The 122,491-nt window shown below is 36.9% G+C and overlaps 1 protein-coding gene across 2 annotated transcripts; it reads right to left on the bottom strand.

Annotated features, from left to right (window-relative positions):
• Positions 1-25,265: 25,265 nt before the first annotated feature.
• On the bottom strand, positions 25,266-85,776 carry HNF4G (hepatocyte nuclear factor 4 gamma). Of its 2 annotated transcripts, none has more exons than XM_019643587.1 (10): positions 85,734-85,776; positions 46,014-46,188; positions 42,044-42,138; positions 39,261-39,367; positions 37,576-37,731; positions 34,555-34,642; positions 32,425-32,577; positions 32,060-32,296; positions 31,026-31,148; positions 25,266-27,643 (listed from the first exon to the last, which is right to left on the bottom strand). In XM_019643587.1, exons 2-10 carry the CDS (start codon positions 46,157-46,159, stop codon positions 27,522-27,524), a joined length of 1,227 nt encoding a protein of 408 aa, XP_019499132.1. In that variant the 5' UTR covers positions 46,160-46,188; positions 85,734-85,776; the 3' UTR covers positions 25,266-27,521. The 2 variants fall into 2 exon arrangements, with proteins under 2 accessions (XP_019499132.1, XP_019499131.1); XM_019643586.1 differs by lacking the exon at positions 85,734-85,776 and adding an exon at positions 49,166-49,293.
• Positions 85,777-122,491: the final 36,715 nt, after the last annotated feature.

Genomic DNA, 122,491 nt, shown 5'->3' with positions numbered 1-122,491 from the left:
GTGTGTGTGTGTGTGTGTGTGTGTGTGTGTGTGTGTGTGTGTGTGACTGTGTGGGAAAGGTAACAGGAAAAGATGTTGGAGATGACCCATTCTGAATGATAAGGTTTAGGTTATATGACTGGGTACAATAATGCAAAAGTAAACAGGAGGCCTCTTTCACAGTGCCGACGATATAGTAGGAAGTCGAGAGAGAGTCTTAGGGTTTAAGAGTAACTGAGGCTGTACGCGTTAAGCCAATGGCATAACCGTCAACAGTTAAGTTGTTGCCAGGTAGTGCAGCCGAAGGTGTGAAAGTGGGAGTGGGGAGTGACGTGTGTTCTCCTCCTGACCCTGAAGATTTGGGGGGCGGGGGTGGGGGGATACTGAAAGAGGAAAGAGAACTGCAAATTAACAGTAGGTGATAAAAAAGATGGGAGAAACAATTACATAATTTCAGAGGAATCAAGAGAGATTGACAGCAGTCTGTTAAAGAACCCAGAGGGTAGAAGGAAAAAATGGTTGTGAGGATTGGTTTACGGGTAGATTTAGTGCAGGATAAGATTGTGCTGAATAGGACTGAAAGACATAGAAAGAGATGTTTTTCAAATGATGAGTCAATTACACAATGGGGCATAAATGTGGATAAGCTGATGAAAACCTTTCTTATAGGTGAGTGTGCATGTGACAGTGTACATGTATGTATTGCATGCGTGTGCACATCATGTATATGCCAGTGTGTATGATGAGAAAAAAGGCGAAGGAATATAAATACTGGAGAGTTAGCGTGGACAGTAAGTATATTTTGCTTCTAAAAATTGCTTGGATTAATTTAATGAAATCTGGTTAGAGTAGAATGAGGTATATTTCCTAAAACTACTAAAAATGGCTTCATGTTGCTATATGTGTGCAGGTAGTCTTAAAAGCCATTCAACTTTAAGCAGTTTTTATTTTCAACCATCAGCTAATTATATCATCTCATTACTTAGAGTCAGTGCTTTTAATTTGTGACAGTACACCTTGAACCAATATAACACCGCATTATTTTTTTTATAAACACAATATCTGACTTAGATAAATTATGCTCTCTCTTTGGCAAGCACAAATGTGTAAGGCACTGAAAACTGACAGCAGGAGCCCATGAAGCAGGATGTATGTAGGACGAAAGGATAAAAGGAGCTTTATAATTTAGCAAGCAATCTCTATCAGCACCAATTATTTCCGTAACAATACAGCAAAAGCACAATTACACTTAAGCATAACAAGACTTGTTGCTCTTACTGTCTTTGTAGTTTTTTAAATCGAGGACTAAGAACACCCCAAACGAAACGTCCCTTTTTGTCACCATACTCAGATGGCAGTGCTGTTGACCTGGCTTTCCACCCGTCCCCGGAATGGCGAGAGTTGTTTGTAACACTCACATTTAATAACGTAATATCTAAACTGATTCCTCAAGGAAATGGAAACTTTTAAAAAGTTCTCAATGATGCATACGCATCTAAAAACTAAAAAATGTAATGAAATTACTCATAACATCATTCCAAAATAAGCAGTACTACAAAATCTTCTTATGTTTTAGACATGTTTAACCATTGCTACCTTACCACGTATAGGATGTGCAACCCAATTCTTTTTCACTTCATATTATATTGATAAGCATTTCCTCTGTGTATAAAACTATATTAAATAATTGCTTTAAATGTCTGAATATTCCGTTGCTTATTTGTATAAAGTTTTTTGGGTTTTTTGGTTTTTATTTTAATTCAGGTCTTTAATGAAAAAGTTATTACAACACACAACACTCTATATAAGTCAACTTGAGCACAAGTATAGAAAACAATTGCTATGCACACAACACACACGTGGATATATGTGATCTGTGGAACTGATCTGGTGCCCTGGTGTTAACTGCTAAATCTTTCTCATGAAAACTGATAAAAGTGTCAGTCAGTTGTGGCTGGACAATGCCTTGTCCTGATGTCAGGCTAGGTCCTCGTCGCCTGTGACTCCAGCTTTGTGTCACCGGTGTGTGACTCTGTCTGCCTCAGCTGTAACAATGCCAGCTGCAACAATACATTTTCAGAGGATTATTTTCTAAGTTTATAAATGTTTAAAGATAATGTGTTTAAAGTAAAACATTTATTATAAGCAGTGTGTTCAAACCTTTTCTGTTTCTACACGTTTCTGTGTACGTCTGAGAGGTTCAAAGTTCCAGGGTGCCGATCGCAGGTGACTAGGAATTCTAGGGACACCCTTCCAGGAGGTGCTGTTACTGTGACAGAATTCCGCAGTCCTCCAATGCCACTTGGTACATTGGAAACAACTTCTAGTGGCGTCAGTTGCAAAAACCTTTGTTCAAATCTTGGAAATTTTATAGTGACGTTTTGTGTTGTCTCACCAACATTCCTCCTGGTGACTCTAATGGTTCTTAAAAGTAGTCCAAATATTATTTGGGGGTTTGTGTTCTAATGACTTAATGCTGTGAATATATACATTAAACTAATCTTCTTTATAGTGCAGAGCACAAATATAAATATAATTTTCCCCGGACTGCACTAATATCCCCCACCATTATCCAGAAAGAATTGGAAGTAGTCCCATCTGAGCTGAACAACAGTTTTCTTTCAGATATTTAGCTCACTATAAAAAAGATGACAAACTTTTTTTATAGATTTCGCTTGCAGAGTCAAAGTTATGGCTTATTTAGAGACTATGTATCCAATACTGAAGCATGGAAGGGATGAAATGTATACAGAGGAAAGGTGACATACAGCATTAACTTTTCTTGCTGATTTCTTTTTTTTTTTTAATTGGGGAATTGGGGGGATGGGAACAGTGCTGGGGAATTGGGGGAAGGGGAACAGACAAGTTGCTGTCGTTTTGTTCTTCAGTCTAGTTGTGGAGGACGTTGCTTCACTGGCCCAAGTTGGCACCATCATTGCGCTCTTCCCGGGCGAGGCAGATCAGTCGCCGGCTTCTGGACGGCCACTCACTGCGGCTACTGGCCGCTCACGCTGGCTGCTGGCTACACATGGTAGCTCATGGCAACCCACTGCCACAGGGGCTGCAGCCTACGCCATCGCCAGCAACTCACGGCAGCCCAGCTCCAGGTTGAGCTGTTGTTCAGCATCTTAGCTGTGGAGGGCAGTGTCACTGGCCCTCATATGTGGGATCTGAACTGGGGCCCTCTGGCGTCCCAAGCCAGCTCTTAACCATTGCGCCACTCGGCCGGCCCAAACTTACCTTTTTTGATGGCCACATGCCTTCAGAATAATAACCATGGATTGGATGAATCATGACATAATGGCATGCAGGTGAGATCCTTAGTAATTTGTTTGTATTATTGAATTCATCGATATACATTTTAGACTAGGCCAGCGGTGACTTTCTAATGGGTTGGCCATTTCAAATCCTTTAAGTAATAACAGGTAGGAAACTTACACATGCTTCTGTAGGTAATTATTTATTTAGGTGATGAAGTTAAGCACCCGCCCAAACATCTCCATAGAAAACCAGGAAGGCAGTTTTTCGGGATTCCTATCAACACCATTTACTGATCATGCTCTGGGAAAATCATGAAACATCTCTAAGCCTTAATCTCCTCACTGTAAAATGGAGATTATTAATCGTACCTCCTTCCTACAAGGGTTTGAGAGTCAAATAAAAAAAAATGTACATAAAGTACTTAGTACAGTGTGTGGGAAACAGAAGGCATGTAATACCCATTACCTACTAGTGTTGGTGTTATTTGTCCCACGTAGTCATTAAAACGATTTGCATCCTGTTGATTTAATGGCTGGATTTAACATAGTCTGTATTTAATATTACAGAATCCAGAAAGAGCGAAATTTCAAAGTACCTATGCTTTAAAGTATCTTCGAACTTTGGCGTGTGATGACTTGATGATCCACGCAACTATGAATTAGACCTTGGAATAGGTGTCTAGTCAACTATAATCCCAAATACTGCAACATTATGATTGTATTTTTCAGGGTTCCCTTTTGGGGGTAGATTTTTAATAGCAACCTGGTGGGACTCAAAAGCAATGAGAGTCTCACGTCACCTTTTTTAGTTTTACTTGAGTATCCAATAACAGAAAATGCAGGGAGGGCAACTGTTTTATTGATGTTGAGAAAGTGAAACTAAAATCACCATTGAAACAAATGGAAGTTGATGATCCCCCCATCACTTCAGATGACATAATTGGGAAAATCATTTCTTTGGGGATGTGTTTGCTGTCCAGTCCTATTGACATCAGTGAAGATGCCTTCATTACCGGTTGCCCTGACTAGATGTTCACGCAGAGAAACTTAGAAAATGCTTCTGCCAGTACACAACAATTTGATGACTTTAATGTTTTTGCTCTTTCAAAACTCAGAGTTTTCTTTTTCTTTTTCTTCCCCCCCCCTAAATGGCCAAAGGCAGCAATGCCAGACAGCCTGTCTGATTATTTGGTTTAAAAATCAAACTAAACTCCTAAGTCCAGTTATCATCTTTCTGACAGGTTTTGAAACAGACCACCAGAGCTATACTCCAAACTGTCAGAAAAAAAAAAAGTTGTGTTTCAATTCTATAGCTTCCCCAAGGCCTGGTTACCATTTGGTATTCTTAACTTGCTTATTGAATTTTCTCTCAAGTAGTCTGGGTTTCTGAAATGGCCAAGCTCGTCTATTAGAAAGAAAAAGCTCGTGTGGAGAATGACAATATAAACATGGGCCAACCATGATGATGTCAATTCATTAATTTTCACCTCTCACGTGAATAGATGCCATATTTGCACATGATTGACACTTGGCTCAGAATGGTCAATTTCTGGAGAGTTCTTGGTGCAATGAGTACAGATAAAAGAGGGCTGGGGTTTAATTGTTTGTCAAATTTAAATACTTTGTTTCAAATCACTCTGCATAATGCAAAGTGTTTTTACAGATTACATAAATGGGATGTAGTCATTTTCTAAACAGAGGAACCTTTTGGAATACATTTTTTCTTAACGGAAATTAATGACTGGCAATTTTATTTCACGCATTCTTAACATATTTCACTTTCAGGGCATAATTTGTACTTTCTTATATTCCTTTCAAAAGGGAAATGTTATGGAACTACCAATTATTAATGGTCCTAGAAATTCAAGTAATGTATCAATTGTGAATAATCTATATATAAACGAAAGAAAGGAAGCCAAGCTTCCATGCATGGGGTTAAATATTTGCTTAAAAATGAGTAAGGTTTAGGGCCGGCCGAGTGGCGCGATGGTTAAGAACTCGCTTGGGATGCCAGAGGGCCCCGGTTCGGATCCCACATATGAGGGCCAGTGACACTGCCCTCCACAGCTAAGATGCTGAACAACAGCTCGACCTGGAGCTGGGCTGCCTTGAGTCACCGGCGACGGCGTAGGCTGCAGTCCCTGTGGCAGTGGGTTGCCATGGTCTACCGTATGTAGCCAGCAGCCGCAGTAAGCGGCCGTCCAGAAGCCGGCGACTGATCTGCCTCGCCCGGGAAGAGCGCAATGATGGTGCCAAGTTGGGCCAGTGAAGCAACATCCTCCACAACTAAACTGAAGAACAAAAGGACAGCAACTTGTCTGTTCCCATTCCCCCAATTCCCCAATAAAAATCTTAAAAAAAAAAATGAGTAAAGTTTAAAAACAATGCAGGGAATCGGGTAGATTTTTGGAAGTGTGTTTTAGAGACTATATAGAATAATCTTCCCATTTTACAGATATGAGGAAACTGCATCAAAGCTGGTAATTATTTTACGCAGTCATATCTCTAGCATCAAAGCCACAGCTACCCTCATCCCCACCTCTGTATGATCGCTGTGAGCTCAGGCTACCAGCATACAATCATTTATTAATTCTAACTTTGTTCGCCCATGCTGATGGATGCAACAATGAGCGTACCTAAGAAGAGTTCTGATAGCCATTCACCAATCACAACCTTTCCAAGGCTCTCCCTATGCTTTGAAATTTCTTACAAACAATGAAAAGGCAATGTAAAACAGATCTACAGTCTGAAACTTGGCTTCCTCTGAGATGGAAAGATGACTGCGGAAGCAAATTAACGGTCAAGGATGCTTTTCTTTTGGTTGAAGTAAATCTGGTGATAAATGAGGCGAGAAAGATAAAACTGGGAAGGGAAATATTTTGTACTTTACGAAGGGGAAGTTGGATTTTGGTAGACGTAACTTGCTCTTCCTTCTTTACCTCACATGCTCATCCAGGTGGCAGCAGCTTCACAGCATTAAAATGTGAATATGTTTTCCGATGTGCATCTACACATAGAGGCCCACCTACAAAAATAAGCAAAAAAACAGAAAGGAGAAACAGACTGATCATAGGACGTTTCATCTTTGTTCTGTATGTAATTCATTTCCTCGTAGCATTTCTTTGTTAATTCTTGACTTTAAAGTTGGTTTTTCAAAATCATGAGCTCAATACCTATATTATACTCTTCCCTTCTTTAAGTATACCATGGCCCCTGGCGATAAATGCAGTGATAGAGAAAACCAATTATCTGGAGTGCTGTGTGGTTGCCATATTAATATTCCCTGTCATTTTTATTCAGGTCCATGAACGATGGAGTCTGTAGCTTGTTTGATAGTCAATGATAATCTGACTATTCAAATTAAAACGTGTCAGTCCAAATAAACATTATGGAACATATAGTAATTTTAAATGCAAATGGAATAAGGTGATTTGCTTTTATACCATTTGCTAAGCTGTGTTTTATTATTTGGATTTTTTTTTAAGCTTCTGCTGTTTTACGATGATTTGGCTGAATTAGTTAGAGCAGGAGCCCTTTGAAGAAATTCCCCAGGACCTCTTTGACTAGGTTTGACCATTCTATCAGAAAAGGAATGGAAAAGGCAGAGCACGGGAAGAATATTTGCTTGATATTGTATTCCATGTCCCACAGGCTAATGTGAAATGTTCAAAGTCTGTAGCTCAACATTTACTCTCTGCCACATACTAATAGAAATACGGCATAGCATGCATATATTCTAATTCCTGAAATGCAGGAGTAAAATTAATTTTCTTTACTGGACCTTTCTTTAAAGATAGCAATAAAGTACATCAATACCACAGTGTCATGCTTTATTTTTAACTTATAACAAAAATCTGTTTTCATCAGCTTCCTCTCATGTGTCATGGCCCCCCCAGTCAGATTATTGGAGGATGTCATGACACTATCAAGGCATTTAATTTTGTTTTCCACATAATACAAATATCCAAAATAGCCAGGAACTCAAACTCAGATAATATGCACGGGTTTCAAAGAGCTTTACTATTGAAAATGTGCTTTCTCCTTTAAGTGCCTCTCAGCCTGGCTTTCTCTTTCTTCCTTTCTCTTTAGATCAGCAGCATGGACGCTGTCTTAAAAAAGTAAACTACGAGCTTTGGTTTGTCTTGTTCATTTGTTGCTTTCAGTCATAGACACAGACAGCAGTTTGGGATGGGGGTAGAAAAGGGTAAAGAGCATCTAATATATAATGACAGAAGGAGAACTGACTCTGGGTGGTGAACGCACAATGCAATACACAGATGATGGATTATAGAAATGTACACTCTAAACCTACATAATTTTACCAACCAGTGTCACGCCAATAAGTGTAATAAAAATTGAAAACAGCAAAATGCTCTTTGTGTTTCCAATAGTATTCTAAATATAAGGTTCTAAATATTTATAACATTTCTTTGGTTAATGTTTAGCATGCATGATGTAGGTCTTCCGGGGATGTTTAATAAGATCTAAAGATCGTGGACACAGTCCTGACAATGGAAAATTGGAGTCAGATACAGTAACATTCACCCGTTAAGATGTGAGAGGGAGATAACACCTGAGGTGTTTTTGCTCTCCTAGTCTTAGGTTTGAATTGTTGCCATGCTTAATTGTTTCCACTGATCTGCTCATTAATTTGCCTAATTGCTTTTGAAGACTGTTACAATGTGAGGAAGTCATTGATACCTGCTGATACCATTGTAAGGCGTTGATTCATAGCTCATCAAGTGCCAAAACAAATAACGTATGAAGTAGAATTGAAAATAATTTTCTTCTAATTGGTAATTTTCTATTGTCTGTCTTCTCTTAGTAGGCGTTTTACTATTACTCTCTTGCTGGCCACTCACGCTGGCTGCCGGCTACACACGGTAGCCCATGGCAACCCACTGCAGCAGGGGCTGCAGCCTACACCGTCGCTGGTGACTCACGGCAGCCCAGCTCCAGGTTGAGCTGTTGTTCAGCATCTTAGCTGTAGGGGGCAGTGTCACTGGCCCGCATATGTGGGATCCGAACCGGGGCCCTCTGGTGTCCCAAGCCAGCTCTTAACCATTGCGCCACTGGGCCGGCCCACTTCCTTCTCTTAAAGTCTGCTCTCCCTCCCTCCTTGCCTCACCTCCTCCTCCATCACAAAATAATCACAATTACCATGTATACCTTGACAAAACTGAATTCATCTCCAAACATCAGCCTGTTACGATATCATAGCCCTTTGAGTCCTCATGTCTTTTTCTGTGCTGGGATGAACTGTCACACTTAAGGTGTTTTCTCTTTGCATTTTGATAGAAATAAACGTTCAACGCTACCTTTCATCCTATTGTTCTCATTCCATCTAGTTACTTAATTATTACTTTATAGTTTAAATTAAGGGTTTTTCAAATTTTCTTGTAGCACCTAAATTATATACACAATTTTGGGTTATGGTCATAGGTACATTATTATGGGTCCATCGATTTCATAGGATTTTCATAGCTTTTAGTTGTTTGATCACTATGAATATCTTAAGTGATAGGCCAGGACAGCTAACAAGGTTATTAGCCATTTGATCACATACTGAATCTAACAATTTATATCATATACACCTTCCCCCAAAAACCCACAAATTATTATCCTAACATGCAAATTATCATGTTTCTTCTTATTGGTATTGTTTTGTTTTAAAAAGTTGAAAAACACAGGTTAATACTCAATGTAGCAAATATTACTAAAAACGGTATTGTGTATATTAGAAATAACAGGATATGACAACTAAGACAATAAAAGAAAAACAACACAAATATTTCTCTACTTGATTTTGCTGCAAACTTTTTAATGATTTATATACCACCATATGTGCTTTTTTTTGGGGGGGGGACCATGTATGAACTATTAATGATAGCCACATTTTTGTAAAAAAGACTACAATCTCATGGAGAATTTTTTTTTCCATTAGAACTCAAGCCATTAAATCCATTATCCATTTTCATTTCCTTGTCAATGCAATCCGTCTCTTGGTTTTGCCCCTATTAACGCCACATTGAAAAATGGAATCTGTTCCCTAAGTTAGTCTCTAACCTCTTTTATTATTTGAAAGAGAGTTTAGTGCTTGAAAACATGTTCAGGGAAATAGAATTCCCTTCCTAAAATTTTCCACAGCGCAGACATCAGTATTGCAAGCGTGTTTACCTGTGAGCCCCTGGCCTGCTTTTGAAGAATGGCTGGACAATGTGGCTGGGGTCAGTATAAGGCCTCTCAGAGGCTCTGCAAATTCATATGTTACAGGTGACGTTGATTCCTTCAGACTAAAAGAAAAAGCCACCACTTTCTAAGGCCCCCTGAATGTGGGGGTGCGGGAGTTGGAAGGTTGTTTGTCTGCTCTATGTGCTTTCTGGACCTGAAGAGAAAAACCTTAATAAACTCAATGCCAGTTTCAGATACCATAAAACACGTTATTCTTTTAGTCCAAGATGGATTCTGCATTCCCATATTAAGTGATTTTCTTTATTGCTTGACAAAACTATTGATCATCACTATACATAATTTTCATATGTCGGATGAACTAGGATGATTTGAGTGCTGAATATTGAACGTGTATTGTGGGTGAGGTAATCTAAAAAACAAATCAAGGTCTTTTTCTCCGCTGTATGGGAAAATGAGGGTAGGCTCATTAGCAAATTTCAGCCACATCTGCCCCTCTGAACTCTTCAGCTCAGAGGCTACTCTGCTCAGCTTGAATTCCTCAGCGTCCATCACTGTCTACAAAGCTAGACTGTTCCTCCAAGAAAAGAGTTGAGGTGATCATAGGATGTACATCGTCCCCCCCCCCCGTCCCCTGAAGAATCATGTTCTGCTCTCTGATGTCTAAAACCAGTAGTTTCATTAAGATTGCCCAGTTTTCTTTTTTCCTGTGGGAGAGTAAGCCCAGGCTCACTGACCCCCTCATGACAAGATGTGGACAGCCCGACATTCGTTTTCAAATTACAGCAGGCCCTCAAATAAAGTTGATGCCCTCTAATGCCAATGGGATGCACAGGAGCAGAACTGGTGCTTGTATCGCTTAGCTGTGGTGAGACCGGTTTTTTCATTTCGCTTAAATGGGCAGAACCTATCAGCAACGTTAAGTGAGGACTTTCTGTATAAAGTTTTTAATTGACGTGTAGCCCACATACAGAACAGTGCGCAAACCATAAACACAAAGACGAATTTTCATTAATAAAATATATATAATCCAGATTAAAACTAAAACATTCCCAACAGCCCAAAGCCTCCTTCATGACCCTCTCCAAATGCTAGAACCATATATATTTTTTTCTTCTAATGGCATTGATGTGTTTTGCTTGTCTTTGAACTTTATATGTAGCACATGCTCTTTTATGCCTGCGTTACTTTGTTTCACGTTATGTGTTTGTAATTAACTGTGATGCTGCATGTGGTGCATTTATCTTGTTGCTGTAGAATATTCTAGTCTGTTCCACTGTGTACATGTATATAGCAATCGGGCAGTCTCTGGTTCGGAGCTATTACTAATGCCGCTATATAACCAATCCTGAGGAGCTTGTTTCAAGAGCCTCTGTACATATTCTGTTAGGTATCTACCTAGAGATTAAATCGTTGGGTCACAAGGTATAGGTGTATTTAACACAGGTGTTAATACGGAAAAATAATTTTACAAAGTACATTTTTTTACAGGTTCATTAACAGTGTATAGTATTTCCACTGGGTTCACAACTTCAAGAATACAAGGTATTTTCAGTCTGTTTCATTTAAGTACTTGGGTCAGTGTGTGCCTGTATTGTATGGCGGTTTGCAATTCCATTTTCCTGATGACTAGTCAAGTTGAGCCCCTTTTCACATTTCACTGCCTACATGGGTATCCCCCTTTGGTGAGCACCTGCGTAAGACTTTTGCACATTTTATATTGGTTTCTTTCTTTCTTTTTTTTAAATAATTGATTTGTTGGAATTCCTTATGTATTCTGCCATGAATCATTTGTCAGGTATGTGAATTGCAAACATCTTCTACTCTATGGCTTGTTTTTGCACTATTTTAATATTCTTCTGAGGAAAATAATTCTTGAAATTTTAATACAGCGTATGTTGATGTTTTTTCTCATTTTTTTTCTACAGGTTGGATTTTGTAAATTTTTAAAAAAACTTTGCTTAAACCAGTCAATGTTGAAACTCTGTTTTGTTTTTTTCTAACAAAAGTTTTGTAGCTTTACCTTGCACATTCTGAATTTGATTTTCCATATGGATGAAGTAAATTTCTTGATTCATTGTGTTCATATGAATATCCAATTATTCAACACAATTTATTGAAAAGATTACCTTTCCCCACCACCCTGAAGTGTCACCTTATGATAATATATGTGTTAATCTGTTTCTGGGCTCTAGTGTGCACCATTGTTTTATTTTCTATCTTTTCGGCCAATTTCTGCACTCTGATTTTTTTTGACCTTTAAAATGGGTTGGTTATATGCTGGTAGGAGTCCTCAAAAGTGAGAAGCTAAGCTCTATCAAATTCAAACAGATTAGACTTGAGGGCAATGAGAATTAATGGAGGTACAAAAGATATTTTCTAAGGACCAAAGATTTGCAGCAAAGAAAGGTATTCAGCAGAAAGTTCTCTCATTTTGCACTTTAAGTTTGTCTTGCTTGTTCCTCCTTGTTTGCATTTTTCTGTACCTTTCAGATTCATCTTAGCCACTCTCACAAAAACACTGTACGGGGATTTTGATTAAAATTGAATTGAGTCTAAAAATATTCAGGGGGAAATTAATTTCAGTTATTTACAATACTGAAACGTCTATTCAATGCATTTGGTGTATTTAGGTCTTTCATTTCTATCGATGTTTTATGGTTTTCTATTATGTATGTGAGTACAAATTAGCTCATGTATGGGAAAGCACTTTGAAATCTTGAATCAGGTTCACATAAATGATAGTTTTACAATCACTTGCTTCAGCAAGTAAATTGTTAATTTGAAAAAAAAACGAATTGCGTAGAGAAAGTTTCATCTTCAGTGAACTTTGAGACAGTTTTAAGTTTTGAAATTTATAATACAACATGAAACTTCGTTTATTCATTTGTGTGGTTTCAAGCTGACAGGCTTAACTTCTATCAGCCCCTTGCTTGAAGGATGCAGAATTAAAAGGTTGTTGAAGTAATTGTCTGGAGGCCAGGAACAGGGCAGGTAGGTTAGCATGGGAATGAGGAATCTCACGAAGTTGTACGAACGCATTTTGACATGCCAAAATAAAAAAAGGTTTTGTCACACAGTGATGTGGAAAGTGTGATTAACATGCAGCTGTTTTTGCATATGCTGTTTTCAGTCATCTTCTTCCTTATGTAACTCGAGGGAACAGAATTATGCAGGGAACTGGTACAGAGTTTAAAGATTAACTACACTGCAGGGTTTTTTTAGTGGATGTAAAGGCCTAACATGGGGTATGAAGGAAAATGTTCATAAAGTTGCATTTGATACATTCAGGCCTCTATTTGGAGATCACTTCTACTCCTTACATTCTTTTCTTTTTACTCCACACTACCCAAGACCTGGCTTCAGTTCTCTCTTTTACTTTGCTTTTTGTGACACGTCTTACTTCAGTGTTTGCAAACCCATCTATACAGTGATTATACAAATAATCATATGTGGCTAGAGGAAAAATTATATTTATAAAATTATATAAATAAAGTCATATAAATGTATCGTGTACATAACCGTATATGGCTTATAGATAGCTCTGATATTATGTGTCATAAATAAAAATCTTAACTGAACACTATGTGACACAAAGGTTTCTGATTGCACTGCTCCCAAGCCCAAAGTCCACCCTGACCAACGACTCACAAATAACTACCAAGTAACATTGTTGGAAGGTTCTATATAAACACATCAGTGCTCCTGCTTTGTATTCTAAAATAGCAAATTCACCACTAAAGGTGATTATGTCCATACATTAAATAAACGAAGGCAAATACCTGATTGATAAAGGGAAAACATACTTTTCATTTATGTGTGAAAGTATTTTCAATAAAGCCAATTACAAGGCTGAATTGCTACGATGATTATCTGGGTTTTCTAATTGGTTTCCCTAATTAGATATCCAAGACCTACTCTGGGGGTCCTCTCACCTTCCCCAATCACTTACCCTCTCGTTCTGGGTTCCTAATAAACTTAGATTTTTACGCCCCAGCTTGGGAAATCTCCTTTTAGGAATTAGGTTCTAATGGGAATTCTTTCAGCATGATGTATTATACGAACAAACACCGACAACTCTCTTGATCAGGCTATTGCTCTGAAAGGTTTAGCCTGGAGCACAAATAAATAGATGATTAAAAGTATGTGTACCTTGAAGTCACATAAAGGTTCTCATTTAAAAGCTTGAAAACATCTCACTGGAGTGATAGAAGATCTGGATTGTAGGTTAACAGTCAGGAGGATCCTTGGGTAAGACTCTGCCTCATTCACGTAGGAAAATGCCAAATGGATCTGAAAGCAAAATATCAGTAAAAGAAAGAAAATTATACATTTTAAAAACAGCATAGGAAATAGAGTCCATGGAATTGTAACAGATATAAATATATATGATGTCAGAGGGATAGTAAATTGGGAGAAGGGGTTATCACTTTGTGAGGGGTGCAAATGTCTAACAATTACATTGTTTTGTACACCTGAAACTAATAAAAAAATAGACATAAGAAACAAAAGAATAATGTTAAGCAAATTCTCAATTAGCTGAAGAAACCTACTAGCCAATAATCGCAGGAATTATATTTTAGAGTACAGTTTTAAGAATAAATTGTTTTTAATTTTCTTAAATTTTTTTTTAAATTAAGCAGAGTTGGTATACAAGCTTATATTAATTATATTGGTTTCAGGTGCACAATATGGTTATTTGACATTTTTATACCTTACAATGTGATCACCCTGCTAATTTTAGTAACCATTATTGACACTATATTCTTCTTCACCTTTTTCTTCCATCCCTCCTTCCTCTCCCTTCTGTCAACCATCCCTTTGGTTTCTGTTTCTATGAGACTGTTTTTGTTTTGTTTTGTTTGTTTGTTTGTTTTTATTTTCCACATATAAGTAAAACCAATTATTTGCCTGTCTCTGCCTGACTTACTCATTAGCGTAATACACTCTAGGTCCATCCATGTTGTTGCAAATGCAAGATTCCATTCTTTTTTGTGGCTGAGTAATATTCCACTGTATAAATACTACCTCTTCTTTATCCCTCCATTGATGGACACCTAGGTTGCTTCCATATCTTGGCTATTGTAAATAATGCTGCCGTGAACATAGGGGTGCATGTATCTTTTTGAATTAGTGTTTTGGATTTCTTCCGATAAATCCCCAGAAATGAAATTGCTGGGTCATAAGGTAGTTCTATTTTTAGTTTATTGAGGAACCGCCATACTGTTTTCCATAGTGGCTGCACCAATTCGCAGTCCACCAACAGTGCCCCAAAATCAAAAGAATACCATCCTTTTACTGGTAAAAATGTTAGACAATTTGGGATTATGTTTTAAAACTATTGCATTTATTACCATTTTAAGCACACCACATGTACTGAATATATATTGTAGTATACTGCTTTTATATTTTCCAATAGAATCAGTCTGAGCCATATTTCCCTAGTGATAATCACAATTTATTTTTATTTCACTAAAATTCCACAGCTATTGTTACTATAAAATAAATAAATAAATAAATAAATAAATAAATAAATAAATAAATAAATGAATATAAATGTACCCCTGATTGTCTCACCGTAATACATCATTGTGAGGGGTTCTTTCTTGGTCTGAATCACATGCATACTTATATTTACATAGGAAAAAATCAGGTTAGATACAATTTTTTTTTTTGCTTTTTTATTTACTAAGCATATCAGAAACCATTTCTAGACAGCTGCATTGTCCATGGTCAAAATTTTCTTGGCTTCTTTTTTGTTGTTTGATTTGCTTTGCCATTCCTATATTTTTGTTGATTGCAATTTTTATGAATAATATACTTCTTTGCCTTTGCCACTGTTTTCTTCTCCTCTCCTTCCCCACCCTTCTTCTCTCTCTTCATCTTCCTCCTTCTTGTCTTTCTCATCCATCCTTTCCCTTCATCTCCTTTTTCACTTTTTTTTTACTTTAGCTGAGCCATCCTGCCACCTGTTGGCAGCTCAGCAGCTGCTCAGCTCAGGCCGGGACTCGAACCACTGTTGCTCAGAGTTCACACTCTTGAGCGAGCTCTTAACCAACTGAGCCACTCAGCCGGCCCTTTTTCACTTTTGATTAGTACTAAATTAAATCTATATAGCTGTATGGGGAGAATTAAAATACTAACACCTTTGGGCCTTGCAATCTTTAACTTGGTATACCTTTCTATTCTACTTTTTTCTCAGAAATATTTCGTAGTACTCATTATAGAGGACTTGCATTGCTTTTGTTTAATTTATGTTTAGGTTTTGATGCTGTTGTAATGGTATTTTTACTGTATTTCCCAAGTGTTACTTGATATTATATATAATATATTTTTGTTTATATTTTTGTACACTGGGATTTTGCTAAATTCTCTTATTAGTTCCAGTAATTTCTACAAGTATGTATATAATCAAGACATCTGTAAATAATGACCATTGTTTTCTTTCTTTACAATCTTTATGTCATTTATTTATTTTTTTTTTTACTTTAAGCACTGGATTTAGCTTTCAGTACAATTGTGAACTGAAGTGGTGAGAGTAGATATTTTTGACTAGCTGCTCATTTTAAGAGGAATGTGACTGATATTTTATCATGGCTTTTCAGATTGAAGAAGTTCCACTCTAGTTCTGAATTTCTGAGAATTTTTAATAATAAACTTTATCAGTTTTTTTTCTGCACCTAGTAAGATTATCAGAGGAAATCTTCCTTTATTCTGTTAATGTGCTGAATTACATTTATTGAATGTTGAAACAACCTTGCATTCCTTGGATAAATTCCTCTTCATCATGAATATATTATCATATATATATATATATATATATATATATATATATATATAGTTAGATTTTATTTGATAATATTTTGTTAAAGATTTTTGTGTCTATGTTCATGAAGACTATATATCTATTATTATTTTTTTTACTTTAACTGTCCTTTTCAAGAGTAGGTCTCAAGGTTATTCTGGCCTCATGAAGACGACGGGCAATGCTTCTTTCTCATCTATTTTCTTAAAAGTTTGTATAATATGGTGTATTTCTACTTTAAATGCTTAATTGAACTTGCCAGCGAAGCCATTGTGGCCTGGGAGAAGGATTTACATTAAACATTCAATTGATTCGATAAATACATGTTTATTTAAATTTTATAGTTCTTATGTCAATTACATAAAATTATTTTAAAGAAATTTATCACGTCATATGTTTGATGTATGAAGAATCTATATTGATGTCTACTCTTTCTCCCCTTATATTGGTAATTTGAGGTTTTTTCCCCCTTTTTTCTTAATGGCTCTTAAGAAGTTTATATATATGTTAATTTTCTCTGCCCCATCTTATTTTATTGATGTTCTTCTTCCAATATTTGTTATTTTTTCTTTTAATTATTTTGGGTTAAATTTACCTTATTTTTCCAGCTTCTTAAGGAGCAAGTATACATCCTTGATTTTTTTTCAATATTTACTTATAAAACAAATATCTAAAACTATGCATTTTTCTTTAAGAACTCTTTTAGCTGAGTTCCACAAGTTTTGACAAGGCATGCTTTCATTAAATTTCAGTTCAAATGTTTTCTCATTTTTCTTGTGACTTCTTCTTTGACCCAAGGGTTATAGAAATGTGCTGCTTAACTTGAAATATTTTTTATTTCGATGTTAATTGCATTGATTTCTAATGTAATTCTGTTGCAGTCACAAATCAGATTCTATATCATCTCATAAATTTGAAAATTATCGAGACATGTTTATGGCACATATGTTGTTTATCTAATAGTCCATCTGTTTTTGAAAAGAGTGCCTATTCCACAGTTTTCAGGTATAATATGCCTTAATTAGATACAATTAGATGATGATTTTGTCTAAATCTATATGCTTACTGATTTTTGCCTAAACCTTAAGAGATTTTTATCTCTATTCACTACTAAGAGATGAGTGGAAAACTCCTCTAGCTCTGATTGTAAATTTGTCTATTTTCCCAATTTATTTCATATAGTTTTTTCAAGTGACTATTAATGCACACTTATCATTATGTGTTCTCGATTAATTGAGTCTCTAATATTATTAAATGACCTTTATATTAATATAGACACTAATATTTTTTTATGAAATGTTTTGTACTCTTTGCGAGGTCTGACAAGTTTGCAAACTTGTTGCAATGATGTTGCTAACCTTTTTTTGACATCAGAGGGATTATTCATTATGAATTTGTACTAACTGGACAAACAGTTAACCAAGTACTGAAAAGGCTGCATGAAAAAGTTACACAACCTGAACTTTTCAACCAACAATCCATGGCTCTTACTTACATCACGACAATGCACCAGCTCACACAGCACTGTCTGTCAGGGAGTTTTTAGCCAGGAAACAAATAACTGTATTGGAACACCCTCCCTACTCATCTGATCTGGCCCCTGATGACTTCTTTCTTTACCTGAAGATAAAGGAAATATTGAAAGGAAGACATTTTGATGACATTCAGGACATCAAGGGTAATACGAGGACAGTTCTGATGGCCATTTCAGAAAAAAAGTTCCAAAATTGCTTTGAAGGGTGGACTAGGCGCTGGCATCGGTGCATACCTTCCCAAGGGGAGTGCTTCAAAGGTGACCGTAGTGATATTCAGCAATGAGGTATGTAGTACTTTTTCTAGGATGAGTTGGCGAACTTAATTGTCCAATCTTGTATTTTTAGCACATTTGTGGTTTTGTTTTTAAAGTAGAAACAACATATAGTTGGATCTTATTTTATATCCAGTCTGAATATTTCTGATTTTAAATGTTTGGTTAATTTATATTAATGCTATTAACGATATTTGTGTGTAAATTTACTAACTTTTATATATTTTTTTCTATTTATCCCACGTTCTCTGCTCTGTTTTTCATTTCTACTTCTTTATAGATGAGTTTAATATTTTTAAGTATTACATTTTATCTTTATTATCATTTTTATAGCTCTTTATGATACTTTTTTTGTGCTTGCTCTAGGGATAAACACGTACTGGCTCTGTATGATACCTCCGTTGAATGTCTGTCTTTTAATCAATTAATTCAACAAATACTTGTTTATGTAAGCAACATTCTATGTAATTCTACAAAGAGTATGCTAATGAATAAATTAAGACATGATTTCTTGTCCCAGATAGCTTAAATTCTAAACAGAGGGGATGGGAAACAAAAGAGAGAGGCAAATGAACAAATAAAACAATAAAATAATTGCTGGTTGAGATATTTTTGAAGGCACTCATTATAGTGATGAAAGAAAAGATAACTCAAGGGATAGAGTCAATGAAAGTCTCTCTGCAGAGATGATATAAGAACTGAAATGTGAGCTATTAACAGCATCTTAATCACGTGAACAGCATTCTGAATAGAGAAAACAGCGTGGACAAAAGCGCCACTTTCCATGACCGATGATGACGACGATGTTGATGACGACGATAGTCCATCATAGTAAGTGAAGAGGGGCTAATGGTAAATGATTAAGTTGGAGAGATAGAATGGATATATTGTATAGGGCTTGGTGGGCACAACAAGGAATTTAAATTTTATTCGAAGAGTAATGGAAGGCCATTGAATAGCTTTAAAAGGTGGTGGTGGTGGTTGGGGGCGGGGGTGCCATGATCATTTATGTTTTGTTATGACCTACAAATCCAAATTTTCAACAGAACTCCTTTTCTCGTTCTACCTTAACATCTTGTTTTGTAGTTTACCAATGCATCTTTCTGTGTCAGAAAAAAAGCAAAGATATAAACAACTACCTCTTTCAAAGATATTTTAAGCAAGCCAAAATATTTTCACTTACATGAAGAAATGAAATAATTTCATTTATTCAAATGTAAATGTAAGTAAATAGCTTCCTTTTTATACTTACTGTTACTAAGCATTCACGATTTTTTTTTAGCTGGCCAAATTGCATCCGTTGAAGAATCATTTTGCAGTTTTTTCCAGTGGTTTCCCAGGAAAGGCTATTCTGTGTGTCTGGTTCATATATGCATCGACCGAGGAGGCAGGAGATAGTCGTGGCCCCTGAGAGAATTGCTGTAAATACTTGGCCAGATCTCAAAAGCCATGTGTGACAAGAACTTTGAGCTTTCTGTAATTATAGAAAATTCTCCACCTATGGGAATGAACTTACAGTGATTCTCATTTATAGCACTCTTGCAATTGCACCTGTGTAATTATTTACGGGACTTAGACAAGCAAAAGCACAGACTGTGTAATTCAAACAGTCTGGGTCTGAAGAGTTGCCATATAAAACTTGAACCCCTGAGCTGTGTCCTCAGAGTGATTCTAGCTACCTACCTGTTTCAGGTGTACCATCCATTCTGGGACAAGAATTAACCATTTCCTTATAGAGCTACCATTTCCTTTTCAGCCAGGTAGTCCTTATATAGTAATAAAAATATGTATGAAAGCAGATATTGCATTTCCATTTAAAATGATTACTTATAAACTCAAAAAGCTTTTTCCTATATATTATACAGCTGTGTATTTGTCATTTTATAATTCAATAATAATGTTTGTAGCCATGTTTATAAAATGTTGGGCAGTAGGTCTTTCAGTAGTATATGTTGCTCTCTATTGCAATGCTTTTAAAAGAATACACAAATAGCACTGTCATATTAGAGTCCATATAATAGAAGTAAGAATTCTGTTCAAGAATTCCTTGTAGGGCTGGCCGAGTGGCGCGCTGGTTAAGAGCTGGCTTTGGGATGCTGGCTCTGAGCAGCAGGACCCCGGTTCAGATCCCCCATGGGTCAGTGATGCTGCACCCTCTATAGCTAAGATGGTGAACAACAGCGCAACCTGGAGCTGGGCTGCCGTGAGTCACCAGCAACGGCATAGGCTGCAGCCCCTGCTGCAGTGGGCTGCGTAAAGCTATCATGTGTGGCCAGCAGCCAGCATGAGCTGCCGACAGCCAATGTGAGCTGCCAAGAGCCACCAGCGTGAGCGGCCATCCAGAGGCCAGCGACCGATCTGCCTCACCCGGGAAGAGTACAATGATAATACCAACATGGGCCAGTGAAGTGACGTCCTCCACAACTAGACTGAAGAACAAAAGGACAGCAACTTGTCTGTTCCCCTTTCCCAGTTCCCCAATGCTGTTCCCCTCCCCCAATTCCCCAATAAAATCTTAAAAAAAAAAGAATTCCTTGTACATGCTCAAGTTATGATCAATAGCAGGTTATGCCCATCCATCTTTAAAGGAGGACTATATCCTGATCGTTTATTTAAGTGGTTAAAAAAATATATATTCATTTAAGCTCTTAAAATTCACTTGAAACAGCCCGAATAAGAACCTCATTATTTGTCAAAATGATATTTTAAAGAGAAATTCCTCCAAAATATGTTCTAAGAAACTAAGGGAAAGGAAACATATATAAATGCCTAACCACGGTGCTACACCTGAAACTAATATAAAATAATATTGAATGTCTACTATAACACACACATACACACACACACACACACACACACACAGAGTCACGGGATGTAAAGTACATCACAGGGAATATAGTCAATGGTATTGTAATAACTAAATACAATGTCAGAAGGGTAGCAGACTTGGGGAGGCGGTTATCACTTTGTGAGGTGTGTGAATGTCTAATCACTATATTGTCTTGCACATCTGAAACTAATAATAATAAAAAAAGTTTAACAATAAAAAGAGACTGAAAATAAGAGGCACAACAGAATCAAAGTGTGGATTTCTTAAAAATTGGGGCAATCCTTATCTTCTTAAAAGAAGCAATGAAATCCATGGAAAAAGAGCCAGAAAAATATTAATATTAAAAAGAGAATGAGATCCTTTAGAGCCAGGAAGATATTGAACCAGAGGACAAGTGAATAACCGGTTCCAGAGAAGAGGAAATATCTCTTCTTCAAATCAGAGAATGAGACAGAAATCACTATGAGGACAGAAATGTAATTTTGATGGATGTCTTTGTTTTGCTAAGTAAATGAGGTCATCTTCTTAGAGACCTTGAGAAGGGCATTCTAAGAGAAAATGGACAATTAATAAATGTAATTCATTTTGGAACTAGTGAATAAACTTTTAATATCTTGAAAAAATAGATATATTCATTTAAGCTCTTAAAATTCACTTGACAACATGAAGGTGATTTATTACAAATAGCCTAAAAGAGAACATCATTATTTTCAAAATGATATTTTAAAGAGAAATTTCTCCAAAATATGTTCTAAGAAACTAAGGGAAGGGAAACATACGTGTTAAAATATACGTAAGACAAATATCTAATATCTGCATTGTTTGCACTTCTAATAATAGTTGCTAATTTTTTAAATGTTTACTAAGCCCCAGGTTCCAATATAAGCATGTTTTATAAATTTTCTCAATTCACTCTTATAATAGCCTGCCTGATTTCAATACTATAATTATTTTGTAAGGATTTTTTTTTGTTTGTTTAAACACAGGGAAATTGATACTCAGGAAGAGCTTGCCAACACTTGTACAGCTATTATAAACATGCTTATATTAAAATTCCCCTTAATTTCATTTTTATTCTAGAATTACCAAGATATTTTTATTGCAAAAGTATTTTTTGTATCTTGGTAAAAGAAAATGATGAGGTGATTGTATGGCACTTCCACAGCAGAATGCTTTAATTATGATGCTGAAATACTGTTGTGTGTCTTGTGACACCATTAGAGTTCATTTCAGATTTTTCTTCTTTAGATATAGCCGTCCAATTCTAGACGAAGACCATTGTATTTCTACAACAAACACCACTACATGTTTTGATTTGTGTTTCTGATCTTATTTATCTGTCAGATAACCGCTCATTAGATCTTTACAATTATATTTAAATTGAATTATTATACAGTGCAAGGGCACCAATGATTTACAAATAAAATAATAATAAAACATAATTTTGTTTCCGTGTTTTACTCTCATTATCTTAGGGTGCATGGGCTTTACTATTCTATCAGTGTATTAAATGCAAGTTATTCTGTAGCTTAAAAAAGCATAAACAGGCAATATTGTAACTGTATCTACCAACCTGACCTGACTGTAATGTCTGATATATGGAGGAGAATTACTTGTGTGAATTACATTCAGATTAAATGAACACAAAAGACCTAACACAAGAAAAAACCTTTATGTTCCGGTGTTGTTTTTGCCATATAAAAATATATTTTGTGCTTCAAAATGTCATTTGAACAAAGTTCACGTTTTAAAAAATGAAAAGTTGATGAAATCTGTCTTAAAAGCATCTATGAAAAAAAGATTACGCTAATAAGAGAGACCAGGATTAAATTATAATGTTTCACTTACCAAAAGTAAGTGCTTTTTATTTTTTACTATCTCTATTTTTTAAAATACGGTTGATTGTCATGTTAAAATAGTTAAAATTATCTAAAAATAATCCATTGAATAAGTAAATATATTATTTTTATCTTCAGCACATTTCCTCCTTGAGTGTTACTAACAAAAAAACAATTCATAGTTGTGACGAAGCTCTTGTCTAATTTGGAAATCACTACTGATCACCTATTAATTGCTAGGAATTTTTTGAATCCTGGGAATTAAAAAATGTACCCAACATGGCATCTGCTCTCCTGAGGTTCACTCTCATTGGCAATAAGCAATAATAAAAGAATTGAAATAAATTCTATAAATAGTAGTATATACAACCAACAGTGAGACACCATGGGGAAGTCCTTAATTTTACCTGAGAAGGTTGTAAAAGTGTTCATGGAAGGGTGAAGTTGATATGTTAACTCCTAGGAGCATGCTAGGAGACGGTAGGAAAGAGGAAAACTCCCATCAGGAGAAATTGCCTGTGAAAAAGGGGAAGCTAGAAATTTGTCAACTGGTCTCTTACTTTACAAAGTCCTTAATTATTACATTTTTCTAACTATAAATCAGATCTGGCCAGCTTTTCCAGCTAATCACTTATTTCCATACATCTGCAATTCAACCCCATCAACATATTTAATGCCTTTTTCTCCTAATCCATCAGTCTTCAATGCTTTCATTTATCTGAAAATGAATTAAACTCTCAGACATGTTTCACATTTTCAGTGTAAACACTTTTCGTTAGATTTCATAAATTTGACTTCTGAGGATACCGTAATTTAATACATAGAGCTGATTTTTACAAATTTTATTTTAATTGATATTGTAATCTATATGGTTGGTTAACTTCAGTTTACAAGAGCCTATGCTAGTACATAAATATAAGGGGACTTTATGTGTGGGTTCATGTTGGGTTCCCTAGAAATCAGACTCGGAAATTACCATGTGAGACATTTATTAGAGAGAGGAAGGAGGCAGGCTTCAGTAGAGGAAGACGTTAAGCTGTGATGCAGACCCAACAAAGACCTCAGCCCATCGCATCACGAGCTCTGAAAGTGGGAACGCTCTTGAGTAGTCCGGAGGTGGGGGAACAGGGCCAGGCCTCTATGCTCCTGCATTGGCCCATCCTTGGACACAGGCTGCCTGCAGGAAGGGGCATGGTGATGGATGAGGCGGCTTTCGAATGCAGGTCATTCCCAGGGCTGTCTTCCAGCTGCAGGTTCGTAGCCAGGTGCATTCCAGCAGCTGGCGACGTTAAGTCTTTCAGTCTAGAGTGATAACTATAGTATAAGCCTTGTGCCTCTCAGGGGCACATCTCCCTGTAAAGTTAGGTAGCAGCTCCTTCTAGGGCTGGGGAGCCCCTTTTCTGGTAGAAAATTAAAGGAGAAAGAAGGTAAGCAGAAGAGACTAGAGGACCCACCGATGAAACCGCTCCTGAGGCTACACAGAATATTACTTCGTTCTTCGAGGGTCTAACCCAGCGTCTCCTCACCTTCGGCTGAACCTCTGTGTCCCCGTGGCTCACACGGTGGCCTGATCCAGGCCTTCATCCCAAGCTCTGAGCCTTGAATCACCAAGCTCTTTGTGGTTATTTAAATAGTAACTACCAAGTAAAAATACTGATTAGTTAAGGGATTGGGAGAATGTGGTGGGAGTTGAGTGTTTGTATACAGATGAAGGTCTAAAACTGGAAAAAAAAATTTTTTTTTGAAAAAAAAAATGTGATATAACATATACTTTCAAACTAGGGAGAAAAATCCCAGGTAAAACAGCTTCAGTGTCTGAGGGCTGTTATGGGAGAGCAGAGTCTGGGGGAGAAGGGATCGCTGGGATGGATGGGGGTGGGTTTTCACTGTCAATTTTGAGCACAATTGTGTTTTTAAGTGATGTAGTGATAGTACCCTGGTAATGGTAAAAATAAAATAAAAATCCATAGAATTCTACAAAAGTAAGATGTGTTAGTGCTCAGAATTTAAGAAATTTTATAAAGAAGCTTTAAATATGAATAGAGGATACCAGCAATTAAAAAAAAAGTCTAGGTTAAAAATTTATGTGCCAAGTATATCTACACGATGCTGAAACCTACTGGAGTCATATATTTTCATTAATGTGACAAAGCCCAAAAGCAAGCAAAACCATGTAATTAAAGTACAAATGTGAGGGTTTTCCTTCAGTAAGTGTCCAATTCTACGATTATGTGGAGATGTGCTAATTGATTTTGCTCTGGCCTCTAAAGACCAATATTAGCAAACTCAATGTAAATTTAACTAAATGACTATACAGAAAATATTATCAGTATCTGTAAAACTATAAAATCATTTTCAACATTAATGAAGCACCACATTTCAGTTTTTTCCCCTCAATTTTTATTTAGAAAGTTCAGTGAAACAACAAGGTATCACAGTTTAGAAATATTTTAATCTCACTATAATTTAACATTAAAAAAAAATCTAGTAATTTTTGATTTTCAACAATAAAATTTATAAAAATAATTTTACATTTATAAAATGAATCATTATTTCACAATAAATTATTCATTTTTATTACCTGAAAAAAAGTTTTGTGCTATATAAAAGCAATAACTTTCCTTATCAACATTTTGAAAATATCAGTTGCTCTCATCCAGCATTTTTGGCAGTGAAATATACAAAAATATAATATTACAAACTCCCTGACCACAGTTATTAAAACAAAATTGTTAGTAATAATTTCTAAAACATAACTGTTTAGTAAATGTATGCAGATAAGTTAAAGGGCTTACCAATAATGAATTTGTTTTATACTTCAAAGTGGTTTTTTTTTTAGTATCTTCCAGAGAGGACACAAAAAAATAAGCAGGACTCTACAAATGATATTTGTACTTATAAAAATAAAAAACATTCTTATTCATGAAACAGGGATACCAAATTTTTACACACACAAAAAAGTTAAAACAACTTTCCACTCCTGTCTCTCAAAGGCATATTTTCCAGTTGCACAAAGGTACCAGCTCTTGAAAGGATTTATTGATCCTATTAAATCAATGTTAGCTTCAAATAAGGAATCATTTTCCTCTGTAAGAGTTCAATTTCACATTAAGAGCCAATAAGTTAGTTAACATTTACTGAGCCTTTTTATTTGTGTGGTAAGTGGGGATTATGAAATCATGATCTTAGAAATTTTGACAGGTCCTGAAAAAATTAAGTAACTCGGTCTCTTACAGCTTGCGATACTTTTTTGTACCATCAGTAATTACTCAACGAATTGTTCTGCTTCAGCTAATAAATTACGTGTGTATTAGGGGCAGTGTCTGTGTCGCTGGTTCACGTGTCATCATTGTTTATAAATGAGCTCCAGCTTTAGAAGATATCAAATACTTTAAAGCTCCAATGACCTGTGCTCCTCAGTTCAGAATCAGATATTCTGCATACCCCTGGGTTGCTGGATTTGGGGAAATCTGATTAATTAGTGATTTGCATTGGTTTTTGTTTTCATCATCATCTATCTGGTGCATCTTTTTTCTTAATGTATTCAAAATATTTCTTGTAGGGGTCTGACTCTTCTTAAAAGTCCAAAAGTGGTTTCTTACCATGCTGCAACAATTTGACCCTCCCTCCTTCCATGTAAACACGTTATAGGCAATAGGACAGATAATGTTTAATCAGCCCTCAACTGCATATATTTAAAAACCACAGTCAGAAGCTCCCAGTTTTCACCCCACACTGAAGATATAATTATCCTCATAAAAGCCAGCCAGGCCTGGGCTGAAATGTGGCTATCCTACTCTTGAGGTTTATAAACTTCGGATATGTTACTTAAACCCTCTAAGGAAAGGTTTCTTTATTTATGAAAGAAAGACACTAACACCTTTCTTACAGGGCTGTCGCAAGGGTTAATTGAGGCAATGCAGGGGGGGGACAGGTGTCTCCCAACAGTAGTGTCCTGAATGCACAGCTTCGTCAGCACAGGCCTCCCGCCCACTCTCCCGCCCTCGCTGGGCATTAGCTGTGGGCAGGTGCCAGGGTCCAGTCAATGGATGACAACTTCTCCATTGGTTTAGGAGACAGAAACTAACCTCTCTTGGATGAGCCACTGTTTTAAGCAGTTCATTTTACGGTGTAGCCTGTAACCTCCTTGCTGAAACTAACATCTTGTATCTTAACCTACATCCTCAAATACAGTCAGATTTGAAAGACTATCCAGTCACCCTTGGGATAGTTGTGTAGACTTTTCTAAACTTAAAACAGGCATATGTAACTGTGGGCTAAAAACATGCTTCTTAGCCACAGGATGTCCAAAAGTGATGCCTCTTCACAGATCTGTGCCTTATTCTACAGAAACGTCTTATCTTTCTAATTTGCAAATTTAAAATCTATTCAAAACATGGTTCATTTTATATTAATCTGGGATTTCTAATCTACTCTACTCAGTCAAAAAAAAGAACAGTGAGTTCTGCATCACATCCTGAGAAAGCAGTTATTTACAGATTTAAATTAATATTAAGACAACAAATGAAAGTCGTACATATGATTCAGCTGCTTTAGGCACAGTGCAAGGAAAGCTGGGAAAAAAACATGCGATATAAACACACCAAACACTCAGATGCACCGTGGTTGCAACTGAAGGTTTTAAACAATAGCAACGACAAATGAGCATATGAACAAGAAAATAGGTTACCATCTTATAAACAGCACCATGAAGAAGGCTTAGCTGAGAGTTGGCCAGAAGTGCTATCCTGAGATGTGTCAAGGCCAGTAATTTTTCACATTTACGCAGTGCCGTGCAGAAGTAAACACATCCTCACAATGGCTTTTGTTTGGAGAGAGGCTGGTGTGAAATGACGGAGGCTTGGTTTGCGGCTGTTTTGTACTGCTCCTGTCCAGACCCTTGCGGCGGGGAAGGGAGTGGGGTTTCAGGAGTTGCTGAAAAAGAATCAGAGAGTCGTGTGTGGTGGCGACCGTCACCCTGACCCATCCATTAAGTCCCGGGTGACACCAATACGCGATATCTTATATTGGAGGTTTTTAAATGGTCATATGGAACGTAGGGATTTATATAACACACTATCAGCTCTCTGACACAGTTTCCGATGCGCCTCCACCCTACCTCTCCAAATAGATTTAACCTGGACTAGCCCATGCTTAAAAATCTTAAAAGGGAATGAAAAGAATGAACAGAATGCCAACGTTTTTTTCAAATCTTAGAAAACAAATGCTATAATTTTTGCAATAAAAAAGGCACATAGCATAAAATATATTTGGTTTAGATTCCACGAACTCAAAGATATTTGATGATGAAATAAAAAATGAAGGTAAAATGCTTTTCAAGTGCTTTGAGATCTGTGTTGTGGTTAAACACATCTGAAGAACACTGGCTGTGTCACTGCAAAATTATTCTATTATAACTGAGCATGTCTGTCCCTTCCCCATCAACACAATGAGCAAGCTTATGGAATTGAAAAAAAAGTTACAGTTTGAATATTTCATTGTCTAGAATACTACTTCCTCCTATTGCAAACTTTTCCCATGTTATAAAATAATCTAGGCTCTAGTCTATAATTTTTAAAAACTGGAAATATGTTAGTACTCACTTTTATTACTGTTCCATATACTTAACAGAACAAATAAAAAATGTTTGATAATCAGACTTAAGCACTGCAAACTTTATAGATACTTTCCTCCAACATCATTTTTTTAAATTCTATACAAAAATGAAAACTGTCCCTTTCTGCCTGGTTCTCTTTACTAGAATAACTTTAGTATTATTAAGTATGGATTAGCAATTGCTTACAAACAACAGTTTTAGATAGTTTAACTGGCAAAAGGATAAACATATTGCTTTAAAAATTACTTCTGAGGTTTTAGGATGGATCTGAAACTGCAGAGACCAGCTCTAAAAGACCAAGAAAGGATACATGAACTCACATTTTTGTGTGCGTAGGCATCTAATGTTTTGTTTGGGATAAAATAGAAACCATTCTAAATGAGCACAAGCAAAGCAAATGATTTTTGCTTTACGAAGAATCCTTAAAAATATGATGTTAGAAGAAGAAAATAAAAATGAAAAGCGTGATGACGTAATTCTAAAAAGATAACAGTCAACACACATGCTTTTTAAACTACTAGAAAACTTAGCATTTAAAGAATAAAAGATTCAACTGCCAGCAGAAATATTCAACTTTCTTGCTAGTTGGCACCTATAATGCTTAATGTGTTGTTAATGTGTTTCGTTTTCCGAGTTTATGAATCACTGATCTCTATAGACACCACCCCATGGCATTTAGTGTGGTATTGGGCTTACCTCTCTCTGCTCTTGGCAACCTATTCAATGAAAATGGTAACATCTGCTTTGCAAGGATGGTCCCCAAATAATGTCTTTCAAGGACACTGGGACCCACAGGTTAAATGTGCCACACTATTGGCACAATTTGTACTTTTTTTTCTAACAACTTCATTTCTGCCTTTGTCATACACTCAAGGAATTTTGTGTTTCGGACAAAATGTACCCATAGGTCTACCAATGCTTATAACCAAAGAGAAAACGCATTTTTGTGGCCTCTGCTTTCCCCACTGCTTGGTAGCAGTCAGGGGGTACTCGCTAAGTTGTTACATTACATTGAACATTTGGGTAAAACAACATTGTAACTAGTTACTAAGGGCTATTGTAAACTCAGTGGGTAATACAGGTATGCATACTGATTACATCCCAATAACTGAAGGCATCTCAGCCGGGTTGCTGGCTTAGTGTTCAGAGGCCATGGATCAAAGGTGCATTTGGGGTTAATTAATATAAATTCAGAGGCAATTAATTCTAGATGTTGGGTCAAATTGAGATTTTTATCTCCAGGACAGCATGTAGAAATAGAATTTGTGTGAGCTCTGCAATCATATCAGATTAACTTAGCTGCTAAGTATTTATATAATCATTTTAGTTCCAAAGAGTTTTCCCTAACAGCCATCACTGGGCACCACTCTTGATATGCATGGGTTTCACGGTCAGTTAATAATAGCACCAGTCCTGCAAAAACACATTCCGACTTTCAGTCAGCGAGTCTCAGTCAGCGTGGTAACTTCCAATTAACTCAGTCCTGCATCAACACAGACTGTGCTGTTAACTCTTCCATCTACAAATAATTACCCAAATGACGGATGCCTTGTGATCAGTGACCAATCACATCTCATCTTTCAGTCTGTCTCTGTGACTGGTCCTGAACATACTTTATCCAATTCGCACCCTGACAAGAAAGTGTGTAACTACTACCTCCTGCCTCCCAGTGATAAATCCATGTGACATTTTGCAAAAAAATGGACAACTGAAAGGGAATTGGCTAAAAAAAGGGATGAAAGTGCAGCAAAGAAGCAAAATGTGATAATGTTGGAAGTGCGATTCCAGTGGAACAAAATGGCGTTATAGAAGGGAGAGCTGCCATGGGGAAGTGAACACCGCTGCTGTTTGAGTCTCTACATGTGCAGCCAGGAGCTTAGGGAAGGAATCCCTTGTCAGCAGAAGTGAGGAAACGGGCTGTTTTGTGGAGGACGGAAATGCCACCGAGGGAATGAAACTTCACATTAAATGGATCCTTGGAGATATTTCAGGGCACTGAAAAAGCAGAGGATAAAATGCTGGAAGCTGACCCAAACTTCCAAAAAAGTAAGTCAGCAGGGCAAAGAAAAGATACTCCCTCTTACAAGGTCCAGGAGGTGGAGGTGGAAGCACTGTTCAAACTACTCTTCTTGATATTTTTACAAAGAAATAAAACTTCACTTCTCAGTGTTTCTAATGTTTTTAAATTACAGTGCAGAAAATAAATATTAGGATTATGATATTATTCAACATATCTATAGATCTATAACATAGAGTTAAGAGAGTGTTTTGGCAAACGTTTTCATTTTTTACTGAGGTATAACTGACATATAACAAACACTACATGATAAACATTTTTAAAGTTCACGAGCAGCCATAATTATCCCATTGATTATTAAGATTTCTTTGCATGGTTCCAGTATGCAGTCATTTCTAGGGTGCTTCGCTACCAGGCAAAGATAGAACTGCTTTATATTTTCTTTTGTGCTCCAGACCTATGAAGTAGAAAGGTTTAGGTATTCGCATCTCCATTTTAGTGAGCAAACTCGTGCCTAAGAGAATAAGTGACTTACTGAATATCACAGTATCCCACAGTTGATTCCTGGAGAGAAAACGATCCAAATTTTACAGTTTCTGTACTAGATTATTTCCCTCTAATCCCCCTTTTTCTCAGGTAAAGCTTAAGACATATTATGTTGGAAAAGTAGTCCAGATACTTACAGATCTGGTCTGTATGAACCAGGGTTGACATGGGACCTAAAAGTATAGTTTGTCCAGTTAGTGGATCTTGAGACAAATGTTGATGCATTGGATGATGGAGATGGCTAACGTCATTGGAGGCACCTACAGAAGATAAAAAGATGCTTGCATTAGTGACATGTAATCAGGGACGGCAATTTTACCTTGGAACAAATGTTTTGATGGACAGCTTGAATATTGCTATTTTTGCAAAGTGCTTTTTGGGAATTCAAAAATAAATTAATAGAACCACTGCCACATTAAAGGACAATGTCAGCTTTCACTGCACATTGGCTAGATAAATGTTGCCTCATATTATGTTGTATATTAATAATGGACCTTGTGTGCCGTTTCCTGGAATCATTAGGTTTGCTGCCTGTTGTTAAGCCAATTCCAAGAATCACTTACCTCAAGTGTATAGTATTTGGGATCACCCTAACAGCATAAACAACTTTTATTTCAGGAAGATATCATTAGGAACACATTAAGCACCAGAAAACTAAAAAGAAAATAAAGTGATTTCATAAGGAAATTTAATCTAGATCAGAACACAGAATAAATGCTTTCTTAACTTATTCCCGACATTTATTGCAGTAATGAAATCTCATTTTTTTTCCCTTCTCATTGTGTTGTGTCAATTAATTATTTCAGGAGCAAAGTGTTCATTTTTAAGATATTTTAATGTATATTTTAGGTTATGCTGCAATTCTGATATCCTTGAGCTTTTAAAGGAGTAAAGGCATAGGAAAATATACTACAAGGAGTGCTAAAAATAGGAATAGGTTTCTATTTGCCATATTTGAAGGGCCTGAAAATTGAGGTTAGAGGGACCAGGTGGAGCTACATGGTGGAAACTTGTCAGGATGGGGATTTGAATATGTTCAGGTATGTTGTCCCCACCCAATGGGCTTTGTAGACTTTCTACATGTAAACAATTGAGTTCATTGTGTCAAACTTATTCTAAAGCAAATAGTGTGGCACGAATGAATACAACAGAGCTTCCCAAATGGACTCACCACCCAGTAACATCTCCTGAAGCAGGTTGTCAATTTTCACCATCCCGAAAAGTTTCACGAACTGGATCTGCTCGATCATTTGCCAGGTGATGCTCTGCAGGGTGGGCAGCAGCAGTAGCAGCTCGCCGAAGCGCCCGCGGGAGTCGTACTGCCGGTCGTTGATGTAGTCCTCCAGGCTGAGCTGCACTTGGAACCGCATGTTCTTAATCTTGACGGGGTCACTTAGCCCTTTCGCATCTAGTAAAGGAGTACAAAGGGCAGTCTCAACATTTCATCTTACTAGAGGGTGACAGTAAGTATTCTCATGTTACAAAACTGATCCATGTTCATTCGAATTAGTGTTCCACGGGATTTCGGAAACAAACCTGGGTCAAAAAATACAATGGCCTTCAAGCAGGCATATTCATTTTCATCAATTTGAATTTCCTGAAATGGTCGGACCAGCTCGTCTAGAACGCGGTTGGCCACACGGCTGATCTCCACTTCACAACTGTTGCGATGAATAACGTAGTTGTTTCCTGGGGGGGGGGGGGGGGGAGGAATAATAATAATTACGTGCTCCGCACAAAAGAGTGTCAAAGAGTGTTTAAGTTTTTACAAAGCAATGTTTTACGTGGCCTTCCCTTGCAGAAATAACAGTAGCACTCCCTCTCTTAGTGTTAAGTTAGAAAAACTTGAGGACACTTAAAGGATCAACATTGATAATGTGATCGCGTGCATTTTAACAGCCTCAGTCACTGGTGATAACACTGAACTACAGGCTAATTACAAGCTAATAATTGACAAGGCAGAAACGAAGTGTAATGATTAGCTTTCCGCTGCCACTTATCTGTTAGTGTCTTACTCATTAATGAGCATGATACAGAAACCTACAGAATCTTTCTGACTTACAGCAGATTAAAAACAGCCCCCTTTTAGGGTCTAGGTATACGCAGGCATAACAACTATTGAGCTAATTTTAATAAGCCTAAATTGACGAGGCTGGCTTTTTTTAAAAGGAGCACGGGTAATCTCAACAGTTGCCTCATTAAATAGTAATAATCTCTTCCTGGGTTTCTTTAAGTATAGATGGGATGATGACTTTACAGGGAGGGGTTTAAGGGATTTCAGACATTAGACAGAGAGTGGACCACCTCCTCCCTAAAGAACTTTTCAACTTAGAAAGTCTCTGGCTAGTATATGAGGAATATTTATTACAGCTTCCAAAATTTTAGATAATTAGAAATGTATACTCCTAAAATAACAACTAAATTGTTATTTTATGGTTTTATAAAAAGCAGAATATTCTGAATTCGTTCACTGCAGGCAAAGACACCCTTCAGGGTACCAACATGTGCAAAAGCATTCAAAAAATCGTGGCATTGCTCATCTTATGAAAAGTTAGTTTACCTAATTTTTCACAATAAAACAATTTAGAACTATTAGTAAAACATTTTGTTTTCTAGGTATCTTGTATTCAGATCTAGAATGAGAATGGGATGGTAGGGGTTCTCTAAATGCAAGAAGATAATAGAACCTGAGAATATAGTCTCTGGGGTCACATCATGTGGTTTAGCATCTTGGTTCTGTCCCTTACTAGCTTTGTGACTTTAGGTAAACTTTCTTTGCCTCCATTTCTTTACCCAAAAAATGGGCTGAAAATAATAGCATCAATCCCTTAGTGTTATTGTGAGGATTATATGAGAGAGTGTTGTGTTGATATACATGTAAAGCACTTCGAGCAACTCATGCTACATGGTACATCCTTAATAAATACTAGCCATCACTATCCTGTGTTCAATGTATTTACAGTTGAGGATGAAATAGCTATCACATAAATAGAACAAATAATTTAGTCATCGTTTCACACAAGCCGGGGAGGGGTGGAGCTAAGAAGCACTGGGGTCTTTCAACAGGAAACCCAATTTTATAAGGTAAGTAGGGGTGAGGGGATTGGGGATGGATTGAATGAAGACAAAAGCTTTTCCTTTGTGTCTCCCCCACCTTCCGTTCCACGTGCCACCCTACTTCCGCCTCTTCTAGCACTGTTATTTAATATCGGAATTTTCCAGATTCTGCCACCATTTTTCTTTCTTTCTTTTTTTTTTTTAATCTTGGCATTTTGTAGCGTATCATGAGCATTGAGATCACGGGAGATACATGCGTTCCTTGAAAAAGTATGAAGTAGCATATTTTGATTATGAAGTAGGGACAGAGGGAGTGGGACTTCCTAAGACAGTCACAAAAATCATGACTTTCTTTGTCCTATGATTCTTGAGCAACATCTTTCTCTTATTTTTAAATCTTAATACATCCTGAACATCCAGTGCACTCTGAACTCCCTTGCAATCAAATCGAAGAAAAATGGGACCTGAGTGAGGACGTGATCAGTTCAATCCAACTTGCAAAGCGAGAGCACCATTTGACACTGTATATGAATGGTTGGCACATACGGAAGAGGCCCTGTGTAACAAGGAAGCATGCGTAATTTCTTCATAGATTAACACAAAGCTTACCCAGAAGCAAAATATCTTTATACAGCATGGATCTCTTTGTGGCTCCGAGCAGCAAATGTTCCCCAGCATGAGCTCTCAACAGGGCCACCTTAATGGAAAAATTCCAAGTTCAACAATTCATTATAAAACTGGATGATTGATGAGAAGATGGTATGAGTCTGATGAACTTAGTGGTCTCTAAGCCTGGAACATTTTGGTGCTTGTTTTAACAAACTATCACAGTCATAGGTAGTTGCCATCCATAAGCCTTCCATTTTTCTATTTCAGAATGTCACTAGAGTTTCACTGTTCAAAATTTCTCAGACTAACAAGTCAATACAGCATCAGCAGAAAGCAGCAAAACAAACAACAGCACAACGAAGTGTTTTGGAATGAAACGAAATCAAACAAAGCAGAGTTCAAATCTGGCTTGACCACTTATTACCTGTTGAACTTTGGGGTAAACCGTTCACGTGTGGGACTCTTTTGTTTTCGAATGGAGGCAGTGAGGAAATATTTCCAAGAGTAGACCGAAGATTAACTGAGAAAACATGTGTAAGACGCAATCTCTTACACATAATAAACCGAATAAACAAAAGCAAAGCGAGGACGGGGGATCTGGGTTCTACTACATTCTAGATGGATCCTCTGACTCTTTGCACAAGCTCTCAACTGAGCTCGGTGCCTATGCTCAGGTGTCTGCAGACCATCAGCCCTACAATACTAAGAAGCATTTCAAACCTAACACAACCAAGGAATGTCCCTCCACATCTTCAGCATCTTAGCAAATGGCACCATTATCCAAAATGCTTGTTCGTGTCAAAAGCAAGACTCCATTTTGATTCTTCTCTAATCGCCCAGCTTTGTCACTTCGTACCCCTGGCCTTCCACAGTATACTCTTAACAGTTATTCCTGCTTCCTGCTTGGTTCCTCCATCCTAAGTCCCTCGTGACAGAGCTTCCAAGATGGTCTTTATAAAATAATAATCACTTAATACCACTTCTCTGCTGAAAACTCTTCAGTGGCTTCTTACTGACCTCAGAATAAAACCCAAACTCCTTCACCAAGGATGGCTCTGTGCTTTGCTGCCACCCATGTCTCTGGCTTCACCTTGCAATATCCTTTGCTGACTTTTCTGCAGGTACATGTTTCTGCTTGCCTCCGGGCCTTTGAATATGCTGTTTTCGTACTCAGAATGCTTTCTCCTCAGATCTTGGTACGCTTAGCCCTTTGTCCTTCGGGTCTCAGTGAAAATCTTCTCTGACCCCCAATTTAAAGTATGTGTTACCCCACCCCCGTCATTCTCCAACAACTCATTCCATTTTATTTTATAACGTATCCCCACCTAGCATCAACTTACTCATAATCTGTATATTTTTTATGGTCCATCTCTCCCAAATAGAATGCAGACTTTACGAGAATAGTGGTGTAGCCTATATTTTTACTGCGGAATACTTACAGTTCCTAAAACTGAACAGTAGTTCTAATAAATGCTTGTTTGATGGATTTACTGAGTGAATTTAACTGATCTAGAGTTTAGTTTTAAAAAGCTATTAAGTGGAGATTATAAAACCTACACCTCGGAGCTCCTGAGAGCATTAAATAATATAATCTAATATATAATACAACTAAAAGCTAATTCCCCAGTGCCTTACCCATAGTAGGCATTTGTCAATCCATGGCTGTTAATGCTGTATTGTTAATATTAAAGTCTGAGTTTGTAAATAAAAGCTATTTTTGACAGGTTACTGGATTTCAATTTCCCAATTTTTAAATCACTGTCTTCATTCATAAGTCAGCAACTTTTGAAGAGTGATAATAAAAATATAAAACTGATAAATAACATAACTCTACTTATATGGCTTGGGGTGAGACAAGTAGGTTTTAGCAATTTAGCATTATTCACTCTGAAATAACCTTGTGAGCCAAGTTATCTTTATGATATGTCAATAACCATGACTCACACCAGGAAAGCAGTTACAGGACATTTTAAGAATGATTTCAGATTTCACAGGGGTTTTTTTGGTCACCGAGTGAAATACTCTCCTAGAAACGTAACTAACTTCTTACGATCACTTTTTTTTCTGGTTGTATAAATAGTTTGACCTTCTTTGATTTTTAAACAATCTTGCACCTTTCCCTTTGGCTGTTTGTTTTTGTCTATCCGTGATAACACTGGTCAAAGGATGTAACTATATACACTGCGTTTGATACGTATCATGGTTTATTCAGTGTGGGGGGAATTGGAAAATTTCAAAATATTTGCATCTACAAAAAATATTGTATACCACTTAGATGGAAGAGTTCGCAATAAATCTAAAACTAATAATCTAACCTTCATAGGCTAATTAAAAATTAAAGTTCTTAACTATTAATTCAAATGTCTTAGTGTATGTGTGACAAAGTATGAAAATATATTTATTAGGGAAAGATCATTATTCCTGAATTCCCTCTTTCTCTCTGTAGATCTCAGAGCACGATTCTACAGACTCTTTTTTTTTGCCTGACCTACAATTTTTAAACAGTAATGCTAAAATAAAATTGACAAGAGGAGCAAAATTTCATATGATAATTGCATATAAGTCCCCCAAAAGACTGACATAACCTGTGTGGTTTCTGTCTAGGAGTGGCTTGGCACTTGTAAGGGATTTTACAAGGCACCTTCAGTAAATACCAAGACAGAATAGTGTTCCATTTGCTTCCCAGACATTTTTTCCGCCAACCCTTTGTCTCACAGTGGCAGTTACTTATCTGTCTTTTGCCCTCACTTTTTTAAACTCCAAGAGGTGAAAAACAGTGTCTTGCTCAACTTCACCTAATCAATAAATTTTCAAGACCCCTAAAATAAAAGTTAAACACCTGTGTCTTTTGATAGAACAAGAAGGTGAATGGACAACAAGAAAACCAGTCTTTTTTGTATCAGATAATTTCACCTTCGTCAAATATAGTAAATCTACTGTACACATAATTAAAAGAACACAAAAACTTGGCAAAGTTGAAAAACCGTTTTTGAAAGCATTCATCACTTCTTTAAGTTATACCTGATCGTCCAGTGGTAACTCACAGAAGGCAGGGATATATTTCGCCCATTCCACCAAGACTAAGAGTTGCTGTTTCATAGATTCACAGACATCACCGATACTCGCAATTTTCTTAACATTTATGTCAGTGCTTGCACCAGGGCTGGAGGCTGAGATCTAGTGTGAAGAACATTCTATTAATTTATCATTCAACAGAAGACATAACAATATTCTATTTTCTAGGACTGCACTGAACATCATTGAAGTGGTACTATCATTATCACAATATCTTGAAATATACTAAATATTTTTAGATTGAGTAATAAAATACTTATCAGTTCTAGCTAAATTGAAAACATTCACTGCATAGCACATGCTCTGGGAACAGTTTGTCATTTTACTGGCCAAATCTGTAAAATAAGTTACCCAACTTTTGGGGTGTTTCATAATTCAAAATGGCTCCACAATGAGATAATGGAGTATTTGTATGAAATATACAGTTCTGTGATTTATTTTTAATTAAAAAATGACATTTCATTATGAAAACCCATCTTTAATTTGTTGAAAATGTTCCCAGTGGATAAAGTTTACCAGACGAGGGAGAAAAGATTTAGATGAGAAGCCAGAATGATGTGCATTATGCACTGGTTGGAAGCCCTTCAAAATAAGATACTAACCTTTGACTCAGCCACATTGAAAAGCCTAATATACAATGATAATTTTAAAAACTATATATAATTTTGAACTACACAAACATATAAATGGTGTTAAAATGTCTTTCAGCCAAAGTAATCACTTTCTAAAAGTTTTTACAAACTTTGTTTTTGACATTTTTGAACATGGGTGCGTGTGTATGTGACTTTTCTGTAGGGAACGTATACTTCCTTACAGCTCCCCTTTAAGCCATGCTCTAAATGCTTTATAGAACCATCAAGTAATCTGCAGGTAACGAAGATGATAACAGTGACGTTAACCTCATCATATGACCCTTGTGTTATCAAAAATGAAAGTTGTACTGACAGGATCGGATTAATCGTTAGCTATTTCCTAAGTTGCCTTATAATGTAAAAATATCATTATCATTTCTAATAGAAGCAATGGTAAAATAAACTGTCTTCAAAGGGTTTCTTTTATTCCTGATGTATTTTTATGTATCAACATGACCTACATTTTTAAACTTTAGGATTCATATTTTCATTCTTGAAACTTAAACTATTTCTCCTGGTTTTTTTTTTGTTTTTTGTTTTTAAATTCTGGCTCTTCCCTTAAAGACCTGCTTCTAAAGCAGGTGCCAAGGTGAGTTCTTGAGTCCAGAGGCCATTTTCAAGGAACCTCTGATGATAGGTTTCAACCAAACTCCCCAAAAGTTGTGCTAACTGATTTTACAGATTCAGTCAAGAAAACAAGATGCTGCCCTGCCGAGCGCTGTGCTATGCATTAAGTATTTTTAACCAACCTTGTACACAAATGACTTCTTTTTATAATCTTCCACTGAAATGCATTTCATTTTTCCATTTAATAAATAGGAACGTGTCCAAGAAAAGTCAAAATGAAATCAACAGTCCGACTAATATTTTTCAAAGTAAAGCTCACGTTACACTCACACACATTCAAGAGTCTTACTTTGAAAATATTAGATTATTTTAGCGTTCCGCCTACATAGACGCTTGATTCTATTAGGCGGGCGGGAGGGAGGCTGGGGGTACCTGGCGAGACCGAAGCTCTGCTTGTGCCAACGTGTTAATGGAGGGGATGTTGCTGCCATCAAACGTGCTTCTCCTGGTGCTGATTCTATCACGTTCATTTTGCACAGCTGGAGGAGAAAATGCACAGTTTTGATTGGTCGGTTCTCTTCAGTATATATATCTATATATATATATATATATAGATATATATCAAGATATACGCTTTGGATTAAAAAAAAATTAGTATAAAAAGTGACAAGGGATATTTCTAAACAACCTGGGGTAGGGAAGAGTATGGCTGAAGATGTTGATCACTCTCGACCACTTTTAAAAGTAGAAAGAGCCTGCCTGTCACTTGCACTCCTAAAATCTTGCATTTTGGGGGTTGGCGAGGGTATGCACGTTAGAAAGTGTTGGGTCAGCCAGTTCAGCCATGCTGTATTTTAATACTGTGGTTTTCCAGTCTCTTAAAGTTCATAAAACCATAAGCTAACTAGAGGAAGAGTATTATTGCCTGTGAGATTAACCAGGTCAAAGACAGGAGTGTATTCACTGTCACAAGATGTGAGTCATATATGTTTGAAACCTCCATTTTCTTTTCCGTCTAAAACACTAGCAAAAAATGGAAAAGTTAATTGATTTTAGTTATGGAGACTTTAAGATTGCAATGCGATGATGTCTTATGAGACAATGTCTTGGGAAGTACAACATTTATAAAGCGAAAGTTGCAGTAAGTAGGAACTCTCCTGAAAAGCTTGACATTTGACTCTCAGCATTTTGGCAAGATGAAGAAATCTCATGAATTATATAAAAGGCTTCTAAGGGAACTAGAACCACTTGTTTCAGAAAGGAAAGAAAGAATACCACGTATCCCCAAATTTCTCATTGAAAACTAAGTAATAAATATAAGGAAGAGTAAAAGGGGGGCATTAACCTGTTTGTCACACAAAGAATAATATAAATCAGATGTGAAAGTTGGATTTCAAAACTCAGAAGATAAAATTATCTCTGTTACCCAAAAATAATGAAAACAAGGCCTCTAGTCCCTAAATTAATTAAGTTAAGGCTGTATTCTGTTCTGCTGGAAAGGTAAATCATTAAACTATCAGAATTTTTTAATGCAATTATTCTTTTATTAAAAAGTCCACTAATTTCTATGCCAAAGTTAACTATATATGCAAAACTTATTATTAACTGTCAACTCATTGATTTGGAAGAGAAAATACTGGACTTTTTGCCTTTAAGTTGCAGTGAATCATTAATATTTTATTTAAAATTATATTTACTGGTAGCTTACTCTCCCCCTCTTTTTTTTTCTTTTTTCACTTTTACAGAAATTGTCATTGATTTTCAGCCTAAACTGATGAAATACATTTGTGGAGATAAAAAATTAAAATGTAAGCCATGCTTTTATGAATTTAATTTATATGATCAATCTTTAAGATATTGTGAACATTTGTAACCTTCTTGCTGTTGCCAGTTTTGACATAAAGCTATGCTTATATATGTTTCCATCTTAAACTAACCTTGATATTATGCTATTATTATAAATAAAAAATATATCGCTACTCTTAAACTCCAAAGTTACTTCCTAATCTATTTAGAAAAACTAATGTATTATTCTATGAATAGTAGAAGATACACACTTTCACCATTTTTTAACACAATTTTTTATTTCACAAACTGTGAAACTCTTAAAGGAAATACAGGATGGTGATTTGCTTGTATTATACTTTTGTAGAAGTAAAGCTGGAGTTCAATTAGAAATGGATGCAAGTGATTGACAAAGGACATAATTAATCCCATAAACTATCAAATATGCCATTGCAAATAAGTCATTTTTAAATAGGAAAGTGCTGCTCCTTTAATTTTGTGAGCTTCCATGTGCTTTCTTTTTTGAGACTAGCAACCTGAATGAAACTGATGAGATTTTGGTCTGTTTAAAACACTGAGTGACAAAGAAAAAAACTAGCTGTGTTCAAGATAGGTTTGATACATCTTAAATTTCTGTAGGATAGTGATTTAACTTAATTTTTTTATAGTTTGTGCAATAGCTCTGAAACGTGTCTCTGTATATGATAGGCATAAGAGTGATAAGTGTAAGTATTGTAGTGACTATTCTTGTAGTGTTAAGCGTGTAAATGTGTTCAACACACTTGTTTCTAAGTTAAGCATATTCAGAATGGAGGGTAATATAATCAGATTATTTAATATGTTCAAAACGAAATTCGAGTATCTAGTCTATGTCTCTGTCCCTTAACAACATAATCTCCTAGAGACGATTATTCTATTACGTTAACTAGTGAAAACTCAGCACCCAGAACCATGTTTGGAGAGTGGCAGTGCTCAATAAATACTTGTTAAATAAATAAATGAATGCATGAAATGTCAATGTTCAGTTAATGTTTATCAAATAAATAAAGATATTCAATTGTTATTGACAATAAAAATGTGTTTAAAAATACATTTATAACTTCAACCTATTAATTGATTCTGCCATTTATCTTTTGAACAGGATATTGGAATGTTATTTAGACAACAATTTTGTTGCCAGGTATAACACAGTAGTGGACAGAATGGGGGTCTGGAATCAGACAGTCCTTAGATAGACTGGTTGTACTGCTTACTAGCTGGGTGTCAGTGTCTTTGAGTAAATTTTTAAACTCAAAAAATCATACATACTTCGTTAAGAAAAACTGAGGAAAATCAGAACTCATGTGAAAATTTTTTGATCAAATGACAATGTGTATATAACACCTGTGATCAGTAATGTTAAGTATCATTATTGTGCTATATATTATTACCTTCTTTTTTCATTCCTGCTCTAAAACACTTCCTTAATCGACAATATCTACATTGATTCCTTTTGTCCTTGTCAACCACGCATTGCCGACTGAACCTATAATATCAAAAAAAAAAGATGTATTAGTTTGCAGAAAATTATTTATGAAAAAAAGCAAACAAACGGACTTTAAATAAGTATGGCCAAATTTGGCCCAATAGAAAGAATGTATAAGAACAATTAATTATGAGTAATCCAGTCTCACAATCAGCACGTACGTGGAAATACAAGCCTCACCTCTCATGGAGTCTTTATAATGAAATAAAACTGAATGATATTTCACTTTTGGCCAGTGTATGTGGTCATTTCTATCATGAGTCATGAAAGCCAAACCCAGTTTCAGAATCTTTGGCACATACATTTTAACTCTATCAGAACTCCATTCCTTTGCACTTCCATGCTTTTCTCAATCTAAATATTCTTTAATTTTAAATGTTCCTCACATCCAATTAAAGTTTACTCTAATGCCAAACTACATATCCAGAGGCAGCCAAGACAGCATTAAGTGTACAGTCTCTAAACAAATAGGTACCACCTCAAACTGACTAAAGTGGCTATAATCAGGAAAAAACAAACAAACAGACAATAACAAGTGTTGATGAGGATGCAGAAAAACTGAAACTGTCACACATTGCTGGTTGTAATACAAAATGCTGCAGCTGCTTAGGAAAACAGTTGGGCAGTTTTGTAACAAAGTTGAATGTAGAGTTACCATCTGAGCCAGCAATTCCGCTCCCAGGTATATACCCAAGAGAAATGAAAACATAAGTCCACACAAACACTTGTACACAAATGTCCAGAGCAGCATTATTCAAATAGGCGAAAGGTGGGAACAACTCAAATGCCTATTAGCTGATGAATACACAAGAAGTGGTACAACCACATGATGGATATTATTTTTGGTCAATTAACAGCAATGGAGTACTGATACATGCTACAACATGGATGAACCTTGAAAACACTATTCCAGGTGAAAGAAGTCAGTCACAAAAGGCCAAATGTTGTATAATTTCATTTATATCAAATGCCCAGAAGAGGCAAATCTATAGAAACAAAATGAATTGGGTTGTTGGAAAAGTCATGATGCAGTTTTGCAATGAAAAACATAGAAAAAATACATCATGACTTTTCCGACAACCCAATAGACTAGGAGTTGCCTCACACTGGTCGGGGGGAAGCCGGGGGCAGGGGAAGGTAGTAACTGCTAAAGAACACCAGATTTATTTATAGGGCGGTAAAAATGTTCTAAGTTGATTAGAGTTATGGTTGTGCAACTCTGTGGACATAGTAAAAAACTGAATTGTACACTTGAAAAAAAAGAGTACAGTCTCTGGAATTAGATCGGAGCTTGATTCCCAGGTCCACCATTTATTCTCCATAGAACTTGAGAATGCTATTTGACACCTCCAGTTAATTTACAGTCATAAGATAGAGAGGACCTACCTTAAAAGGTTGTTATGTGGATGTAGTCTAAGGACTTTGGGGCAAATGTTAATCATACAGTAAAGAATAACATTTCTTCACATCTCTGGCCTAAAATTACCCATATGTTTTGATATATCCCTGTTTACTTGTAGTTGACGATTAATGATGAGAATAAAAGAATATATTTTGTGATCTATAAAAGAAGATATTTCTTCAAAAAATACGGGTGGCCATGTAAAATTGAATTAATATATAACCTACGATAAATGAAGTGAGCTGGAAGAGAGATGTACTTTCAGGGTGAGGAAAAAGCATTGTTCACGTGGGGATGCATGGCTGAGGTGACTCAGGAGAGGGGACCAAGTCATAAAAGCAACAGGAGAGCACATTCTGTTAACATCACATTAACGCAAAACTGGAATGAACATATTATTAAGCAACCACTGTGTCTGAGACCCAGGCACAGGGGTTAAACAGAGGAATATAGCCTATCTCCTCCATTCAAGGAAACTACAATTTAACAGAGTACACATATGGGTTTACAAATAGCCACAATAAAAACCATAATGTGAGAAGTAGTGACACAGTACTTTCAAGTGCTTTTGGGGGGAAAGCCCAACTTCAGTGTGATGGAACAGTTCGCGAGGAGATGGCATTTGTAAATCTAAAGAAATGCATAAATGTGAGGCCAGCAAAACTTGATCTTAAAACATTTTGTGCTCCTGAACTTGCATCAATACAGTAACTATTTTCCCAACGGAACATCATAGCATTTGCTTAATAGCAAAATATGTAAGGAAGGCTAAGGTGGCAGCAGTACTTGGGATGGGAAGGTGTGAGGCGTTCAACTGCACATGTTGTTGGAATAGTTTTTAAACTTCTAAACATTGCTGTGGGAACACTCCTTTCCCTCTTTCCCCAGGTGGAAGGGTGGAAATCTTGATTTCACAACACTTTGTGCTGATATGCTATGATTCTTAAACTTTTTTGTTGGGTTTAGCTGCTTGAAGTGGCAGCTCAGCTTGGGCTGGGACTCGAACCGGCAACCCTGTTGCTTAGAGCTCGCACTCTTGAGCGAGCTCTTAACCAACTGAGCCACTCAGCTGGTCCTGTATTTCACTTTTTACAGGACACATCACTCAAGTGTTGTTTACATGTTATTCTGGATATATTTTAGTTGATAATTTTGGAAATCTACTTGGTCTAATTTTACCTTTAGAGTTTTGATATATGCAGAGGGTACCAACAAAAATGTATACACATTTTAAAAAGGAAAAAACCGTATTAAAATTGTAATGCTTAATATACACCAATAACAAAAGATGAATACAAGTCACGTTTGACTTCTGCAATTACAAGAGGTGCTCAAGGTGGTTAACATCAGTGTAATTTTAATATAGTTTTTTCCTTTCTTAAAATGTGTATACATTTTTTGGCACCCTCTGTATAAAAGCAAGACCCAACTAAATATTATTTTTCATTTACTAAATAGGTTACAAAATGAATGATTTACATTTTTTTGACCTACTAAGCTGTCCAGGGAAAGTTACTAGAAAACACTAATTAGGTATTTGGGGAGTTATATATTAACTTTTGCATACTCCTAGAACTCAAATGACATCATATTGTGGAAGAATTAACTTGTTTTCAAATATCCAACTTTTTCCTTAAACAACATAACAATCTTCCACATGCCTTTCTTCGATAGAACACAGATATTTTTCTCTTATAATCAGTCATTATTAAAACTCCATATTTAACATAGATATAATCTGCATGAGAGAACTGTCATTCTGAACACTCAGTGTGGAATGTCTAACCCTAAATTGTGCTATGATGTTGACTAGATAATTTTTAAAAACACAGAAGAACATCCTACTAGAAATAAGTTAAATAAGTTTTACATAAAACATTAAGTTCAATGGCAAAAGAATTGTGGCACGAGAAATACATTTAAAATTTCAGGATTGAAAATTTAATTTCATTCATTGACATGAACAAGCTAGCAAAATCATCTACACTTTTATGATTTTGTTTGAAAAGGTTCGGGATGTAATGATGCTAAAACAATAAAACCCATATGCAGAAAAATACACACAGTATGAAACCATTTAAATACAGATTTAAATATGTCTATTGGTATATGAACATGTGGTAAAGCAATAAAGAAACACAAGGAAAAGAGAGTAAATTTCAAATAGTAGTTGCCTCTGGGAGAGAGGGGAGGGAGACAAAGTGTCCACTAGGCTCCAACTATATAGGTCTGAGTTGGGTGGTAAGAATGTGTTTTATAAGTCTGAGTGTTTCATTAAAAAAAAAAAGGAACCACCTGTGAGAATGCATCCTGCATACACACCCACGCATCCTCACCCTTCCTGTAGCTTGTAGATTGGGTTCTTAGAGTTACAGAAACAAAAAGCTCTGATTTTCACTCGCTGACTTCTTGGACGCCATTTTGAAACACCTCGAAAGAGAACGTTCCTAAGAAGAAAGAGCATCTCAGGTACCTGCAGGAATAAACGTGACTCTTGCGGATGCTGCGCCGGAAGAAGCCCTTGCAGCCATCACAGCTGGAGGCTCCGTAGTGTTTTCCTGTCGCTCTGTCCCCACAGATAGCACACAGGCAGTTCAGACTGTTGTCTGCGGTGTTCATACTTGTCGTCTCTGGGGCAGAACTATCAGCTAACGTAAAAAAAAAAAAAAAAGAGTAGAGTTTGAGAGTTACTACTGAATCTTTCTAGTTTAAATCACCTTACTAAATATTCATAGGCTTGAAATAGTCCATTTCTTGGCTTCTTGGAGGTCTCATGCCACCGCTCTCCTTCTAACCCCTGGCTGCTTCTCCCAGTCCCCATTTCAATTCCCCCCTCTCCTATTTCTGATGATTAAACTTTGGGACACTGTAGGGCTCAGTCCCCCATCTACACTCTTTCCCAAGGGAAGCTCATCTAGTCCCATGACAGTAAATATTAACTGTATGATGAAAATCCCCCAATTTTATCTGTAGCTCTGAGGTCTCCCATGGGTATCTGTGTGAAATGCTCAAATACATATTTAACAGCTTCACTTTGAAGTATAATAGGAATTGCAAATTAACGTATAAAAACAGAACTCTGGTTTTTCCCCTAGAGCATATTTTTCTTTCAGTCTTCCTTATGCCAGTCAGTGGTACCATCTAGCTCCAAAGGCCAATAACCTGCAAGCATTCACTCAATACATCCCATCACTCAAATCCAACCCAACAGTCAAGTTCATATTTTCAATATACATTGAATCCGTAACTTTTCACCCTTTCACTATGGTCACCCTTATCCAACTGCCCATCTTTCCACTGGATCATTACAATAGTCTCATATCTAATCTCTCTCCTTTCACCCTTGATCCCCCCTATAGTTCATGACCCCAAAACCCCCAAAGTGCTCCTGGTATGAGACAGTCACATCTATCAGCCTTCTGCATCCAACCCCTAGTTACAGATCCGTCTTACCTGTGCGTGATCAACGCCCCCTCTCACCTCTCTGATCCCATTACCTGGTATCATTTTTCACCCTGTTCACTATTCTCCAGCAATGCTGCCTTTTTTTTTTTCCTTTTCCCCTTAAAGTTTGTTCCCATCTCAGAGCTTTTACACTTCCTGTTACTTCTTCCTGAAACTTCTTCATCAAGAATTTCTTCCAGCTGGCTCTCTAGTTGTTGTTCAAATCTCACATTTTCTGTGAAACATACGCTAAATACACTTCTAAGAGAGTCACCTCCCATCTGCCCACAAAATAGAACATAGAACCTTCCTTATATACATATTTTTTAATAACTGCTTCATTGTCTAACATCATATTCTGTATTGGTCTGCTCACTTATTCGCCTTCTTTGTCCATGAATACAAACGTCACGATGTCAGAGAATTTATTTGTCTTGTTCACCCCTCTGCCTTCCAGTTCTTAGAACTATGCCTGATACCAGTGGGCATCTAATACATAGTTTTGAAGGAAGAGGCTTAAAAGAACCCACAAAAATATTTTAACTTCAATATTTCCTAAATGAGTTAATGTTGTTGATTACATCTTTAAAAATCTGTAGGTACTCAAAAGACATTGAACAGATACGGTAATGTATTTTTAAATTTTAATTTATCATAAATTATCTAATATAAACATAGTAAAAATGTATTAATATATCTCCAATGTAACAAAAACCAAAATTAAAGGTTGCACATCTCCATTATATTCTGTGACAGCACATACATTCTACTTACTAATACTTTTGAGTTGACAAATATTATCATGTATAATTTCATAAGGTAAAAAAAAACTTAATGAGAATATGCTTAAGATTAACCATGTGACATTATAAAATTTAAAGCTAGGAATTTCTCTTTTGGTACATAAACAAAATAGATATTAGAAATGCAGTAGTTACAAGTGTTAAGGATTGACTGTATTCTGGGAGATTATATGGAAACAGGAAAAAAATTGAACTCTTGTTTTAAGTTAATATCATACTCATATATTATTAACAACACTATTACAAGAAAACAAGTTACACATTGCTTTGGAAAGTCAGCTGTTTTAGTGAATATTTATGGTAAACCTGTCCCTACTCTTTAACAATCTAGTCGTTAAGAAAATCATGATTCTATTGAGATACTCTATTAAATATCTCTAATCAAACCTAAACATAAAGAATCAAAAAAGTGACTTCCTAAAATTTGCACTATTGGTTCATTTTAAGTGTCTTTGTACCAAATTTCAGGATTCATCTTCCGATAACTTAAAAACATTGTCCCACTAATAATACAGCAGAGCAGAACATTAGGATATTTGTGTATAAAATACATTCACAACCCTGAATTACACACATACACAGACACACACATTCTTTCAATGTACACATAATTAGTAGATTTTAGGAGTGCTCTGAGCTATAACTAATCTTGGGTGACATTTTTACCTAAAGAAGAAATTTAATGTCAATAGCAAACTGTATTATATAAAGACATGAACCCTAAACAATTCATGTCTTATTCAAAGTTAAAATGTTACAGTAGATAAATACCAAGAGCTTTGTAAGGCTAAACATTAGCTTGTCAAGTGGGGTTATAACATAAACCTTTTATTTCCTTTCATATTTGTGTTCAGCGCAAAAACTTGGTCGTAATTTTTAAAGCAGTTTCTCATCAGCAGTGATTGGCAGTCAGAGTAATGAAAGGAGAAGGCAACCAGTACAACTCTGCAGCGTCCTAGGAAAACTTCGTTCCATACCCCATTTTAAATACTGCACAGAAAACACACTTTATAGTCAATCTGCTGATATGACTTATTACTATGATTCACAGAAAATAAAATAACTGCTGAAACTCTTCTTTTTACCTAACTGGCCCGTGACAGAATTCTGCAGTTACTTAATTACCTGTAACGAGGCTTTTTCTATCTCTAAGGTAAAAGAGGCATAGCGTGATTAATTCAAATTTTGTGACAAAGTCCAAAAGCTCACATTTGTGGCCCTCAAAAGCAAGCCCTGAATTTTCCAGCAATGAAACATGGGGCGATCACCTGCAAAGCTGAGTTTTTCTTCTCCCACTATACTTAATTTATATAATATATATATATATATATTATATATATATATATATATATATATTTACAAGCCGATGAGAACTCACCATTCGAATTATATAGAATCTGCATAGTTTCGAACTCCAAAGTGGTATACGTCGGATCCAAAACTTCACTGTAATTCGCCATATCCATGTCCAGTATCGGCTCCGATACCCTCATCATTGATTGAGAAACACACATACAAGTGCCGGCACAGGCCCAGCGTGTGTGATGGCTGTTGGGCTTTCAATCCGTGACTGACAACCCAAAGTTAACTGTAACTGAGTGACTTATGCGCTCTGGTGGGAGGAGCTGCAGAACTGTAAAAGCTGTAGCAGCCCATAATCTGCTGCTTTCTTTTTCTTTTATGGCATGCTAAAGCAATTCCTTATGATAATCTTGGAATGCTTCGTGGGATCACCTTATCTGCAGTGCTTAGTGGACTAACATGATTTCCTAAACTGATTGCCAGGAGACAATAAATGATGTCATTAAGAGGCTTAAAAATAGAAAAGAGAATCTCTTGGGTTTTAAACTGTAATTATTGTGTGATTTAGCCCGCTGAAGGCGCTGAAATCACATACCCCATATTCTAAAAGATGGAACTTTACTGTTATAAATTTGATAAGTCAAGACTCTAAGGTAGCCCTTAATACTTAACATAAGCCCTTCAAAATTTCAAGGTTTTTTTTCACCTGGACGATAAAGCTAACTTTGTTTATGTTGCAATGAAACGAATTTGTAATTTGAAATGACAGGGATTTATGATATATTCCTGTCGCAGCCTGGGCATAACCCAATAAGGTCTTTACATATTATCTCTAACTATCAATTTATGAGTCTGTGTTCCTTGCATATGTGTAAACTTCCCAAGGGCAGAAGTATAATTGATAATATACTGTAGGTATTCAATAAATAATTGTGACATGAATAAAGTTTCATTTCTTTTGACGCCTGATGCTTCATTACCTTCTAGGCAAGAACCTGAAATAAAATCATCCCTAACATGCGGATCTACACAATCCTATCATCAACCTCCTAAGATCTAACATACACACAGCACATGACGTCTTTTAGGTGTACATGTACCAAGGAGCATTGAGACGATAATACTCAATGGTTGTGTTTTACTTCTGAGAATACACGTATTGATTTTGTCTTCCAAGAAAGAACTCCACTCACATTTACATTATAAAGTGAATTTCATTTTCCTCATTTGTTAAAGACTACTACAAAGAAATATTTCTTATTCCGTTTCTTAAGACCATACACATGGATTATAGAAATTATTTTATTTTTCATCTGGCCAGGCTGGTCTCTTCAAAGAAACTCAAAACCACGGGCAGAATTGCGAAGCAAATAGCCAAGTCCAGTGAGTAGACAGACGCACTAAATGAGTGAGCCCTGGCATGTCCCCCTTGCCCTCCTATTCTGTAGCACAATTCTTAATTGTGAGGATAATATTTGGGGAGATAAATTTTAGGGACTGATTTCCTTTTCTTTTTTTTTTTACTTTTTCTCTTGTGATGAGAACTTTTAAATTTTTTTAAAACTTTATTGGGGAACAGTGTGTTTTTCCAGGACCCATCAGCTCCGAGTCAAGTCATGGTCTTCAATCTAGTTGTGGAAGGCTCAGTTCACTGGCCCATGTGGGAATCGAACTGGCAACCTTGGTGTTAGGAGCACTGTGCTCTAACCAACTGAGTCGACTGGCCTCCCTGTGGGCTGATTTTCTTTAGTGAAGGCTAACTGGAGTCCCTGAGGTTCAGAAGTGGCCAGCCAGCAAATCCTGTGGCTTTCATTGGCATGGAGTGGTTCTCCTTTGTGGTGAACTTAACACAGACGTGTGTCCTGGGCGACCCAAAGGATCGAGCTGTGCAAGAGTCAGTCCTTTGCATCAATGTAGCAACTGAGCAATGCTGAGAGATGTGACTGTGAGAATGTCCCGACAAAGGAAAAGAAAGAAAACTAAGGCAGAGAAGCATTAATTTACAGGACTGCAAAACACTAAGGAAAATGTGAGTACAGTCGTCCCCCCTTATCTGCAGGGGATACGTTGCAAGACCCCCAGTGGATGCCTGAAACGTGGACACTACCGAATCCTACATATATTATACTATGTTTTTTTTATATATATACATACCTATGATAAAGTTTAATTTATAAATTAGGCAAGTAAGAGATTAACGAGAATAATAATAAAATAGAACAATTATAACAATATATTGTAGTAAAAGTTATGGGAACGGCTTGGGGGCCACGATTAAGTAAAATAAGGGTGACTTGAACACAAGCCCTGTGATCTACCTCGATAGTTGATCTGATAACCCAGATGCTTATTACATGACTAACGGGGGATGCTGGGCACAGAGACAGCGCAGAAAGGCAGATAGCATCGTGCTACTCAAAATGGTGTGATTTAAAATATGACCTCTTTTATTTCAGGGATTTTCTATTTAGTATTTTCGGACCACATCTAGCTGAAACCGCGGGAAGCGAAACCATGGAAGGGGGGTTGGGGGCTTACTGTTTAGCTCAGGAGAACAACGGCATCGGTTTTATTGTCCGACTCCATCCCGTGCCCATGGGTGGCATCCTATGGGGTTAGGGCATTCTACGTGAAGGGGGAAGGGGCTAGATTCATCTCAGCACAAATCCAAATGCAGCTGCCAGCCATTAACCAGAGCTGGTTTTAAGATGAAGCCTCGTTCTCATCCATGACACTGTCAGTCATTTTTCCCATTTTATAGAGTAAAAACTTAAGAATTTCCAGAAGATATAGCAGATCCAAATAGCAGGTATATCTATCTCAAGTGGGCGGGTTGTCTTTCTAACGGTATTTGATGTGGAAGCACACAGAATGCAGCCAGCCTCAGCCTAGTAAAGGGAAGATTCTCTGTAGTATTTTATTATGACATGAAAGAACATGAACAAATGGCATTAACATGCTACGTAACAAATACAAGTGGCCCCTGACGACCATGTAAAGTTGGTGAGATGGTCAGGGGACATGGCGGCACTATTCACAATAGCCAAGATGGAAACAATATAAACGTCCATCAATGGATGAATGAACAAGAAAAAGCGGTATACAATGAAATACTATGCAGCCTTAAAAAGGAATCGGGCTGGCCGAGTGGCGCATTGTTTAACAGCTGGCTTGGGACGCCAGAGGGCCCTGGTTCGGATCCAACATATGAGGGCCAGTGACACTGCCCTCTGCAGCTAAGATGCTGAACAACAGCTCAACCTGGAGCTGGGCTGCCCTGAGTCACCGGCGATGAAGAACAAAACGATAGCAACTTGTCTGTTCCCCTTCCCCCAACTCCCCCAATTCCCCAGCACTGTTCCCATCCCCCAATGCCCCAATAAAAATCTTTAAAAAAAAAAAAAAAGGAATGAACTACTAAACCATACTTCATCATGGATGAACCTTCAAAACTTATGCTAAGTAAAATAAGCTAGTCACAGAAAGTCAGCACTGCACAAGTCCATTAACATGAGAACTCTAGTCAAACTCATAAATTCAGAGAGGAACAGTGGTTGCCAGGTGCCAGGGGGAGGAAGAAATGGCGAGTTACAATCAAAGGGTATAAAATTTCAGCTAAGCAAGATGACTAAGCTCTAGAGACCTGCGATATGACATTGTACCAATAAACAAGAATGCATTGGACCTTTAAAAATTTGTTAAAAGGGCAGATCTCATGTTAAATGTTCTTACCAAAATAAAATGGATTTATGAAGAATTAAACTACATCATGGGAAATGCAATCAGAGAAATGTAAAATAAAACAATTTTTACTCTTTAAAAGAAATGCTGACTGCTACTTAAGGAAGTTAGTCTACCCAGGAAACTAATTAGCATGTTCCACAAAGGAAGTTGAGAGTCTGAGTTAAACCAGGGAGTTGGCTAAGTGCAGATTGTTCGAGTTTCTCCGTGTATTGATTTTAACATGAGATAACTGTATTCATAAACTAATTTATGGTCCTTAGGACCAAGCCCTTCTCCTTACCGCTAAAATTAATCAAGCTAAATTCGGAATATTTTTATTTGCTTAAAGAGGAGTACGGGAGGTCAATGAGTAGGGTGAGAAAGAAAAGAAAGAGAAGGACAAAAAGTGAAAAATGTTACAGAGGAACAATTTTAGTCACGGTTACTTTTGAACTTTTAATTATGCCTCATAACAAAAGCAAAGGTGACACTCTTTAGTATTTTTGGTGTTTTCCATTCAATAGTGATTGTGGAATTTTCATAAGTAAATTTGATTTTTGGAAACATGTCCATGGTACAATAATCAAACAAAATAAAATTACACAATTTAACTGTAGAAATCTTAGATATATGAAATAGTTAAGGTACTTGTTTATATATTTTCACATTAAAATTCAGTTATTTTCAGGGAAGGAACAAAGGGATACCACCCAGGGAGTTTTTCATTATTACTTTATCAGGTACCTCTTATGAGTAAATTCATTAAGACAACATTAGATCAAAAACTGCAGTAGTTACAAGAAAAGCTATATTAATTTTATGCCTAGGTGATATAGAACCAATTATCCTTAAGTAAATGGGACTTAATGTTACAAAACCCTACATTCAACATAAATTTATAAGTACTTTTGAGTTTACTTCTAAAGGTTTAATTGGGAAAAACATAAAATATTCATGCTAATTCTTAAGACAGTAATTTAGAATAGTAAGTAACATAAATATCCTAAAGTAAAATACACAAACCTAATCTATGTCCAAAAATATAAATATACAGAGGGTGCCAAAAAAAAATGTGTACACATTTTAAGAAAGGAAAAAAAACTATTAAAATTACGCTGATGATAACCACTTTGAGCACTTCTTATAATTGACTTGTATTCATCTTTTGTTATTGGTATATATTGAGTATTACAATTTTAATACAGTTTTTTTCCTTTGTTAAAATGTGTATCCATTTATTTGGTGCTCCCTGTATACAATCAACTCTACTGAAAACCTCGTGTAACAGAGGTCAACTTTGCAGTGTCTGTTCTGTAAACTTAGCAAAATATTTCTGTTCTCAGCGTGATCTTGTGGTTTGCGAGCTAAGATGGACCCTCTTAGCGCTAGTCAGGTCAAATATCCCAGAAAGACAGTATTATTTATAGATAAAACGTTGATTTTTAAATAGAACAGCTAACGTTTTTGAAAAATATTTCTCTCAGAGCAATGGTTCTCTAAACCGGTAAGTGAAATATGATATTTAAATTCCTTTAGAGCAACAAAAGACGAAAATAACAGTGCTCTTAAAAAAACAACTCATTCACTATTGACTATTCAAGATAATAGCAGAAACATTTCTATCTTATCTGCAAGTCTATTAGGCCTGTTAAATTGTTCTATACCTTATATTTGATTTAATCATTCCTTCATAGCGTGATTTAAAATAGAAAACAGGCTAATAAAAATCAAGCTTATTTTCATAAAACATTTTTCATGAAAATAATTTTGAATGTGAATATCAATATTAAAACATTTTAGAGTTACAGTTAATAAAATTTGTTCTGTAAACTTATTCCTTGGAGATTACTTTTCATTACCAAAAATATATATATACTAATTCCAAAAGCACATTAGTAGTTTCTCATTTCCATATTTCACTTTTTCAAGTATGAAGATTACACAAACGTAATCACTAAAAGTTAGATGAATAAAAATGACAATCCAAATCTACCCAGTGTATTTATCAATGAAAACAGGAAACCAGTAAGTGGAGAGCTCTAACCAATAAAATGGTTTATTAATTCAAAGCAAAGCCACCTTTCACTTCTCAAAAAACAAACAAAAAAACCTCAATTTAAAAAAAACATTATGTTCCTTGCTACCACTGTCTTACTCTAACCATTATTACTCTTTTAAAATAGAAATCTTGTCTCTTCATTATACTTTTGATGAGGGAAAATAAACATATTAAAAATTCAAACAAACAAATACAGGCATGTTAATCTTCAAAGCAAGTTGCTATTACTGACATGCAAAGAAAGAAGTTTGACATTAGCTGTACTAATGGGATTCTATTTTCTAAGAGCTTCACAGATCCTTTCTTAAAGTCCAGGTTATATATCATTTTTAGATAAACAAAAACAATTTTTCCTTGGCTTTTTTTCCCCCTCCTTTGATAAAGGCGATTGGTCATGTAGTGACTAGCAAAACCATATAACTCATCCTGTCATTTAAACAAAAGTGATTCCCAACTGTAAAAAGATGTCCATTATTATTTTTGAAACATACTTCTATCCTAGAATTGCTGAAAATTTTTGAAATTTAAACTGAATGTCCAGAGATTTTGTTTACATATTTTTATAATTCTCCCTAAATAATTGTAATCATTCCACAGCTTATTGTTCAGTCATATTGTTTTTTGAACCATGACTACAGTCCATGGAAACAATTTTAAATCCTTATTTTAGATCCATCTTTAAACTAATTGATGCAAACAACTCATATCACTACTAAAAAATGCTGTTTTATAGTAAAACCTACCATATTTCCGCATGTATAAGATACTCCCATATATGACGCACCTTAATTTTGAGGCCCGAAATGTGAAAAAAATGTATTATATAAAGTTATTGAACTCAAGTTTTATTCATCATAAAATTCATACAACTCCTCATCACTTGCAGGAAACGCAAGTAAAAAAATCTACAACCACTGTAGAAGGCACACCCAGTTTTTAGACCCCAAATTTTTTGAAAAAGGGTGCGGTGAGTCTTATACATGGGGAAATACGGTAGATAACTTGGACAGAGATACACAGCACCTTATGAAAGAGCTGAATTAGTTTAGAAATATGTTTCTATTCTTTACAATATTTATGATTTACCTCAACTATTCACATTTTTATTTCCTTAATAAAACATCAGATAATTGCAAAAACTAGTTATACAAATAAATGTAAAACCCAAAACTAAAGGAGGGTGGAAACTGTACTCTGATAGAACAAAGGAGAACAGTACAGCTGAGCCCTAAATATAACCAAAAAAATACTCTGAGAAAAGCTTAGAGGTGATATGGGAAATCTGCATTTATTAAATTTACCCCCAAGGTCAGTTGCCTTGTGATTCCAAACAGACTCTCCTTTTCAGAAGATAAGGAGCTGATTAGCACTAAATTATTAACTGGAATATAGATATACTGGTAGAGAAAAGAAAAAAAAAGTCTGGATATAAGGACATATTAGGATTCGACAGTCGCCATTTCTGCATTTCCTTTTACAATGGGCATTACCATTGTCGCCACTGCAAGCTCAGCAAGGTTAGAATATTTCAGATTGTGGTGGCGCGCCGATACCAAAGTTGCTGCATTATGCAAAATGACAGGAAGGAAGTTATCAGGTTGGGCCAGTGCCTATTTCAAATAGGTTCCGAAGAGGTATGATTTTTAATAAAAATAGGGGCAGTTTTACTCTGATGAGTGCATAGTTAGACTTTAATGTTTTGAACAAATGTATTATAGTGATGGTTTAAACTTTAGCATCTAGGAGCCAAATATACATACATACATACATACATACATTCATAAGAGTTACTATTTCTTCATTTCAAAAATGTAGTAACAGATTATATATACATCATACACTCAAGAACTGCTCAACATCCCTCCTTAAAGCTTTTTTATATACATAGGGAGAATACAGATTAAGGTGATATTTGGTTTAGTTAAAACTAAATAATATTTGCATTTCCATTTAATAAAGTTAGGTGTATGATGCCCTCAATTGAAATGTTAAATATTATACTTCACCTTCTCTTAGATAAATTTCTATTTGAAAAGGCAATATTGATTAGTTTTTCAAAAATGTAATCATAAAATATTTCTTTTGGAATAAAAACATAAGACAAATTTAAAATGATATTAATAGCAAACAAATGTTAATTTAATTTGAACTATACATCATAGATAAGGCCATGGCTTTTGGCAATATGATAAATTTCAAAACTAAAGTAACACAAACTATCATCACTCTCCAGTAATCTGGAATTGCTTAATGCCTAACTTACACATTAGGCCAGCGATCCACAAATTCAGCTGCACGTTAGAAACACCTGGGGAGCTTTTAAAGACCCCAAGGCCCAACTTACATCAGATACCAAATAAATTAGAATGTCTGCGGGTGAGAATCAGGTATCGGTGTGTTAAAAATCTTAAAGCAACAAACAAAGAGAAAAAGTCATAAACACAGACAACAGTTTAGTGGTTACCAGAGGGTAATGGGGGAGGGGGTGATAAATGAGTGAAAAGGGGATCAAATATATGGTGATGGAAGGAGAACTGACTCTGGGTGGTGAGCACACAATGTGATATATAGATGATGCATTACAGAATTGTACACCTGAAACCTATGTAACTTTACTAACCCATGTCACCCCAATAAATTTAATTTAAAAAATCTTTAGGTGATTCCAACGTGCAGCCAAGTCTGGAAACCACGGCTTTAAGCTGTAAATTATGAAGTCAAAGGCCTTATACTCTCTATTCATTATTCTCTCTCTAGGGCCTAGAATATTGTCTGCCACAGGGTCAATATTCCACAAATACTTGTTGAACGGCTCAATAAAATACACATGTGAATAATTAAGTTTGACAGAATATAGCATTTATACTGAGCACATAAGTACATTTTGTGTGTCAAACACTTTCCTAATTCCAAAAGTATTTTACAAGAACAAACAGAGAAAACCCTGCCCTCATGAAACTTACAATCTAATAATAACAATAATTTATATTTTTATGAAGAGATGGATAATCGCACCACTGTCTTTCCACTGAATACACAAAGCTGGACATGATACAATGTGTCATGTATATTTAGGCCTTGAAACAGCAAACTTCTGGTTCGCAGGGAGATAAAAAGAGGTATAAACCCACATACTCTCTGATTCCTCAAAGCCTGTCTTAATTTCCATGATTGTTTTTTCTTAGCTATTTCAGTGAGAAGTTTCTGCAAACACTGAGCCACTTGTTCCCTGGGGAAATACAGGGTTAGATCCCTGTGAGCCCCTGGGCCCAACATTTTCATCAGCCAATCAACCCATAAACCTGTTTTACATGTGTTTCTATTGAAAGACCTCTTGCTTAATATACACATTGTTGATTCATTAATGTTGAACCCACGGCAAACAGCACAAGTCACACCTCAGGAAGCTGAAGTGACAAGGGTGTATTTTCTCTTAAGGCGCGTGCATGAAAGCTTTCTTGCAATTAAGAACACTGGGCAGTACTTCAGTACCGCAGTTGGGGGTTGATTTAAACAGCACAATCACTAACAAAACGCACAAAAATGAGGAAAACATGGCACTACAAGCTGGAACCGGAGGCAGTGTGTCCCCGTGTTTGGCCTCAGTGGGGACACGCCCATCGGGCAACGAGAACTTTTTACCGCTGGGCAGATCCCCGCATGACGGCAGATCACCTCGAGCACTGATATGGGGGTTAGAAATGAATTTTTAGCAAGTGGGCAAACTCGCAAACACGGAACCTGCAAATCATGAGGACTCACTGTAGATACATATATGCATTACTGCTCCGTTTTTGATATGCAATAAAAAGGAAGTTATTTATTGGCTGTGTAACATATTCCTTGTATTTTTAGGCAAAAGAAAAAAAACTTTCTGAGAATTATAGTCTTTTGTAGTCTTTCAAATATATACATAGTTTTTAAATCCCTATTTTAATTTGTTAAGGCACTACCAACCTTTAAAAAAGCTCTGTGAGTATACTTTTGTGACTAGTGTTTGGGTTTTAAATGTAAAGAAAAAAATGATATAAATTAGCAAATCCATTTCTTTTGAGGTTTGTCCATATTTGTTGGACAAATGTTTACAAGTCATTTTATTTGACACAGAAAACCAAATAGTAACTTTTCAGTTCCAGGCCCCTAAAAGTTAAAACCCTATTTCTAAATCTTCAATTTAAAAACAAAACCTTCAGCGAGTAATTTCACAGTGATAGTGGGTTATAATATTAAATGGGATGTTTGTTCAGGCAAGCACTGTTACACTCACATAATTAGGACAATTTAATTTTTCAATGATAAATATGTATTATGACAGAAGATATCACATTCTTACCACTGTTCTCGCTTGTATGGATATAAAATAAAATAAAATAATAAAATAAAATAAAAGAATAGAGGACAGGAGAGGAGAGATGAAAAGAAAAAGAACAAACAACTTAAGTTAGAAATATAGACTTATGGAAAAGTTTAAGGAAGTCGTGAATACACAAAATTTAAATAAATTCAATATGCATTTGTACCAAAATGCTAGGGGTAAAAAATCATTTCACTGAAGTGTTAAGAACATTATCAGAATAATTTTCACAATATTACTACTATATCCTAAAATGAGTAAAAGTTAATACCAAGTAGAAAAAGCTACACAGTAAAACTATACACGAGCTGATTTATTTTCCATAGAGCTGAAGTTTATACAATTTTGAGAGGCAACTTGAAGATGAATGAATTACTAGAAACACAGTGCCAAGGCCCTCTGGGCCTAGAAGGGGCTCACACAACACTGAGTGCCGTGAACTTGAAGTTTCATTAGCTTTAAGTGAAATTTGCCTCTGACTCACCAAATACAATAGCTGTTTTGATTTAAAATGATATTATCCTGATTCTTCCTTTACCTGTGTGGCAACTCCCTTTTTAAACTCTTCCTGGGCCAGCCGAGTGGCGCATTGGTTAAGAGCTGGCTTGGGACGCCAGAGGGCCCCGGTTCGGATCCCACATATGAGGGCCAGTGACACTGCCCTCTACAGCTAAGATGCTGAACAACAGCTCAACCTGGAGCTGGGCTGCCGTGGCGACGGCGTAGGCTGCAGCCCCTGTGGCAGTGGGTTGCCATAGGCTACCGTGTGTAGCCAGCAGCCAGCGTGAGCGGCCGTCCAGAAGCCGGCGACTGATCTGCCTCACCCGGGAAGAGCGCAATGATGGTGCCAACTTGGGCCAGTGAAGCGACATCCTCCACAACTAGACTGAAGAATAAAACGACAGCAACTTGTCTGTTCCCCTTCCCCTGATTCCCCAATAAAATCTTTAAAAAAAAACAACAAAAAAAACTCTTCCTCACCCATCTCATAAATGTTCATTCTTTAACTTGGCTGCTTTCCCCCCCACTTTGGAATCTCAAGCATTTAAAATTATCATCACTATTTAGAAATACAATTCCAAATTTGTATTATTACAGTGATTACTCCACTGCAAAATAAAATTTTATATCCCCAATTTTGATTAATCCTTTTCCCCCTAGAATGCTTTTCTGTCATATCAAGTAAAACTTTTCTGCAGTAATGTAAGTGGGGACCAAAAAATTCAGTCTCATTACTGTGAGGTTAATAAAATGACCCAGGTGAGCCTATAGAGCTAGTTGGCTTAGAGGTGAATGTCAGGTGGCTCAATTCATCTTTTTGGGTTTTGTATATAGAGTGAAACTCATTTACCCACAGCAATCCAGGAAGCTTTCCTTAAATGTATCTTCATATAATTATTCTTCAAGGGGAAGAAAAAATATATATATATTCATATATATGAATATTCATATTCATATATGTGTGAATCAACATAGCGTTGTTAAATCGATAAAAGTAGGCTGAATTTGATATAACTGTTAAGAATATATTCATATTCTTTTATTTATTAATTTATTTTTAATTAAAGTTTATTGGGGTGACAATGGTTAGCCAAGTACATAGGTTTCAGGTGCACAATTCTGTAATGCATCATCTATATATCACATTGTGTGTTCACCACCCAGATTCAGTTCTCCTTCCATCACCACAATCTTACCTATTCATTTTATCCCTACCTAGTCATCCTCACCATTTTCATAAGTCAAGATGAAATCACTTCCTGTGTGGGCTATTGCAACAGCCTCCTGAGCTTTTCATGTCCTCCCTCCTCTTCCCCATCCATCTGATCCTGTGTACTCTTTTCTATATACTGGCTACTGTTCCTAAAATACTTATTTTCTAATGCTATCATTCTGATGAAAAATTTAATGACTCCGACTACAGAAAAAGCACACAGCATGTGGACATAAACACATAAGGCAGGTTTTCAAAACTACTCATGGTACAAAATGGTCAAAAAATTTTCAAGACAACCATTTTAATCAGACCTTGCAATTTCTTGAGTCTTTGCTTCCACTGAGAAAGACGAGGTTGGTCATGTAATTATGGCATGTTCTAAACTGTTGGCTTAAGTTTCCTTTCACTGCTGTGTCTTCTGAATTCAGAGGAGTTCTTTCCAGATCCATTATCTTACCTAATTATTCATTCCTTTTAGAACCTAGCTTTTTTATGGTATATATACTAAGCACGCACTATGTACACCATAAATTTCTATTTAAGAAATACATTAATAGAAAGTTAACCCATGTGAAATGTGTGTCCACCATAGGTCCTTAAAAGGTACTCAGATTTCTGTGTTCAAATTCTAATCTGTGGATACATGGGAGTGTATAGTTATGAAACTTTATCAAGCTATACTCTTATGTGTACTTTTCTTTATCTATATTATACTTCAATAAAGAGTCTAAAAAATTAATCTGCTGTAAGATTACATCTTAAAGAAGTATCACTATTTCTAGCAATGCAAGGTAGCCCCTATAAAGTGTCAGAAGACGCTTTGTCCTGTAGGCACACATCAGCACACTGAGAATATTCTTAGACAAGTGACAGTTATTGATATTGCTATGAAAAATATAGAAGAGCAAATGCACAGAATTATTTTTTTTTCTGGTCAGTTATAATCAACGTACATGTTAATGAAATATCTTGATAATCTTTTTACTAAATTTAATGCTATCTTGAGTATTATGGACTTTGGAGATTTTTAAAAAAATTCATTGCATCTCTGTACTCGAAAAAAGGTTCAATAGTTCACTACTTCCATCTGCAAGCTTACATGCCAGCTCCCTCACACACTCAACATACTCCAAGAAATGCCACATTCATACCTCTCCATTGCTTCAGTTGTCATTCGTCACTAGGGTCCAAAATATTGGAAACATTAGTTAACTACATATCTAGCAGTGGCATCAATGTACCTTGTTTGTCCAGTTGAGAGAAAGAAGAAACTAAAATAAATGATTTAAATTTTTTCTGCAAGAAACCATTGCAGCAATGGGACCCAGGGGCCTACTTAGAGAGCCTATCAGATAATGATAGAAATAGAAATTCCTTGATTCTGGAGGCTGAACTGGCATCTGGGAAAACCATGAGGGAGCAGGAATTGGTCATTCTGTGGACTCAAGGGGGTTACTATTCCTTTGAATCATTTTCAGAGAGCTGGGACTCAAAACAGTTCTTCCTGCTTCCACAAGCTGGGGTTTTGCTTTTATGACATCTGTTTTGTGGTATGCTTCAATTCACTTTTTCTAGCTATTTAAAGACAAGTAACCAAACTCCAAGTGAAAGTATTTCCATTCTGTGGGCATGGCATGATTCCAGCTTCATATGAATTTATATGAAATATCATTCTTGAAATATCGCTTCACCAAAATTAGATGGCATATTAGGAAAATCACCCAACTATAGCAGTGGTTCTCAATGAGGGGTGATTTTGGCCCCCAGGGGACATTTCAAAATGTATGGAGGCAGTTTTGGTTGTGACAACAGAGAGAGGGCTGATATTGGTATCCAGTGGGTACAGGCCAGGATGCTGCAAACATCCCACAGTGACAGAGGGCTCACTAAGAGCAAATTATCTAGGTCAGATGTCAATACCGCTGAGGCTGAGAGACCTTGACCTACAGTGCGGTAAACCTAGGTCATGGGTCATCATTTCAAATTCAACATATTTTAAATGAGAATCGATAGCGATAATGTGTTTAAGTGTTTTAAAAATTATAAGGATCAACTTTGATAATATGCTTAAGCCTTTGGAAATTATATAAAAATGTTTAATCATTATGTATTTAAACATTTATTTATTTAAGTTATTATAAAATAAAATGTTCATATAAATATATTCTGGTATACTCTAAGCTATATACAATAGATAAGTCTTATATATCATCATAACCCCAGTATCTCCCCAGTCAGGCTGTAACAGGCACATAAAAAGTTTGTTTAGGGTCGGCCGAGTGGCGCGATGGTTAAGAACTGGCTTGGGACGCCAGAGGGCCCCGGTTCGGATCCCACATATGAGGGCCAGTGACACTGCCCTCCACAGCTAAGATGCTGAACAACAGCTCAACCTGGAGCTGGGCTGCTGTGACTGGCGACGGCGTAGGCTGCAGCCCCCGTGGCAGTGGGTTGCCATGGGCTACCGTGTGTAGCCAGCAGCCAGCGTGAGCGGCCAGCAGCCGCTGTGAGCGGCCGTGCAGAAGCCGGTGACTGATCTGCCTCTCCCGGGAAGAGCGCAATGATAGTGCCAACATGGGCCAGTGAAGCAACGTCCTCCACAACTAGACTGAAGAACAAAACGACAGCAACTTGTCTGTTCCCCTTCCCCCAATTCCCCAATAAAAATCTTAAAAAAAAAAAAGTTTAATTAATAAACTAATATACCAGCATAACAATCATAATTCCTGGGCAGAATCTTTTACATAGAAATCTAACAAATATAGCTTTTTTTTAACCTGAAAAAAAGCTTTATAAGCCTCCAAATTTATTTTTAATAATTAAGTATTGGCAAGGGAGGCATTCAACAGCATAAGAAATGGAGTGAGTTATAACTTTAAAATAGCTATACAACAGACATTTTAAAAGACAATTTTCATCAAAAAGATGATGACTATTTTTTAAGTCATTAAAAATATACTCTTCAAATTTTTTGTTTGTGTGTCTCCTCGACTAGACTTTCAGCCCTGCAGTCACTTCTACTCAGTTCTTCTTGAGATCTTTACTGTTTTAGCTGCCAGCTCTTATCCTGTTAAGTTTGACAATGTCATCTTCTCTCATGCTTGCAATTACATATATATGAATAAAATTCATATACACACACACACACACAAAGATAGATAGATAGATAGATAGATAGATAGACAGATAGACAGATAGATACAAAGAAAGAAATAGGGATAGGCAAAGAGAGAGACAGAGACAAAGATAGAAACTTTATATTGAAAACAAGACATTTATGAAAAAAACTAAAGAAGACGGAAAGAAGTGAAAAGATGCTTCGTGCTCATGAACAGAAAGTGTTAATATTGTTGAAATGTCCATACTATCCAAAGTAATATGCAGATTCAATGGCATTTTTCAGAGAAATAGAACAAACAATCCTAAAATTTGCATGGAACCATAAAAGACACAAAACAGCCAAAGCAATCTTCAGAAAGAACAAAGCCGGACGCATCATGCTCTCTGATTTCAAACTATATTGCAAAGCTATAGTAATCAAAACAGTATGGTTTTGGCATAAAAGCAGATGCACATACATAGATCAATGGGACCAAATAGAGAGCCCAGAAGTAATCTCACACATAAATATATGGACAATTAACTGATGACAAAGTAGAGAAGACTATATAATGGAGAAAGACCAGTCTCCTAGTGAGCCAGCTCAACCATGAAATCTCAGCTTTGAATGAGAAAAGAGGTCAAAGGGAATGATAATCTAGTAATCAAGATATATGCTACCTCGTAGGAGTTAAGGAACAAGAAAATGAGGTGGCTTGTTAATTATTCTCTCTGATTAGATTACCTATTTCTACCCATGTACATTTAAATATTAATCAGAGATTCACTTCAGTACACTATTATTCAAAAGAATAAAATTAGAGAAGAGTTCAAGTATAAGATAAACAGCCACTTAAAATGGAAGATAAGAGTTCCCTGCTTACTAAACTTAGCATTTAATAATTACCCAAGCTGCTTGTAAATTTTACGATAGCTTTTATTCTCGCTAGCTTATAAACTGAACGTTTATGTTTATGAAATTCGTTTAGTATTCGTTTGACTGAACTTTCAAACTCAGATTCTTATAAAAATCACGACATCCTATATTTTCAGACCTATAATTATTTAACTTTTAGGCTATACAGTTTCTAATAGGCCAGAACATTGGTATGCTGTGATAGGAAAAAAGCCAAAAAAACCACCAAACTATAATTGTCTACAATATACGCCTGCTCTTAAATCACATGCATAATCATTTTTAGAGGCGCACCCAGGTTTTGAAAATGCAGAACACTTTCATTTTCATTAAGAGAGAAAAATCACTATACTAACCAATTTTAAAAGTGCAATATTACCTCCAAGAATGTTAAACTCTGGGGATGCCTCTTCCTAATTAAAAAAAAAAATAACTAAAAGGCACTGTGTTAGTTATTACAAACAGACCATCAAGGGTCATTCCACTTAAATCACTGAGTAGTAAGCAAGGTTAATTATTCAGAGTCCATGTATCTACCAAATATTTAAAATGTAACTAAGAGTTAAAGGGATTCATCATATTCTTCCTCAGATGATTTTTAAACTAGATGAAAAAGTGGCAGGATCCTCAAATATGTATATTTGCAAAGTATCATTACTTCTTGCAGCTCCTGTCTTCTAGAGCTTGCAATAGACCTCTCTTTAACATAAGGCACTTTTGTATTTGTTTATGAGGGACAGGACAGTGAAACTGACTCAAGACCACTGCAAGATAAAACAATATTCTTACACATTTTGCTTTAACTTAGCACGTTTTGGTGAATGAATACAATTTCAAAACACTGTGGTTTGGGGGTTCCAAACCTTTGAAACGTTTGTACTGTTTATCTTGTGATGGAAAAAGGTTAAAGAATGAGATAGAGAAACCAGCTCATGCTACACCATGGACAATCCCCAAATCATATGGAAATTGCACTGGTGTATTTAGAAGCAAGAAATATATAGTATAAATCAGAAAGGCACAGTTGACATGGAGCTTAGAGACATCTCTAAGACTAATGCTTCATTTGTGGCTGTGGAAACAAATTGGTTAAGCGACTTGTCAAAAGTTCACCAACAAGTTAGCAGAAGAATCGGGTTTAAAAATCAGTAACTACACATTACATTTAGTGGAAAAATCAGTACCTGCACTCAAAAACTAACCTATTTTCAGAGAATGTCAGCATAGAAAAACAGAGATCTTCTCTCTAAACCCTAATAAGCTATTGATAAAATCCTCTAGAAAGTAAATACCTCAGTGATGGTCATAATAAGTGTTAAGAATTGAGTATATTCAAGATACTAGTAGAAATTTCTATAACCACCTACGTTAGTGGATGGAATTATGAAATATCTATCCTCCTTTCCACTCATGAACCACCAACTATAACAAGTATGATTCATAATCGCAACATGACAGACGTCAGTCTCAAACTAGCCCCCAAATTTATAATTCACTACATAAGATCCCGGGGTTACTTATATATAATGAGATCACTTAAATTTGTAATAAACATCAAAAAACTAATAAACAAATCACAATCAGCAGAACATAAAATACAGGGAAATTTAAAGAAAACTAGCATATGGAAAAATGTCCAAATTTGGTAATAATCAAAGGACATTAATCTCAAAATAAAATTTTATGCCTAGTATGTTAGTTTATTTTGTAAATAACACTATATTCTGCAGTTAACTGATATCATTCAAAGCTTAGAACGATGCCCTTCCCAAATGTATATGTATATATCAAGAGCCGAGAATTTTATTGGCTTTTAGGATCATGGAGGCCCCTTAGTGTGTTCTGAAAACAGTCTACGATCATTCCTACATCCTTAGATCATCTGGAACTTTGTGCCTACTGACTTGAAACTAGTTCCCATCCTTCGCAAAGGATTCCAGCTCGTGATGGTGTGATTTTCCCATATGGACACACTCCCACCGGCACACCCAGAGCTGTGAGCAATTCCCTGCCCCGTGGCTGTAAGAAACTCCACCCCTTTCTGCCCCATTCGAAAAATCATTTCACAATTCAAGAGAGTGTAAGCGTTTCCGTAGGCACAGCACGGATTCAGTTCTAACATAAAAGCAGCAACCCTCCAGCTGTGGTGACGTATTCTAAGAAACAAAGTCCATCACACACAACGATGGTAACACATCAGCTCACAGCACCATGGATCGGAAGCTTTCATCTAGACTACTTTTTTTCCCCTTTTTGAGAGATAAGGTCAAATTACATCAAAATGATTATTATAATTTATACATACACCAACACTATATGGTAACAAAATACTTGTTCTCCTACAACTTCATCAATGCCAAATATTAACGGCCATTTTTTAAAAACTTTTGTTCAACTGAACAGTAGAAATATCAGTGCTGTTTACAGTGCATTTTTAAAAATTATTTTATAGACCAGACATCTTATGTTTAAAAGTTTATTTTTCTCCTTTGAACCACATACATGTTCATGTCCTTTTGCCCATAACACTGGTTGCTAATTTCCTGATTCATAAAAGCTCTTTATATGTTAAAATTAAGTTACCTCAAATATGTTCTAAATTACTATTTTTGTCATCAGATTTTTTTAAATTTCACACAATCAAGTTTCATTATTTGTTGTGTCCATATATTTTATTGTGTTTATACAAGTGTTCTCATTAGGATTAGAGAAAATATATTCTCTCAATCTCTTTAATTCTTCCTTACAACTTTTGTAACTATTACTTCATATTTATTTATTTATTTATTTATTTATTTATTTTTATTTATTTTTTTTTAGCTGAGCCATCCTGCTACCTATTGGCAGCTTAGCGTCTGCTCAGCTCGGGCTGGCCTCGAACCGCTGTTGCTCAGAGCTCAAACTCTTGAGCGAGCTCTTAACCAACTGAGCCATTCAGCCGGCCCCCTATTACTTCATATTTAAAATCTTATTTTATCTGGAATATATTTTGGCTTAATAGAAGAAGTATGGATACAATTTTAATTATTTTCTCTGATTGAATAAACAAAGTTTTCAAACAGAGTCTAAATACTGTTTCATCTTATTGTTCTACCATGTACCAAATAGTACTAATTACTTGTAATTACTATAGTTTTATAGTATGTTTTAAAATCTGATAGTATTTATTATTCTTCCCAGGAGATTTAAATATACTATAAAAAAGCATATATAAGTATATATCTATAAATAGTAAATATGTATTTATTTATAATTCAATGGCTTTAATACTATTCAAACATGGTGCAACCGGCACCACTATTTTCATCAACCACTAAAAAACCCATACTCATTACCAGCCCCTAAACACCGCCAATGTTTTTCCTCTCTTAGATTTTCCCATTCTGGACATCTCATGTGGATGGAATTGTACATTATTGTGTGTGTGTGTGTGTGTGTGTGTGTGTGTGTGTGTGTGAGAGTGTGTGTGTTGTCCCTTTAACCTAGTTTAATGTCTTCACGATTCATCCATGTTGTAGCATGTGTCAGTACTTCATTCTTTTTATGGTTGAATAATACTCTATTTTATGGATATACCTTATTTTGTTTATCCAGTCATTACTTGATGAAAATTTGGATTGTTTCCACCTTCTGTCCACTACGAATTATGCTGCTATGAGCAGTAGTATAAAATTATTTTTTATAAACGTATATTTTAAATTCTCTTGGGTACACACCTGAGAGTGGAATTTTTGGATCATATGGTAACTCTAGGTTTAACTTTTTGAGAAATTGCCAAACTTTTTCCCAAAGCAGCTGCAACAGTTTTCATTCCATCCAGCAATGTGTATGAGATTTCAACTTTTCTGCATCCTTGTCAAAATTGTCACAGGAAATGTGAAGTCTTATCTCACTCACAGCATAAGAATTTTCTTTTAATAAAAAATTTTCCAAAGAATCCTATGGATAAATTCAAACACAGAATAACAAAATCTAGGAACACAGAACTCTCTGGAGAGATTCTTTCAGTATTGTAAAGAAAATGAGGCTATCTAGGAAAGATCAGGGAGCAACCAGGATGAAAATAAAACTGATAATAGAGGGCCGGCCGAGTGGCGCTATGGTTAAGAGCTGGCTTGGGACGCCAGAGGGCCCCGGTTCAGATCCCACATATGAGGGCCACTGACACTGCCCTCTACAGCTAAGATGCTGAACAACAGCTCAACCTGGAGCTGGACTGCTGGGAGTCACCGGCGACGGTGTAGGCTGCAGCCCCTGCGGCAGTGGGTTGCCATGGGCTACCATGTGTAGCCAGCAGCCAGCGTGAGCGGCCAGCAGCCAGCGTGAGCGGCCAGCAGCCACAGTGAGCGGCCGTCCAGAAGCCGGCGACTGATCTGCCTCGCCCGGGAAGAGCGCAATAATGGTGCCAACTTGGGCCAGTGAAGCAACGTCCTCCACAACTAGACTGAAGAACAAAAAATGACAGCAACTTATCTGTTCCCCTTTCCCCAATTCCCCAGCACTGTTCCCATCCCCTCAATTCCCCAATAAAAATCTTTTAAAAAAAACAAAAAAACTGATAATAGAAATTAAGATGAAAGAGAGGTTTTCTGTTCTGGATTTATAATGATGTATTCTTCTTCCATAGCTACAGGAAACGATGTTATCATTTTCTCCATAGAGTTACTTGTTATATACTTCATTCACTGAGAGTTATACCTCTTTTAATTTTTCTATTATGTCCAGCAGTTAGACTTCCTTCTACAAGGAATCAGATGTGATATTCTCTGTTTGACAAAATTAAATGTTTTAACAACATCCAAACACAAACACATTTCCTTCTGCCAATACGGAGAACAGACTTGGTTTTTTTTCTGTTTTTTTTTTTTTGAGTCAAAGGAAAAAAGTTATTTATGATTTTACAAAAAAACAGCTATAGAATGTAAAATGCCATAAAGTCAGGTGGAGCTGCATAAGGCATTTTCACGTCTTTTTCTTAGAAGAAGGGAGTTATATGGAAACTTCTCATTCCCTCCCCACATTCCTCCATGTCCAAAGTCGAAGACAGGTTATACTGTAGGGTCTTACCATTTTCTGAGCAGAAAAACCATACATGCCACCTTTTTTCCAGCCTAGCAGCATGGAAAAACAAGTTTCAAGAGCTATATAGGACTCCACAAAAAAGAATGAAGTAATTGGTAATACAGCAGCCTCTCATCCTATGGAGGTGAATAGGGTTCCATCACTGGACTCAAAACTTTTGTTTCCTTTTACCAACCTTTCATTAAACCCAAGCATGCATTCATAGGGTTAGTATCTGCACAATGAGGTCCTTAGAAGAACGAAAAAAACATTTAAAAATACCAAATGTCCAAAGACTTCCGAGGAAGAACAACAGCTTCTTTTTCTAGGAGAAAAATCCCTCTTCTCATTCAAAAATGTGGATTTACACATGTAAAAATACGTTTTTATACAGAGATTGTGATGGTTTATTCACATATGAAATTAACCTCGAGATATTTTGTCTTTATGCTTCTTTATCACATCAGAAGTTTTACTGCAAAATTAGATCTTTGTTCTTATCCAGTTAATGTCACAGGATGAGCCAGGATTTATTAATAGACACATATGTAATTTTTATATCTCTCATTTCAAATTTCAACACATATTTGGAAATTGCTACTGCAGTCTTAACTGTGCTTATCATGATAGTGGCTGAAACTGGAAGACATGAAAAAAAACACCCTAATGTCGTCCATACTTGCTATTTATATATAAGTCTTCTTGTTGGGAACAAAAGGTAAAGAATTCACAAATACCACCATCTAAGCACCTGTTTCAAATTAAACATCAGCCTTCAGCTTGCAAGATAATTTCTTTACAATTAAGCAGATAGCATCAGAAGACACATGTCAGTTGCTTCTTTCTTCCTGGAGAAGTCTGCAGTATGACTGCACCCTAGGAACTTCTCTGAGTTGAATGTGAGAGGTGGAAAAAAAAAAAAAAAGACAAGCAGCCTTTTCCAATCCAAATCATAGAGGTAAAGTGTAGAGAAGAGATATCCATATTTCAAGATTAGAGAAAGTGGCTGGATAAACAAAGCAGGATTACTCACTCTAGGAGACAACACAGAAATACGTGCCAAATCCTGAGTTCGGAGTTTTGTTTTCTTCTCAAGATGAATATAAAAGTACCTAAAAGTCAAGGAAAACGTTCTTTCTTGCACAAGCCAGCAGAAGCACTTGACCGCCCAGGGCCAACCCACCCGCGGCCCAAAGGCCGGGATGCCACGGAACACCTCACTCCACCATCTTTGCTCCTTCACCCAGACTTGGGTTTTAAAACAGCTTGTCTATGTGCTAAGGATCTTTGGTGAGCTTTATGGTAGATTAAGATACAAACACACAGCTCTATTTGGTTCTCGGTCATTAAACCCTTGTCACCCACACAGCATTTACATACCCAGTCACATCTGGTGGGAAGCAAGCAAAAAGATGCCGGTGCTACTTAACCAAGCTGTTCCACATGGTAAGTCATCTGAACTGAGGATGTGTACTTCCTGTAACCACCAATCACAGCCAACTGGGCTCTAAGCTACAGCCAATCAGATGCATTCCTTTATTGGCTTCTGCACCTTCTGTATATGTCCTTGTCAGTGAAACACTCCCACACCTTCAGTTTGGGGGCTGTCCATTTGGAATTGATTCTTGCTCAAATAAACTCTTAACATTGTAATATACCTCAGTTTATCTTTTAACAATATAAATTGAGATAGACATGTTTTCACACTTATTTTGTGATTCATATATATATATATATATATCCATATGTGTATACACGTATAATTTAATCATGTTCTGGTCTGTTCCTCATGCATTTCGGGTAGACAGTAAGTCTGCAGGCTACCACCTGGTTTTTGGTGTCAAACCAATCTTTTTCAGAGAACTGCCCATGCCCTGTTCCCAAAGGGAACAGGCAAAGACTGCGGAAGATGGGTGGTTCCCCTCTCATGTTGGCTCAAGAGAGATCAACCTCACTGCTCATAAATCGAAGCTAAAAAGGTCTTTCTGGCCTTCCTCATGTGGGTTCTGTGAGGATGAGGTGAGCCACTGTGTGAGGTCAGATGGGACTGATTGAAAAGTAATGGACTTCAGTGCAACTTGGGACAAATCACGTCACCTCTCACAGACTTTGGTTCTTCCCTACAAGATGAGGATAATAAGACTCATCTCATAAGATTGTTTTGAGAAGTAAATGAGGTAACTGGTGTGAAAGTGTCATGTAATCTACAAAGTCAGGTGGTAAAAGTTGGTTATCATCAGGTGAGAGTGGGACATATATTAAAATGTTGCACACACATAGAGGGTGACTCTACAGCTCCTATTTAGTGCTGGAATGTGCATTTTTATCTGAAAACACTTTCTGTGTTAGCCAGCTTTTCAGGTCTTCTTTTAATCTTTCATTACATGGCTAGTGAAGGGACAGTAAAGGAATCTTCCATGGAAGACATGTTTCTGGCTGAATAGAAGGTTTTAGAAATAACAGTTATTTAACCAGCAGGATGGTATCTAATTTCAGATGCTAGTTAGAGTGATTGAGATTATCAGGGTTGAAACGATTTAGAGAAGGAAGAATCAGGTAAGTGGGAACAACAGGGGTAGACGGTGCAGGGGCAGGACGGGGCACTTTGGCTAGACTTTGAAACGTTGGAATGATTGATGGTAAGAAACAGCAAGAAAGCCAGAAGAAAAGTATGAAAACAGGTATGGAAAAACTCATTTTCAAGACGACTGCCTTCAGTATAAAGGGAAAGGAAGAGACGAGGTCAGAACAATATATGTTGGCAGAAAGCAGGGGACAAGAAAAGCAGCAAACCTTGCCTGGCGAGGACTGCATTAATAAATAAAAAATAATAACAAATACATTTTAAAAAGGGCTTAAAACGTAATGGCCTTGCTCTCTAAAGCTGCTTGCTGGTCCGGAGCCATCGCTTGGCACCGATTTGCTGGCTTCCTCTGCTTGTAAACCTTCATAACGGATCTAAACCTTTGTCTTCTCACAGGTTTGTATCGCCCACATCACTGAGAATTACACTGATCTTAGAAATGTTTTGTGCTCTTCAAATTTCTATAATTAGAAAAAAAACACCTCCAAGATGCTGCGGTTTTAGTGTGCAATTATAAACTGCGTATTTTCTTTATTATCAACATGTATCTATTGGTATTGTATAAAACAGAATCATAAAACTAAATCCTTAGCAAAAATCACATATCCATTATGTCATAACCATTACAGATATCTAACACCTGTGCTTGTGCTAAGTCTCTATATTATCACACTTATTATTCCAATACCCTTTGGATAAATATTATTACTGTCTTATTATTAGTATTGTTTCTTTTAACAGTAAAAAAACAAGAAAAAAACTTATTTACAAGAATTAAGGTCCTTTCCTGAAGTCATAGAGCTCCTAAATGGCGGTGATGGGATTGAGAAATCCATACTCTTCAAATGCAATCAAATGAGTTTTAGGGAATGGCTGAGGCAAGTAGCTCCTTGGGTTGGTGAACTATAAGGGCTGCTACAGAAACTCCGGGGTTACATCACAAAGTGTATACTTGTTCTGAGCCTCTCCGTGTAGTGAGCCAGGGGGCAGGAGAAACTCATTAATTACAGCCCTCTTTCTGTTGAATACTTTTATATGTGTGTGTGCTTTCAGTCACTAAAAATAGGCAGTTTCAACGTGCCTTGTTGACTGGACACAAAGTGCATTTTTATTATCTGAATTATAAACATTAAAAAAAACCAAAAACCTACGGTTTCACAAAATTAAAGCAAACCTAAGAGAGGAGCAAAATTCAGAAAAGAAAGCAAACATTTGCAGTTTTTTTTTAGAACAATGACCCTGCTACATCGGTACAAGTGAATTAAATATGTACATCTGCTCTGATAAATCTTTTTTTTTTATTAATAGAAACTGTTTCTTCCATCGTGAAATAAATGCCCTTGAAAAACTTTTTTAGTTTGAACATGTGCTAATTGATTGCCCAGTGCTGGGTTCCAAATTGCCAAGGTGTCTAACACGCAGCCTGGAACCTATGTATATGAACATTGATGATATTTTGTAAGCAATAGATCAGAAATAAGAATGACAAAAGGCGTAAGCATAGTATGGGTAGAACAGATCCTATCCGCAAAATGAAACAGGAAGAAAAGGAATTCCATAAGGAGGTGGTGATGAGTCTACACTTCGAGACGTATATATATATATATAACCTGAGAAATCACGGGCAAGTCAGAGGAGAAGAAAGGTCTTTACAAGGTGTCCAAGCAATAAATAATTTACAAAGCAATTTAGAAGCCTCCGCAGTCACCACTTACAAGGCTGTGGCAGGGAACGGAGTCTATATTTGTAGAGAAGAGTAGAATCAATACAAGGAGTAAACTGTCAGTTTTTTCTATAGTGTCAATATCTCAGACAGGGCTGCTTTCACTGGTGCTTCTGTGGAAACAATTTCCAAAAGTATACTATTGAGTGACAAGCAGCATGGATTAAATGATTTACTTTAATCCCCTAACTGCATGTTGAAAGACCAATAGCCCGAATGGAATACTAGAGAGCCTGAGGACAAAGCAACCTATAATAACAGTGTGATTTTGGAATGGTTTATACTTAAGAAAACCCGGGTGCCACACATCCAGTTCTGTCCCAGAGCAACAAGCAAAAATGAGAAGTGGTCACAACAGACTTCTACCGTCTGGCTACCACCAGGAGGGTCATTCGCAATATTGAGAGATCTGATTAAATAGATTTATTGGTTAACTTTCCCATTTGTATGTCATCAGATAAAATGGTAATATTTTATCTGATGGAACAGATAAAATGGAACAGCAATGAGCAGCCTGAACTCCCTTTTCATTTGGAACTATGTGATAAAGATCTAGTAAAAATTTTTGAAGTGTGCCTCGTAAAACGCAAAAAAAACGTAGTTTTAGCACTAAATAATTAGGCATAAGGAGTGCTTATCTCATTAACTCAGAAGGTTATAAAATTAAATTGACTCTAAGCATAGAGCAACGGGCAGTTTCAGAGACAAGTGCAGCAGAAAACCACTCTGTCTTTAACCATGGAGGAAGGTTTAACAAGGTTGGCTCTCCAACTCCACTGCTCTGGGACGTTGGTCTTCTAAATGAGAAGATGGGTTCAATGTATTTCTAGGCCCTTCCAGCAATAACAAGTCTATTATTAGAAACTTCAATAATCATTCAGACCTTACAGTTGATTGATCATTTGTGAGCTGTTGAGGTGTGTGGGAACATTTATCCTTAAATTGAAAAGCACCGAACTGTTGGGATAAAGAACTAAGATGTACATGTAAGAATAAGTTTCTTTTTCCAGTTCAGAGTCTGTCCACTTCCTTGCTATATAACTTTGGACAATTTTCTCCCTCTAAGATTTAGTTTATTCATAATACACAAAAAATGTTGCCTACTTCTTAAGTTTGTTGTGTGGTCTCAATGAGATTACATGAAAAGCTCTCAGCACAGTGCCTTACATGCATTCATTCATTCACTAATGTCTCCAACAAATGTTTACTGAGTGCATTCTGTCCTCATCTCTGTGCCAGGCGCTGAGCAAATAAGGTTGACAGTTATTGCTCAAATGAAGCTCATAGGTCAATGAGGAAGACAGACATTCAAAAGATACCATAAGGTGGTGACTTGTAATCATTGTAAGTATCATGAAGGAAAATTAGAGTGTTAAGAGAACACATAACTGGGGGGGCATAGCTGGCCTGAAGGGACCCTGAGGAACAGCAAAAGCTTTCATGAGAAAGCAACATTTAATCTGGAACCAGGAAAAGAGGTAAACCAAGAGAATTCCAGAAAGGCCCTCAGATGGGTATGAGCTTTGTTTGGAGTGTTCGGGTTCAAAACTCAGATACGTGTTTCCATAATTGTAATCATAGTCACTATACATTTGCATATCCTGCTCTTTTCACTTGCTGTTAACCTGTGAGCGTTCTTCTATGTTATTAAAAACCATGATTTGTAATGGCTGCTTAATGCTCATTGTGAAGGTGCACGATAATAGGCTTAACCATCCTCCTACTTAATCATTCGATATGTTTCTAATAATTTCTATTTTAAGAAATGGAGATTGCTTCCTCGTAATGACATACTGGGTCGAAGGAAAAAAATACTGCCAATTTTCTAAAATTCCATTTCATCCAAAGAGTAAAAATTTACATTCTGGAAAGCAGCCATCCACTGGCTTCCTTAACTTGAGTCTTTCTTAACTTTATTTCTGAATCTTTAATATTATATGTAATAACAATAATAATAATACAGTGGTGATAAGTCCAATGAGGTGTTTCATATGAAAGTGTTATTTGTACAGAAAATTGTACTAAGAGGTTAGTTATTCATCAATGTTGTTAATTATTATTGATCAAGTATATTAACACAGGGATAATAGTTCTAAGAAACTATAACGAATAAGACCTATTGATACCTAGTGATTGGCCTGCTTAATCCTGGAATAGATATCGCTATGAAACATTTTTAAGGGAAATATCTGATACATATTTAAGTTTTAAAAATAGTACCTACTTTCTATTTAAATACGATCATTTTCCTTAGTTTTAAAGAGAGGAGACCTATCCTTAAATAAGCCCACCTTTAGATCAATGATATTGAACCCCGATGAAAAGTTACACAGACTGTATACTTCTTAGGGAGAAAAAAAGATGAGTCACCTGAGCAATTGAGGTTGTGAGGCCACTTGGTGAGAAGCAGGGGGCAGTGTGACAAAGGCTGAGGAAAGAGAGAACTGCAGGATTCTGTGCAGGGAGGAGCCAGGAACTGCCCAGGGCAGATTAGATGGATGGTTCTTTTAACAAGAGAACAATTCTGCTTACTTTGTTAGCAGGACTTTTAAAAAGAAAGAAGGTGAGGGCGCAGAGAACTCGGAGCCATCAAAAACTACTTTGTGTTCGAACCAGAGAGTGAACGTCTGAACTGACTTATTAAGATAAAACTGGGATTTTTTTTATGTGATCTATTTGAAATAAATGAATAAATATTTTAAATCCACACTATTTTTAGAAACATAATCAATTTTACATATATTTTTAGTAAAATGTAACACGATAAACCATTGATTTCCTCATAATCGAAAAGCCATCATTTTGTCATAAACACAGCATTTCAAACTTTATGATGCCTAGGCAACTTCAGTTCCCATGTCATTAAATTCAGAAGTGTTTAATTGTCACTCCTAAACACCCAGTCACCACTAAATACTTCGTTATTTAGTCATAAGCAGTGGAGGGGATTAGATTAAAATTTTAACTAGACTATGCCAAGTTAATTGGGAATTGCTTCAAACAGGAAACAATAATACAAAGATGGTGTAAATCTGTTTTAAACACTATTCTGTTACATAGAGAATTAAAGTATGAGTGCTTCAAATTTTGTTCAAATAGTTTAAAAATCAAACATGGTTTAGATGGAAATATAGACGTGTGATCACCAGCAGAGCAATTTTTCAAAGAATAGAAACTTGTTAGTATTTTAGGGTATTGAGTGAGCACTAAACATGCTCAGAAATAGTAACTGAAAAAAACAAACAAAAAACCCCAAACAAACAAAACACACACACACACACACACACACACACACACACACACACACACACACACACACAAAGTCTCTAATACAAATTATCTCTTTCAAGATTAACACAAGAAGGTTGCACTAAAACCCTCCCAAATTTCCAGATGAGTCTTTTGGTTTCTTCGAGGCAACTGGCTAATCTGCCTGTTACATAACTAGAGTAGAACGGTGAAACAGTCCCTAATCTCCTATTTGTTTGGGAAGACATTTCTGTTATCCTAAAAGCATCAAGTAGGGGACCTGAAGTTAAGAGCAAAAGAGTCTCCCTTTGAAGATGATCCACTTACAATGTGAACACCTCGAGGGCATTGTCACATTGCTCTTGACAGCCAAGTTTGCACTGGGTTGATCAATATTGTGATCCTATTCAAGCTTATATAAAACAGGCTGCCTGAACATTTCCAATAAGACCTGTTCAATTTTGCTGAACAAAGGGGCAAGTGGGAAGACTGTTCACGTGAGGGGACAAAGGCACATGGATACGTGCAGTTCAGAGGTGTGCACAGGTGGCCATCATCCATTTTGCTCTTGTTGTTCTTGTATTATTTGGTTTTTATTTTTGAATGTCCCCAAAAGTTAAAAATTTCACCAAAAAAATTGGATGTTCCAATTCTTACTGAGATAGAAGTTGGTGATACTGATTGTGAATTTCCTTGTGGACAGTCTCAAGGAACCCCATCGAGGCTGTGTCCCCTGGTGATGAAACATGTGCTCTCCAGGGAGTGCCCTAGGGTGCCACCATTACCTCCTATTCATCCCCCTATCTCGCCAGCCCCTGTAGGAATTAGAGATGGAAGCTCTTCACATACCTATAACCAAGATAGGATGAAGAATAGGTGAAGTGTCTCGTAATCAATGCTAACTTACTGTTATTGGAAAGAGAGTTTTTCCCTGGCTTAATAAGTCTATTCATCCACAGAGATGGCCTTAGAATCAGATTTTGAAAACCAAGTAAAATTGTGACTGTTAAAAATGAGCAGATGGGTATTCCGTGAAAAGTCTGGAGTGTCGGGCAGTGGTAATTTGTGTGTCTGATTCTAGCACAGAAAATTAGGAAAGAAGACATGTTGGAAGGGGAAGGAATTCCAGGTGTCACCTAGTCCAGGGTTCTTTCAAATCTTTACATAATGGAAGTGTTTTCTAAACAAATTTCAAGCATGCTACCAATAGGTAAAATGCAAAGTTAGAACTGTGTGGGAGATTAAAGCACTCCCAATTTATAGAATTTGGCGGAGCACTGTTTGAAAACCAACGATCTAGTCCCATCCTCTAATGAGAAAGTGAGCCTCAGAGAAAGGAAGTTACTGACTCAAGGTTGTTACTAGGGTTGGAGACCAAGAGTCCTTTACTTTCTTGCAAGTAATATGTAGAACACTACGAATTACTTAATCTCTATTTTCCAGCAAGGTTCAGGACAAATATGGCAAAACAATTCAGATATCAAACTTCCACATGAAGAAATGAATAAGGGATGGCTGACTTTTGTTTAATTGTAAAGGGGATCTTTATCATTCACCCTTGGTTTCCCTGACGAAAATTATTTTTCAATGTAAAACTTAAAAATCGGAAGACCTGTAGCTGCTTAGCAAAGGGCAGCCGTGCTACAAGATTTGAGACTTTCAACATTCAACATACAAAGTTGTATCATGACTACACACGTGTACAATTAAAGTGTGTCCTACTCAGAGAAATGAAGATCATTTTCTCCAAATTTGAATGTAATTCCACTGCACAAAATAGATACTTCTCAGTTTACCTATCAAAGTTTTGTGTTATCATTAATTCTTTTTGTTTTTTTCTTAGCTGAGCCATCCTGCCACCTGTTGGCAGTTTAGCAGCAGCTCAGCTCGGGCCGGGCATTGAACTGCTGTTGCTCAGAGCTCAAACTCTTCTTGAGCGAGCTCTTAACCAACTGAGCCACTTGTCCGGCCCATTATCATAATTCTTGATAAATTTTTTATTACTTAGTAATCAACAAAAAATGTCCTTGTATCACAAAAACATGCAAAATATTACCTTTTAGGCAATTAAACATGCATTCCATAAAAATGACATTGTTTTTAAGTTGCACAGGAATTTTCCAAAAACAAAACTTATCGAAACACTCAAAAACAATTCCTAAAATTTAGGGAATGAAAAGAACATTATTTTCATTATTTCCCACCTTATTGTAAAACGTTCCTTCATATTCATGATAGTTAAACAAATATGAAACATTTGTCACATTCCCTCTTGTTATCCAGTCTCTAATAAAAAAATGTTCATTCAGGAAATAGTCATACACAGCATATTTCTTTATACACAACACACACACATGCACAAAGCAAAAACCATTCAAAACAAGTGACAGCCTCATTAGTGACGCAGCTCTGGTATGATTTCTAGGCTGGGTGTATCTCTGATAATTTACTGTGCTGTGAGTAACTGTCGCCCCAAGTTCAAATTCTGGCTCCATTACGTATTAGTTATGTGACTTCAGGGAAATGTACCTAAATTCTTTCTGACCTAATTTCCCTATATTTAAAAATGGAATAATATCTATATTACCACTGAGAAGTAAATATGTTAATATGTGAACTGCTTAGTGTCGTGACTGGCCCTTCTAAAATCCTCAATAAATGTGAGTTATTATTATTAGCCTGAAACTATAAACAAAGGAAGGATTCACACATGGCCTTTTTTCAAAGGTAGAAGAAAATCCAAACATTCCATATGGATTATAAAACTAAGAAGAATGTAGATTTTAAAAACACAATCATAAAGAATTGCTTAAATCATCATACAGTGTTGTTTCTCTCCCTCCTTGCTTTCTTGGAGGGGGGAAAACTGCTGAATTTCTGACACCTCTTGAAATACTATCTTCAGGTTATTATTTCCGGAAGAGGAGACAGAAAGAATCAGAGGCTGCCGAGCTGTCTGCACAGAGGAAGCTGCTAACACACAAACTCCTCCTAAGCACACAGCACTTGATCCCATGCAATTTGCATTTGAAAACTGTGTTAGGAGCAAAACATACAAGGCATAAACGGGCTGACATGCACCAAATCCAGCCCATTTTTTAGGTGTATGAATGCTGATTGTACAAAAATAACCATTTCCAGTCCTTCAGGTAAAACCATCATTTGCCTTCGTTTGCGAGCAAAGTTAGGAGATAGAATCTTAGAAGCCAATCTATCTTTTTTACCTTAAATTTAACTTTTTAATTAAAATACAGTTGACATAGGATACTGTATTAGTTTCAGGGGTACAATGTAGTGATTCTACATTTATATGCCTTACAATGCAATCCCCACTGTAAGTCTAACAACCATCACAGGGACGATTTAGAGAGTTACATTTGAAAGGACAGCACTCTGCTTAGCAGACTCTAAGTGCCAATTCTGTACCCGGCATTTGGGGAGGCCCTTTTCTCACTGAATCCTAACCAGATCCTCTGTGGCAATGTGTGGCTATCCTCAGTTTTACAGGTGAGAAAACTGAAACTTGAAAAGGTATAGTAACTTGAGCAGAGACACGCAGTACTGACAAGACCAAGATTCTAACCTGAATTTATCTCACACAAACGCATTCTCAGGTCACCACAGCACCATCCGGGGGCCCCAGTCAACAAGCCACGTTCTTTAATTTTCAGTTACGACTCACAGTGCCTGGGCTCTCAAAACAACATCTAGCTTTTACTGTGCGAGAAATTTGACTGTCTTCACTGTAAGAAAAATCTCTGTTGAAAGAAAAATCCACTGTATAAGACCTGGCTTTTGGAATCCATATAATGACAAGTTTTAGGATTTTAGAATGCCTGTGGAAGTATTAGTAAAGATCTCATATCCTCAAGTTCTCTTAAAAAGTTTTCATCCTTCTGTCCCCAGAATCATTTGAATTTACATATATATATATATATATATATATATATATATATGTAAGCTCATGAATCATGATAACTTGCTTTAATAATTTTTAGAATGGTGCAAAGAAATGCAATGCCTAGCAGAATAATAAGCCCTGGATTTTTGGTTTCATTTCACTTGGACATGGACTCTACATGGAATACTTACATACTCAGAAAATAGGTGTTTCTCTCCTGCCGGGATAACCCTTGCCTTTCTACTTTTTGTGTTCCCAAATTTGGTCACCTAGAAATGAACTGTTCTTCACCTTCAGTACATATAAAGACTTGAAGGGTTTGATTCTACAATAAATATACAGGACCCAATAGGCAACAGTATTTCTTTCTTTATGGTGTGATTTTAATAAGTATTTTAGCACTAAAAGTCCATGGTTCAAAAAATTAACCTGAGAATCCTTTCAAAATTGAATGGTAGGTTTTGACCTCAGGGAACTCATGCATGCATCGAGTCAAATGGCTTCCTTTTTAATTTTAGAGTAATGTAAAAAGTAAACCAAAATATGTAAGATCCTTGAAGCTAAATCGGCAAATGCTGCTATACCTTCTTACCCCTCCAGTCAAGGTGCCAGCAGTAAAACTGACAAGATGTAGATAAAACAAGTAGATTGAGAGGGTCTAATTAATTCTAAAGCTAAATACTAAGTTTAATTTTATTTTGCAGTAGATAAGCATGCCAAAGTATCAACCACGGCATTAAATACAACTTTTATGCTTAGTTTTCAAACTAAATCTATTTATGAATATTAGAAATGCTAATATTTGGGGTGGGGGGGCATTCAGTCCTCCTATGCTTCTTTCTGTGAAACTTCAGCTGTCCTCTGACTTAACAGGATTCACTTATTTACCCAGAGGACGTGAAGGGACTTGTCCGGTTGGCACATCTGGGAAGACTGAGCTGAGATGCATGGTCCCATCCTGTCACCCTTTCCTTGGGGAGCAAGCTGCCTACAAGTCTCCACAGAAGGTTACGCAGAAAAGAGTCCCCACTTTCTGAATTCTCAACACAATATGACATGAATAAATTAAAGTATATGTGAAAACAAGACAAAAAGCAAATTCTCAGAATTGCGCTTCAGTACGTTACGGCCTCACAAACACTAAAATGTATAACTATGTTAATTTTGCCAATTACATTCAGCCTAACAAGTGTAAAAAAGCAACATAAGCCTGACATTGAAGTTGATAGTAAGACATACAACTGAAACTCAGAAGTTCAATTGTTTGCATTAGAAACTGAAAGTAAATTAGAAAGTCATATATACAAATTGCCAGTTATATACACTTAACATATCTATTTAGTTCCTTCTCTGCAATAAAAATTGTATTGTTATGGTTTATTGTAAATGAAAACTAAGACTGGGAACTGGGCATTTTCTTCTTGGCACTTTAACATAAAAACAATAACTGAATAAATGTTAAAAAACAAAACAAAACAAAAAAACATCTCACTGATGCTGTAGTTTTCCAGGCCTCATCAATATAACTGATCCGTGAGCCATTAGTGGGTCATAAAATAAGAAAGCTCGATAAAATAATCATAACCTCACATGTTTATTTAGTTCTGAGTCTTAAATGATGGACCTTTGTACCTTACCATGCCTGGAAACTGTTGCATTACACACACACACACACACACACACACACACACACACACACACGTTTATGCTCACACTCTTTCTTATGTAAACTTACATACACGCATGTTCATGGGACATCTATAATGCTGTCATGGCTTTCCTTTAATAAACAACAAAAGGGCATTATTTTTCTTTTCTAAATAAATAACTTAAGCAATGGCCTTTTAATTTAAATTATAATTATGGAGCATTCTTGACCTCTGCATGTCCTCCGAATGGCCGATAAACCCAAACCAAAAAGAAACGCTCCACTTACATGAACATAGTTCAGCTGTTTTGAATTATAGTTCTGGCCTTCTGAACTTGTTCCATCATTATCGAATTCATGTGAAGTAGTGTTAAGGACATGTGGATTTTGGGCGAATCCAAAATTTCCAAAAAAATACTTGTCCTCTTTCTAACTGTCTAACTTATATATGGAGAATGCTCAGGGTTATATAATTACTCAAGGGGCATTAGTGTATCAGATAAATCTGCCCTTCCAAGGTCGTCTCTTTAGAATTTGGGTGTCTTTAGATTCATTTCCAGCCTATGTTAGGGGCTTTCTCCTCTGACGCTCCCTAGACCACAAAGATTCTCACCTCCTCCCTATCTTATCAAAGGCTTTCTCCTAACTCTATTGTCTTAAAATTGTTTATTGTTTGGGCTCCGTTTCACGTTTTTCAACCTCATTCTGCCCCAGTCATGCCAAGACACTTTTTCTCTACCAGTTGTCACCAGCGGAGGCCACAGCTTCCTATCCCGGTGCTGCATCTTCCGCATGGCCCTCCATTTGGTCCCCCGGTTCCAATCTGGTGTATCCATTCCTGACAGGTTAATCTTTCTAAAGTGTAGTTGGGTTAAATCCTTTTACTGTGGAAGGCGGAGACAGCAGAGGGCAAAGCAGATTCCCAATGATCCTTCGAAAGCTGAAGAAACAAATAAAACCCTCTTCCTCTGGAAAAAACTTGATCTTGATTTCTCTATTCTTTTCAGCCTCATTTGGCAAAACTGTTAAAGTCATTCTTCTTCTGCAAAGCATTCACACGCCTGCCTCAACCTTTAGTGTACCCTTTGTCTAAAAACCATGACTTGTAGTGAGACATATATTTTTAAATTGTGACTAAGTATACACATGAGGTTAATTATCCATTACCTCATGTGTTTTATGTCAGTATCACATATAAATCTAAACAATTTTCATGTGTTAAAGAGAAAAACCACAGGCCCAAAATGGTGTCACTCGTGCTAACAGTCCATGAGACCAAACCTAGATTTAATATCTGATCTAATTGCAGTTTCAGCCTCTCCCAGAAACATAACCTTAATCAACCAGTCTGGAATTTTCTGGTCAAGCACCAGTAAGGTAATCTGTCTCTTCCCATCCCCCATGAAAAAAAAAGATGCAATCTGCATGATAAAACCCTTCCAGGTCTACCCCCCAAAAAGAGGTCTCAGCCCCCAAACAATCCTTTCTTTTTTTGTTGTTGCTAATAGCTTCCTTCTTTCTATAAAAACCTTCCATTCTACACAACCCCTAGAAGTGCCCTTCTAGTTGCTAGATTGGCTTGATGAAGACAGTTTCGGATCTTCAAATTTACTCAGTTGCAATTTGTTTTTTGATACAAGTGAGCTGGCATCTTAAGATGATTAACCATAGAGCTGGGAGGACTAGGGGTGGAGCTGGGCCCCTTGTTAACTCCCTAGTCCTGGCTTCCTGTTAAACTTTGTGGTAACTTTCGGGGGAGGGATTCATATAGATAGATAGAGAGAGAGAGAGAGAGCGAGAGAGAGAGAGAGAGAGAGAGAGAGAGAGAGAGAGAGAGAGAGAGCGAGAGCGAGAAACCATCTTGGGAATGCTCTCTTTCCTTTTTTTGCACGTGTGTGGCCAGTTGGAGCCCCGGCTGGAGGTGGTGTGTGTTCACACACTGCTGGGGTGGTCTCATTTCTTTTTCTTTTCCCAAATAAACTGCCCTGTTGGTGGATTTTTCTGGAGAGCTATTTTGGCCAGTCAGTTGACATTTTCAACACATGATATAATGACACTTTGTAACTTTTTATATGCCAATCACGATCCACTCAAGTTATGTCATCACCCAACAATGAAGAGCAACCCACAGTGTAAACACGCTGGTGCAGATTATCTACATCATTGCTCTTTTCCTAAATTTGATTCAGTTATATACTCGAGCCATTCATTCATTCATTCATTCATTCATATTATTGAAATAGACGAGTAATAATCCCACTGGAAGCTAGACATTTCCGTATGTCCTGGTGACACAGTGACAATGAGCAAACAAGTCCCTGTCTTCATGGAGTTTCCAGTGTCCTTCCCCAAAAGACAGAGGTCATCCCTGCTTGTGTCCTCTTGAAGTATTTACCGATGTCAGTCATTTCAGAGCTCGACCATGCTACCTCACATTTCCTCATCTTTGATATTTAAATTCCATCTCCACAGATAGGCTGTAATACCCTTCAAGAGGGGACTCTGAATTAGACCTATTTGCACTCTGTACCGTCACTTAGAAAAGGGAACCACAGGGTACAGGCAGAAACCAACACACAAAGTGAGCTCCAGCCTTAGCTCAGCACTTACCAGCTTTGCGCCTTCTGGCCAGTCACTCAGCTCCCAAATTCAGTTCCCTCATCTGTAAAACAAGAGGGATGGGCTCCATCAGTGGTTGTCAAATCCTGTGGCACAAATTTTCAGGATTCAGTGGAGGTTCTAAAGCATGACAGTAAGTGATCTTCACTCAAAACAGTGGAGCAGGGGTTTGGGTTCCCATCCCCTGCCTCAAGCGGAGCTTACGATTTTGTTTGAAAGAATATTGATGCTAAAATTTTTTTTTCAATTATGAAATCTCAAGATTTTACAATACATGCTTCATCTTGTCTGCTATACAAAATTGAGGTGAGCAAGAAGAACAAGGTAGGAAGGAAAGAGGCAGGAAAGAGATAACAGGAGAGAGGGAAAAACAAGAAAAAATACCTTCAACAGAGTATACACTACTATGTTTCAGGAACTGGGTTAGGCTCAGTATATATGTCACCTTATTTTTTCTATTCGACCACTCACAATATAGGAATTATTAGGCCATCACACATGAGGAAAATGCAGTTCAGAAAGGCTAGACATCTTGATCAAGTGCCCAGTTAAGAAGCAGTGAGGCCAAAATCTGTTCTCCTTCCTTTATTGTAAGCTTCCCTTAAAAGAAGCTAGCACAGATATTACGTTTGTTTTGCTTTGTTTTGTTTTCATTTTTCCCATATTTGACCTGACTTAGTCCTCACAACTTTGAGACGTATGCTTCAGCATTATTCTTAATTTGCCAAGTAGAAAACTAAGGTTCAGAGAAATGAAAGGAATCTGCTCAACGTCTAAGTAATTCAATGGGGCAAAGATTGAATTAAATACCTGAATTCACATTCTGTGCTCTTTCCATGCACCCAACTGCCTTCTTTTGAAGAAAGAAGGCGAAATGGGGAAACAATGAGAGGAAAGGAGGCGGAAAGGGTGGGACAGGTTGGAGACTTGTAACAATCCCACTGCTTACTTAAGAGGGCTAGTGAGTCAAATGATGTCACTGAACGGAAAGCACCTTGAGAAATCTGAAACACTCTATCACTATAAGTCGTTACTATTAACAATTCACACAGAATGCACTGAAGATGACATTCTATATTTTTCTAAAATTCCAAGTGGTAATTGCAAATATAAAGGAGCCAGAGAGCGAATTAATTGCTTAAACACACTACAGAAACTCATATAAAAGGGGGGCACTCTGACACTCTTGAGATGATAATACACGAGCTGGTTACATATGCCTGCTTTCTGCTCGTGATATATAGTCCCTACTGGCAGTAGAATAATTCAAATTTTCAATTTTTCTTGGATTTCATCACAAACTCAATCAAAAGGATGAAAGCCGGTATTTCAATATCCTTGCACCATGTGGAAATAATAGCATGCCCTACTACCTGAACTCTTAAGGCATTTTTTATTTTGATTGTCTCCCCATTATACTGAAAGACTGTCAGGACGTTATCAGGAAGATCATCCAAACAAACTAGAACGTTATTAAGGTTCCAGCCATGCAGTAACTCACTGAATGTATGAGTGATTAAAAGCCGTGCAGTTGTGACAAGCACCACAAGGAGATCAGACAAGGGAGTTACATGGCTTTAAAAGTAGAAATTTAAAAAAAGACTAGGCTGGTTTCACCCCTTGTGTCTTGTACCAGTACTAAAGCTGCAGCATTATTTCATCGATATTTAAAGCCTTATGTGACTAGATTCCTTATGGCAAATCATTTCCAAAAGACCAAACAGCGGGAAATAGGATTAATAGAGAATTACAGCATCATTATTGCCTTGTCACAGTGCCAGCATTCCAAAAATTGATATTTAACATAACAAGATGCCTTAACATTAGTAATATACTACCACTTTTGGCATTTATCATTGACTATAGTTACACTTTTTTGGTTCATTGAGTTATTTGGTCTTAGAAATGTAGTCCCATTTCATTTAACATTCACAAAACTATTAATTAAATGTTACCTATTTGCCAGACATTACACTGTTCAGTGGAAATAGGGCATAAAGTGAGAACAGCTGCTCCTTGAAGGAATGAACAATGTAGGGTAAGAGAGAAACAGCTAAATTAATTTTTATGAAAGAATGTAATTGAAAAACTGCCTATGCCATGTTGTTACATGAAATAAACCGACCTTTAGGAAAAAAATAGTACTGAAATGTTAACTGCATTCTCTTAAGCTGAGAAGAACCGTGATTACTATAAACTTTATTTTCTTCTTCACACTATATATGGCATTTGTTTTTTATAAATCCTTTGTAAATAACTTGAGAATCAAAAATAAAGACTCCAAGAATGAAATTCTTTAATGTTTATTTGGGGAGAACTCTTTGAGGACCCCAGGAGAAGACCACTGAGGATGTGAGTCGGGCAAAGCCTGAGAGCACAGGTGACAGCTGGCTCTGAAAGGTGACATCTGAGCTGGCTCTGAAAGGTGACTTCTGAGCTGGACCTGGAAGGTTACTGAGTGGAGAAGACAGTGGACCTCAGCCAAAGTAGTGAGAGAATCATCTAGAGGAACAAAATGTTTTGAAGTCAGCATTCCACAGTTGAGTTGTGGGTGGGAGAGAGGGACATGGAAGCGAGATGACCCCCAGGAGAGGAAACACTGAGAGAAACCCGTAAAGGGCTTTCGATGCCATCCTACAGACACCTGGATCTCATCATGTGGTCTCTGGGGAGCCAGGGTCTAGCACTGGAGGCCTGCAAACACGGGATGCTATCAGATTTCTTTTCTGAAAGATGTTACTGGCTCCAAATGTCTGTGAGGTAAAACTCTTGCTTCAAGATGAAAACTTCTAATGGAATAAAAAATGGTGTGAGGGGATTTGAAAGGCACTTTGAGTTGGAACTGTTCGCCTATCAGATATAGGGATGAAAAAGAAGAAAAACCTGAGGATAACCCAGAGAGATCTGGTGATGTGAAATAAGGGGCAGCAAGACTGGGGTAAATCAAGAAATAATGGAATGTCTAGTGCATATGGAGAAGGTGATGCTGGAGACGTATTCATTTAACATTTTGAAACACAGGTCTCTTATTTACAAGACTGAGGACTTTTTGCCTCTGATTTGCTACCACTATGAATGACAGTAAAATAACTAATTATATGACACTGACAAGTAAATGAGTAACTTTTAAAATCTTATAAGCAAAGCTCTTTAAAAAAATCACTTGAGGGAATTTCTGATAATGGTAAAACAAACGCACAAAAATTCATGTATGTCAAGACTACTCAGACTTATATTCATTTATGTTCCTTCTGATATAAATTGGATTATTGTCCCTTATTTAGTGTCTTGTTTTTGGGTTATATATCCACACCCTATGCTACGTAATTTTACCGTGTCTCCCACCGTATGTGGAATATAGTTCCCAGTCCTACTAACATTGGGTTTGGCTTTGAAATTGCTTTCATTAGTAGATGGTTAGTGGACATAATGTAACAGAAACTTTAATTGCGTTTGTTTCCTTAACACTGTGGTTTTCTATAAAACTATAATTTACTCATCTAATTTTATATATATATATATACACACACACACACACACACACACACACACACGTATACATATACATGTATATATATTGCCACCATGCAGAAAGCCCCAAAGTGGAAGATATCAACAATAGAGGGATATATCATATTCATTAATTTATATGACTCCATAAATCAAGGCTTTTTTATACTTGGCAAATTAATCAATAAAGTTATAGCATTTCCAATGAAAACCCAAGTATGATTCTTAGTAGATATTAATAAACTAATTCTAAATATCTATATGATGTTCAAAAGAGTAAGAATAGCCAAGACAATCTTGAAGATAATATTTTATGTGCTTTTATGCATGTATGGTATATTTCATAGTTTTTTAAAAAATTTAAATAAGTAAAAATAGAAATAATTATAGAACTAGAAAGAGATCTTAGAGATTAAATGTATAATAACCAAATCACAAAATGCATCGAAAACCTAAGAAGTAAGCAATAAAAAGATTTCTCATGTAGAGCAAAAGTAGAAAATGACTAAAAATATGAAATAAAAGACAAGAGACAAAGAAAACTAATCTAGAAGGTACAACTAAACAAAGCCAGAATGAGAAAATAAAAACAAAGAAAAAATGGGAAAGAAGACATCATCAAAGAAAAAACTAGAAAATTTCCCCGAATTAAAGCAGGATATAAGCTTCAAAATTGAACAGGCCCATGGGGAATCTCAAGACGAGTAAAAAATAGCCCAAACTGGCTTGGGACACCTGAGGGCCCCGGTTCGGATCCCACATATGAGGGCCAGTGACACTGCCCTCTACAAAAAAAAAAAAAAATAGCCCACACTCATCCTTCTGAAATTTTGGGATATTGTGAATTGTGAGAATTTCAAAAATATGTAGAGCTCCACCATGGGAGCTACACTGGGGGTGGGGTGGGGGATGGAATCTGAGCCACCATAAGACTTTGAGGAGGAAAACATGGGGATAAGGTAACAGCTAAGTTAGAAGCGAACAGAAACACAATTGGAAATTTCAGAATAAAATCAAATCTGTATGAAAAAGCCAAGGCCAAGATATAAAGCAAATGTAAATCTGAAATGATTTAAAGCAATGAAGTTCAAAAACAAACAAAAAAAAGAGAATTCATGGAACATGGTCAACTTCCCCCATGTCCCCAGCATGTTGTAGATTTGGAGGGTGGACCTATGTCCAAGAATATAGCACGCTAGATGACTCAGCATTAGACAATATTTGTGGAGTGCCAACATTGTTTACACATTTCCAGCTTTCAGAGTTAATATATTTAAAAAAGGAAGACTTGGTAGTTACAGAAAGAATGTAAATTTAAGCAAGCTTGACAACACAAAAGTAAAAGTTTAGTGGACCAAAAGCCACAGAAGGAAGAAAACACTGAGGAAATAAATAGGAGTATTAATAACTTGTCTTAGAAAGTGAAGAGCATAGACGCTTGAAAAAGAGGCATGAACTTTTAACTACATCATTTTGAGTTATGAACGTACTCAATAGATGAACAAAACTAAAAATGCCAACGTCAAAAATTGAGAGGCAGGGTAGGGAAAGATGGGGTGAGTTAAGTGGACTAGACCCTCAACTTTCACAGCAGAGATCAATCATCTTGTTTTAATGTTGATAAGGATGTGATAAAAAATTATAAAGTAGCATTCCAAAGAAAACGAATTAAAAAACAACAGTTAGGAGTTACCCCCAAGAACGCGATGAGAGTGAGGAATTGCTGAGGCAGAGATGGTACTTTTTATTATAACTCTCCTACAACATGAGATTGTGAATTATTTGAAAAAAAAAAAAGATTTTTAAAAGACTGACACAGGATCCACTTTGCATAAAACTACTATTTGTACACTTATAAGAGCAATAAACAATAAAGAAAACTGCATCTTAAAAAATCTAAGGACTTAACATGGAATGAGAAAAAGCCATCAGCTGGCTAATGAATTAATTTAAATGCTCAAATTTAACACTGTAGGAAAAAAACAAGCAAAGCAGGTATTAAATACCAGAGGAGGGAAAAGAAAGAGACTATTGAGCAGCAGAATATCATTTGTTGAATAAAAATAAGGCCTATGGAATATTTAACAATTTAGAAAATAAACAGTTTTTGCAAGTTTATTATCAGACAGTATTTGTGACACTTGAGTGCCACATGTACTATTTTACCTGCCCTGTTATTTTCTAAAAAATGAGGGAGAAGGAAAAAGCATTTGTTGAACACCTACCAGACACATTTAAAAAGGTTTCCATTTGTTCTAAGCAATAAAATTTGGTATAATTTGCCACCATTATCAACTCTAAATAAATGGCACTAAGAGATTTGTCTGAGGTTAGTAAATGATGGAGTAAAATTTTCTGGATTCAAAGCCACTTCTATTATATTATACTATTATAATCCTTTTAGTGATCATTAATCTTTTATGTAATTTTGTGTATTATAGTGTCAAAATATTAATTGAAAAAATACACAACTGCTCTATGTTTACCTACACCTTCTTTAGCTTTAGAGGTAGCAAGTATAATGACCTTCCCAAGGTGCCCATCTAAGCCTTGGAAGCTGTGAATGTGCTACCTTTAATGGCAAAAGTGGCTGCAGATATGAATTTAAGGATCTTACAATAGGGAGGTTACCCTGGAGAATCTGGGGTGGGGACAATGTAATCCAAAGGAGCCTTACAAGATGGAACAGGGAATCAGAAGGGTCTCCAGAGAAACGCAGCTCTACTGAAATGGACTTTAGCCCAGTGAGACCATTTGGAGTCTTCCGATCTCCAGACCTATAAAATAATAAGTCTGTATTATTTCAAGCCACTCAGTTTGTGGTCATGTGTTACAGCAGAAAGAGGAATCTAATACAAAATTGGCTTCAGAATCAGAAAGATCTGGGCCTAAGTTGTATATCTGCTATGTGATTTGGGGCAAGGTTCCTCCTCTCCATGAACCTGTGGCTTCTTTACCTGCAAACGTGAAATTATAAAAACGTCTATTCAAGGCAGTATGGTGATCATTAGCCTACAGTTAGAGTTCATTAAAGGGTGGATGTTATTATTAAGTACTAACCGTAGAAGAGAAATGAAATAGAACTTGTAAGAAAAAAAATGTTTAAGATTGTGTTTCGCCCCTAAACCCCCCAAAGTTCGCTAGCCAGTGATTCTTCATAACTTCCTGGCTACAAGTTGAAATATGAAGGAGGAAACAGGTCCAATATTGAAACCACTTCATGATTTGAGTTCATTCACTCCACTCCTTTAATATCTCGCCTCTTTGGGGGAACAGGCAATATCCTTGACTGGCTATAAATTTATGAGTGTAGTTGCTTTTATGGCTCTGAATGTAATAGAACGTAAGTAAATACTGATAAGTTTTCTATTCTTCTGAGATGTTTCCACCCACATAATATTGTCCTATCATTGGAAATCCCCACAGTTTTGATAAGAACTAAGGCAAGAGCTCTTTTATATATAACACTTGTCAATTAGAATCAGAACAGCATTCATCATTTTAGTTGGAAAGGCTGTGTTTTTGTGTGTGCGTGTGTTTTTTTTAAACCCACTTGAAGTCTATATAATGGAATTTTACCCTTATTGTCTTTTGAGCACCTTCAGCGGGTTTGGGAGGTTCATGGTGGCTTTCGAGTTTATTTTTTTCAAACAGCCTTTCACATGGCTTGCATGTATAGATTAAGTGGTAAACTCAATGAAAGGAAATGAGTATTTTCTGTCACCACAATCTCCCCACATAAGTAGACTATATTTGAAAAGCGGGTCCATCTTTCTGTAGAGAGACAGGTGCTGTCTGCATGAACGAGGCCTGCAGGGAGTGAGATTAACTCTTTCAAAGCACTTAGTTACCGGTCATTTTCAGGAATTCTTTGTGTACATAGTGTATTTAAAGGGATTTTTCCCCCCTCATCTGCAATGTATTGATTTAAGCTTTCGGTGTACAGGATCATAACATGGCATGAGTGTCTCGGAGGCCTCAGAGCTAGGAGAATTCTCACTGAAAACCATGATCACTCTAGAGAGTGTGAAATGTGACTACAGAACAATGCTTTACTATTGTACGTAACTCCCTCTATTCATGGCATAGGGTGTTTCATCGGAACGTGCATCACTTCAAGACACGACCTGTGTTATTTGAAGACGAAGCTTTAGGGAACCATTACTGGTACCGAGAAAAAAGAAGATCTTACAGCTCCTACCATGGTTATTTTGCGTTGGCTGAGTAAACTTCTGCTGTGCGTGTTTCTTATCTGGCATGTGAGGATGAATTTCAAACATCACCAAATGGAAAATCCCTATACCTTGTATGAAGCTAGTAGATGTTCATTGAATATGTAGAATTTCATATATATATATATATATATATATATATATATATATATATATATATATATATATATATATATATATATATATGGGACTATTGACATACAGTGTGTACACCCGCCTGCATAGATGAGTCCACCGTCCAGCAACGGGTAGCCTTTCTAGATTGCTAGCGTTCTGAACACAGTGCCTGTCCATGCTAACACCACAGCATCAGTGTCTGGATCAGTCCAGTAGATGGGAAGTGTTACGGACTGAATGTTTGTGGCCCCTCCCTCCAATTTCATGTTGAAACCTTAATCCCAATGTGATGGTATGAGGGGGTGGGGCCTTTGGGGGGTGATGCGGTCATGAGGATGGAGCCCTCAGGAATGGGATTAGTGTTCTTAGAAGAGGCCACAGAACTACCGAGTTCTCCTTTTGCCTTGTGAGAATACACAAGAGGCCAGCCATCTGCAACCCAGAAAAGGACTCGTGGGAACCTGACCATGCTGGCGCCATGAACCTGGACTTCCAGCCTCCAGAACTGTGAGGAATAAATTGCCATTTAAGCCAGCCAGTCGACGGTGATTTGTTAGAGCAGCCTGAATGACTGGGACAGAGGTATGAATAAACATGTACATGATTAAATGCATAAAAGAACAAACATTTCCTGAACGAACATATATATGAATTAGTTACTTGATTTTACACAAGGACATAGCAGCGTTTATGTCTCTTTGCTAATATGAAGCAAAGTACACAATTCATTTACAAACATGACTACACAAGCAACATTATGAAGTCAGGACTAACTAGAATAAATATTTTATTATCCGGAATCTTATCACCCCACAAATCAACTACCTTTTTTTATGCTCCTATTATATGGTTTGTTTAGCACAGAGAAATCAGAATATTTTTCTACATAATGAGAAAAATTCAGGCAAAAGTTTAAAACTCTGCACGTAACTTTTTATTCTTGACAGGCCACAGTGAACTCTCCTTTCTAAGAACTGGTGACACTATGAATTTCATACTAACAAGGGATGCAGCCAAATACCGCTACAATACACATTTTGTGTTATGACTTAGCCCGCATTCGTTTCAATTTTATATGTATTATTTACCTACTATGAAGTTCCTCCCTGTTATGGAATACGAATTAAGTCTCTTCATGCAATCCCACCCTGCTTAGAAGGGTGCAAAAGATAGATAAATGGGTGGGTAGATAGATGATAGATAGATGACAGATAGACTGACATTCGACAATGAATGAATGTCAAATGAATGTAGTCATTATAAGTGAAAAAAAATGGCGAAAATAAAAAATGCCTAATACTAATACAATAGGCATGTATTGTATTTTGAATTATAATAGCTTGTTCATAACCTTCACTGCCTGAGATAAAAACCAGTACTTTCCCTTAAAAATATACATTGGAAGGTAATCATCATTTCTTTTCAATAATCTATCCATTAAATAGTAGTTAAAAATACCAGAAAGTCATTAGCAAAAGAAAATAGAGCAAGAAGGGTGATGGTTATTCTCTTTAGCCTTTGCTTTATCATTTCACAGCATGCATGAGGTAGACGCTGTTCTGAACGTTGACTCAGCTACGATGCTGAAGTAACATGAACTCTGCCCCTGATGCCAGCCAGTAAGTGGAGGTAATTGCTCCTTCCTACGAGGGTGTCAATTCCATAAAATAAATGTACCACATGTTCCAGACGTTTAGGAAACAAAGAAACGAAGACACAATTCCTGCCTTCATGGAGCTTACAGGATAGCGTGTGTGTGTGTGTGTGCGCGCGCGTGCGTGCGTGTGCGTGCGTGTATGTGCGTGTGCGTGTGTGTGTGCGTGTGTGTGTAATATTTTTTGAATTGTCAAAGTCACAACAGTTTTTTGGTTTGTTTTTCAGTAGACATCCTGACTATTTGATCCCTGCTTCCTTTGGGAAAACAAACCCTTTGAAAATCAGTCTATGTCTCTTTGTTCTAAGTGTTTCCCTCATTTTGACAACTAACCCTGCTTGATAAATAGATAAAGGTTAGCCCATTAAATATACAAACAGTGGTCTTCTTTCTCCGGATTATTTGCCTCCTTCCTCATCTCCTTAGTTGGGTGTTAAGTTTCCCTCCCATCCTTAATCCAAGACTTGGTCTTTCACCCCATCTTGTTTTGTATACACATTAATTCAGGGATCTCACATACCTGGGAGCAGCTATTATTATGACCTCCCAATTTTTATTTCTAATCTGACCACCTCCCAGTGGGTAGGCTAGTCTTAAAACCTAACAGCCCTTTATATTTTCCTTGACATTAAAATCATTCTCTAATGATTCCTCTATTGCAAATAGCCATCATCTCACCCTTAGCAATAGATACAAACACATTATTTGCAAGTGTGTGTGTGTCTGTGTGTATGCACGCATGTGTGTATGTATTTCGAGTCACATAGATCCAGGTTTTAATTCTAGCTCTGCTACTTGTTGCATTCCAAACAACTTCAGTTCCATTTAAATAATGGTCCCAGAAAGATTTACATCAGGGGTACAGGGAGGGTGAGGCCTAAGGTGTGTGGCTTTGGTGGGCACAAACCTCCCTCCTATCTTAAGGCCAAGACATGGATCCTATAAAGCCACCTAACAAGTCAAGGCGACCTGATTGTGCCCAAAAAGGAGTGAGGTGGCTGGGGGCTAATGTGCACTCTCATCTTCTCACTTCCTCTTGGGCTAACAGGTAAGAAACATGGATTCTCATCAGGAAAATGGAGTCGCGTGCGTTCTCTTTACAACTAGTCTGCAGAACAGTCTAATGTTAGAACGTGGAGCTGCGGGATCTGTTCTGAATACTTCAGTTACTTGGTAAATGACTAAATTAATTGGTCAATGGATCAATTCTAGATAAATCAGGGACTTGGTAAATATTTAAACAAAATAACTGGTTAAATTGGCTCTTTATTCTACGTGGCTTTTCTATAAAGTGTTAAATTTATCATCTTCAGAATACCAGGAATAGATTTCAGGTACCACACTGGCAAGAAATAGATTTCTTATACTTTCTAAGAAAATATTGGAGTCAGTTCTCTTTGTTCCATTTTTTTTTAAACGAGAAATTAGGCCTAAAAATGGCCCAGATAAGATACAATGTCAAATATAAACTTGGGATGAAAACTAAATTATCCAATAAAACAAAGAAGGAGTTACATTTTTCAGAGGATTGTGCTTTCTGGGAAATAAAGAAGGGGATTTTTTATTTATTTATTTTTTTAAATCTCAAGCATACAAATCATCAAATACTTACAATACCCCCAAAAGGCTCTTCTAGAATTATGTTATATGTCAGACCTCATACCATCCTCAAACATTTTTAATCTTATTCTTGGTAGGTGCCCATTGCATTCAAAATTAACCATCTGTTTTTCTCTTTACTGCCTCAGTAATTCTATAAATATTACGGTGAATTCTCAACGATTCAGCTGAGATCTTATACAGAGAAGAAGATCTCAGAAGTGAAGAAAATGAGCCTTTATTTAAATTTGTGAGGCTCTGGAAAGGTTTATAAAATTCTGTGTACTTCTGAGCTAGGAAGTATAAGAAGTGTATTTTATAGTTCCTATAGCCATTTATTCAATTATATTCATAAGGCAGAAAAGTTCACACAACTCATAGTAACCGGTTATTTAGAATGCTTAATTCTGTAGTTATTACTCTACACAATTAGGACTTTTTTTTTTTTGGCTTTTGCTTGGTTTCGTTTCAGTCTTCACACAGACAATATGCAAAAATTGCAACTGCTAATATTTTAAAAGCAGCAAAAGTAACTTATAGAAGAAACTGTGTTAATAGAACATTGTGGTTATTTTTTTAAATCTTTCTAACATTCTACAGGAAAATATAGAGGCAATTCGATGAGCATATTCAGTTATTTCACTAATGCAGTGACTCTGGATGTGTCTACAAAATCCAACACAGAACTGAAATAATTTATCAGATAAATATTAATAAAACATTTTGTTTAATTATTTGCACACTTTATTTTGCTACACTTTAAGCTAAATTATCCAGAAAATTATAATTCTCCATGTTCATTCGTAACAGAAAACACTGGGTTATAACAATTGATTTAATTGTTCTCTGCAGTATAAATTACCTGAACATTACTCATCACAGTGATTATCATTGTTGGATATGTGTGTAACTAAAGACACCAATGTTTTATGAAACATTTTAAAATTATTAATCATTCCTATCCATCTAGAAACAGTGTGATTACTTATAAAATACCTCTAGAGACAGATGGAAGAGCTTTATGAAATATAGCAGGTTTAAAAAGTTCATAGATTTTACGTTCTCAAAAACTATATTTTGTGTTCTCACAAAGACTGTGTGATAATCTGGTATTCATTTCTTAGGAAGTCACTCTCCCAAAATCAGTTAGTGTTTTATTGTTTTGAGGGTTGATATACCTAATTTGGAAGGTGAGTTATTTGGTTGGGTTTTGATGGAACAGAAAAACGCATTTAAGGAAGTGTTATTTGCATAAAAGCAATAGGTGTGGGGGCAACAGAGAAGGAGGGAATCAAGGCCTCTATCTCATTTTTCATATGTGATTGACATTCTCATGTCATTCCCTCCAAAATGCTAACATTTACGGTAATATACACACATTATGAGTTTTCTAAATATCTTGATTCTTAATAGGATTTTCTTATAGGATTCCTTTCATTCAGTCAAAAAAAATAGGTGTTTAATGACGCCGTAGACCAAGTACAGAGAATTAAGAGGACAAAGTCCCTTTAGGGACCTCATTCTGAAAGCAAGAGGGACAGTGTGAGAATATGTATCAAAATGTCAGTGACTGCTAAGTAAAAGGAAGAGAAATGAAACAAGATGAGACCATAGCATGATTAGGGCTATTTCTGATAGGCTGGTTAGAGAAGACCTCTCTAAGAATTTGCCATTTAGGAAGAGAGCTAAGCAAATAACTGGGGGAGAAAGGAGCTTCTGTGGAGAGCACAGAGCATCACCGATCTCTGTGTATTCTGGAAACTTCAGGTAGGTCAATGCGATTGGAGAACAAGAAGGTAAGCAATTAGAGCTCTTAGGATGCACTAGGAAATGTACTAAACATTTTATAGCCTCCGTACCATCCTATGATATATAGATATCATATATTATACCATACCTATACCATATATCATTTTTCTCGTTATGCAAAATAAAACATAAAACACTGAGAGCAGAAATGTGAAATAGCTTGCCCACATAGAGGCATTTCAAGAGCCTAATTCCAGGAGGCCCAGATCAGTGTTGTTGGTTCCCATGCTATTGTGCTTCCAGCAAGGACCAAAACAGACACAGCCTCCCATCCTGGAACGTGGCGTCTGGTTGCAGATATTAGAATAGCCTGGTTGCAGGGATTCGAGAGCTCAGGTTAAAGCAGCCTGGCATTATATATAGCTCCCCAGCTGGGTGATGGTAAGCCACCACCTAATCTCTTAAAATTTAATTTACATGATCATTCATTTCCTCACTAATTCATTCCAAACATATCCACTGAAGGCCTGATATAGACCAGGCAAGGTGATCAACAATGAAACTGAGTGAGAATCGAACGTGCCTTCAAGAATTCCTCATTCAAGTGGAAGGCAAACCTATGGGCCTACGCTTCAATATAATAAAAATCCAATACACAGGTAGACAAAAACGTGCTATGGAAACATAAAGCCAGGATCAGTGCTGTCCAGCCATCAGTTTTCTGTAAAATTAGGGAATGAAGATGCATGACAGCACTGGGCTTCCCTCACCTCTAATATTATTTTATTCCAACTGTCAGTCATTGAGTAACATTCTATGCAGCCCATGAGAAAGCAATATGCGATATTGCATAAATTCCCATATCATGAAGTCCAATATTCTTTTGGCAGATATAAGGCTATACTGGGTTCCTCTTCCTCTCCTTCTTATATTAATCCCTGCAATTCCAAATTATTTTTTTAATAAGAAGTCATATGCTCAGAAATCTTCCCAGGTAATGAAATTGTTCATTGAAAACAATAATATATGGAAAGAAGTTAAACCCAGTATACAAGCACTGGCTATTACTCAAAAGTGAAATATGTGCATAAGGAAACTTTAGGCATATTCCACTTTCCTTTAACATTTTCCCAATAAAGTCAGGTGTTCACGGTATAATTTTAGAGGAAATAATCTTGAAGAGCTCAAAGTTCTATAACTGGTGACATCTTCCATAACAACGACTATAGATATTTTGCACCGACAAATTTAGCTTGCAAAGGTTTGCAGAAGCCCGGGGATAAGAAAGGAGCTTGGTCTCTGATAAGTTACGTACGTGCTGAGGCTCACAAAATGAAATTCTATTGGGTCGTCGGGAAAGTCATGACGCATTTTTCTATGTTTTTCAGTGCAAAAATGCGTCATGACTTTCCCAACGACCCAACAGATACAATGCTAAGTTATAGGAGCAAGTCACTAAACCAGAGGGTGAACCCAGCAGCTCCATCTTGAAGGAGCTTTGTCTTTCTAAAGCATGACATCCCGCTTAAGGAATTAAAACCTTATTTCTCTATTACAGTGCTGGTAACACAAAGAACATGCAGGATTCTAAGACATGGACAATTTTGAGCCAGGAAAATAAAAAATTTAGTTAAAATACTTTAGCCTTGCTAGAAAGTTGTTTTTAATTATGAACTTTGATACTTGAATGTAGACAAGATGTATGTCTACTATCGAAAACTTTGTAAAACATAAAAAAGTATTAAGAAAAAATAAACTATAATCTCATCATCCAAGTTACCCTTTGTAATATTTTCTTACATTAGACATATACATCTACCTGTGTGTGTATATATACATTATACACAAATGCATATATACACACATACTTTCATGTATATAAATATGTTATATACAGTTTATTCTCCAGGTGGGTTTTTTTCAAACGATTTCTTTTATTTTGACCACTATGTTATGCTCTGTGTGTTGTCCTATATCATTAATATTTGAAAACATTTTTCTATTGGCTGGATGATAAACTGTAATGGCTGACTACAACATTAATTATCTTAAAAGAGAAAAAAATCCTGGACGTGGAATCATTAAGTCAGATGGTATCAATTTCTTTATAGATGTTGACCCATGGTGTTAATGCACTCCACAAAAGTGGTTATTTTCATTATCATCTAGTGAACAGCACAGACAGGCTTTGGACCAGAAGTACCTGGAGTGGAATCACAGCTCAAACACTTGCTAATTGCGTACTTTAGTCTTTAAACATTTTAAAACTCAGATACTAATTTGGAAAGTGGTGACAACAAATATACCCATCTTTTGAATGCTGTTAGGGCTAAAAGATATTGGATACATATTTAGATTGCAAACTATATTATTGTAAATATTACTGCTATAGTCACAACTAGTGGTATAATGTGAATGCTGGGTATTATTTTTATTCTTTGATAATATTTATTTACATCATTCATGATAAAATGGTAAAGAAAATTTGAATTTATTTGATTACCAGTTTGGCAGAGACACCTAGCAGCTGTTCCCTAAGATACGTTCTTCCTTCCAGCAAGATTTGTCACTGGGGACTTTGTAATTGGAGACCACATTTCACAGCCACCTTGCAGCTGGGTGTAGCCACACTTTCACCTATGCAAAGCTTTCACCAATGGAATGGGATCCCGAGTGATGCTTGCTACTTCTGTGTCTAGGCCTTAAGATACCCTGCAGAAATCCTCCAGGCTGTCTCCCTCCTGCAAGTGGAATGCTAATGTGCCTGGGATTTAGTACAGTCCATCTGGCAGGGCAAGACAATGCACTAGGATGAATGAGGGTCAGAAAACTATGGAGCTGCCTGTTTTTGTAAATAAAGTTTTATTGCAACATAACCTTACCCATTGTTTATGTATTTATTTGCTATGGCCACATTCACCCAACAACTACAGAACAGAGGTATTGCAACACATACCATATGGCCCCAAATCCTACAATATTTTCTATCTGGCCCTTTACAGAAAAAAAGTGCCAAATGCTGCACAAGGAGACGGCAGAGCAACAAGATAGAAATGACCTGAGCCCCCAAATGACCATGTGAACCACAAATATTATTCAGCCTACACCAGAGACTTTGGGATTGTTACGTGGGAAAGAAACAGACTTCCATCTTAGCTAAACAACTCTTTCGGACCAGTTAGTACTAGCAGCATACTTTTCATCCTAATACACCGAGAAAGCTGAGTTTTTATAAAATTATGCTATTTAAGTTTGTCATTTTTATTGACGTTTGAGTTTTTTGTTTTGTTTTTAATTTATGGAGTTCTTTGTATGCTAGTATTTAAACCTGAGTCTGTAGTGTTTATGGAAAATAATGTCCATAGGTGTTGTCTGATTTTTATGTTATGATGTTTATATTGGGTCGTCGGGAAAGTCATGACGTATTTTTCTATGTTTTTCAATGCAAAAATATGTCATGACCTTCCTGACGACCCAATAGTTCATACAATATGTATCTTCTATCAAATCTATCACCAGTTCCTCTTACAATTTCTTATGTTGTTTTATATTTATAAGTTTTCCTTATAGATCAGGTAGATATTGTGTGTTTTGTGTATGTTTTTTATTATCTTTATATTTCACTCATAGCTTTTCATTCGAAATAGCATCCATCCAGCAATACTTTTTAAATAAGTTCTCCATAGATGCATTATAAAATAACATATTATAACCATATATTCTGACTTATATCATATAATTATGTATTATAAATTGATAAGCATTCAGATGTTTCACAGCTTTTATATTGTTCCATTGCTGTAGTCTTCTTTTCTTAAATCAGTATAGTGCTTTATTAAAGTTGTAGAATTCAATTAATATTCAGTGTGGAAAGTCACCCTTATTCATTTATACCTAGAGTTTCTAACTCTGGTGGGAGGTGAGGGGGATGCTTTTAAACATTTATTTCATAAAGTGGTAAATATAAAATAAATTATAATTTATTGAATGTATTACAACTACAGAGAAACATTAATAGAGGGATGTTCACAACACAGGTGAAAAAAAAATCACGCTACAACATTACATATTCCATATACTCTCATTTTCAAAGGTGAACTTGTCAGAAAAAAAATCTAATTTCATAGAATTCTTCGTGAGAGTGCAGCTAAGATAAATAATTTTTGTACACTAATGTATAACACTAGACTTTTAATAAGCTTTCTCATATAGTTTCTGCAATAATTCTGAGAAGTTTTTAATTCTACTGTTATTTTCATTTTAGTTTGGAAATTGGAAAATTGGATAACGCAATTAAGTGATTTGATTAAACTCATGACATCTAAGTAGCAGAACCGAGGTTCGCCACCGGTCCCTGTCATGATTTTCAGTTACAGTGATCTGAGCATTTGTGCTACAAGGGGTCTGACCAACTCAGTGCATGTGGACATTTTATTACATATTTTTTATCCCAAGCACCTTAAGAACAAGGTTTTTATGTTGTCATGATCAAATCCTTAGATTGAAGCTAAGTATAAAATAATGACTTCCTGTCCCTCACAAGGCTTACCATATTTATGGTATTGATTTTGGAATTTCATTTTGTCTATCATTTTTCTAATTGGAATTGGACCAAATATATGTATTCATGTGGACTGAAAGCTTTGTAATTCTGAGTCTTCCCTTTCAGGAATCTCTTCCAGTCCACATCTTTTTATAGGTCTTTCAGAAAAGTCCTATTTTTAAAAGTCTTGCATATTTATAATTTTAGCAATTTTATTACAAATCTTCTGATATATATATACACCACACATGTATGTATATATGTATATGTATATATATGTATATCTATATTAAAATTTAGTATCTGTTGAGGTTAGTAATAATAATGAAACAAAGGCCCTGGGTACCTTTCCTTGACTGAATCCCCACTCCTAGAGTAAATCACAATCCTATGCTAATAATTCCTTACATTTCTTTGAGTTTTACCACATATCTAGGAGTTAATGACAATCAAATACCATTTAGTTGTTTTTGTCTGGGTCTTTATATAAATAAAAATATTACCATAATGTATTCTTTTTTGGACTTGATTTTTTTTTAACTGAACATTGTGTTTATGAGATTTATCTGTATTGCTGGATAGAGGAGTGATTTATCTACTTTCTCTGCTTTATAGTAAATCATCACATTCCCATACCACAATGAACATATCCATCCCACTACTGATAGACATTTGGGGTGTTTCCAATTTTTGCTTTTACAAAGAGTGCTGTTATAAATATTCCAGTATATGTTTCCAGGTGCACATATCAACACGTGGCTTGTGGGCCCAAGCCAGTTCACGAGCTGTTGGTTACAAGTCCCTGATGGAATAAGTACAGAGGTGGAGGGTAATCATTTAGGGGCTTTAATAGTAATCGGTCTTGGCTGCACTATCCAAGCTCACAATCAGTGAGCTCATCACTTCTAACAGGTCTCCACCAGTTTGATGATGCTAAACCCAGGGGGTGAGTCACAATATAACGAAAACCACATATGTGTGATAGGACCAAATGATAGCTTTAAGATTACATTGGTAACTGTAATCCCAAAGTGAATAAATATCAGATAAAAGGAGTACATACGTATTTTATAAATATAGGTACATGATTTTCACTAATTACATCATATCGCCTGTTGCACTGTCTGGTGGCACCACATACGTCTCATTCAATAAGCTTAGAGTAATTGCAGTTACTGAATTAATGTGCACCTTCACTCTAGCTGAAAGCTCCACGGGTACAAGGACATTAGCTAATATACTACTGTCTCTAAGGAACAGTTTATTTTATTTTTAATTGTGAAATATTGTATATCAGAAGAGGAAGTGTGGACAAGTTAAATATTAATAAGTGAAACACTGAGTAACATTACCCAGGTGAAGACAGGGAATGCTGACAGTCTGTGAAAGCCCCATTTGTGTCCCTGTCCGATCGTATACCCACCTGCCGGGTACGAACCAACATAATTAAGCATTACCATGAGATTTTCATCATTATGCCCTTTTTTCCCTTTACAGAATGCAATTAATGCAATTAATGTCCATGCATTACGTAAAAAAAAAAGCATACAGATATTTTAGTTTCTGAAATTATATCAAAGGACACACATATTCAATGTCCCCTTCTCTGATGTGCTTCTTTCATTGAACTTCGTCTCTAAGATTGGACCGTGTTGATGGTCCCTCTAGTTCAATTGTTCCTACTACAATATAGAATTCCCTCAGATGCATATAAAGTGATGTTTTGTGTGCTGTGCTGTTGATGTCATGAAGTTGCTGACTTCTGCTATGGGCAGTGCTGTGCATGGCTCCTCATATCCACGTGGGAAAGCTCACCTGGACTGCAGAGCTGGGGAAGGAAGTGCCGGCTTAAAGTGCTACACAAGGCTTCAGCGGTCGTTACAATCAGCAGAGCATGAGTTATTTTACCTGCTCTGCTATGCATTTCTAGGGGTCTTACGAAATTTTATTTCTTTTCTATATTTTTCTCAATTACAGCCTTGCTATTATCTAAATCAAATGTTTAAAAAATGTATACCTATTTGCTTAATATGTTCACGCATTCAACAAATATTTATGAAGCAACCACTGTGTCTGTGCTATACTAGATGCTAAAATGTTCTTAAGTTTTTCTATCCTTAGTCCAATGGTAATGAGAGTCGAAATGCTTCTTAGATGCTCCACGCCACAGCCTACTCACTGGTCTTCAGAAGATAAGATAAGGTTCTGAGAACCAGAGTGAGAGCATCAGCTAAAAAATGTGTGTGTGTGTGTGTGTGTGTGTGTGTGTGTGTGTGTGTGTGTAATAGCCAGTATGGGGTGTGTGGTAAATTGTTGATAAAAGTGTCCTAAAATAATCACTTATTGCCTCACTTGTTAATGTAATAGCAAATATCTTTAAATATTAACTCCAAAATCTTTTTTTTTTCCAAAAGTAAAATCACTTAAATAATATGGAAAAGAGCACAGATTTAAAATGTTGAAATCTGATTTTTGTCTTGCTTTAAAAATCAATCATTGCATTTCTCTCCCACTCCGTCATGACCCCCGGCCTGATCCTCTCAAGCAGTACAATGAACATTAACACACTTTGACTGGTGCCAGGAAGTGCCACAGCCTCAGCCAATCATTACCACTTCCCATCTCCTCTTCTCATTTTACACCCTTTTATCTTCCAATAAATAAGAATTGCAGTAATGGAAGCACTGTCTGCTACGCATCTCAGTGATATTAGTAAGCTTCAAGTCGTGACTGTAATTTGGGTGTCCCAGAGAGAAAACGTTTATCGCCGACACACCCTGACAAATAAAAGCTGCTTAATGACTATGCACGAAAGCCTGTGTGGAAGGAATTTCGTGTGCTGACTTCCTGGTTCAGAGGCTATACAGAGGGTATAAGAAACACATCTGAATCATTGAGAGAACATGTGGCCATAAGATGAGCAGAAAATGTAATTGATAAGCAGAGCTTAAGGTCCTTAGAACGCACTGCTCTCATAACCTGACTTAAATAAAAGGTACGTTTTCAAAATCATGTTCCCTAATGCACAGTTAAGCTTGGGATCTGTGTGTGGGGGTGTGTTTGTGTGTGCTGCGCTCACCTAAACTATTAGCTTGAACTCCACATTACACATGGTGCCAGGGTATGGCTTTGTTAGGGTCATTCACATACAAAGTGCCACAGGAACACACAAAGGCTGGTGAACGTGGGAATCTGGATAGACAAAATGACACGAACAAAACCCATGAGCAATGGAAGTAATAGTATTGATAGCCGAAATAGGACTAACAGTTGAACGTCAATGACATCTCAATAAAAAATAATAATAAAAGTCTAATAGTTTAGAAATATGTTTATGTGAACAAATTGTAGTATCATTTCATGTACAAGAAATCCACACTGAAAGGGAATTATCAAAGGCAGATGGAACTTATTAAGTTTTGCCACAATGAAAGACCGAGTTTCTAGACTCAACACTGTTACTGCTTTCCTAAAATATTTATTCTCTCCCCTTTTGTAAGATGAGTGCAATAGTCTTACGGATTTGCAATACAGAAACGTTTCTACTAGTATTTTAAATAAATTTTAAACCTTAAAAAAGGACATACTCACTAAATACATGCCCTCTATGATCCAGTAATTCCTCTCTTGGGAATATACCCATCACAAATGAGGGTTGAGATCCAAAGAAAAGACAGCAAAATATGTTCAAGGCAGCTTTATTTGAAATGGCCCCAAGCTGGGAGCAACTCAACTGTCCATCAACAGCAGACTTGGTAAATTATTATATATTTCTCCAAAGTCACACTACTTGAAAGAGAACAAGCTACTAATACGCACAACAATAGGCAAATACAATGCATGTCTGAGTAGGAGCCCAATGGTATTTTTTAGAAAACTGGAAATACTCTACTTTAGATGGCAATGGTTACATTTTCCATATGCTAAAATTTGAGTGTATGGTTAAGATTACCTACAACTTAACAAACAAGTCTTGCAGTTAAAAGTAAAAGCAATACAACAATATGTATCAAAAGCTAGAAAAGGGCTGATTCAGGGATTTACTAAATTAACTTCTAGAAATTAATACTAGAGAAATAAATCAATTTAAAAAAAATCTGTGTCCATGCACAGACATTCATTACAAAATTATGACTAAGAAATAATTAAAATCGACCTGTATAACAATAGGAAAATGGTTAAATAGGTTGTGTTATTTCAATGTAATGGAATTTTTATGTGATATTACAAAGATAATTTTAAAGGCTACTCTGAAAAGGAAAAAGTTTTAATTCAATAATCAGTGAAAAAGTCCAAATACAAATTACTCATGGTGAATAAATACAAAACACAGGCATGCCCACAAACACATACATGAGACTGAGCAAAAATGTGCAAAAAGAAAATGTGTGTGTGTGCTAAGTAGTGGGTAATATAATTTTTAAAAAGAAAATCATCAAATGTTGTTATAATTAGATAATGCAACAGGAAAATTAAAGCGTGCAGAGAAAATACAGAAGAAAGGTTAATATCACTTGATTTTTTTTTCTAAATTTAGCCTTTTAAAAAAGTTTCCAATTCATTGCTTTAGCCAAGTTATACTTAGTTTCATAATGCTTTTCAATCACTCAGAAATTTAATATTAATTTGACCTAGAATTCACGGAGGCCTGATCCACACAATTGCAGCTTTGTGGAAATTCAACACGATACTGTATCTGTTGATACACTGATACTGTAGCTGTATGAGCATTATTATCCTTTCTTATCTTCACGTGAGTGTCCAAGCTATTTTTAAGATTTAGAACTTAGTGGTATTGTAATGGCTAAAAAAACCAGAAATAGCACCGTGAGGAAACATTAGATTGCGGGTGTCATATTCAACAGAACTACTATGTTGCTCCCCGTTAAAGTCTGTCATCTGGTCCTAGACCCAGCTCCTCGCCCCTCCGAGCAAAAGAGGGAAAGCCAGCGAATCAGCAGGGAGCTTGGATTGCATTGCACGACTTCCTGTTCTGACATCTGTTATTTGCTTCTCTCTCCTCCCCTCTAAGGTTCTTTTGCTCCTCTTTTCACCAAACTCAATACAATGCCATGATGAATGGATATAATCTCTTTCATCCACCACCGTCCCCCACCCCCACAACAAACAAACAAACAAACAAACAAACAAAAACAATGGTGTCCAGGGTTTGCATCACCAGCCATAAGAGGAAACGGATGGTGTTGCTCAGGGCAACCCTGACAAGTCCTGTGCCTGAGGGTGGGTAGTCCAGCGATGCCAGGAACAGCCTCTGCCAGCTGCAGCACGGCGCCCCGGAAGCCAGCCGGAAATGCAGTTCTCAGCCTGGCCCTGGACCTGATGAATCAAAAAACCTCTGGGGTGCGGCCCAGGGATCTGCAGGATTAGGGATCTGCAGGATTACTAGCTTCTGGGCGATTCCGTGCCCGCTCACTGAGCGTCACTCGTATATGCCGTATCTATAGAAATGGACTCACAACTAGATAACTCTTACAGTAGCAGGAAGTCTAGTAGCCCCACCCATTCTCCAGTGTCAACAAACGCCTTTGGATCCTATGTATCTGATGAGAGAAGGGATAGGTTTTGCGTTCTCATGGATGTGAGAAAATATGTTTTCCCATAACCGTATTAAGAAGCCTTTGGAAACAGAAAGTTGACGTAGCGAGTCTACAAACTCAAAGTCAGACGGTCACAAAATGAGATAAAAACATCATCCTAGGCCATGAAAAAGTGGTACAGGTTGCATCTCGTTTGAATCACCTTCAGATCTGCACTGCCACCAAGGTAGCCCCTGAGCACCTGAACTGAGCCTATGAGAGTAGCGGGAACTCAACTGTGCTACCTGCCTAACACATGCCCCAGATTCCGAGGCTTACGATGGAAAACAATATAAACTCGCTCATCAATCATTTTTATGTTCCTATTGATTGCACACTGAAAAGATTATATTTTGGATATGCTGGGTTAAATAAATTTTTAAAATTACTTGCCCTTGTTTCTGTTTACTTGCAAGGTAGCTATGCTGAATCTCTAAACAAGTACACGGGGAGGTTGCATCCTATTTCTATCACAGAGTGCTGCTGTAGAGTCCAGCAGTTAGTGATAATTATCATCCAAACAAAAATTATGCCATGAAAGGTCAGTTTTCAAGTTATGTGTAAAGAATGTGCCAGTCATATTTTTTTTTAATTAAATATTCCGTACCCTGGTTTCCTTCCTGCTCTTGCTCCCCTGGCCTTTTGTTTTATCCCTTTTTACAATGTCCACCCAAGCTTCTGCTGCTGGGACCTCGTGATTATCTCCAATCACAACAAATTTGGAAGAAGGCACGTCTACAAATCAGAGGAAACTCCTTGAACCCCTCTCTGTGGAAGTGACATTTAAACTGAGGACTAAAGGATGAAGATACTCATGTGATGTTGACATATACAGAGGGTGCCAAAAAAAATGTATTCTATACACATTTTAAAAAAGGAAAAAACTGTATTATAATTGTAATACTCAATATATACCAATACCTAAAGATGAATAAACGTCATGTGTATACATTTTTTTGGCACCCCTGGTGAGTGTGTATGTGGGGGGTGAGGGGGGTTGTTTGAAAGGAGTATTGAATGCAAAGGACGAAGGCCTTCAGATGAAAAATAATTTGGCTTTTGGGGGGAACTGAGAAAACCTGGGAGTGGCTAGCACCTAGGAAGTAAGGGAGAGTTGGTTGCAAGAGGTAAGAGTCAGAGAGATGGGCCAGAACATCAAACGCTCGGAGACCACAATAAAAAGTGTGGGCTTTATTCCTGGTACAGTGGGAAACCAATTGGGCCGGGTAGGGATGGTGGTTCAAGCATGGGGATGACATGTTCCTGTTTGTGCTTTAAAAAGAACACCCTTGAAGGGAACAATATGGAAACCCAAAGAACGGTGGTCCAGGTATGCAGTCACTGGCTTGTGTGATGACACAGCAGCAGTACAGGTGAGGATGAGTAGGAAATGCAAGGCTCATCGGAGGGAACATAAGCAGATCTCTCATTCACTGACAAATTAGGTCGGGAGTGTATGGCAAAGACTAAAATGAAAGACACCCCTGACTTTTGGTTTAAGCAAAAAGTCAAGAGGGATTTAAAAAAAATCTATGTCCAATATCATAAGAGAAAATTTTAAATCTTTGAGAAGAAGAAAAGAAAGGATATTTCCACTTACGAAATAACCGCCAAGTACCATAAAACGGTGCTGGGTGGTGTCTTATATATGTTGTTCAATTTAAGATGGTCAGGAACCCTCCGAAAGTAGGTGGTGTTATCCTAGATCAGAGATGGGCAAACGAAAGCGCGAAGAAGTTAGGCGGCTTGTCACGGGTCAGTCAGTAGCTCCATCTACTGTCTAATTCCCTCCATCTTAAATGCTTACATACAATACGCCATACCAACACTGATCATTTTCTCTAAATAAATGAACTACTGTTCCTAAGATAGTTATTGCAAGGTGACTGAAGACACAATGCAATCAATCTTTCACAGTTTTAACACATACTCACTGGAGGGAGCACACCATTCCAAAGGCCCGTGATTGACAATCATATTGTTAGTAAAACTGAAGTGTTTGCAAGACTGAATCAGGGAGCTTTTCAGGCAGTCTGAGGTGTTAGGCTTCTGCTTGAGAAATCTCCAAAACAATCTCTTGGATGCACCTGAAATGTAGAACCTGCCCTTTGCCTTTGCCCTCAAAAGCCTCCTGTTGCTAGTTTCTCTCTCTCTGAAGAGAAGATGCAGCAATGGCCAGTGTCCCTCCATCAGAACCGGGCTGCCATTTTGGCACTATTCTTATCAGCATGAATGGTGCTTTGCTCTATGTCTCTTTCCCATTCATTCAAGAGATACACAGTTTAGCGGGCTCCGAATGACCGTGCATGTATTCCTGTGTAAATCCAATGTTTCTTACATAAACTCAATGTTTATAAGTTAAGGTGATGCACATATGCCTATGTGAGGCCCTGAGCCCAGCGGAGAGTAGAAACCGGAAAGAAGGAAGTATTTTAAATGTTTCTCCAAAATGCAAACACAATATATGCCCCACCTTGGACTTCAGCTTAACTTGGCATTGCTCGTTAGCGTCTGATGGTTCAATGACACAAATACACACACCCACAGAGCTTCCCTCGGCTGCCACTTGATCAAAACACTGTACCACTTACTCAAAGGCCAACACGGGGAAATAGTAGTATATGGATATGTACTAGACAGTAGAAATATGTTTGGTTTTTTTTTTAATAACAGAGTTATCTCTAGATTACTCATGGAAGATTCTTCTTTCTGTGTATTATTTAGTGACACCACATGGTATCCTCAAGTCACATCAGTTTTTGCCATTTGTCCAAGCCAAAGAGATTGGTCCAAAGGGAGCAGGCATTATGCCAGCAGTGATGGGGGGGCGGGGGGTGAGTATGAACAGAGAGGGGGGCTTTTTAGAGGTCCACAGAAATGGTCTTGGTACTAGACTGCATTGATTGAATTTATAGTCTAAAACAAATATATGAAGCATCAGGAAGTTCTGAACAATCAAGATTGTAATGACGCTAAGTCACTGTATGGTTACCTTGCTCTTACGAGATGAATTGTGTCCCCAAACTTCCTGTGTTTCAGTCTTAACCACAGACAGCTCAAAACAGGACTGTCATTGGAGACAGGGCCTTTGTAGAGTTACTAAGGTGAAATGAGAACATATGGATGGACCCTACTAATATGACTACTGTCCTTAAAAGAAGAGATTAGGATATGGACACTTACAAAGGGGTGACCATGTGAGGACACAAGGAGAACACGGCCATTTACAAGCCAAGGAGAGAGGCCTCAGAAGGAACCAACCCTGCTGACACGTTGATTTGGATTTCTAGCCTCCAGAAATGTGAGAAAAGAAATTTCTGTTGTTTAAAGACACCCAATCTGTGTAGTTTGTTATGTCAACCCTAGTGAACCAAAAAAACCTACTTAAAAAAATATTTTATAGATTCTTTTTCTTCAAGTAGAAAACAAAGTGCTTTTGAAATAAGTTCTGAGTATTTTCCCTAGAGCTGGTATATACTATACCAAAAAGGGGAGCTATGTAATCTGTTTGCTATATACATTTTTTTATACAAATAGATTTATACCATTCTAGATTCAATTAATTTCCCACATTCTGCATCCCATTTTCTTGTTTCCAAAATTAGCTTCACTAGTTTTGATACTTACCCCTTTTTTGTTTGTTTGTCTCAAAATTGACAAATTGTTCAAGGAGTAATATTTAACTATAAGAAAGATATTTAAGGTAGATAATAGGAAATATAGCAAATGATTAAGAATGCTCTTTTATTTAGTTCAATTAAACTTGGAATGACGCATCTCATATTTAGAATCTAAATACAAATGTGTATTATATGAGTGTATATTCTAGTGTATTATTTGTGTGTAATTTATATACATATATATTTATATATTATATATCATATATACATATGTATGTATATATCATATATATTATATATATTATATATATATATAATATATATATCAGTATCCTGGAATAAGTGATTTGTATATTATACTTACCATAAACCAACTAAAATGATAGTTCTTTTTGTATTTGTTTCTCCAGCTAGTTTGCTAGCTCCTAAACTCCAGAGATTCTGTTTATTCTTCACATCCCTTAAATCATTATGTATTTTGCAATATAATACTCATTCAAAAATGCTTGCCTAATTGAATTATAACTCCACTTAATAAAGGATACATTTTAGTCATAGCTACTTGTTTTCGAATATAAAAGTTAGTTCAGTTTCACAAAATAAAATGTCAGGTTTTAGACTCACTTATAAGAAAAAAAAATAGGTGCTTTATTTAAGTAGAAAACCATAATGTTATTCAAAATTGTTTTAGGTTTAAATAAAAGAACTACATATTATACCTGCATATTGGTTGTTCACCATTACACTTTAAGTGTTTAAGGCAGTTTGAAGACGTATATCAAAAATGCTCTCTACATAGATAACTCCTATGCAAGTTATATAAGTTTTAACTTTCTGAGAACACATGCACAAATGAAGAAAATGAAAAAAAAAAAATATGACCATTAAAATTCATAAGCCACATAATGGAAAGTAGTTTAATATACACTATATATGCTAGATATACTCGTATATACTTAACATTTTCTGTTTAATGTATCCATAATGAGAATAATTTCAAGTAGCAGGATTCTTTGTCTAGAAAGAAGCTGACCAACTAAACTAAGAAAGGAAAACCATATTTTAAAATACGCCAGGACTTTTAAATTGTAAGCTTCGTTTCCCAAGAAGTTTCACTATTAACCACTAATTAAGAAATTTTTTCAATAATATTTATCCATGACTCCGAAAGAGAAGATAATAATGGACACACATTTATAATTAACTCAGTATTCAAAATGTTTCAATTCGTTGTACAAAACCAGGTAAAACATATTTAAATCTAGACCATAAGCATCAGGTCTTATTTCATCAAACATGTGACTACTATGCTTTTTTTTCCTGATTGAATAAATTAGTTTCAATTAAAAGCTCCAATTCAGTGTTTTACAGTCTAGTATAACCTGTCTCTGAAGTCATTCTACCATATTGTTTGTTTATGCGAGAGAGGGAGAGAGAGAGGAAGAGGGAAAGGGAGAAAGGGGTCTTAAATTGTAAGCCTGTTCAGCAGGTAATTTTTTCATCTTTTGGAAGCCACCCTGAGTGGGGCCTATTGGTGGTAAGGGGAAAGCAATCAGGACTCAGAGAGAACAATGGAAACAGAATATATTGAACCAAAGGATTATGTTTGAAAATGTCCCATTAACTTTGAACTTCTCATGAGAAACTTAAAAAAAAAAAAATTAAATTAAATTAAAAAATAAAGAACTTGGTCATACTATGCTTTTCCCTTAGGAAATTAACGAACAAATACATATGGCTTTACTTTATTCATCTAGAATCTGTTCACAAATGAAGCACAACGTAAAGAAAATCCTCTGAGGTTTCAAAATTTGGGTGAAACATTCGATGTTAACTGTACATTGTCATTTTTCAAAGTGCAGCCATATTTCCCAACCTTTATCGAAGTCTATTATACCATCTTCCAGAGCTCAGCAAGACACCGTTCCTGCTCTACTGGCAAAGTGCCCTCCTGAGTCCTCGCAGGCCGACCTAGCTGCCACTCTTTACACACACACACACACACACACACACACACTAGCTAGCTAGCTAAAAAGACATTGGCTCAAAACCCAAAAACCTATATTTCATATTAACTACACATACCTCCAAGTCTCAGTGTCTCCCCATGGTTACCACAGGACTTAAATAAAATAATGTGGAGGACACGATACAAATTGTACATGTGAGAGAATTCTATAAAGCGTAAAGCTCAACCATGAGTATCAATACTGTTATTGTATTGATATTTATTAATGCTAGGGCTCACAAAGAAGGAGTTTAAATTCCATGGTGTGACACAAAAAATGTCTCTATTTTCAGGCTCTTTCCTGATTTTCCAGACTCACGTTCCACCACCTTTTCCAATTTTATCACACATCCGGGCCTCATAAGACCATAAAGCCAACTTAATTTTTTTCCTGTGCAGATGCCATTCCTATTTATGACAGAAACACCCTTTACTCTCTTCTTCTCTTGGTCAAATCTTACCCCTTAAGCGAGAAGAAATTCACATTGGGAGAGAATATTTTAAAAGCTGTATCTGATAAAGGACTTGTATGTATAGTATATATAGAACTCTTACAACTTGATAAGACGACAATTCAATTTTTAAAAGATGGAGGACGATGCGTAGGTTTTGAACAAAACTTCACCAAAGTAAATACACGTATGGTGCATAAGCTCAGGAAAAGATTCTCAGGCTGACTAGTTGCTATGGAAATGCAAGTTAAAACCACAATGAGACCTAGGTAATTATATAAAACAAATGCAAGCGTATGTACGCACAAAGACTTTGTACAACAATGTTCACAGCAGCTTTATTTGTAAAAGCCCCAAACGGGAGACAGTCCCAGCGTTCATCAATAGGCCAATGAATAAACAGAACAAGGCATATCCATACATATCCAAACAATGTCATGCTATTCAGCAAAAAAAAAATTGAGAGACGCAACAAAATTCACAATGGAATAATGTATGATCCCATGGACGTAAAATTCTAGAAAATGCAAACGAATTTGCAGGGGAGCAGAACGTAGCCCAGTGGTTGTCTCAGGAAGAGCCGGGGGGAGGCTTCACGAAGGAGCTTGAAGAAACCCACAGCTCTTGCTACATCACTCTCCTCACTGTGGCTTGTGTCACCAGCACATCCATACGGCAAAACTTTTCCCGGTTGCACTTTTGAACACGCGCACTTTATTGTATGTCAGTTGTATCTCTTAAAGCTGTTTTTCTTTTTAAGGAATGTAAACTATTGACACATACAACAAGGTGGCTGACTTTCAAAATTATTATGCTAAATGAAAAAAAGTAAGACACAAAAGGCTACACATGATATGATTCTATTTACATACGAAGGTCAGACAATTAAGTTCGCCAATTCATCCTAGAAAAAGTGCTACACACCTCATTGCTGAATATCACTATGGTTACCTTCGAAGTACTCCCCTTGGGAAGCTATGCACCAATGCCAGTGCCTAGTCCACCCTTCAAAGCAATTTTGGAACTCTTTCTGGAATGGCCATCAGAGCTGTCATCATATTACCTTTGATGTCCTGAATGTCATCAAAGTGTCTTCCTTTCAATATTTCCTTTATCTTCGGGTAAAGAAAGAAGTCATCAGGGGCCAGATCAGGTGAGTAGGGAGGGTGATCCAATACAGTTATTTGTTTACTGGCTAAAAACTCCCTCACAGACAGTGCTGTGTGAGCTGGTGCATTGTCGTGATGCAAGAGCCATGAATTGTCGGTGAAAAGTTTTTCATGCAGTCTTTTCAGCACTTCCAAATAGTAAACTTGGTTAACTGTCTAGTTGGTACAAATTCATAATGAATAATCCCTCTGATATCAAAAACGGTTAGCAACATCGTTGCAACAAGTTCGTGAACTTAATTGTCAGACCTCGTACATTCGTCAAACTCACTGAAGTGTACACTTAAAAAGAATGGACTTTACTCAATGTGAATTATATCTCAATATAATTATCTCAATGTTATTATATCTCAACATGAATATATTATATCCCTCCTGAGTTAAAAATACAGAATTTATGTCTCATCTCTTGTGTAACCTACTCCAGGAAAAGTCAGTGGGTCTTCTGCTAGGTTTCTATAATCTTTCTCCAGTACTCAATATACGCACTTGGCACAGTGAGTAATAATTCTTTTATTCATATCCCAACCAGACATGAAAACCTCAAGAGAGATTTCTAGTCATCCCTATTTAGAATGTAGTGCTTTAAAATTAAGTTCTCAGTAAATGTTTTGTTTTTGTTTTTTTGCTATTACTGGTATTTCACCGTCCTACTCCTTTACAATTATTCATTCGGTGAGTGCACCCTCACTGAGCTTCAACTAAATGCCTAACTAAAGAAGTGGGCAAGAATAATGAAATTCCCACCCTCAGAAGTCTAACAGTCAAACCTGGGAGAATGCTCATCAAACATGGAACCACAGCGTGCGATGAACTTGGTAAGTATCATGACAGGAGAGAACCAGGTACAATTAAATTGTTATATTGGCTCAGGAGATCAGGAAAGATTTGGAAGGTGGTATCTGAGCAAAGGCCTACCAGATAAGTAGAAGTTGGCTAGACCGATGAGGGAAGAAGGATGGAGATGGTGGCTGAAAGTGTTCCAAATAATAGAAAGAGCATTTTGGAAGGCACAGGGCAGGGTGTATCTGAGCACCTATAAGAGATTTATGGGAGCTGAAGGTGTCAGTGAGAGACCTCAAGAAGAGAGATGAGTCTTGGAGTGGACATCATGGACCAAGTCACGTGGGGTCGGTCTAGTGAATGTGAAGACCCTTGGACTTCACGCTAAGCGTATTAAGAAGCTATCAAATTATTTTAAATGGAGGAAAAAAAATGATCAGAATTGCTTTCTCTAAATCTAACTGCTAACTGGGGAGCTGATTGGGGGCCAGGAAGACTAGGAAGGGAGGACAGTTGGTTGTTGCAAAAATTCAGGTTAGAAATAATCATTACTTTACTGAAAATTAGCCCAAATTAGAGAAGTGATAGTCTTCCTAAGTACCTAACAACTTAACTTCAATGACCATATAAGGTTTACTTAGGCCATACAAGCTAAGTTTTCAAACATGAACAACTTTTTGGAATATAATAGCTAAGAAACTATAAATCCATAATAACCATGACCAATGCAACACTTTCTGTAAAACCCTAAAGAGTCTGGATTTAAGGTCACCTTCCATCCCTCGCTTGCTCTCAGCTTCCATAGTCTACAGTTCTCCAATTCATTGTCAAGACCTTCAAACACCTCTAGCGTTTTTGCTGTTCTCTTCACATCTTCATTGCCCCTGGACTACTGGGCAGCTTCCTGTGATTGCCCTGTGTCTCGTCTCTGCCTCTTTAATCCGTCCTCCAAAATGCTGCCATGTTGGAAACAAGGAACCTTAAGGAAACAAGAGAGAGTGCTTCCATAGCCCAATCTACTTCCAGGCTTTTGGAGGCTTCCCATTGGTGGGAGGACATAGCCCAAATCTGTGCTGCCCACATTCAAGCTTGTCAGAATCTGGCCCAGTGTGCCTTCTCCACTTCATCTCTGGCCATCCCATCTGTTCCATGGGTAATATCCTCTGCCTCAAACACCTTTCTGACTCTTCTCTACTCAGCAAGTTCTAGTCAGGAAGTCATTAACTCCTTCATGAAATCTTCTCTAAGCTATTCAAACTGAATGCCTCCTTTCTGCCTCTATTTTCCCAAGGTTTTTCTATCTATTGTATTAGTGCAATAGTTATCACCTTACAGTATAAATGGTGATATGTGTTTGACTTCTAAGTAGATTATTTGTGTTTGAGGGTGGGGACACTGCTTGTTTATATTTATAGTCCAAGCACCTAGTACAGTACATAAAACTTAATTCCTGCTAAATTAATATACATCAACTTTTTTTGCAACCTATAGCCATGACACCTGAAACAAGAAAATGCAAAAAGAAAAAAAAATCCATGGGATAGATTTCATAATCTTTAGGATGCCAAGAACACAAGCAAAGCAAATCTAGCATGCATACATACAGGAACAACACTCAAAGATCCAAAATATTCAAAATAACTCAGTTACCAGGCCCAGCTGATATTATCAGCCGATACTTTTAAGTGATGGGGACACGCGCTGCCTAGAGATCTATGTCTTTGTTATTATATCCAAATGGGATTCTTCTATAGCGAATCAGAGTGTAGAGAAAATGTCAAACATTCAACAACTGAAATGCTTGGTTCAAATAACACAAGGATTAATCCACATATACTTTGAGAGTAAGGACTGTATTCTCATTTTACAACTTTTTAAGCTGAGGCACAGAAACATTAAGCCACTTGCTCAGGACACACCGCTGGCAGAGGGCAGAGCTGACAGCTGCACACTGGCTGAGCGACTGCAAAGCCCATGGTCTAACCATTGAAAAATGTGCCGGATGAGCTGTGTCTACACTGCTGAGCTCAAAACTCCACGAAGCCCGGGGCTATGACTGTCTTATGCTTCAGGGCATCTCCAAGGCCTATGAGGGGTTTGGCCAGGTCTCGAGGGGCCCAAAAGCTCTAGAAATCATATGCAATGTATTTGTGTAATTTCTCTAGAGAGATCAATGAAAAATGAGGGACGCTCATTTAGAACTTACTCATTTAGAAGCTCATTAAGAACTTACTACAAGTCAAGCTGCGTCTGAGATGCTTTATCTTATTCTGTCACAATTAGGTGCAGCAACACAGGGCCTACACTGGGTCCTCGATCAACACCAGGCATTGTTGGAAAAGTTTTCATGTATTAACATAGGTGGTCATCATACCAATTCTACGAGATAGGAACTATAATCACATACCCTTAAAAAATGAGGCACGTGGGCCTCCAAGAGGTTAACTTGCTCAAACCCTCCATCCTCTGACCCCCTTTCAGTACGTAGCTAAGCAGGGATATAAAGCTCCCTATGTGGCAACAAAGCCTTTTTTCTTGGTTTATATGCCATAAGTTAGACATCCTCAAAGACCTTCATGCCCGCCCCGCCCCCCGCAATGTTAAGAGAATCACGAAAAAATACAAAATGAACTCCTCGTGAGTTTTCTAGAAAACCACCTTGATTGAACACACAGGTTTCCCCACACAGAGAGCATCCTGCGCCATCCTGGATTAAACACAAGGTAGGAAGTACAGGCAGTAAGCACCCCGTTCTTTAAGGTGTACCCACGATGAATGGGCAAGAAGGTACTGAGTTTCAAAGGTACTTCATCAGCATTCAAATGCATATACGTGTAGCTCCTGATACTCCAAGAGCTGGGTGCTGCTGGCCTTACAGACGCATTGTGACCTAGATACATGCCTTGCCCAGGGAATACCCAGCCAAGAGCCAGGGGACACGGCGTAGGCTGTGGGGTTGGGTTAAAGTTCTGGTCCTCGCTTCTCCCTCATTGGGCACCCCTGTGCAGAGAGTAACCAACGACCATGGGAAGACGCCATCTCCTAGAACCACAGAGCCTGGATTTGAATCTCTAGATTTCTGTCTTGTAGAGATGGGTGACCTTAGTTAGCCAAGTTTTTATATTGCTTTCTGCTTTATTTTCCCATCTGAAAACAAGGAGACTAATCGTAGGAACTGCATAGATTCGTTTAAAGAATCTAAAACAATGCACATCTGTTCTAAGTCAAATGACAATGGCTTAGAACAGTATATAGCACATATTAAAGATTCAATAAGTATAAGCATATATTATACATATATATATATATATATATATAGTATACATTTGCATACAGAGGGTGCCAAAAAATGTATACACATTTTAAGAAAGGAAAACTGTATTAAAATTGTAATAGTCAATATATACCGATGACAAAAGATGAATACAAGTTACGTGTGACTTCTGCATTATAAGAGGTGCTCAAAGTGGTTCCCATCAGCGTCCAGACACTTATGACTAGGGCGAACTATGGTTTAAACAACGTTGACCAAAGTGTCCACTTGTATACATTTTTTGGCACCCCCCAGTACATGTGTGTGTGTAATATTCCTAAATAGCTTGTTCAGCTATAAGAGAAAACCATATCTGAAGCATTCCTTGTATCTGCGTTTTAGCCACCTGACATCAATGGGTGCAAGTTCCCATGGGAAGGTGGAGCAAAGTGACTCCACAAGCAGGTATCACTGTGTGCTCAGTTGGTTGTGTTTTGCATCTATAGCTTCTTAAGGATCCAAAGCTATGCTATCTCATTTAAAATTGTGCTTTCATTCCCAAGGAAGTGACTTTTGTATTATAAATGTGGCAAACACACAAGAGCCACAAAATCACAACACAACTAGTAGGCACACCACAGTCACATGTTTGCAACACAGACAGCCCATAGATGGACCGATAATAACTAATCAGTGGCATCTTCTACAAGCTCCAAATAAGATGGCATTTTAAGATGCAGTTAATTCCCTTTCCACTTTATTATATTTTTAAAGCAAAATTCTCAAATGATCCAAGTCAGGTGTTCCAGGGCTGGTTTATATAATTTCCAAATAGTCAGCTCCAACAATGAGAAAACAATTTTTCACCTTTCAGATGGGCAACATTTTAATGACATCTTTAGTATCCAGTGTTGGCAAGAGCATGGCCAATATGCAGTGGGTACTTAGGAAGGATCTTGGCAATAGTTATCAAATTAAAAGTAAACAATTCTCCTCTGAGAATAAATATCCAGCAGTACTCCTGCAAAGATAATGTACACAGATATTCAAGGAACCCCTGTTTTGTAAGCATAAGAAACTGGAAAATTCATGTGAATATTCGGGGGATATTGGCTGGCTACACTGGGTAGCTAGGCTAAAAAAAAAAAAGAACCTTCATATATTGACAGAGAAATATTTGAAAACAATTAAATAAAAATAAATTTCAGAACGCTGATCTATGAACCTTTGTCCAATTTGTTGAAACTGAAAGAAAAATTCCTATGGTTATACTCACGAAGGGACACAAACCCACCTAGCAATGGTGGTTACACACGGAGAGGAAGAGAGAAGGGGTCCACTGGATAGCTTACTATCATTTTCATGTTGCTTTATAAGCAAGTAGCACTTTTAGAATTCGTGGAAATAACAAGAATTTTCAAAAGAAACAGGGAACTCAAAAATAAATAATTATTTACATGCTGGAATTAACAAAACTCTTCTCAAGCCCTAGAGGCCATGTGTGCTGCCCAAATGCTTATCATCACAAGTGCAGAATAAAATGCTTTAGAAGATGCTAGTAGACAGACTTTAGCAGAAGCATTACTCTACCTTCATAAAGTACGTTGCGGATAATCCCGCACGTAGTAGGCCTATAAGTGGAGCCAGGAAAAATCCGGGGAGGAGAGAGCCAGTGGCTCTCAACTTCCCCTCCACTTTGCAAAGTGGAAGATGAGTCGTTGCCAGCACCGGCCCCACCTCTCCGCCGCCCCCTCCTAAATGGTGCCACAAAGGACCCCAACCCTACACCTGACCACTGACTTCAAACGCACCATCAAAGGCTTTGCACAGTGAATGGAAACAGAGGGAGGTGTGGGGAGGGGGTGGGGACAGCGGGACTACTATGGAAAAAGCGGTGATCGCTGGAGAGGAAGACTCTTTGAACGGTGAATAAATGCTCGTGAAGAGAGGGACGGTGCAGGTAAGGTGCAAGGAGGAGCTGGAGAAAGTTAAAGACACAAAAACGGGAAGTGATGGCGGTGTGCGGTTGTCAGGACCTCCCATGCAGTGGAGAGCTTCTGGACCCCGGGGCTGTCAACGGTACGCCGAGCGGAGCCTGCCCGTGCAGCGGGGCCTCGGGCGGTTTTGGGGGAGCAGCAGGTATGAGGCGCCCGTGACCGTCGAGGCAGAGGCCTCCTCACGCGCGGGCGCGGCCCGTTAGACTCAGAGCGACGGCTGCTTAACCAGCCCCGCGTTTCAACACGCTTCCAACGGCGCTTTCTCCCCAACGGAGGCTGAGCGGCTTAGTCGTGCATATGTATGTAACTATGCATAGTTATTTTTATCTTATTTTATTATTTTTTTAATATCATCTCCCCAGCAGCGTCCCCGGAAGATGCGCACTCCCCAGGCGTCTCTGCGTGGAGAACCCCCCGGAGCCGGGGCCGGAGCGCGGCACTCGGGGCGACGCTCCAGGCCCGAGCC

The sequence above is a fragment of the Hipposideros armiger genome, unplaced genomic scaffold (assembly GCF_001890085.2).
Source record: "Hipposideros armiger isolate ML-2016 unplaced genomic scaffold, ASM189008v1 scaffold_80, whole genome shotgun sequence".
Lineage (NCBI taxonomy): Eukaryota > Metazoa > Chordata > Mammalia > Chiroptera > Hipposideridae > Hipposideros > Hipposideros armiger.
The sequence above is the reverse complement of the archived record's forward strand: the minus strand, read 5'-3'. Positions and strand labels throughout refer to the sequence as shown.

Coding starts and splice junctions, on each gene's coding strand:
- HNF4G (XM_019643586.1), bottom strand. CDS start 49,283: ATGATGAGGGTATCGGAGCCGATACTGGACATGGATATGGCGAATTAC. Junction 37,732..39,260: donor CAGAGCTTCGGTCTCGCCAG/GTACCCCCAGCC, acceptor TCTTCACACTAG/ATCTCAGCCTCCAGCCCTGG. Junction 31,149..32,059: donor TCAGGAGATGTTACTGGGTG/GTGAGTCCATTT, acceptor TATCTTCTGTAG/GTGCCTCCAATGACGTTAGC.